A 144,179-nucleotide genomic window follows, 5' to 3' on the forward strand; every position below is an offset into this window, starting at 1 on the left:
CCATTTGTCCTAGGGTTCTGTCTGTCATTATTATTATTATTTTGCATAGTTTTTAGTACTTGTTATCATTGGTGGATTTGTTTTTTGGTTTGGTTGCTCTCTTCTTTCTTTTTTTATTTTAATAACTCTGTTTTATTTTATTCTTTCTTTCTTTCTTTTCTCCCTTTTCTTCTGAGCCCTGTGGCTGACAAGGTTTTGTGCTCCAGCTGGATGTCAGGCCTGAGCCTCTGAGGTGAGAGAGCCAAGTTCAGGACATTGGTCCACAGAGACCTCCCAGCTCCACGTAATATCAAACGGCAAAAGCTCTCCCAGAGATCTCCATCTTAGCACTAAGAGCCAGATCCACTCAACGACCAGCAAGCTACAGTGCTGGACACCCTATGACAAACCACTAGCAAGACAGGAACACAACCCCACCCATTAGCAGAGAGCCTGCCTAAAATCATAATAAGTCCAAAGACACCCCAAAACACAACACCAGACGTGGACCTGCCCACCAGAAAGACAAGATCCAGCCTCATCCACAAGAACACAGGCACTAGTCCCCTCCACCAGGAAGCCTACACAACCCACTGAAACAATTTTAGCCACTGGGGACAGACACCAAAAACAACAGGAACTATGAAAATGCAGGCTGCAAAAAGGAGACCCCAAATACAGTAACATAAGAAGAATGAGAAGACAGAAAAACACACAGCAGATGAAGGAGCAAGATAAAAACCCACCAGACCTAACAAATGAAGAGGAAATAGGCAGTCTACCTGAAAAAGAATTCAGAATAATGATAGTAAAGATGATCCAAAATCTTGGAAATAGAATAGAGAAAATGCAAGAAACATCTAACAAGGACCTAGAAGAACTAAAGATGAAACAAGCAACAATGAACAACACAACAAATGAAATTAAAAATACTCTAGATGGGATCAATAGCAGAATAACTGAGGCAGAAGAACGGATAAGTGACCTGGAAGATAAAATAGTGGAAATAACTACTGCAGAGCAGAATAAAGAAAAAAGAATGAAAAGAACTGAGGACAGTCTCAGAGACCTCTGGGACAACATTAAATGCACCAACATTCGAATTATAGGGGTTCCAGAAGAAGAAGAGAAAAAGAAAGGGACTGAGAAAATATTTGAAGAGATTATAGTTGAAAACTTCCCTAATATGGGAAAGAAATAGTTAATCAAGCCCACGAAGCACAGAGAGTCCCATACAGGATAAATCCAAGGAGAAACATGCCAAGACACATATTAATCAAACTGTCAAAAATTAAATACAAAGAAAACATATTAAAAGCAGCAAGGGAAAAACAACAAATAACAAAAAAGGGAAAACCCATAAGGTTAACAGCTGATCTTTCAGCAGAAACTCTGCAAGCCAGAAGGGACTGGCAGGACATATTTAAAGTGATGAAGGAGAAAAACCTACAACCAAGATTACTCTACCCAGCAAGGAACTCATTCAGATTTGATGGAGAAATTAAAACCTTTACAGACAAGCAAAAGCAGAGAGAGTTCAGCACCACCAAACCAGCTTTACAACAAATGCTAAAGGATCTTCTCTAGACAAGAAACACAAGAGAAGGAAAAGACCTACAATAACAAACCCAAAACAATTAAGAAAATGGGAATAGGAACATACATATCGATAATTACCTTAAATGTAAATGGATTAAATGCTCCCACCAAAAGACACAGACTGGGTGAATGGATACAAAAACAAGACCCATATATATGCTGTCTACAAGAGACCCACTTCAGACCTAGAGACACATAGAGACTGAAAGTAAGGGGATGAAAAAAGATATTCCATGCAAATGGAAACCAAAAGAAAGCTGGAGTAGCAATTCTCATATCAGACAAAATAGACTTTAAAATAAAGACTATTAGAAGAGACAAAGAAGGACACTACATAATGATCAAGGGATCGACCCAAGAAAAAGAGATAACAATTGTAAATATTTATGCACCCAACATAGGAGCACCTCAATACATAAGGCAAATACTAACAGCAATAAAAGGAGAAATCAACAGTAACACATTCATAGTAGGGGCCTTTAACACCCCACTATCACCAATGGACAGATCATCCAAAATGAAAATAAATAAGGAAACACAAGCTTTAAATGATACATTAAACAGATGGACTTAATTGATATTTATAGGACATTCCATCCAAAAACAACAGAATACACATTTTTCTCAAGTGCTCATGGAACATTCTCCAGGATAGATCATATCTTGGGTCACAAATCAAGCCTTGGTAAATTTAGGAAAATTGAAATTGTATCAAGTATCTTTTCTGACCACAACGCTATGAGACTAGATATCAATTACAGGAAAAGATCTGTAAAAAATACAAACACATAGAGGCTAAACAATACACTACTGAATAACGAAGTGATCACTGAAGAAATCAAAGAGGAAATCAAAAAATACCTAGAAACAAATGACAATGGAGACACGACGACCCAAAACCTATGGGATGCAGCAAAAGCAGTTCTAAGAGGGAAGTTTATAGCAATAAAATCCTACCTTAAGAAACAGGAAACATCTCAAATAAACAACTTAACCTTGCACCTAAAGCAATTAGAGAAAGAAGAACAAAAAAAACCCAAAGTTAGCAGAAGGAAAGAAATCATAAAAATCAGATCAGAAATAAATGAAAAAGAAATGAAGGAAACAATAGCAAAGATCAATAAAACTAAAAGCTGGTTCTTTGAGAAGATAAACAAAATTGATAAACCATTAGCCAGACTCATCAAGAAAAGAAGGGAGAAGACAAAAATCAATAGAATTAGAAATGAAAAAGGAGAAGTAACAACTGACACTGCAGAAATACAAAAGATCATGAGAGATTACTACAAGCAACTCTATGCCAATAAGATGGACACCCTGGAAGAAATGGACAAATTCTTAGAAATGCACAACCTGCCAAGACTGAATAAGGAAGAAATAGAAAATATGAACCAACCAATCACAAGCACTGAAATTGAAACTGTGATTAAAAATCTTCCAACAAACAAAAGCCTAGAACCAGATGGCTTCACAGGCGAATTCTATCAAACAATGGGAATAGGAACATACATATTGATAATTTCCTTAAATGTAAATGGACTAAATGCTCCCACCAAGACACAGACTGGCTTAATGGATACAAAAACAAGACCCATATATATGCTGTCTACAAGAGACCCACTTCAGACCTAGAGAGACATAGAGACTGAAAGTAAGGGGATGGAAAAAGATATTCCATGCAAATGGAAACCAAAAGAAAGCTGGAGTAGCAATTCTTATATCAGACAAAATAGACTTTAAAATAAAGAGTATTAGAAGAGACAAAGAAGGACACTACATAATGATCAAGGGATCAATCCAAGAAAAAGAGATCTCAAACTCTTCCAAAATATAGCAGAGGGAGGAATACTCCCAAACTCATTCTACGAGGTCACCATCACCCTGATACCAAAACCAGACAAGGATGTCACAAAGAAAGAAAACTACAGGCCAATATCACTGATGAACATAGATGCAAAAATCCTCAACAAAATAGTAGCAAACAGAATCCAACAGCACATTAAAAGGATCATACACCATGATCAAGTGGGGTTTATCCCAGGAATGCAAGGATTCTTCAGTATATGCAATACAATCAACGTGATACACCATATTAACAAATTGAAGGAGAAAAACCATATGATCATCTCAATAGATGCAGAGAAAGCTTTCGACAAAATTCAACACCCATTTATGATAAAAACTCTGCAGAAAGTAGGCATAGAGGGAACTTTCCTTAATATAATAAAGGCCATATATGACAAACCCACAGCCAACATCGTCCTCAATGGTGAAAAACTGAAACCATTTCCACTAAGATCAGGAACAATACAAGGTTGCCCACTCTCACCACTCTTATTCAACATAGTTTTGGAAGTTTTAGCCACAGCAATTAGAGAAGAAAAGGAAATAAAAGGAATCCAAATCAGAAAAGAAGTAAAGCTGTCATTGTTTGCAGATGACATGATACTATACATAGAGAATCCTAAAGATGCTACCAGAAAACTACTAGAGCTAATCAATGAATTTGGTAAAGTAGCAGGATACAAAATTAATGCACAGAAATCTCTTGCATTCCTATACACTAATGATGAAAAATCTGACAGTGAAATCAAGAAAACACTCCCATTTACCATTGCAACAAAAAGAATAAAATATCCAGGAATAAACCTACCTAAGGAGACAAAATGCCTGTATGCAGAAAATTATAAGACACTGATGAAAGAAATTAAAGATGATACAAATAGATGGAGAGATATACCATGTTCTTGGATTGGAAGAATCAACGTTGTGAAAACAACTCTACTACAGAAAGCAATCTACAGATTCAATGCTGTCCCTATCAAACTACCACTGGCATTTTTCACAGAACTAGAACAAAAATTTCACAATTTGTATGGAAACACAAAAGACCCCAAATAGCCAAAGCAACCTTGAGAAAGAAAAACGGAGCTGGAGGAAGCAGGCTCCCAGACTTCAGACTATACTACAAAGCTACAGTAATCAAGACAGTATGGTACTGGCACAAAAACAGAAATATAGATCAATGGAACAGGATAGAAAGCCCAGAGATAAACCCACGCACATATGGTCACCTCATCTTTGATAAAGGAGGCAGGAATGTACAGTGGAGAAAGGACAGCCTCTTCAATAAGTGGTGCTGGGAAAACTGGACAGCTACATGTAAAAGTATGAGATTAGATCACTCCCTAACACCATACACAAAAATAAGATCAAAATGGATTAAAGACCTAAATGTAAGGCCAGAAACTACCAAACTCTTAGAGGAAAACATAGGCAGAACACTCTATGACATAAGTCACAGCAAGATCCTTTTTGACCCACGTCCTAGAGAAATGGAAATAAAATCAAAAATAAACAAATGGGACCTAATGAAACTTCAAAGCTTTTGCACAGCAAAGGAAACCATAAACAAGACCAAAAGACAACCCTCAGAATGGGAGAAAATATTTGCAAATGAAGCAACTGACAAAGGATTAATCTCCAAAATTTACAAGCAGCTCATGCAGCTCAATAACAAAAAAACAAATAACCCAGTCCAGAAATGGGCAGAAGACCTAAATAGACACTTCTCCAAAGAAGATATACAGACTGCCAACAAACACATGAAAGAATGCTCAACATCATTAATCATTAGAGAAATGCAAATCAAAACTACAATGAGATATCATATCCCACCAGTCAGAATGGCCATCATCAAAAAATCTAGAAACAATAAATGCTGGAGAGGGTGCAGAGAAAAGGGAACACTCTTGCACTGCTGGTGGGAATGTGAATTGGTACAGCCACTATGGAGAACAGTATGTAGGTTCTTTAAAAAACTACAAATAGAACTACCGTATGACCCAGCAATCCCACTACTGGGCATATACCCTGAGAAAACCATAATTCAAAAAGAGTCATGTACCAAAATGTTTATTGCAGCTCTATTTACAATAGCCAGGAGATGGAAACAACCTAAGTGTCCATCATCGGATGAATGGATAGAGGATGTGGCACATATATACAATGGAATATTACTCACCCAGAAAAAGAAACAAAACTGAGCTATTTGTAATGAGGTGGATGGACCTAGAGTCTGTCATACAGAGTGAAGTAAGTCAGAAAGAGAAAAACAAATACTGTATGCTAACACATATATATGGAATTTAAGGGGAAAAAATGTCATGAAGAACCTAGGGGTAAGACAGGAATAAAGACAGAGACCTACTAGAGAATGGACTTGAGGATATGGGGAGGGGGAAGGGTAAGCTGTGACAAAGCGAGAGAGTGGCATGGACATATATACACTACCAAACATAAGGTAGATAGCTAGTGGGAAGCAGCCGCATAGCACAGGGAGATCAGCTTGGTGGTTTGTGACCACCTAGAGGGGTGGAATAGGGAGGGTGGAAGGGAGGGAGACGCAAGAGGGAGGAGATATGGGAACATAGGCATATGTATAACTGATTCACTTTGTTATAAAGCAGAAACTAACACACCGTTGTAAAGCAATTATACTCCAATAAAGATGTAAAAAGAAAAAAAAATTGGAATGCTCAGAAAATAGTCATGCTGAAACCCTAAACAAAGAATATATTAAATTTTGCCATGCTTTTTTAGAACAGTTTAAGAAAACAACCATAACTGAAAGGGAACAGGAGGGATCCCTCAAAAGTAATACTGTCCAAAGTTTAAAACTCCCCATTTTTAAATAACAGGTACTTTGGGGAATTGCACATTAAATTCCCTAAACTGCCTACTGTTTCCAAATTTAAATATTTATTCATAAACTAGTGAACACTCCAAGCTCTTTACTTGGTGGAGTTGCTCCCAATCAACATTTTAGTTCTGGTAGTGCTATAGAGCAGTGCTTGCAAGTGCAACTACTTGAAATTTTTATTTCAAAACAGAATGGAAAATTGAAATGTTAAAGTGCTACTAATAATGATATGATGTATGTATCTCTTAAAACTTAAACTACTGAAGCAAACATGAAAATCATTAGATGTCCTGAAAGGGGGGAATCATATGCTCATTTAATTTCAGTGGTAAACTGTTCAAATATGAAAGGAAAAAAATGAAAGAACAAATATACAACTGAGCAAACACATAATTAAAGGGTATACTTAAGGATTTCTGCGATGGGAACTCCACTGCGTGTTTAAATCTATTGTTTGACCTGTACATTATATTTTCATACATTTTCAGGAATTCATTTCCCACTAAAATTGCTGACCACTTTACTGGGAGCAAGAAACCCTAAAAATAATTGATCCAATTAGTTTCACTACTCTGTGATTAACATAGTTTCAAATACTGAAGGAAATGACGCCAGCCAAAACAAACAAACACCCCCCCCCCACAAAAAAAATGAACAACAGAAAACCATGGTAATGGAAGAAGAAAAAAATAAAAACAGTAAGCTAGGAGGGCCTTAGCTTGCCTACTGTGTGATTTTGTGTTTCACAGTATATTAAGGAAGTTAAATCAGACATTCCCTCGTATTTATTAGGTTTAAAACTCTAAGCCTTAAATAAATGCATTGTACTGCATTAAAATAACAGAAAAAGAAAAATAATCTCAGCTGAAACATGTGAATGTCCCACTAGCTGCCAAGACTTGAGCTACAAAGATAAATTGGATATGTTCCCCGTTACAGCTGAATATACAAGTTCTAAAATAAAAGCAACATACTACTTTATCAGATAATGCTACCAATGAAATCTTACTGGTTTTAGAAAGGGGATGGAATTTTAATGAATCAGGGCATCTATTTTTGCTTTATTAGGCATATACAATCATAAGTGAAAACAAATGAAACACTTATATAAATGCAATCGTAAAATAGTATTTTATTATTTTTAATATAGTGCTGTAACATTTCATAATATTGCATACTACTCAAATGTTGGTTTATTTAGTTTGGCAAGAATATCTTCCCCTCATCCCACTTCCCAATTAGAATTTAAAGATGCATTATCCTTTTAGAGATCCATCATATTGGCTCCTAATATGTTACATTTCATAAAACAGTAATGCTATGAACTAAAATGAGTAAAGGTTAACAACAATTACTTTGATTTCACAGTTTCACAAAGCAGCCAGTAGATTGCTGAATTTAGAACAGCAACAAAAATCCACGAAGACTTTGTATTATAATTACTTTATCCATAATGCTCCTTCTTGAGAGAAGAAAAAATATGAAGGCAAAGGTAATGCTTTGTCCAACAAAAGTCCTTTATCCAAAAAATCAACCTTTATCTGCAAATAGGTTTTACAGTTACCAAATGATATGCTGTTTCTGTGCCAACAGATTTTATCACTTTTTTTTGGTTTTTATTTTTTGCTTGCTTGTTCTAGTGCTACCAGGAAGTGAACAAAATAACACTAAAAATTAAGTTCTAGGAACAATTTTCAAAATAAAACTTAGAGTAAAAAAAACCCCAGGGCATTGAGTCAAGTACTTACAAATATAAAACAAGTAAGCATAATTGCATAGATTAGCTAGTAAAAATTCAAATTCAGACAAAAATAAAACACCGAATTTAATTCAATAAATGTAAAGGACTCTTTCAAGTATTCTCTTGATTTTTACATTAATGTTGCATGCATTGCCCTTTTACAACATGTTTTCATTGTTTTCTTTTTGGCACAGTTTCTCTCGGATTAAAATATAATAAATCTTAGGAAAGCAAGTTGAAAAAAGAAAATTTTTCCCACAAGGGTCAGTGAAGATTAATGAAAATACATTTTGGAGCATTTAAAATAGTACATTTGAAAAGAGTAGTCATATTAAAAAAATTTGTAGGAACAAAGTATTTGCTAGTATTGGTTCAATAAAGTCATCACCACACCAACTATTACATATTACCCCTTGCATTCACATCTAATCAAATTAATTACCCAAGTAACAGATCCAATGAATTAAATATAATTTTATATATAAATGCTTAAAATATGGTCAAATTCTATACTTAGAGATATAATGCTTATTTCACTGGCAAAAATTTAAAAATCCTCCCCTCAAAGGTCATTCTATTATTTCTATTATTTTTCCTTCTGTAAGAACTATTTTGTTTGAAAGACTTAGCTTAAAGATTTATTAATGTGACTACAGGGTCCTCAAAAAAAAAGCAGGCACAGCTGGTTAGTTTATGAATTATGCTGCATTAACAAGTTCAATTGATTAGAAAGAGTGGAACACCCTGTCACCTGATACTTATAAACTATCTGCATCACAAAAAAGTGTTTATCTGATAAATTCACCATCAATTTGGTGATCTTTAATATAACTACCCTGTTCTTTTGAATATACATATACTGAACTTCATAACTTCTACTACAATAAAAAGGGCACAGATACAATCTTCTACTTAACAATATAAAAGAGGTTTGGCAGATGCAGTCAGCATTGTGGACACCATTTAAACCTGTATTGTATAGCTTGTAGGTTTTTAAGTGTCTTGCCAAAAGCTTAGTTTCATGATATTTAATTTACAAAGTGTCATACTATTTAAAAGTACTCCTATATACATTTCCTTCTTGTAACATACCTCTGATTTCCAGCAGAAACATTATAAATGCTATCATAAATGAAACCTTCTTTACAGAATAGACTATGAATCATATCAAAAATGCTTTTAGTTCCCATCTTAAAACATCAGTAAACTAATTTTTAAACAAGTATTTTAGGTATACAATTGGAAATGTAAATAGCCTGCACATAACTATAATAATGAAAAGACTGATTCAACAGTACCATATCTGCTTAGAAAACTACCAAGTATAGTACTGTGAGAAAAACACACAGACACACACATATATATGTATCTGTAAATAAATATATATATATAATTTTCTATTGAAACTTTTTTTTAAAGTTTCACAGTATGAAGAGGTTTTTGCTGTTAATACATAAACACATACATTATATTGACAAATCTGATACAAATGTAATCTAATACGATGGTTCATTAACAAGCAGCAGTTTGACCCTTTGAGGATCACCAAAGGGGAAAAAAATCCTAATATAGGGTTCAACCAATTAAAGAATCCTTAGTAATTTTCATGAATAGCATCCTTTTGTGTCCAAACCATTAAGTCCATTTAATAAAATTTAACACATAACAAGGTGATTTCTTCAGGAGAATTTTGCCATTCAAGTACCTAAGTTCATTATTACATAGAAAGTGAAACTTTTCAATTACTGCTCTGAAAAATCAGAGAAAGGAATACAGTATTATTTTTGCTATGCAGCACTACTTTAGATTCATGATGGCATCTCATGATGCTCTTTAAAATGAGCAGTGAAAAAATAAAAAAACACTATTTCAAAAATGTTGGCATATTTGGTCAAAATACAAAATATACTAATATAATAGCATTTATATGTTAAAAACACAAACATTTAAATGTTGTGTAATCATTTTAATGTGTTCAACATGAAGAACAGCTTCTTTCTTCACAATTGCCACATTTTAATTGATTATCAGTACAATATTTCTTCTGTATTTTATAAGTAACTTTTACAGGTTTTCTGTAGTAATTTTTTTTTTGCAAAGTATAACTTATAGCACAGTGATTTATAATTTAAGGTAATAGCTATTTTCACATTCTAATTTAGCTTTTTCTCTGTTTCATGCTTCTGAAGCTCTTTTGTTTTGTTTTTGCTTTGAGAGGTAGATTTAGTAAAGAATGGGCATATCAAACTTACTGCCAAAATGCAATTATCGACAGCTGTACTGCTAATGTGCAGTTTCTAAGAATGCTAGAAAAATTCAGAACCATTATTGTAATACTTTACTAAAGTTTTCCTTTTCAGGCTTAAATTATTAAATAATCTCATAATGTATTTAACTGTTCACAAATAGATACAAAAAAAACAATGAAAGACATATATACAGGCACACCAAAATAACAACAAAACTATAATAAAAGGTTGCATATGGATGGAAACTTGTTTTGTTTTGCTTTTTAAAAGTGCATTAACGTCTCTTTTTTGTTCTACATAAAAACACATCAAATATTCCTAATGACATTACAAGAAAAGGGAGATATCTGAAGCTACCCTTTTTAGCCATTAATTTTTCCTCCTACCAAGTTAAAGTTGAAACCCTTCCATTGGTGCTTCCTGCTGCTGAAATACAAACTGTTGTTGGTTTTCATCCACGTGAGGTACAATACTGGAGTCGTCATCTTCTACACCAAAGTAATGTTCAATCAGATCAAAAGCCTTTTGGTAAATTTCCTGATTTTCATGACTTTGAAGAAATTCGATTTTATCCAGGCCTATTAACGCAAAGCATATGTCAAAAACAAAGTTGTTACTCGAATTTCAACATACATTTAAGTCAAAATAATGAATCAATAGCATCCATCAGTCCACTGGCAATTGGATTGTTATTTTTATCTAATTAAAAAGATGAAAATATAATTTTTAAAGGTTACTTTCCATTTACAGTTATTACAAAATATTGGCTATATTCCCTGTGCTGTATACTACATCCTTGAGCCTATCTTACACCCAATAGTTTGTACTTCCCACTCCCCCACCCCACAGGTAACCACTAGTTTACTCTATAAGAGTCTGCTTCTTTTTTGTTATATTCACTAGTTTGTAGTATTTTTTAGATTCTACATATAAGTGATATCATAACTTTAATCTAATTTTTGCACATACTGATAGCCAACACTTATGCCTTATACTTCAAGAATGAAAGAATGGGGCAATGTGGTATGAAGAATAAGCACAGGCTGGGGAGTAGGAAGATCATAGACTCCACCCTTTCAGTTGTGTGATTTTTCCCAAATAAGTTTGGTTCCTCTGTACTTTAGTTTCTGAATTTTAAAATGACAGTTTTACATTATGTAACTCCACAAGTTGTTTCCAGAGTAACTGTGCTAAATAAAAAGCACAAAAAGGGAAAGCAACAAAATAAAAAGAAAAAAACTAAAATACAAGCAAGCTACCACACAAGTTCTCTCACAGAATGAGCCAAAAGGTATCAATAAGGATAAATGAATACTATTTGCAAATCCAATACAGCCTATAAGTGAAACTGAAAAAGCTCATTTCAATAGTATAAGGAGAATCTACAGTGCTCTAGTTTATTGCTCACAAGAAAATAATCTACATACAAGTCTGGGTGATGCTAAAAATCTTTTTCACTTATTACAGATAAACCTCTTCAATTATATGATTGCAGGATATAAGGAATAAGCAAAGTAGTCATATCTATATACAATCATAGAATAGCCTAAACTCTAGTATAACTTGGGATCAAAATAATGATTGTAGTAGGGAAATATTCTTATATCAGTGATTGATAACTTTTATTTATATGATGTTTTAACCATTGACATTATATAATTTGAAATAAAGGCAAAGTGATCTCCCAGGCTTGGTTCAAGAATCACAAATAAAAGCTTGACTCAACCATATAATATAATAGGACTTAAGACAGAAAGTGAATATTTAATGGAAATATATTGAGAGGAAAAAATACTGACTTAGATTCATGTGTTATCCTAAAATAAATTCCATGTGAGTTAAGTTAAATATCTTAAGACTCCAATCAGAAAAATCTAGCCAATAAATAAAATAATTTTCATCAAATCTCTGTGAGGACAATGACTTTGTAAACTTTGAAGGAATAGAATATTAGGCTGAACCATTTATTAATTATAAAAGAACACAGTTTATCTCATTAAATTAAAAAGGTAAAAAGGATGGGAGAAAAGCTGTATTAAAATAAACTATAAAATTCAAATTTTTACAAAAAATGACAAGTTGGTAACTGGACAAAGTATAATAAAGATGTAATTGAGATAAGGAAATATACTAACACATGGAAAATACACACCACTTTCTACATGAAATAAAACAAGAAACACATAAAAACAACTTGGTGGTACCATTTTACATTGGCTAAATCAGCAAAATCAACAAAACAAGTAAGAGGCAGTGACACTGCCGAGTAACATGCCTTCAGAAAGCAAAATGAGAAAACATATCAAAAACTTAAAAAGAAGTTTGTGCCCAAGCTCAGCAATAATATCCTTGAAATTTTATCCCCAAGTATTAACTCAACAGAAGAAAAATATTAATAAATATTATATGTTTGTATATTTTGTATTATTTGTATATTATAAATATTAAAATATATTAATGATATATTTTTAATAAAAATATTAAAAAATAAGCATCAGAAAGATGTTTATTTTGGCATATGTAAAGTGCAAAACGAATTGGAAACAAACTAATGGTCAACTACAAGAGTGTGGCTAAAACCCCACTTAATATGGCTAAAACAGCAGGCAACATTCTCTTTTTATAACATTATGTGGCTATTGCAAATCACAGAAAATTATGCAAATCATAGAAATTATGTATTGTTTGGAGAAAATGTAAAATTTCTCCAAAATGTTGAAAGTAGAACACCAAACTATACATGGACTGCAATTATATCAATGTAAACTAATTCTGCATAAGGACAATGTAAAAAGGATGGTAAATAATAAAAAGAAATTGTTAGGATAATAGAATTAAGGGTAACTGTAAAAAAAAGATATCAAAAATATTATACTGCTTTTACACAAAATATTTTTATAGAATTAGAGGGGGAAAATGCCTATGGTAGATAATTAAGAATTGACTAACTCTCAACAAAGTGGGTATATAGTGAATGTACCTTAACATAATAAAGGCCATATATGACAAGCCCACAGGTAACATCATACTCAACAGTGGAAAGCTGAAAGCTTTTCCTCGAAGATCAGGAACAAGACAAGATTGTCCATTCTCATCACTTTTATTCAACATAGTAATGGAAGTCCTAGCCAGAGCAATTAGGCAATAAAAAGAAAAGTCATTCAATTCAGAAATGAAGAAGTAAAACTGTCACCATTTGCAGATGACATATTATATACAGAAAATTGTAGACCCCACCAAAAAACTGTTATAACTAATCAATGAATTCAGTAAAGCCACAGGATATAAAATCAATATACAAAAATCTGTTGCATTTCTATACCCTAGTAACAAACTATCAGAAAGAGAAATAAGGAAAACAATCCCATTTACAATTCCATCAAAAAGAATAAAATGCCTTGGAATAAACTTAACCAAGGAGGTTCATGAAAGACCTGTACCATGAAAACTATGATGAAAGAAACTAAAGAAGACACACATAAACAGAAAGACATTCTATGCTCATGGATTAGAAGAATTAATACTGTTAAAATGTTCATACTATCCAAAGCAATCTACAGATCCAATACAATCTCCATCAAAATTCCAACGGCATTTTTCACAGAAATATAACAATTAATCTGAAATTTGTATAGAACCACAAAAGAACCCAAATAGCCAAAGAAATCTTGAGAAAGAAGAACACAGCTGGAGGTATCATGTTCCCTGATTTACACACTATATTATAAAGCTATAATAACCAAAACAGTATAGTATTGGCATATAAGCAGATCAGTGGAACAGAGTAGAGAGCCCAGAAATAAACCCACATATATAGTCAATTAATTTATGACAAAGGAGCCAAGAATATGCAATGGGGGAAAAGGACAGTCTTTTCAATAAGTGATGCTGTGAAAATGATAGCTACATGCAAAAGAATGAAACTGGACCACCATCTTACACCATACTCAAAAGCTAACTCCAAATGGATTAAAGACTCAAATGTAACACATGAAACCATAAAACTCCTAGAAGAAAATATAGGTGGTAAGCTCCTCGACACTGGTCTTGGCGATGGTTTTTTGAATTTTGAAGTTGATGCCAGAAGAAAAGACCACAAAAGTAAAGATAAACAAGTGGGACCACATCACACTAAAAAACTTCTGCACAGCAAAGGAAAACAATAATATGAAAAGATAACCTATGAAATGAGAGAAAGTACTTGCAAATCATATACCTGGTAGGGGCTTAATATCCAAAATATATAAAGAATTCATACAACTCAATAGCATAAAACCAAACTATCCAATTAAAAAATGGGCAGAAGATCTGAATGGACATTTTTCCAAAGGAGATACACAGATGGCCAGCAGGTACATGAAAAGATGCTCAACATCATTAATCATCAGGGAAATGCAAATCAAAACCACAACAAGGTATCACTTTACACCTGTTAGAATAACTATTATGAAAAAGACAAGATAAGCGTTGGCAAGGATGTGGAGAAAGGGAACCCTTGTGCAGTGTTGGTGGGAATGTAAACTGATGCAACCACTATGGAAAACAGTACAGAGGCTCCTCAAAAAATTAAAAATATAAGTGTTGTATAATCCAGCAATTCTACTTCTGGGCATTTATCTGAAGAAAATGAAAACACTAACTCAAAAAATATATGAACCCTCATGTTCACTTCAGCATTATTTGCAATAGCCCAGACATGGAAGCAATCTAAGTATCCATCAAAGAATGAATGGATAAGAAAATGTATATGTATATGTGTGTGTATATATATGTGTGTGTATATATATATATATTCATTCCACACACAGTGGAATATTATTCAGCCATAAAAAAGAAGGAAATCTTGCCATTTGCAACAACCTGGATGGACCCTAAGGACATTACAGTCAGTGAAACAAGTCATAGTTAAAGACAAATACTGTATAATATCACTTATATGTAGAATCTAAAAAAACAAACAAACAAACAAACAAACAAAAAACGAGCTCATAGATACAGAGCACAGACAGATTGGCGGTTGCCAGAGGCAGCAGGTGGGGGGTGAATTATATGGGTGAAAGGGGCTGCCAAAAGGCACAAACTTCTAGTTTGTACAAGCTTTGGGGAAGTAATGTACAGCAATGGGGACTATAGTTAATAATACTGTATTGTATGTTTGAAAGCTTCTAAGACAGTAAATCTGAAGAGTTCTCATTACAAGAAAAAAATTTTTAACTATGTTTCATGACATGAACTAAAATTATTATGCTCATTTTGCAGTATATACAAATATTGAATCACTATGTTATATACATGAAACCAATATATCACTTGTATCTCAATTAAAAAAATTGATAGTAATTATAAATTTTTGACTGCTTACCATATGCTTCTTCAATGAGGGCACAGTATGGATTAATGCCTATTCCATTCTGCTTACATTCTTGTTCTCCAAGACGTAAAATATTTTCAAGTCCATTTAAAGCCACTTGGACTATTTTAGAGTCCATAACAGTCAATAGGTCACAAAGTGGTTTAATGCAGCCTAAGGCTACCAAATACCTTCAGAGTAATTAAAAAAAGAAAAGTGGGGAAAAAACATTTTAAAAGATTTAAATAAATATTATTTATAGCAATGACATGAAAATATTCTTCAGCGAAATGCTACATAAACAATTAAGTATTCCTATATAATCTAAAACATCAAAAAATTTAAATTTTCACTTACATAGGAACCTGAAAATTCTTACTCTCCTAGTTTCATAATTTAACATAATTAGCAATAAATGGTATTACAAATATTAGAAAAAAATACATGCAAGCAAATTGGTACTTACACCTGTTTTTGCATAGCATATGAGCACTAAGAATAATGGGCTCAAGGTTTATTTTTGGTTTTGATTTTTATGGTTAGTTAGCCCATGAAACACATGGAGTCATATGGGGATAGGTAGAAATGAAGATGGAGAAGACATCTAAATCAAACTTCAGGAAATTTCCCACAAAAACAATTGTAGTTAATGTTCTAAAACATCTGCTATGTTTCAGAAGCATAGACGGCTTCTAGGAGCAAAACAGGGCATGTTGTGAATAATTTTAATAAATAATGATCACAAAAACTATTCTACTCATTTCCTAATGCTTTTTTCCTTTTCTAGTTGTTATTAGCTCCTTAAAGTAACTGATTTGTTCACTTGGCAAAAAGTCCACATTAAGCATGTCCTGAAGTCCATATTAAATATGCTCTAAAGCCAGGCTGCATGGCTTCAAGTCCTAATTACACTCCTTATTAGTTGTGTGATTTTTGAGTAACTTCTCTGTGCCTCAGTTTCCACATCTTAAGTGGGAATAATAATAGTACCAAACACAGAAGGTTGCTGTAAGAATACTGCAGGTATTCAGTAACAGTTTCCATCCCCCCACCCCCTGGCTTTTTTAAATGTGCATACCTTCACTGGAGCACTCACTTGCCATATACTATTATTACTGTGACTGATCAAATATAATTGCTGAATGAATAACTATCTCACAGAGTTATAAAGTTAAAGAAAAGAAAATACTTGAAAGTATCTGATGCACTGCTGATGCTCAATAATTGAAACGACTTAGCACAACAACTGGCACTCAGTAAATATTAGTGATATGCATGCTGAACCTTATCTGAGATCAAGACTTCTTCCCATATATGTAGAGTTAATGAAATAGTGAAAACTGGCTAGAAAAATAATGATCTCAGTTTGGACACCTGATTCATACTAATACTTTTTTTTTTTTTTTTTGCGGCACGCGGACCTCTCACTGTTGTGGCCTCTCCCGTTGCAAAGCACAGGCTCCGGACGCGCAGGCTCAGCAGCCGTGGCTCACAGGCCCAGCCGCTCCGCAGCATGTGGGATCTTCCCGGACTGGGGCACGAACCCGTGTCCCCTGCATCAGCAGGCGGACCCTCAACCACTGCGCCACCAGGGAAGCCCCATACTAATACATTTTAAGGAATAATATATGGAACAGACACAAAGATGAAAATAAATTGAAAAAAATACAACTGTTTATAGGTGGACAAACTTTGGGCCCCTAAGCACATAAAAATAACACCAGCATTAAAAAAAATACAAGTTAGAACAAATGAAAGACCTTGTTTTATTACTGCTTGTATTCATGACACAAATGAAATGGAAATAATACTGATTAAATCAAAGAAGAGGAATGGAAAATAAAAAGCAGACAGATGTTATCAACATGTAGAGATATGAATCTGAGAAAAGAAGATAACAGTAGAAATGAAGGCAATAATAGACAATGATCTCCCAATAAGTAGATTTCAAAATCCTCTACATGATTTGTAAAATGGCATAGCAGACTAACTTCTTGTTTTATAAATTAAGAAATAAATCAAATATGCATTAGAAAATATTTCCTAAATAGTCACTTCAAGAAACCTAAAAAGTCCTGAGTTTCATGAAGGGATCCTCAGAACAAGAAGATTCTGTAGGAAGTCAGGCTTTTATAGAATTGCAAAGTAGAATTTTGCTATCAAGGAAAAAAGAGTAAAAGCAGGGAATTCCCTGGCAATCCAATGATTAGGATTCTGTGCTTCCACTGCAGAGGGCATGGGTTCTATCTCTGGTTAGGGAACTAAGATCCCGAAAGCTACAAGGTGCAGCCAAAAAAAAAAAAAAGAGTGAAAGCAGAAGATGAAAAGAGATTTAGGAATTGATAATAAAAATTATAATAAATTATAATAATGATAATAGCTAATCTTAGTACAGACCTTAACGTTTAGGCACCATGCTAAAGCACTTTAAATGTACAAATTACATTTAATTGTCAACATACTACCACAAGGTACTATCCATTATTGAATCCATTTAAAAAATGAAGAAAACTGTGGATTAGAGAGACTAAATGACTTTGTAAAGGTCACACATCTTTTATTAAAGGAACAGGATTTGAAAGCAGGCTGACTTCAAAGCCCATATACCTATTATTTATATTGTTAGTAAAAGAAACAAATAAACAATAAAAGGCTAGAATCAAAAATCTATCCTAAGAAAAAAAAAGAATAATTTATGGAAAAATAAAAGTGAGATACTATCCATAGGTAAAGCTAACAACCAATTAGGAATGTCTGTTTCAATTTTATTTTAAATAAGTGGATATTTAAATTTATTAGCCATTTTATAAAGTTATATGCATGTGATTTTAATGACCTAAAAAATACTTAATGCCCATGATAGTATATTTTTCAAATTAACACAGGCTTCTTCGATTTTTTAAACCTCTGATTTTTCATAAGTAGTCTGCCAAGGAGAATGATGTTAATTATACTTTAAATGAAAAAAATAAACCACTGTGAATGAATAACTGATATAACAAATGCTGTCATTTCATATTAGAAATGCTTAAGAAACTTAGAAATAATGTTTTAGTTTCATCAACAAATAAAAAATATGTATTATTTGAAATTTTGTCCTATTTACATTTATAAAACAGTTTAAAAAATCTGTTTCACACCTTATCTGTTCTGGAGTGCCTCCTGATGTCGCATTAGTTATCGCCCAAGCTGCTTCTTTCCTGGTGCGAAACTCTGCTTTCTGAAGAATCTCAATTAATACAGGAAAAATATTTGCATCTATAACACCCTGAGGAGAAAAAAATAATCATAATCAATGCAAATACTATTTTAAAAATATTAGGAAGTAGATGAATTTTGAAACTTGTTGGCTTTAAAATGACTTTTTGGAAACACCTTTGGAAATATTTTATTTCCAATCTTCCAACAAACTTTCACATACTTTCTTTTTAAGACTGGAGAATATATTAGCAGAATATAAATTTTAAAGATGATAAAGCACCAACATATGATTGATCAAAATGCATTAGTCATCACTGACTCAAGGAGCTTGATGGGACACTAATAAATCATTATTTAAAAGCTTTGAGAGGAAGATCATTGCCTAACTTATATTTAAGCCTAATAAAATTCAATCCCTTTTTAAAGACTAAATGTCAGGCACGGTACTAGAATGCCTACTACAAGTAAATGTTATTATTTTAAAGGAGGAAAGTCCAGTTTTTAAAACACTTTTCAAGAATCTTTTAAGAATCTTTTTTTAGTAACTCACTAAAAACAAATCACTGATAAAATGCTGACTTTTGCCCAAAATGACTCCTGAGATCTTCTTGTTTTTTCAGATCTGAAAGGTATTTACCTGAATCTGAGCTCTATTTCCAGCAGTGATGTTTGAAACAGTCCAGCAGGCTTCTTTTCTGATTGACTCCTTTGAGCTACTCAATAAGTGTAAGAGACAGGGTAATGCAGAGCAATTTAAAATTACCTAAAACAAACAACATCAACAAAAAATGGAAATAGAAAGTTTTATTGGAGAAAAACTACACAAAAATATACTAATTATTTGGTACAGATGAACCGGTTTGCAGGGCAGAAATAGAGACACAGATGTAGAGAACAAACGTATGGCCACCAAGGGGGGAAAGCAGGGGGTGGTAGTGGTTGGGAGATTGGGATTGACACAGCTACACTAATATGTATAAAATAGATAACTAATAAGAAACTGCTGTATAAAAAATAAATAAAATTCAAAACTTCAAAGAAAAATACTACTTAGAAACACAAAAATCATTCTGCATTAAAAATCATTAACTGCATTGAGAAAAAAGAAAAAAGCAATTCCTCTCAAAGTAAAACTTAAGCACTTGCTGTCTTCTACCCTCCCAATTTGCCAAAAGTTGTTCAATGTTGGTGTAGTGAGGTGCCCTGCTCTCAATCCACTCATCTGCAAATAAAAGCAGCATATTCAGAGGTGTGTCCTTCAAGTTTACAAATACATTCACAGTTTGACTGATACAACTACTTGAAGAGAGATTTAGTGATTGGTCAGCAACCATCCTCTAAGTTTTGCCAAATGAAAAAAATATACAGGGAAAAATATATCTGTCTATCAACATATCTCAAACAGTCTGAAAGTATCTAATTCCATAACTGTTACGAAACCTTAATGTGTATAAGTCTGTTTGTTTCATTAAAATTTTTACTGTTCCATTTTCCATTTTCCTTTTCTAAGTAAGTATAGTCTGCTTTGTCTCTTTACATTCTTTATTCCATGGCAAGATTAATTATGTTCCATTTTCACAGTACCCACAATGATTTACATTAAGTTTACTTGGTTAAAAACATATGAAGCAGTGCACCGAAATTCTGCTCAAAACAGTGTATGTTTAGAAGTGCATTTTATTTTAAAGAGCTATTTTAAATTAATAACTATCAATTTCTAAAGATCTGTTTGATAACTAAGGTAAGTATCTAAATATGACCTTAAAATATTAAAACTGAAAGAATGTAGATTAGAATAAAAAGTTTACTTTATGATGGCAAACAAAGGAGGATTTAATGTTTCAGAGTTTAAGCTTCTGTCTTCAAGAAAGACCACCCCACATCTGAAGTCAATCTGACAACACACCTTTTTTTCTTGACACCTCACCATCCTCCAAGATAGGCAGACAAAGACACACACACACACACACACACACACACACACACACACACAGAGTTAGTTACCAATCTGGAAATGTTTCCTTGCTATCATTCCTTCCATTCTCATAATCAGTCTTCAATTTACTATAAAAGGCCCTTCCATTTCCAACCCCACTTTTAACCTATTTATAACCAATCACCATCTCACTAGCAGTTTCTTTACCAGTCAAGTTTCACGCTTCTTAAACATAACTCACACGTCTGTCTCTGTACCTACAGTCACATGAATTTCTTCTAGTCTGCTGAAATTCTTCTCCACTTTTAAGATTTAGCTTTAGTTCCAACTCCTTTATGGAATCTACAGAGTTCTCAGCACACTGATCTCTTTTTTAAATTTTTATACTATTTACTGACAAATCAGTTCTCAGCAAACATACTACCTCAGGTAATTTGCTTTGTTTCAATATATATTTTCTCCTCAATTGAACTGTAAACCCCTCAAGAGCTGAACTCCTATCTTGTACTTCTTTACATCAATATAGGTCTAGGATAGTGCTTTCAGATAGAGGTATCTGAGATGGATTGCTTACTATCAAAAATATGCTTACTGTCACATTGTAGATGCCTGCATAATTATGGTAATGATAACATCTTGATTAATATGTAATCAAGTGGTATGAAACATGATAAACTTCTTAAAGTTCATTATGTCACCAGTTCATCACATTAAAGTCTGAACTCACCTGTGTTTGTATATCATCACCAGTCACAATATTACCAACTGCTCTTAATGCAGGTGATACAACTTTATAATCATTGTGCCTAAAAGTAATAAAAATATGAACTTACATACTATACTAAAATTTAAAGAAAATTTGCAAAAATTGTACAGAAAATTCTTGCATACTCTCTACCCAGAGATCCCATTCAAGTTTCACTAATTATCTCAGTAATATTCCTATAACAAAGAATCTAACCCAGAATCACGTGTTGCACCCATGTCTCTCTAGCCTCTTTCAACTCAAAACAGTTCCTTAGTTTTCCCTTTGACAATCACAAGCTAGTTATTTGGGGGTTTTTTTGTTCAGTGATTAAGACCAAGTTATATGCTTTTGGCTGAGGTCACAAAAGCTATACAGTCTTTTCATTACATAGTATTGGATGGCATATGGTATCTATTTTGTCCATTATAGTGGCACTGGCCTCTGGTCACTTAAGATGGTGTCTCCCAGATTTCTTCACTTTAACACTACTGTTTTTCCCTTTATAATTGTTTTGTGAAGAAATACTACTTTTAGACTATGTAAAATCCCATTCCTTAACCTACTTTCACCATAAGTTTTAGCATATCTTGATATTTATTGTCTGAATTATTAATAATTATTAGTATTGTTGCCCATGATGATTTTCTAATGCTATCACTTCAACTATGTGTCTTTTCTATCTATTGATCTATCTACTTATTTTAGTGTGGACTCATGGATTCCTATTTTATTCAATAAGTTATGTTACTACAATTTATTTCAATGCTCAAATCATCCCAGGTTTAAGCAGTAGGAGTCCCTTCAAGTGGACTTCTGTGGGCTTTTGACATTTCTCTATTCTTTGAGTACTCATTACTTTCTGGGTTCATCTTATTTTTTTCTCAGTCCCAGCCCTGGAGTTAGTCATTTCTTCAAGAACCTGTTAACTCTATGTGGTGGAGAATAGTGTTTAAAAACCAAGATTTATGCATTTGGTGTGCTCATCTTGTTAGTACAGATGTGTCACTGCTCTCAGGCCCCTAAGAGGACACATAACATATATACACATATATTTACATATACATTTTTTTCTATATCTATCTTTTTATGATGAAAGCCATGAGTTCACACTGATACCTCTATTTCAGATCTAATAACACAAGATTATTTTGGCTTTTCTCCTTTTCATATGTATATCTCCATTTTCTAAGAATAAGAAGCTGGCTTCCATGATCATAATCTCTCTATATATGACCAGTCTTCTGATCCAGCTAAGCTGCTATCCTATCCCATAGTGTGTTGGCTCCAACCCCTGTTCCAGCCTGCTTACCTGCTCTGCTCTAGTGGGTGCCATCCTTAACCTGGGTCCTGATCTGATCCCCCTGTTGGATCTGCCTTCCCATCCTCCTCAGATGCTGTCCTCAAGCTAGGGCTACAACCCCTTATCGAACCTCTCTTTTTCTACCATCTACCTTGTTTAGGCCTACCTAATGGTTTTCTGACAAAAGAAGAAAGGATGAAAGATTATACACTTTTTTAAAAGAAGAGGATGAGGAAACTACAATATCTTTCTAAAACAAGTTTTCTTACAACTTTTTAACTTCTTTGTAAAGCAAATCTGTTCTTTTTAAAGAAGGTAGCAATAACAGCCCAGCAAAAAGAAACATGATCTTTAATACAAGTGAAATACTAAATGTCTTTCACTGCACGGACTTATACACAAATTAATTACTGTAATGAACAATTAACTAGATTATTGGTTCTGTGAGAGCAGGAACTGTATTCCATATATCACTAATACATTGCACAAAACTAGCAGGTAATAGGCATTTCATAAATACTTGTTGAATTAAGTCCCGCCCATTCCTGAAGAGATTAAAACTAGTAAAATTCATTAACAAACTGATTAGTTCCAAATAGAGGATATAAGAACTAAGTTTAAGGGTCAAATTCTCAGTATTATAGCTATTCTGCAGAGTGGACTTGGTAGCTTTTCAATCCTTCCTGAAGATAGTGATTCTTGAGATGTTTAGAAGGCCATTACTCTAACTGCTAAACTTAAAACACAATCATACACTTATTAACCATAAATTATAGTTACATCAAAAGTTCCACCAATCTTCGACAGACTCCAGAATCAATGACAGCTTGAATTTTATCATTGGATCCATCGGAGAGATAAGAAAGGGCCCAACACACATCTGCTAATACATCTGGGTCACTGCTAAACAACAATCGTGACAGGACATTTAAGCAAGGTGAAACCTGGAAGGGAAGAAAGAGCCAGTATTTAAAATTTTTCTCTATCTAAAACAAAGTTTCTTTAGGAAAATTGTTTCTACTCTGTTTAAAATGAAAATTTAATGCTACAAAAATACCAGAGAAACTAAGACATCCTATTGTTTTAAAATTATGATCATGAAAACTATATATAAATATGAAACTGATTACGATTCCTATTTATCTTATATTGAATAAGATATGTGGTAATTTAAAGTTCTTAAAAATAATTAAATACGTATTTGGGATGCCCTGTCTATGTCCAAATCATACACACACACCCTCAATGATTTAAAAAACAAAGTCCTACAGAGTTCTAGTTTTAAGAAAGTAAAATAAAAGCATTTGTTTCTGGCTTCTCAGAAACAAGGAAAAGAAGAAATAGCAATACAAGTCTCATCTTTGAGGAGTCCAGTAGACATTTATACCTGACCACAACTGGTGAACTACAGAAACTGAATTTTGGGGTATCAAGCATAGAGGAGGTTGAAATTAAACACTGGATTGGAAACTATAGAGATTAAGTAAAAGTTACATACTGATTGAATTGAAAACTTCCAGCCCTCTTGCAATTCCCAGCTCCCAGATCTCCAGTGGTATTACCTAGTCAACCCAATCTACCCACCTTCCAATAGGAGAGTGGAAAATCTGTCTCTAGAGAAACAAAACGGTTTTAGAAAACATACTGAAATTTTGAGTTCCTCATAGAAAATATGGTTTTGCTGCCCAATTATCCTACAATGAAGCCCATAAGATAACAAGCCTGTACACCCATCTTCCAATCAGCTTTTTAGTGCCTGCCTCCTGAGTATTTCCAGCATGTCAAGGATCACCAGATATATGAGGAGAGCCTCCAGTAGGAAAGAGATCAAGACAAACAAACAATAAACAAAACAAAAATGTAGACAGACATCAGAAAAAAGAAAACTTCCAAAATTATAAATCCACAGATAAGAACATTTGCTGAAACCATAAAAGAACAAAATTCTACATGAAGATGAGCAATCAAAGAACAAACAAAATTATTGTTGAGAATATAAAATATGATTGTGGAAATAAAATTTCAAAAAAATCTGAATGATAAAGGAATCTGTCTCATAGAAAATCACAGAAAATTTACTTAACAAAAGTCTTAAGCCCTATTAATGTGATATTACACTGTAAGTTTGGAATATGTAAGTAAACAAAAAAGACCAAGATTCCTAACTCTAAAGAGTTTACATTTTAGAGGAAGATTTTTTTTTAAGTTAATATAAATAATAAACACATATTATGTTAAAAGGTGTTAAAAAATGAGAGTAAAATGTGGGGGTCTGTGGCTGGGGGATAGTGATAGATTACACTAAATACAGTAGTTAGGGTAGAGCTCATGGAACAGGTAACTTCTAAGCAAAGACTTAAAGAAGAGGGAATTAGGTAGATATTAAGCAGTGTTGTAGGGCAGTGGCTCTCAAAGTGTGGTCCATGGACCCCCTTGAAAACTTTAGGGGGTCTTTAATGCCAAAACTATTTTCATAATTATACTAACACATAATTGGCCTTTTTCATTTTGTTGACATTTGCATGAAAAATATAAAAGAAATGGTGGGTGTCATACAGAGTGAAGTAAGTCAGAAAGAGAAAAACAAATACCGTATGCTAACACATATATATGGAATCTAAAAAAAAAAAAAAAAAGGTTCTGATGAACCTAGGGGCAGGACAGGAATAAACATCCAGAGGTAGAGAGTGGACTTGAGGACACGGGGAGGGGGAAGGGTAAGCTGGGAAGAAGGGAAAAAGTAGCACTGACATATATACACTACCAAATGTAAAACAGATAGCTAGTGGGAAGCAGCTGCATAGCACAGGGAGATCAGCTAGGTGCTTTGTGACCACCTAGAGGGGTGGGATAGGGAAGGTGGGAGGGAGGCACAAGAAAGAGGGGATATATGTATACATATAACTGATTCACTTTGTTATACAGCAGAAACTAACGCACATTGTAAAGCAATTATACTCCAATTAAGACATTAAAAAAAAAAAGAAAGAAACGGTGGGTAAAACTATCAGCACATTTGCACAAATCAAAGCAGTGATACCAAAATGTACCACAGATCTTTGTATTCTTCATGTCCACACACTTGTAGTTAAAAGTGGGGAGGAAGAATAACCTTGAAGAAGCAGTAAAAATTACTAATTTTATTAAATCTCAACCCTTGAATATATGTCTTCTGAATATATTGTGAGATAAAATGGGGAATACACATAGAACACTTCTGCATATCAAAAAAGTAAGATGGTGATCCCCAGGAAAAACACTCATTTGAGTTACAAGCTGAATTAGCTATTTTTTCCCATGGGAATATCATTTTTACTTAAAAGACTGTTAATCGTTACTCAGTCTTAGATATTTGGCAGACATTTTTTTTTGGAAAATAAAGTGAGCCTTTCCATTGTATATCTTTTGATTTTATCTATGTGCAAATATTGTCTAGTCAATAAAAAAAGTAATTACTAAAAAAAGAGTAAAGTCCCTTTAATCTCTAAAACTCTATAATAAGGAGACTTAAAAGTTTATGTAGACAGATTCCTTAATTTTTGTATTTTACAAATACCTTACTAAAGTTTGGAGGAGGATTTTTGCCTCTACATAAATTTGAGAGGGCCCATACTGCATTTCTGGTTGTTGTAAGTCTGTTTGAATTTGTTAATAACCTGCCAAGAAAAAGAAAAAAGGAACTGTCACTTTACATTCATTTTTCCTCTTTAGCTGTTTTCTACTATCATAACATAAAAATTCTTAATATATTTTAGAAGGAATTCAAACCGACCTGGTAAAATAGGAAAAGGAATTTTTAAAAATTCATTATATTTCCAGAAACAAAAATAAACATATCACAGCTCTATTTTGAAAATTTTAAAAATATGACCTGAATGGATTCTTATAAGATATAAAACATGTTCAAAATAAAGAGTGCTATGGTAAACTGACTTATTAATTTCTCTATATTTTAAAAAGAGTATATTATTAGATTACTTTTTTTAACCGTGAAAATAATACACTATACAAATTCATGAAGTAAGAACTACAGAGTCAAAGTGAATGAAGATCAGCTGTTGAGAAGAGATAGTTTGTTTTCTTCTGTTTTGTTTTAAACAGATTGCCTATCTTAGTATTTTCATCTGCAACCTGCTATCAACCTGCTAGAAGTACAGAGAACCTAGCTTTAAAAAAAATTCTTGTTCTGGAGTGACTTCAGCAAAAATGGTAGAGAAGGGAACTCTGGGGGCCTATCCTTCCCCAAAACACCAAAAAAATTTTGCAAACTCTGTCAGAATCAACTTTATCAGAACTCTCCAAGAAAGTAAAAGTTCACAATAAGCAAGTAAACTTTTAATCAGGAAGGGGCTGAAATGTGGTAGGAGAGCTTTCTGGCAATATAACTTGCCTTTGCCCAATACCCTCCCCAGCCTGGAAGCAGCCTTGAAGACAAAAGCTGGAGTTCCCACTGTGAGTTCTGGTTCCAAAAGGGGCTATGGAGACTTGTTTCCAACGAATTGTGTTTCTCTGTTTTGACCTGTCTGGGTACTCCCTGAAGGACCAATGAAGGGCTTGCCTTTGTTTTGCCTAACCAGGAACTCTCTCATTAAGATGAATGTCTGATTTGTCATCAAAAACCATGGAGGACAGAAGGCAATAATATATTTGAAGGGCTGAAAGAAAACTGTCAAAGAAGAATTCTATATCCAGCAAAATTACACTTCAAAAATGAAGGAACAACAAAAGCTGAGGAAATTCCATCACTAGTAGATCTGCTTTATAAGAATAACTATAATAACTAAAATGTCCTGAAATAAAAGGACAATAAATAATGACTCAAGGCCATATGAAGAAATAACATAACTAAAAATAACTACACAGGTAAATGTAAAAGGCAGTATTATTTTATTTTTGGTTCATAATTTCTCTTTTTTTCTATGATTTAAAAGATACATACATAGAGCAATAATTACAAATCTATGCTAACAGGCACACAATGTTTAATAATGTAGCTTGTGACAACAGTAACTTATTGTACGACAGAGATGTAAAGGAACAGAGTTTTTGTATAATATTGAGACTAAATTGGTATAAATTCAAAGTTGTTGTTAGTTTAAGATGTTAGTTGTACTCCTTAGATTAACCATTAAGAATATAACTAAAAAATATACTAAGAAAGAAATGAGAAGTAAATCAATACAGTATATTACCAAAAAAAAGAAAAATCAATTAAACACAAAAGAAGGCAAGAAGGAAGGAACTGAGGAACAAAAAAAGATTTAAGCCATAAGACACATAGAAAACAACAAAATGGTAGAAGTACTTCCCCACCAGTATTTACACTGAATGTAAATGGACTAAACTCTTGACTTAGAATTAAAAGGCAATGACTGGCAGCATGCATTTAAAAAAAACAGAAATAAACAAAAACAATTCATGAACCATCTGTAATGCACTCACAAGACACTCCTTTTATTTATTTATTTATTTTAATTTTTGTGTGTGTGTGTGGTATGTGGGCCTCTCACTGTTGTGGCCTCTCCCGCTGCAGAGCACAGGCTCTGGACTCGCAGGCTCAGCGGCCATGGCTCACGGGTCCAGCCGCTCCGCGGCATGTGGGATCTTCCCGGACTGGGACACGAACGTGTGTCCCCCACATCAGCAGGCGGACTCTCAACCACTGCACCACCAGGGAAGCCCAAGACACTCATTTTAGATTCAAAGATACAAACAGGTTGAAAGTGAAAGGGTGGCAGAAACATTCCATGCAAGTAATAATCCAAAGAGAGCCAGGGGAGCTATACTAGCATGAGAAAAATGGATTTAAGTCAAAAATTGTTTAAGAGATAAAGAAGAACATTATATATTGATAAGAATGACAATCCATCATGAAGTTATAACACATAGCAACAGAGCAAGCATACAAAGCAAAAATTGACAGAATTGAAGGGAGAAATAGACAGCTATAGAATCATTGTTAAAAACCTCAATATAGGGCTTCCCCAGTGGTGCAGTGGTACACTCCATGTTAGATCACAAAGCAAATCTGATATATTTTCAAAGATTGAAATCATATAGAGCACAACGAAATGAAACAAAAAATCACTAAAAGAAGGAAAATTGGAAAATGCACAAATATGCGGAAATTAAGTAACATACTCTTACACAACCAATGGGTCAAAAAAACTTCCAAGGAAATTAGGAAATACTTCGAAATAAATGAAAATGAAAACCCAACATGCTAAAACCTACAGAATACAGTGAAAGCTCAGAGGAAAAATTATAGCTGAAAACACCTACATGAAAAAAGAAGATCTCAAAAAAATATAACATAAAACTTCATCTTAATTAAGAAACTAAAAAAATTAGAGCAAACAAAACCCCAAGCTAGCAGAAGGAAGGCAATAATAAAGAGCAGAAATAAATGAAATAGAGAAGAGAAAAACACTAGAGAAAATGAACTAAATCAAAAGTTGATTCTTTGAAAGAAAAATCAACAAAATAAACAAACTTTTACCTAGACTGACAAAGAAAAAAAGACTTAAATTAGGAATGAAAGTGGGGATATTACTACTTATCTTTCGGAAATACAAATAATTATAAGAGAATACTATGAACAATTGTAAGCCAACAAACTGGATAACCTAGAAGAAATGAACAATTTCTCAGAAACACATAAACTACCATGACTCAAGATGAAACAGAAAATCTAAATAGATACATAACAATAAAAGATACTGAACCAGTAATCAAAAACTTTCCAATAAAGAAAAGTCCAGCACAAGACAGCTTCACTGGTAAGTTCTACTAAACATTAAAGAAATCCTTCTCAAACTCCTCCAGGAAATAGAAGAGAACATTCCTACCATTTTCTTTTTTACATCTTTATTGGAGTATAACTGCTTTACAATGGTGTGTTAGTTCCTGCTTTATAACAAAGTGAATCAGTTATACATATATATATGTTCCCATATCTCTTCCCTCTTCCGTCTCCCTCCCTCCCACCCTCCCTATTCCACCCCTCTAGGTGGTCACAAACCACCAAGCTGATCTCCCTGTGCTATGCAGCTGCTTCCCACTAGCTTATCTTTTACATTTGGTAGTGTATATATGTCCATGCCACTCCCTTGCTTTGTCACAGCTTACCCTTCCCCCTCCCCATATCCTCAAGTTCATTCTCTAGTAGGTCTCTGTCTTTATTCCTGTCTTACCCCTAGGTTCTTCATGACATTTATTTCCTTAAATTCCATATATATGTGTTAGCATACGGTATTTGTCTTCCTCTTTCTGACTTACTTCACTCTGTATGACAGACTCTAGGTCCATCCACCTCATTACAAATAGCTCAGTTTCATTTCTTTTTATGGGTGAATAATATTCCATTGTATATATGTGCCACATCTTCTTTATCCATTCATCCGAAGATGTACACTTAGGTTGTTTTCATCTCCTGACTATTGTAAATAGAGACACAATAAACATTTTGGTACATGACTCTTTTTGAATTATGGTTTTCTCAGGGTATATGCCCAGTAGTGGGATTGCTGGGTCATATGGTAGTTCTATTTGTAGTTTTTTAAGGAACCTCCATACTGTTCTCCATAGTGGCTGTACCAATTCACATTCCCACCAGCAGTGCAAGAGTGTTCCCTTTTCTCCACACCCTCTCCAGCATTTATTGTTTCTAGATTTTTTGATGATGGCCATTCTGACTGGTGGGATATGATATCTCATTGTAGTTTCGATTGTGCATTTCTCTAATGATTAATGATGTTGAGCATTCTTTCATGTGTTTGTTGGCAGTCTGTATATCTTCTTTGGAGAAATGTCTATTTATGTCTTCTGCCCATTTCTGGATTGGGTTGTTCGTTTTTCTGTTATTGAGCTGCATGAGCTGCTTGTAAATTTTAGAGATTAATCCTTTGTCACTTGCTTCATTTGCAAATATTTTCTCCCATTCTGAGGGCTGTCTTCTGGTCTTGTTTATGATTTCCTTTGCTGTGCAAAGCTTTTAAGTTTCATTAGGTCCCATTTGTTTATTTTTGTTTTTATTTCCATTTCTCTAGGAGGTGTGTCAAAAAGGATCTTGCTGTGGTTTATGTCATAGAGTGTTCTGCCTATGTTTTCCTCTAAGAGTTTGAAAGTTTCTGGCCTTACATTTAGGTCTTTAATCCATTTTGATCTTATTTTTGTGTATGGTGTTAGGGAGTGATCTAATCTCATACTTTTATATGTAGCTGTCCAATTTTCCCAGCACCACTTATGAAGAGGCTGTCCTTTCTCCACTGTACATTCCTGCCTCCTTTATCAAAGATGAGGTGACCATATGTGCGTGGGTTTATCTCTGGGCTTTCTATCCTGTTCCATTAATCTATATTTCTGTTTTTGTGCCAGTACCATACTGTCTTGATTACTGTAGCTTTGTAGTATAGTCTGAAGTCTGGGAGCCTGATTCCTCCAGCTCCGTTTTTCTTTCTCAAAATTGCTTTGCCTATTCGGGGTCTTTTGTGTTTCCATACAAACTGTGAAATTGGAGGACGATGTTGGCTGTGGGTTTGTCATATATGGCCTTTATTATGTTGAGTAAAGTTCCCTCTATGTGTACTTTCTGCAGGGTTTTTATCATAAATGGGTGTTGAATTTTGTTGAATGCTTTCTCTGCATCTATTGAGATGACCATATGGTTTTTCTCCTTCAATTTCTTAATATGGTGTATCACATTGATTGATTTGTGTATATTGAAGAATCTTTGCATTCCTGGAATAAACCCCACTTGATCATGGTGTATGATCCTTTTAATGTGCTGTTGGATTCTGTTTCCTACTATTTTGTTGAAGATTTTTGCATCTATGTTCATCAGTGATATTGGCCTGTAGTTTCCTTTCTATGTGACATCCTTGTCTGGTTTTGGTATCAGGGTGATGGTGGCCTCGTAGAATGAGTTTGGGAGTGTTCCTCACTCTGCTATATTTTGGAAGAGTTTGAGAAGGATAAGTCTTAGCTCTTCTCTAAATGTTTGATAGAATTCGCCTGTGAAGCCATCTGGTTCTAGGCTTTTGTTTGTTGGAAGATTTTTAATCACAGTTTCAATTTCAGTGCTTGTGATTGGTTGGTTCATATTTTCTATTTCTTCCTTATTCAGTCTTGGCAGGTTGTGCATTTCTAAGAATTTGTCCATTTCTTCCAGGGTGTCCATCTTATTGGCATAGAGTTGCTTGTAGTAATCTCTCATGATCTTTTGTATTTCTGCAGTGTCAGTTGTTACTTCTCCTTTTTCATTTCTAATTCTATTGATTTTTGTCTTCTCCCTTCTTTTCTTGATGAGTCTGGCTAATGGTTTATCAATTTTGTTTATCTTCTCAAAGAACCAGCTTTTAGTTTTATTGATCTTTGCTATCGTTTCCTTCATTTCTTTTTCATTTATTTCTGATCTGATTTTTATGATTTCTTTCCTTCTGCTAACTTTGGGGGTTTTTTGTTCTTCTTTCTCTAATTGCTTTAGGTGCAAGGTTAGGTAGTTTATTCGAGATGTTTCCTGTTTCTTAAGGTAAGATTGTATTGCTATAAACTTCCCTCTTAGAACTGCTTTGGCTGCATCCAAAAGGTTTTGGGTCATTGTGTCTCCATTGTCATTTGTTTCTAGGTATTTTTTGATTTCCTCTTTGATTTCTTCAGTGATCACTTCGTTATTCAGTAGTGTATTGTTTAGCCTCCATGTGTTTGTATTTTTTACAGATCTTTTCCTATAATTTATATCTAGTCTCATAACATTGTGGTCAGAAAAGATACTTGATACAATTTCAATTTTCCTAAATTTACCAAGGTTTGCTTTGGGACCCAAGATATGATCTATCCTGGAGAATGTTCCATGAGCACTTGAGAAAAATGTGTATTCTGTTGTTTTTGGATGGAATGTCCTATAAATATCAATTAAGTCCATCTTGTTTAATGTATCATTTAAAGCTTGTGTTTCCTTATTTATTTTCATTTTGGATGATCTGTCCATTGGTGAAAGTGGGGCGTTAAAGTCCCCTACTGTGAATATGTTACTGTCGATTTCCCCTTTTATGGCTGTTAGTATTTGCCTTATGTATTGAGGTGCTCCTATGTTGGGTGCATAAATATTTACAATTGTTATCTCTTTTTCTTGGGTCAATCCCTTGATCATTATGTAGTGTCCTTCTTTGTCTCTTCTAATAGTCTTTATTTTAAAGTCTATTTTGTCTGATATGAGAATTGCTACTCCAGCTTTCTTTTGGTTTCCATTTGCATGGAATATCTTTTTCCATCCCCTAACTTTCAGTCTGTACATGTCTCTAGGTCTGAAGTGGGTCTCTTGTAGACAGCATATACATAGGTCTTGTTTTTGTATCCATTCAGCCAGTCTGTGTCTTTTGGTGGGAGCATTTAATCCATTTACATTTAAGGTAATTATCAATATGTATGTTCCTCTTCCCATTTTCTTAATTGTTTTGGGTTTGCTATTGTAGGTCTTCCCTTCTCTTGTGTTTCTTGCCTAGAGAAGATCCTTTAGCATTTGTTGTAAAGCTGGTTTGGTGGTGCTGAACGCTCTCAGCTTTTGCTTGTCTGTAAAGGTTTTAATTTCTCCATCAAATCTGAATGAGTTCCTTGCTGGGTAGAGTAATCTTGGTTGTAGGTTTTTCTCCTTCATCACTTTAAATATGTCCTGCCAGTCCCTTCTGGATTGCAGAGTTTCTGCTGAAAGATCAGCTGTTAACCTTATGGGGATTCAAGGGAATTATTTTTATTTGTTTTTCGCTTGCTGCTTTTAATATGTTTTCTTTGTATTTAATTTTTGACAGTTTGATTAATATGTGTCTTGGTGTGTTTCTCCTTGGATTTATCCTGTATGGGACTCTGTGCTTCCTGGACTTGATTAACTATTTCTTTTCCCATATTTGGGAAGTTTTCAACTATAATCTCTTCAAATATTTTCTCAGTCCCTTTCTTTTTCTCTTCTTCTTCTGGAACCCCTATAATTCGAATGTTGGTGCGTTTAATGTTGTCCCAGAGGTCTCTGAGACCGTCCTCAGTTCTTTTCATTCTTTCTTCTTTATTCTGCTCTGCAGTAGTTATTTCCACTATTTTACCTTCCAGGTCACTTATCCGTTCTTCTGCCTCAGTTATTCTGCTATTGATCCCATCTAGAGTATTTATAATTTCATTTATTGTGTTGTTCATTGTTGCCCGTTTCATCTTTAGTTCTTCCAGATTCTTGTTAAATGTTTCTTGCATTTTCTCTATTCTATTTCCAAGATTTTGGATCATCTTTACTATCATTATTCTGAATTCTTTTTCAGGTAGACTGCCTATTTCCTCTTCATTTGTTAGATTTGGTGGGTTTTTATCTTGCTCCTTCACCTGCTGTGTGTTTTCCTGTCTTCTCATTTTGCTTATCTTACTGTGTTTGGGGTCTCCTTTTTGCAGGCTGCAGGTTCATAGTTCCCGTTGTTTTTGGTGTCTGTCCCCAGTGGCTAAAGTTGGTTCAGTGGGTTGTGTAGGCTTCCTGGTGGAGGGGACTAGTGCCTGTGTTCTGGTGGATGAGGCTGGATCTTGTCTTTCTGGTGGGCAGGTCCACGTCTGGTGTTGTGTTTTGGGGTGTCTGTGGACTTATTATGATTTTAGGCAGCCTCTCTGCTCATGGGTGGGGTTGTGGTCCTGTCTTGCTAGTTGTTTGTCATAAAGTGTCCAGCACTGTAGCTTGCTGGTCGTTGAGTGAAGCTGGTTGTTGGTGTTGAGATGGTGATCTCTGGGAGATTTTCGCCGTTTGATATTATGTGCAGCTGGGAGGTCTCTTGTGGACTAGTGTCCGGAAGTTGGCTCCCCCACCTCAGAGGCACAGCTCTGACTCCTGGCTGCAGCACCAAGGGCCTTTCATCCACACGGCTCAGAATAAAAGGGAGAAAAAGAAGGAAGGAAGGAAGGAAGGAAGGAAGGAAGGAAGGAAGGAAGGAAGGAGATAAAAGAAAATAAAGTAAAATAAAGTTATTAAAATAAAAAAATATTAAGAAAAAAAATTTTTTTAAGTAAAAAAAACCAAAAACTGACGGATAGAACCCTAGGACAAATGGTGAAAGCAAAGCTATACAGACAAAATCTCACACAGAAGCATACACATACACACACTCACAAAAAGAGGAAAAGGGGAAAAAATAATAAATCTTGCTCTCAAAGTCCACCTCCTCAATTTGGGATGATTTGTTGTCTATTCATGTATTACACAGATGCAGGGTACATCAAGTTGATTGTGGGTATTTAATCCGCTGCTCCTGAGGCTGCTGGGAGAGATTTCCCTTTCTCTTCTTTGTTCGCACAGCTCCCGGGGTTCAGCTTTGGATTTAGCCCCACCTCTGCGTGTATGTCGCCAGAGGGCGTCTGTTCTTCGTTCATATAGGACGGGGTTAAAGGAGCCACTGATTCGGTGGCTCTGGCTCACTGAGGCAGGGGGAGGGAGGGGTACGGAGTGCGGGGCGAGCCTGTGTTGGCAGAGGCCAGCGTGACGTTGCACCAGCCTGAGGCGCGCCGTGTGTTCTCCTGGGGAAGTTGTCCCTGGATCCCAGGACCCTGGCAGTGGCGGGCTTCACAGGCTCCTCAGAAGGGGGTTGTGGAGAGTGACCTGTGCTGGCACACAGGCTTCTTGGTGGCGGCAGCAGCCCCCTTAGCATCTCATGCCCATCTCTGGGGGTCCGCGCTGTTAGCCGCGGCTCGCACCCGTCTCTGGAACTCCTTCAAGCAGCACTCTTAATCCCCTCTCCTCGCGCACCAGGAAACAAAGAGGGAAGAAAGTCTCTTGCTTCTTTGGCAGGTCCGGACTTTTTCCCGGACTCCCTCCCCGCTAGCCGTGGTGCACTAACCCCTTCCGGCTGTGTTCACACCACCAGTCCTCTTCCTGCGCTCCGACCGAAGCCCGAGCCTCAGCTCACAGCCCCGCCCGCCCCAGTGGGTGAGCAGACAAGCCTCTCGGGCTGGTGAGTGCTGGTCGGCACCAATCCTCTGTGCGGAAATCTCTCCACTTTGTCCTCTGCACCCCTGTGGCTGTGCTCTCCTCTGCAGCTCCGAAGCTTCCCCCCTCCTCCACCCACTGTCTCCGCCCGCAAAGGGACTTCTAGTGTGTGGAAACCTTTCCTCCTTCACGGCTCCCTCCCACTGGTGCAGGTCCTGTCCCTATTCTTTTGCCTCTGTTTATTCTTTTTTCTTTTGCCCTACTCAGGTACGTGGGGAGTTTCTTGCCTTTTGGGAGGTCTGAGGTCTTCTGCCAGCGTTCAGTAGGTGTTCTGTAGGAGTTGTTCCACGTGTAGATGTATTTCTGATGTATCTGTGGAGAGGAAGGTGATCTCCACGTGTTAGTCTTCCGCCATCTTTCCCCGGCCCGCCGTCTCCACAACTGTCGCAGCTTTGGCCGCTGGGGCCCCTCCAGATCCGGCAGCCTCAGTGAGGCCGCCCTCCCCTCAGGCTCCGGGGCAGTTCTGTGACAGTGGAGGAAAGAGACACCAAGCTGCGAGTTCCAGCTGTGCCCTACCTTGTTTTATGAGGCCAGCATTAACCTGATATCAAAGCCAAAGACACCACAAGTATGTATGTATATTCCTAGTAGATACGAAAGATCTTTAACACAATTCTAGGAAACTGAATCCAGCAACATATTAGAAGGATTATACACTATGAACTAATGGGATTTATCCCAGGAATGCAAAGATGATCCAATGAACAATAGCAAACAATATAATACACCACAGTAATAGCATGAAGGAAAAAAACATGTGATGGTGTCAATTGACACAGAAAAAGCATTTAACAGATCCCAACACCTTTTCATGATAAAAACATTCAACAACCTAGGAATATAAGGAAACCACCTCAATGATAAAGGTTATTTATGAAAAACCCACAGCTAACATCATTCTCAATGGTGAAAGAGTGATAAAAAACAAGACAAAGATACCTGCTTTTACCACTTTTATGCAACGCTGTACTGGAAGCTCTAGCCAGAGCAATCAGGCAATAAAAAGAAATAAAAGGCATCCAAATTGGAATGGAAGGACTATCACTATTCACAGGTGACATGACCTTATATATAGAAATCCAAAAAAATCCACAAAATAACTAATAGTGCTAATAAATGAATTCAACAATGGTGCAGGATACAAGATCAACACACAAAAATCAACTGTATTTCCATACATTGGGTACTGAACAAGTCAAAAAATCCAAGAAATAACTGCATCTAAAATTGCATCAAGGAGAATAAAATACTTAAAGATGAAATTTAACCAAGACCTGTACAATAAAAACTATGAAATATTGTTGAAGAAATTAATGAATACTTAATTATATTAAAAGATATCGCATGTTCACAGACGGAAGACTTGATTTTGTTACAACAGAAATACTCCACAAAGTGATGTGATATACAGCTTCAATGCAATCGCTATCAAAATGCCAATGGTATTTTTTAGAAATGGAAAAGTGAGGCATCAAATCTGCATGGAATTACAAGGAAACGTGAACAGCTAAAACAACATGGAAAAAAAATTTGAAGGTAAACTGAAGGACTCACACCTCCTGATTTCAAAACTTACCATAAAAGCTACAGTAATCAAAACAGTTACTGGCATAAGGACAGACGTACAGATCAATGGAACAGAATGTAAGAATCCAGAAATAAACTCACACATGGATGGTCAACTCATATCCACCAAGGGTGTCAAGACCATTCAATGAGGAAAGAACAGTCTCTTCAACCAATCATGCTGGAACAAGTGGATGTCCACATATACCTCATGTCATATTAAAAAAATAGCTCTAGATGGATCAAAAATGCAAATATAAGAGATAAAACTATAAAACTCTTATTAGAAGAAAACAAAAGGGTTTCATGACCCTAGATTTGTCAATGGTTTCTTACAAATGACACCACAAACATAAGCAACAAACGAAAAAAATAGATAAGTTGGACTTCATCAAAATTAAAAACTTTGTGAATCAAGGAAATTATCAAGAGTGAAAAGGCAACCCAGAGAATGCAAAAAATATTTAAAAATCATATACCTGACAAGAATCTATCCAGAATATATGAAGAATTCTTATAACTCAACAACAAAAAGACAAATAACTGAATTTAAAAATATGCAAAGGAGTTAGATATTTCTCCAAAGAAGATACACAAATAGCCAACAAATGTATGAAAAGATGTTCAGTGTCATTAGGAAATGCAAATCAAAGCAAAATGAGATACCACCTCACATCCACTAGGATGGCTTAAATCAGAATAACAGACAAATGTTGGTGACAAAGTGGAGAAACTGGAACCCTCACACACTGCTGGTGGAAATGTAGAATGGTGCAGCTACTGTGGAAAAAGTTTGGTGGTTCCTGAAAAGTTAAAGATAGCGTTACTACATTACCCAGCAATTCCACCGGTAGGTAATATGTAAAAAGAATTGAAAACTGGTGTTCAAACAAAAACTTGTACACGAACATTCATAGGAGTACTATTCACAGTAGTCAAAAGGTGGGAATAATCCAAATGACCATCAACTGACGAATGTACCACAAAATGTGGTACATCCATACAATGGAATATTATTTAGCTATAAGAAGAACAAAGTATTGATACATGCTACCATATGAATGAACCCTGAAAACCATATGGTAAGTGAAAGAAGCCAGACACAAAAGGTCACACACTATAATGATTTCATTTATATGAAATATCCAGAATAGGTAAATACATAAAGACAGAAAGAAGATTAGTGATTTCCAAGGACTGAGGCACTGGAAAAAGGGGATGTGACTGCTTAATGGGTATTGGGGTTTTGTCTGGGGTGATAAAAAGTTCTAGAACTAGATAGTGGTTATGATTGCAAAACACTATGAATGTACTTACTGGCAGTAAATTGTATACTTTAAAATGGCAAATTTTATACTGTGTATATTTTATCACACACACAAAAAATATGTTCTAAAGGTTTTCCTATAAACAGTCTTTGAAGCCTCCTAAAACCATAACTCATTTAGAAATAAATTAGTTACACTGATTTTCTATATCAGGGGTTGACAAACTTTTTCAGTAAATACTTTTGGCTTCACAGGCCTTTCTCTGTTGCAACTATGAACTCTGTTGATGTAGCATGAAAGCAACTATAGACATTAAGTAAGCAAACTGATGTGACTGTGTTCCAATAAAATTTAATTTTCAAAAACAGGGGACAGGCCAAATTTGGCCTGAACACTGTAGTTGGCCAAGCTGTGATGTATACTATTTTTCTTCACTTGTATTAATGGGATTATTATGAGAAATTGCAAATCTTTTCTTGTCCAGATTTGCTGTATTATAAATTAAAGTTGAATTAAATTAAAACAACAAAGCTATATCAGTATAGAAAGTCCATAGACGCAAAAGGCTTATATTTACTGAGAATAAAACAAATTGAAACTCCCCAAGGCAGAATTGATAAAACCATATTATATTAATAGAAATTTTATGTATACTTAAGCATTAGCTAAATGTGAATTTTAGTGTGAACTACAGATTATCCATCATCTTTTTTAAGTTAATACCATTTTTCCTTTTGCCCAACTACAGTGAGAACATCTGGCAGCTAACTTGACATTACTTCCTTTTTACGACCTTTCTCAATTTTTTAATGAACATTTGAAACTTTCTAAACCTACTCTTTTTCTGAAATTTATTATGTTTATAACCAGGACTACATAGCTGGGTACTATTTGTCATTAGTTTTTTTTTTTTAGTTTGGTTTCTTTATTCATAATTAAAAGCTCCTTAGAACATTTAAAGGGATTAGAACTAATAAATACTTACTGCTTAATAAACCATTACCAACTTGAGATATTAACAAATAATAAAATGACCTAGAGACAGAGAGCAAAAGTGAAAAGAGAAACAAAGTGCTCACAGTTAATCTACAAACCATATAATCAGGCCAAAAAAGTCTCAAATTGAAAATCTAAGAGATGTTTTTAATAGTATGAACTTCAAAATAACTCTGATATTGAACCCTGAATCAGTGTTTTCCTTCATGGCTCAACTAAATTCTCAAATACCATAAAGCTTAACTCTGGATAAGCCCAAAGTAAATGAAATCACAAGTGGTTCAGTGGCCTCCACATAGTAGGTACTCAATGTTAGTTGAGTGAAATGATGCTGAGAAATCCATTTTGTCCATGGAAAGTTATACTCCCTAAAATAATAAAATATCTTTTACAAAATCATATCTAAAAATTTATTCTTCCTATCCAATTTCTCAGTTTGGAAAGGATGGAGAATGGGCTAGAAATGATAAGAGTAAAATTTTCCCTTTCAATTAGTTTTTCCTTTTTCACTATTTACCACTGGCATTTAGCCTAAATAAAAATCCTCTTAGTAAATGATAACCAACATAGATAAAGAAACCTATCTTTCAAATAATTTTATGTCATTTCTGTAAAGAACCTTACATTACAGGGTAATGTCTTTTTTAAAAAAAGTATAAGGTATTTGAAAAAGAAACCACTAGCTAAGTCATTTTAAGTAAAATTCTAATTCTGAAAGAAAACTCTTTGTTCTCTGAACATTTCAAAATCAAATATGAAAACCTGACACCCTCAATACATCATCTGTTCATGTATTAAATACTCCCTGCTTTAGCAACTTTTATTGTATTAAAAACTACTACTTATCCTTGTTTTGTAGAATAATTATATTAGCAGAGTAAGCATCAAGTAAGCAAGGACCACTGTGAAGTGTGGCTTAAGAGAACATAAAAGACAGATATGATACAATTGGAAAATTTTTGTTGTTGTTAGTTTCACGTACTTTCAAGCTATTTCAGGCTTGGATAAACATAAGCGAAATTTAAAAGTATCATTGAAGAACTTAATTGTGTATGTAGTAATATAGTGTAGAAAACAGTCTGCTTTTCCCAAAGTAGTATTTAATCATGATAACTTAAAGTACTTACTCTAAAAGAGGTGGAAGTATTTCACAATTCAAAACAAAATCTCTGCATTCTGCATTGTCACCAGCAATATTACCAAGTGCCCAAACAGCCTTAGAAAAATAAGAAAAAAAGATTCTTTTATGACAATATCTTAAATAAGATGCTCTCTCTTAAGAATGAGATTTTAGTGTAGAAGGAAAAAAGTGATAGTTTTCAAGATGTTAAAACAAAACATGCTAGTAGGAAACAAGAAAGGAAAACTTTAAAAGTACCTTTAGTAATATTTTTAGTCAAATTGAAGCATAGGGCATTTAAAAACTTTTTCTTACATTCTAGTGAAATGTTTATTCTGTTCAACAAAGAGATAGTTTGTCTACTCTGAATCTACATGGAGAGACAAAATAGAGTTGACCCTTGAACAATGAGGGGGTGAGGGGCACCAAGCCCTGCACAGTCGAGAATCCATGTATAACTTTACAGTTGGCCCTCCTTATCCAAGGTTCTGCATTTGCAGATTCAACCAACCTCAGACTGCATAGTACTGTAGTACGTATTTATTACAAAAAATCCATGTGTAAGTGAACCGCACAGTTCAAACCTGTTGTTGTTCAAGGGTCAACTGTATATCTATATTTAGTGAATCTTCCAATTACCTATGCTAGAGGTTTGCTCCTATGCCAAGGAATCCACTCACTGGGAAGGGACTGACTTGTAAAAGAAAAAAGGACAGACAAAGCATAGGAAAGGAAGGTAAAGCTAATGTGAGAATTGGCTTGAATTGATGCTTGAAAATAAGTTTAGAGTTAGTCCAGCTTAAATAAATGGTAGTAAAAGATTATTCAAATATTAAATTTCAATTAGATGAGAAATTACACAGATGCAAATGATCATTATATTCTCATTTCAAGCTTTTCATATAAGTATAAAAGTAGACATTAAGTTACTTTTTCAATTGGGAAAATTTTATTTTAACATCTAAAATATGCATTAATATTTTTAACATCTACTCTAGACCTACGCTTATTGTCTATTTTTTTAAGAAAAATTTTTTAAAGTGATGACATTTTGCAACCTGTGAAGTATTTTGTTGGTGGGGATATAAATTTGTTAACATTTTTGGAAGTCTACTTTGAAATATGTAATAAGAAATTTTAAATTTTTTCTTTGACTGAGTAAAGTCATTTTTCCCTAATGAAATAATCGTGGTACATATATATGTCAAGTCATATTAATATCAAGACCAATATACAATGATGTTCATCACAATATTATTAACACTAATAAGCTAGAAATAACTCAAATGTACAACTATTGAGGAATAGATAAATTATGGTACCTACCTGAATGGATAATGAGTAATCAGTAAAATTTTCTTGGAAGAATAATTAATGCTGTATGCAAAGGCTCTCAATACTAGTGTTAAGTGGGAAAAAAATATACACATAAAAATATAAATATAAACAAACAGATGGAATGGTAGAGAGATCTACAGATCAATTTGCATGAAAATGATCCAAAACGAAAATATAAAAACATTCGACTTTCTCTGGATGGAACAAATTATATGTGATTAAATTTTCCCTGTTACAACAACTATGAGAAAGTTTAATCTAAAATGGTTCATTCAAAATAATGTGATATATTAAAAAGAAACAATGAAATAATCTACATACATGCAAAGAACAAGGAATCAGACTGGCCCAGGTTTAAAACCTGGTTCAGCCATTCACTGTGACTTTGGGTAGATTACTAACTTTTCTGGGTCTCACTCAGTATGCTCTTTTATAAATGGGAATAGTAATTCCCAATAGCTGAGATCCCATGTTTACAAAACCCAGGATTATGCCTAAGACAGTTCATTCTTCCTTCCTTCTAATTTGACAGTAAATAGAAATTATTGTATTCTAATAAATGTAAAACACAGGCAACTTGGTAAAACTGAATTTCAAACCATAATCGCAAATGGTACTTTCAAGAGAAAGTTAAAATCTAGTAGATATAATAGGTCAAATTAGAAACTTTACCTGTTCTTGAACATCTTCATGCTCTGAATTAAGAAGTTTGATAAAAACTGGAACAGCCCCAGTTTCAATCACTACTTTGGTATGTAGAAAAGTTCCAGATGCTATATTAGTTAATGCCCATGCAGCTTCAAACTAAGGAAAAATAAAAGTAGAATAAATGAAAGCACCCAAAAAATGTCAGAAAGGGGAAGAAAGGAAGAAGAGAGGGAGTAAAGACTTAGCTGAACAAATCGGAGAGAAAGACTGACTTATGATTAATAAGATTTAATGTGAAATCAGATTTGATAGGTAAAAATGCTTTATTTTAAAAAAAGGACTCTTCAATCTGGAAAAATAAGAACTGAGAAGAATATAATAAAATTTACAAATCATGAGCAATAAATGAACACATTTGAATTTATAATTCATAAAACTCCTAATGTTTACAATTAGGGAGCCAGGTATTCTAAAGCAAGCAGTGCAAAAATAAATGAGACACTACTTAATAGAGTAATAGTATACCTATGGAACTTAGAATCATAAAAGGTATTTTTGTTTCCCTAGGCATCATCTAGTCCTAACCTCCTCACTTAAGAAATAAGAAAATTATAAGTCCAGACATTTAGGTGATTTGTTCAAGGTCAAAGAGTTCATTATTAGCAGATATCTTTTAAAACATGTGCAGGCCAAAGAAAATTTGTTTGTGGGCCAATCTGGCATGTAGCCCCCAGTTTGAGGCCTCTCTATTAGATCAATGTTTCGAACTAGCATATTTCATATGAACTTGGATAATATGGCACAGCATATAGCTGCCCCAAGAGCATACTGCTGAATTTCATTAGGTTTCAAGTGTAATGATTAATAAACACTCAAATCACCAATATTCTTCTTGAATACTGCATGCTCTCTGCACATGTTATTCTCACAACCTGAAATTAATTTTCCGTTTTTCAGCCTATTAAACTCTCATTCACCCTCAAGACTAGCCATGCGACACTACTAAACCAAAAAAACCCCAGATAAGTTGCCATGTTCTCTGTGCTCCCAAAGCACTCTGTATATTGTTTTGCTAGCATTAACTGTACTATGGTATCACAGATCTGTTTGTGTGTTTGTCTCCCCCAACAGAGTGAAGAATTTCTGCAGAGAGGGACAATATCTTACTCAATTTTTTAACTACAATGCCTTATACAATGTATCGCTTAAACTAACACTCAATTTTATTCATTCATATTCACTCATTTCTTCTTTCAATCACTTAGAATTAAAGAGCCAAATAAAAAACTAGTTATCAGGAGGTTTAGGTTTTAGTCTGGACTCAGAGCTTATGAATAAGGCAAATGGACTAGATCATGATCTCCCGTCCTTTCAGCACTATCACCTAAAGACTCTGAATGCTAATTGACAATAAGACTATACTATGGATAAAAGGGTCTTTTCCTCAGACACCCTTGTTGTAAACATTCTCAACAATTTTTCAGCATAAAGCTCATGATGGTTAATAGTCACAGGTTCAACACATTCCTTTGCTTACAACTAGATGTGAGGACCTTTCCCAAATTACTCAGATAAGTGGAACACAATTCTAAGTTGTAATTTCAACAACTATTACTCAAATATTAGTAAAAGTCCTCCATGACCAACAAGAGCATTGAGAAATTAGGTGTAGGTCTTGTGCAATTCCTGATAGATATAATTCCACCCTGTACACTTACTTAAGAATATTTATAGCAATGAAAGTCAGGAAGAACAATCTTAAACAGTAAAATACCTGCAAACTTCAGTAATTTACTATTAGTAGCCAATTATTTGGAAGACATCTTACAATTTTCACTATAGTATAACTGAGAAGCAATGCTCTTTAGGACAAACTTAACGTTGGTCACATTTTAAGTAGATTATACTGATTCGTTCTTTTTTCAAAAAAAGAACTAATCAATCAGATTAAAATGTTTTAAGAGGTACAAGAGTTTATACTAAAAAGTTACAACTTTAGTTAGCTAAGAGCCAAAAAAATTTAACCATTAAATTAACATTTTGATTTATGGTTTTCTAAAACAAAAGTTATTAAAGGTTGACAACTACAAAATTTTTCTTAACATTAGGAATGATTTTATATATTTTCCCCAAAATTGTTTAATAACAGTTCCTAGAAAAAATTAGCATTGCAACCTTGACCAAGGCAAGACAGGTAGCACCACCTTTAATTGCCAAGTATTTACTGAATGCTTACAATATACTCAGTACTGTAGAAGCTGCTTTCACTAGACACATTAATCCTATGTCATTTCTGGAAAAAGATTAAGAAAGTAAACTACAGAACTCACTTGTAATGTACAATTTTCATTTCTTTCAAGAAATTTTACAAATCTCTGCACAACTCCTGGTTTCTGTATAACTTGATCAATTGGTGGATTAGGTTCTGAAAATTAAAAAATAATTAAGTTATTACATAGACACAAAAACACAATGATCTGGACCCTATGCCAATTAACAGGGCACATAAAATAACTCTTTCCTAGGTTTCACTGATCCAGTTTAAAACCCTTAGCTGGATGTAGCTGAAGAAAATAAACGTTCTCATAATTGCAATGTTTAGTGCAAAAAAAAAAAAAAAAGCAAATTGTTTTTCATTACCATAATGATAAGAAAATTTTAAAATATTTCCTATACAAATATTTATAATTCATAAATTGAATGCTATTTAGGAGGTCACCTTCACAATATGGGAATATTTCAGTCCAATACTCAAAATACCAATCGAAGGATAAAGTGTCTTCTAATTCTTCATAACTATACTCCAATTTCCAGGGATGTCTCTTTCACTATCAACCACGAATTGCCTAATGTCTTTCAGCTAGATAGGTTCTATTTTGTCAGGGTATTATTTATTATTTACAAAAATGCTATTGAAGTACCTAGAATTCTTGATAAATTCTCATGAAATGCTGAGGACTTTTGAGAATCATAAAATCTCTAAGAAATTTTAAAACAAAGATATGTAAATTGAAAACAAAGATATTTCTGGGACTTCCCTGGCGGTCCAGAGGTTAAGACTCTGCGCTTCCAATGCAGCGGGCACGGGTTCAATCCCTGGTTGGGGAACTAAGATCCCACATGCTGCGGGGCACAGCCAAAACAAAACAAAGATATTTCAGCTCCCAATAATATAAGTACCAAGAATTCTTTCTCCTCCCTTGGCTTCAGCAACAAATACACTCTTGTGGTTCTCCAGGAACTTCTTCACTGTTGTTCCTTCGGGTTAGTTTTCTCCGTTATTTATTCTCCTCCTAGAAAATGTATTTCTAGGAAATCCCCTCCTAGAAAATCTGTTTCTATTTTATTTCTATTTTGCTAATTCAGTTATCACTTATCATTCACAAATCTAACCCCCGTAAATTCTTTTTTCCTAGATTCTGTCCCACATTTTTAAGTGCTTATGGTTACATTTTTCCCCCACAGCTTCTTTAAAATGTAGCATAAACAAAACTAAACTCATAATATCACTATGCTTATTCCTTCCCCTTGCCCTGTGCCCACCACACAAATTTGTCTGAGCTATCTGTCCACCTGGTTACACGAGAGAAATCTCATTTCCACTTTTGACTCTTCCTTTTCTTAATTCCTGTTTGAGTATGTTACTGATCATAAATAATGTTTAATAAGTAGAATTAATAAATGAATGATAACCATAAAAGGTCTACAAATCCTGCTTGTTTGATACAGAAAAACCTTATTATTAAGTTTTAAGTCAGTTTAAATCTTAGAAATTGTGTTCTCAACTGTTAAGAAAGATTTATTTAGGAATGGACTTCTTGGTAATTCCCTGGCGGTCCAGTGGTTAGGACTCCACGCTTCCGCTGCAGTCCGCACAGGTTCCATTCCTGGTCGGGGAACTAAGATCCCACAAGCTGCATGGTGTGGCAAAAAAAAAAAAGGAATAGACTTTTTTCTTCCTTTTCTTCTTTTTTCTACAAATCTGCTATCTTTCTAACTTGCTCAAAAATTGGGAGATTTCTGCAAAATTAGTAAAGTTCAAACTATAAAATTTTGTTTGGGTGTTCTAAATGAAAAGTCTGGATTCTTCAAAATGTAAATTCCAGACCATAGCTTAAACTGTTCTTATAGTTATAAAACATCAACAAGATAAAATAATATATATTATTAATGCCTTTATTCCCATCTTAAAAAAAATCAAAACAAAGTAATTAGGTTGTGGTTACCATCTTTACCTTCCAGTTCTTTCTCTTTTCCCAAAAGAAAATTCTAAATCTACTTTCCCCTTATTTTTGTAAAGGACAAAATTTTGTCTTGCTCTTTTTGAGCAGAGAAGAAAGGGGAGGTTGAGAAAAGGAAGTAAACATAGAAAATTGGTTTTCTAGTTAGAGGGTGGGGAGAAGTGGGTATTGAGACTACCTGAATATGTAGATAAAGAAATATAGACAAAGATATATATATAGATTTAAGAACCCAAATATGATCTCTTCCTGGGGAATTACTTTACAGTTACTTTCATCTAAAAGAAAGCAATTAAAGTGTGCTTGGATCATCAAGTAATCTAACAAGTATCATGAACTTTTAACTTTTACATTGATATTATACTGACAGAATAATAGCCTACCTTATCTTATAAAGGTGATGAACTATTACAGGGAAGACAATATGGCAATGTAAACATAAGTAACATAGAGGAATATCTGCTTCAGCACTGAAGACTAATCAAGAGTCATCCACAACAAAAAAGCCTTGGAGAAACAAAACTGGGATTGAAGAAAAGAATAATTTGTGATTTACATCTATAAGAGTGGCCATAATAGGGAAGTAAATAACAGATTCTAGCAAAAGGTCACTATCATGACTTAAATCAGAGGAGTTCTATTTCTATTTCTAGCTCCAGTTCTAGTTCTAGCTCCTTCCCCATATTTCCTACAGTGATGGATCAAGGAAAATTATAGTAAATCTAATATTCTTCTAGACCTAAAATATTTGGCAGGAACTCACACCAATCAGCAAAAGAAAGTATCTATAATTCCTGACATATGCCCAACCTGGGCAAGCATAATCCCACTACAAGAAACAGAAAAATCATTGAATCTATGAAAAAGATACTATATTTTAAAAGACACAGAACACCCTGAGGAATTAAGAATGAAGATAAATTCAATAATGGGGAAGTTGTGGTGTAAAAACTGGTGGCAAACTCTAACATTCTTAAATACAATTAAATCTAAATTAATTCTGTTAATTGGTTATAACATAATACATATGCCAAAAAGAAATCTTAAAAGAGAATATGGTAATATAAAAATTATTGATGTGTTACTATTAATACATTTAACCTATTTTTTAAATTAATGTTTTAATTTATAAATATTAATCTGACTAAAAAAAAATCCAAATTAAAAAACAAAAACTGTGGAATATGGTGAGGAAGAGGAAGCTACTCTTGATTTTATAGGGTCTCCTAACATTGCTAAGCTACTTTTGCTTGGAAGATAAGGGATGGAAAAGGAAAATTAAAGGTACTTATGAAAAAGAACTACAATAAGAAAGCAAAGGTAATAGCCTGTAATCTGTGCTGAACTGAACACAAGATTTCTTTTATTCCTCGTACGTTACTAAATTTTGTCTTTCAGGAAGATACGGCAGCTAGCCAAGGGCAATTTCAAAATCTTATCAGTTCATGTATACAGCTCAATAAAATTAGAATTACTAATCCTATAAATTCCATGTATGAAAGATGAGATAGACTAAGGGTTAAATTTTTATTTAATAAGGAATTTTTATAAACTCAATATAATATTGGATAAATAACATAAATAGGCAAATTATAAATTATAATGGTCAATAATAAAAAATATTCAACTTAGGTACTCAAAAACTGCCACACTATAAGCACTATTATATAACCATCTTTTTCTTTTTTAAAGATAGCTGTGTTGGTAAGAATATAGTGAAATGAATATCTGCACAAACTAAAGATGGGAATGTAAATTAATACACTGTTTATTCCCTTTGACCCACGATTTCACTTTTATAAATTCATACTAAGGAAGCTTTAGGTTATACAAGGATTTATGTAGCTTTGCTTATGATAATCAAAATTTGGTGAATCACTTTGCTGTATACCTGAAATTAACACAACGTCGTAAATCAACTATACCCCAATATAAAATACAAATTAAATTTTTAAAAGTTTAGAAAAAAATATCTGATTGATTGATTATTCATTTTACAGTCATGCTCTGATGTTAAAAAAATGTCTGAGGGCTTCCCTGATGGCACAGTGGTTAAGAATCCACCTGCCGATGCAGGGGACATGGGTTCAAACCCTGGTCCGGGAAAATTCCACATACCACAGAGTAACTAAGCCCGTGCGCCACAACTACTGAAGCCCACTGACCGAGAGCCTGTGCTCCACAACAAGAGAAGCCACCGCAGTGAGAAGCCCACACACCACGACGAAGAGTAGCCCCCTGCTCCCTGCAACCCAACACAGCCGAAAATAAATTAATTAATTAAAAAAAAAAATCAACTGATTTTGACCACAGATGTATGGGTTTATTTCTAGACTTTCAATTTAAAAAAATAAATAAAATAAAAAATTTTTAAAGTCTGAAAAATATTTCTACAAGAATTTAAAAATATGTATTTCTAACTTTCTTTCTTGGCAATGGGACTAATTTGGGACTATATTTGCTTCTTTAAATCCTTTTATATTTGCAGATATTCTACAATCAACATGCGTTATTTTGATAATATAATGTTTAAAAAAGAGATGTTATTTTAAAATATATTTTAGAGAAAAATTAAGACCTACTGGCAAAGAAAGTGCCTTGAAATAAAAAAATATAATAAATAAAACTGTACTACAAATTCTTGTAAGATCAAATAAGCATACTGAAAATAATTCTTGCCTTTAGAAAGCAGCTTTCTAAATTTCTGTGTTGCTGTTAGTTGTTGATCAGCATTATTAGAAAAAATCATCTGAACCATATCTGTGGTAATAACTTCTTCCTAAAACACAGAAAATACAATTGTTATTTAAATATTTTGCATTAGTAATTTTGCTGTATCATCTCTGTAATACTGTTGAAATATAATTTGAAATACGTTTTTGTAATATCTACCTCTGGAATGGGTACAGTGGAACTGATATCCGGATCCTGGATAGGATTTTCTAACATAGATTCATCATTTCTGGGCAAAGAGACATTTCGGCGTTTGAATAACTATAATAAAGAGAAATAACAATATATTGAGCTTTCCATAAAACAAATTCCCATAGAATTATATTTTTCCTTTACTGAACAAAACAATAATTTTATCATTCAAAATTCTGAATATTTTAGTATTTCTTAATCATCACACCATAACAAATTTATGAGTAGTTTTGGGGCTAAATTAGCTCTTGTCCTGTAGACTGCTTCTTAATCTCAGGTCTTTTACCAAAGTCTAGTAGCATAAGCAGAGTACACATTTATATTTTACAGCACTTGGAAAACCACATATGCTTATACTAAATTATGAGATGTCTAAGAAGAAAATCTTAGTTAAAAAGCATATGTGTTATATGAGTGAGATAATGTGGTATATTAACAGAGTTAGTATATTAGATTAACAAGGAATAGAGAGCAGCTCTCAGGAAAGAGGACCCTATGCTTATTAACTCAGGAGTGAATATAAAGAAAAAAAACAGAGGAGGAAAGAGACATGGTCAGGTCACTGAGAAAGATTTATAGGTACATCTCATAAATCAAAATTGACAAAAAAAATCTGGTATCACATACTTTTTGATAGCTAAATAAATTCTGCTGTTCCTCAGTCTGTACACAGTTCTCTTTCTATTCATTTATTCAAGAGATTTTTTTTTTTTGAGTACCTACTGTAATATAGTAGAGACTATGTTAGCTACTACAAATAGGGGAACGACAAATAGTCATATTTCCAAAACAGGCCTTTTTCTACTTTCTTCATTGCTAGTCCTTTTTACACATTAGTTTTAATTCATGTATGTGAGGACCATACCCTCCTAATTATTTATGAATACTCCTAAATTTAGGTATATCCTGGAATGAAAAATGTTGAGATGCATTCTTTTAATTTTTCTATTCCTTATGTCACATATATAAAGTTCAAACAGAGAAGGCTAAGAGGTCTGCCTGATAACTATAGGAGGAACAGTATGAATAGCATAGGAAAACGATTATAATTAATTTAGGGGCAAGAGCTATGAAAATCATAAAGCAAAAAATGAATACAATTAACATTTTTTTAAGAGGCAAATTTTACAATGACAAGTGGAAGTGATCTAAATAGGCTCAAGAGTAAAAATTACTTAGCACTGGAGCAGAAATATTAATGTAAAAGGTTTATCAATGGAAAGGAGAAGCCATTCTTGTTGGTGATTAAAAATAGCACAGGATTCTGATTCGTGAATTTGCTAATATTATTACTGGAGCCTAATAAACTAAAATATATATTTACCCATATTCAATTTCCTAAAACACTTTTTTCATTTAAAATTATCTAAAAATTAGCAGCAATAATAATACTACTTCTAAACTCTTTATATAATGTTTTTACGTTAACAGAATTAAATATTTTAAAACACCTACCTGTTCTTCCCTTTTTTGTTTTCGAAGTTGTATTCCTTCTTCTTCTCTTCGTCTACGCATCTCTTGGGGATTTAGGGCTTTATTCTTATAACTTTTCATTCTATAGTTATCTTTCCCTGGACAAGCCATGGCATCTTAAGATTAGGAGAGAAGAAAACAGATACTGATAACTCTCAAAACAACACAAGATGTTTACTCTAGGGCAATTAAATTCAGGCTCATGGATTAAATAGACCAACAAAACCCATTCTGAAAATTATGTACAAAGAATACATTTCTTCACCGCCATATCAAAATTGGAGCAAAATGACCAAATATTTTAGAACTTAACTATCAAATAATAGATTTTGGTCTAAACACAAAGTCATTACCCTAATTCCACTGATTCTGAGATGCACTCCCCCATCCCTGGTATTTTAAACTTTCTGTAAGTGAGATGCATCTTAAAATTACTGTCAGCCAGGAACTAATCATGAAATAGTTGGGTAAAAAACTTCTAAATTACAGCTTATGGAAAGATCAAGAAATAACCAGCAATGAATTATCTTATTTTCAATAAAATATGGTATCAGGCTTCAGTAAGCACACCTCACATATTTATTGGGGTCTGTCTTCTTTCATTTACTTAAGGCACTGCCTAAAGAACTAAAGCCACACAGATCATGACCTGAGTTATGGCTGCCTTACCAGTTTTCAGTACTAGAGTATAATTAGTTCTTTTAAAATACTGAAATACTTCTACTTTATTTTTAAGTAGTTTTATTATAAATGTTTTTTTAAAATTAACATTTATATAAACATTTTAATAAGTATATTTAAAATATATATTTTATATAAATATAAAATTGTATATTTGAACATATATAATAGTTTTAGAATAAGAATTATAAACACTTCTTAGTATTATATTAATATTTTGGTATTATTGGAAACAAATACAAAATTACTAATACTATAACCTATCCTGCATTTACACATTAAAAAAAATCAGTCTAAAGCAGGGTTTCAATTTGAATTTAATATGAGAGATAATTAATACCTATCTAGAATGTTATTCTGATAAATTCTGATGACATACCCATGTATAGCCAGAGAGAATGCTGTAATCAATTAGCACTTATGAAGTAAACAGGAGAGAAGGAGAGATGGGCATTTATATGCTGTCCCTGATATAGAAGAGCTAGATTAATGAACTGGCAAATTATATTTTAAGTAGTAAAGTACACTAAAACATAAGCATTAAATCCTGCAGGAGCACAGAAGACACAGAAACTAACTGTGCCTTAGGGAGTTCTGAAAGTTTTCCTAGTTATCCTGTCTTAAAGAATGAGCAAGAATTTGCCAGGGAAGAGGATGAAAGGGGAAAAGGAAGGGAACAAGTATGTCAGACAGAGGGAATATATGTAAACACAGAATTCATGAAGAAGCCTGGCATAAACATGGAACAGTAAGAAATCAAGTGTACCTGAACAAGAGGATGCATGGGAGAAGGGGCAGGAGATAAAGCTGGAAAGGTAGGTAAGAAAACATATGCTTCCTGCAATCTGGTTGAGAAATCTGGACTTGATCCTAAGGAATAGAATTAAAGAAATTAAAGTGAAGGTTGTTTCAAGCTTTGATGATAAAGACCTAAACTATATTAGTAGCTGCGTTGAAAAATATAGAAGACAGATTGATTCCAGAAACATTTCAGAAATTGATTCAATAAGAATTAGAGGCCAAATGAATGTAAGGAATATGCAGTAAGGAAGAAAAAGGAGTTGAGTATGACTCCATGGTTTTTAGTGTGAGCCATTTCAGTATAAGGACAAAATAACCCAAAATAAGGAATACCGATAAAGGAACAGAGTGGTGGTTTTGTTTTCTTGCCTCCATGTTTTTGAGATGAAAATAATGCATTCAATTATACAGCAAAAATCACTCTTTCAGTACTATGAATTTGACAAAATGCACAGGCATATAACCAACACAGTAAGATACAGAACAGCTTCATAACTCCCCCCAAAACTTCCTCACGCTGCTCCTATTAGTCCTTCTCCCACTCTTAAAACCTGACAACCACTGATTTGTTTTCTACTTCCATAGATCTGCCTTTTCCTGAATTCCACATACATGAAATAATAACAGTATGTAGTCTTAATTGGCTTCTTTCATTTAGCATAGTGCATCTATAAGTCATCCATATTGTTGGCATGTAACAATAGATTATTCCTCCTTATCGCTGAGTAATATTCTATTGTACAGATATACCACAGTTTATCCATTCATTTACTGAAGGACATTTAGGTTGTTTCTAGTTTAGGGCAGTTACGAATAAATCTGTTATAAACATTCATGTACAGGTTTTTGTGTAAAAGTAAGTTTTCATTTCTCTCGGGTAAATACCTAGGAGTAGGATTGATGAATAATACGACAAGCGTATGCTTCGCATTTTATAAGAAACGGCCAAACTACAAAGTAACTATAACATTTTGCATTCTCATTAGCAACATATAAGAGTTCCTGTTACTCTGTATCCTGGCTATACACTTGGTATTGTTAGAATTTTGTTATTGTTAATTGTAGCCATTCTAATGGTATACAGTGACTTTTAATTTTAAATGTATTAAATTTACAGTACATAGGGCACAAACAGAAAGTTTTTATTTATGGATGGTTAAAAATAAGTCAAAGCTCAGGAAAAGAGTGCTGAATGATAATCCAAGAGCATCAGAGATATAAAAGAAAGATGCCCAAAGGAGAAATCTTAAGGATATTCACATTTCAGTGGAAAATGGAAAGAACAAAGGAAACCAAAAATAAACAGGAGGATCAGAAGAAAATAAGAGTCATGAAAAAGAAGGGAATTCAAAAGATAAAGGAGTATTTCAGTTGTAGTAGCACTAAAAACAGGTCACCCAATTTGTTCATTCATTGATTTATCCAGCAAGTTTAAGTGCCTACAATAAGCCAAGTACCATAGAAAGGAAGCAATAGATTTGATAATTAGGTCACTGGTAAAGACATTGAGAGAAATTTCATTAGTGGTGGAGCTAAAGGGCAAATGGAATGGGCTGAGGACTTCACAAGGATTTAAAACTTTGTGCTTCTGAACTTCTATTATTAACTTTCTTAATAATAACAATGTTTAGCATTATTCTCTACTTCATATACAAAAATTCTGTCACATTAATAAAAGCTTAGGCTCTTGGAAGGGAAAAACAGAGATCAGAGTTCATGACAGAGCAAACTGGGCTTCAACATTAGCTGCTCAATTATGTTCAACAGTATAAAATATCTTAGCAAAATGAAATGTTTGCAGCAATAAACCTCTTTAATATACTTACCACCTATACATTAGGCATCTTCTAGGCCACTGGCCTCTAAACTTTTTGATCACATATCCTATGTACACAAAATACATTTGGGAATTCCATGTACACAAAATACATTTGGGAATTCATCCTCAACATGTTTATTTATATACATGTATTACTAGCTTAATAAACTATCCCATTATAAATTCACAGATAGAAAAGTTTTTTAAAAAACAGAGTAGTTTTAAAAGGTAAACAAACAGAAGTTCTAATATTTTCTCCCCACATCTGATTGAATCACCTTGTGCCTCCCAACACACACAGCAGACACTACTCCTTAATACCATCAGTCTAGGCAAAGCTTTCAATATAAATGTTAACCAAATAAAATCTAGCCCCAACAACTCATACATCATCTGTTCCTTTTTCTTCTGTAGTACGAACTTCCTGTCTCTTATTTAACATCTGCATCCTCACTGCAGTTGCTTCAAAGGGGATGTAAAGTTCAAGGTAAATGATCTTTAAAGGGGCCTCACCCAAGGGGATTGTTTCTTTCTCTGGATTATAGCTTTAAAAACTACCGTACTTCAAAGGCTGCTGTCTCATACAAGTTATTTTAAATATAAGAAATGCTATTCAAACACTGTAAAGTTGCCAGAGGAATTTTTTTTCAGTCATAAGCTTATTTTTTCACTCTCCTCTTTGAAAAACTGCTGACGTTGGACAAACAACTGGAATCCGAACTTTTTCTAATATATATTAACGGAATTTCTTGTCTCCATAAAGCCTCCATTTCCAGGGGCTAGGGTGGCTGTTAGTAAAATTACAAGATCAGTACAAAGGGGAAAGTGCACCAACCAGAAGATCTAAAGGACAGAGCCGTTTGTTTACCAAGAGGGAAAGTCATTTTCTTACAAAATATAAATCACTGAATGTTGTAATTAAGAGACCTCAAATCAGAAAGCTTTTTTTTTTAAAAGGTGTTCAAAAGCCGAAGAGTTAATGCCCATGTCATATTCTTTTGAAGTATCACTATCCCGTTTAACAGCTTTCAACTCCTTTCATCTCTTATGTATTATCGAGGAGACACGATTAAATTTTCATCTTGGAAGTGAGGTGGCCGACTATTAGAGAGAAGCATCTAAGCCACGCTCGCCCGCGTCCAGGACTGAGCCCTTCCCGGCACCTGCATCCAGGTGGAGGGCAGCTCGTGGAGGTAGAGGGTGCGACCTAACATGTGTAGGCCCCTGGGACCGAACCTACCTTATTCTGGACACGGTGAAACTTCTAATAAACTGAGCCGCGGGACAGATTGCTGAGCCCCAGAAGTGACAGGCAACGTTTGACAAGACCATGTACCAAAAAATGGAACTACCGAGAAACAGTGGAGCAGAGCGGCGATAGGATGAGATCCTCTGCCTGAAGCTCCTTCAGAGGACCAGCCCGGCTCTCGGAGAGGCTCAGTGCTCCCCGCGACTTCGCCTCCTCAAGAGAAAGGTCCGGCTGCCACGCCCCCGCCACCGCTCTCTCCTTCTGGGGAAGCTGAGAAAATCAGGGCTTGGCCTGGTTCTGAACCCTTTGTAGGGGAAGGGGTAGATCAAAACAGTGGCCTCAGGAACTAGTAGCTCCCAAAGGGACCAAACCCGAGGCTCACCCAACCTGTCCAGTGTCACTCCTACTTACCTATTAATGTGGCACTATCCGGCGCTCTGACTTTCCAGTCCCCAGCTGCGGCGTCTGCTGCGGTAACAGCGGGGTCACCACTCCGCCCCTAGCGATGAGTCTGAAGACCAGGCTCGCAACTCAAGATGGCGCCCTCCTGCGCCCCTCACCCGAGACCCCAAGGCTCGCCTCCCAGAAGCCCTTGCACGCGGCGGCGGCGGCGGCGGAGGCTGCGGCACTGACCAGCAGAGGGGGCGGAGAGAAGCGGAAGCCCCAGCGACACCCACCCATTGGGGAGCCGGCTCCTGCCCGGACTCCGGGATTTTAACCCGGAGCTGTTGCCGTTGCAGGAGTGTGTCCTACTGCCCTAGTCCTCCGTGCCAGCTCTCAGCCTTTCATTCACTCATTCGTTGGTTTGCTCACCCATCCATCCATCCACCCATTCATTTGTTCATTTTACAACGTGGTATATTGATGGAGGGCATAATCTGTGCCAGGCATTGTTTGATATTGGAGGTACAACAGTGTACACAACGGATAAAAATCTTAACCTCGGGCTTCCCTGGTGGTGCAGTGGTTGAGAGTCTGCCTACCGATGCAGGGGACACGGGTTCGTGCCTTAGCCCGGGAGAATCCCACATGCCGCGGAGCGGCTGGGCTCGTGAGCCATAGCCACTGAGCCTGCGCGTCCGGAGGCTGTGCTCCGCAAAAAAAAAAAATCTTAACCTCATAGAGCTTCATTTGTTTCAAGCGTTTCAGTTATCTATTTATTAAAATTTTTGTATTCTGTAACATCTGTGGATTTTTGACAAAAAAGTAGTCACTGATATATGAAATAAATAACTCCAGATAAAGTACTCTAAATTATTATAACACATATATAGACTTGTAATCCACCCTGGGGTTGAACAAGCAGTATTGAAAACAGACTGTTTTCTACATGTAGTGTTAGGCACAGAATATGCAAGATAAATAACACGATTCCTTCCCTGAAGAAACTCCTGTTTTCCATCTCTTGTTCTTTTTGTTCTCTTTTCTGAGAAATTTTTTGGGCTATACTACAGCTCTCCATTGATGTCTTTTTTAAAATTCTGCTATTGTATTTTTTAATTCCCAAGAGCTGTTTCATATTTTTAATTCAGGGATCAAGATAGCGTTATCTTGTAACCTTGAGGCAAGAACGTGTCTTTGTCATCCTCCATAGCTCTGAGTTTGGCACGCTGTAGCATTATAAGCCCTTTATTGATAACGTAATAGAGTGCTACTCAGTCAGGCCCTGGATAGTGGGTATTGTGGATTCGTGTAATGCCCTGGGACTTGCCCTCTCCTCGTAAATTAGGCGTTGGAACCTTGTCGGGAAGATGCAAAAAGACTACGACTCCCAGAATGCACTACAACCCAGATTGGCGTGAAGCGGTGCATGCTGGGAGTCCTTCCCTTCCGGGGAATAGAAAAAGAGCTTTTTTGAATTCGTTCCTGGAGGCTGAAGCTTTTCGGAGTCCCTGGTTCTCTTCTCGGTTCACCGTGAGTCTCTGGGTAGAAAGAGGGCCTGCCTCAGTCTTTTAGGCCGGGAAAGGTAATCGACGCCGCGCACGAACTCCTCTGCCCGCAAGCCAGACGGCGTCAGCCGCGGGATCCGAAGAGGAAGCCAAGCACAGGGCAGTGTGGCCGGCCTGTGGCCGGCTGTCCAGGCCAGTAGGAAGTGACCGTCCAGCCCAGGTTCCCTGGGCCCAACGCTTTGACCCAGTTAGTATCGGGGCTGGTTTCCTGTCCTGGCCCGGGCTGCTGGCATGGACCCTTGGGTAGGCTCCGGCACCTCTCGCCGGCCTCCGTACTTCTCTCATCCCCTTGTTGTGATCTAAGTGTTAGGGAGTTGAAGCGCATCATTGTGCGTCCAGTTGTGTCCCAGCCCGGGGAACGTAGAAACTTCTCTGCGTGTGACGTTCTTCCCACTGGGGGTTTGGGAGAATTTTCATCTAAAATCAGAGACTATTTTCACTTACCTGAAGGGAAATGGAAAAAAGGACAAAGTTGGGAGTTCTTAGAAAGCTACATTTATTTAAATGATGGGAATAATTTTCTTATTTTTCATTTCCTGTTTGTTTTCTGAATAGTTTTTAGCTGAACGGTAGTCTATAGTAGAAAGGTTGTGATGGTGATTGCTTTTTGAAAATTACTTTTAGCAAAATCACCTTTGTGTCAGTAGCCAGTACATTATTTGTCCGTAAAACCCAGAAATGACTGCTGATTTAGTACAACTCGTTTTGTAGACCGAACCTCAAAGAGGTGAGATGTCTCACCTAAAATTATGAAACCTGAGATGATAATCCAGTTCTCTTTGACTCTGGAATCAGTGCTGTTTTCTATGATGCTCACTCTGCTTTTATTTCTTTGGGTGGAGAGTACAGCCTCTGGAGAGTGACTGGGTTAGCATTTTGGCTAACCATTTTCTGGCGCTGGTGACATATCTGAGCCAGGGTTTCCTCCATATAGAATGATAATAATGATGCTTGAATTGGTTTGATACATGTAAAGCTCTTTAACTGTTAACTGCTATTATAAAGATTTATTTACCCAATTCATTGTTAATAACTTTAAAGTTTTTTATTTAGATATATCAGTTGGTAAGTTTTCTTCTCTTTGTTTTCTCTTACTTGACTTATTTTACCTGGGCAAGTTTATAAACGTTATTTTTTCTCTACCTCAGTCCAGATACACACTTTTTGGAATTTTTGAAAAATTATTTATTTTAATTTGCATTATTATTGCCTTTGTTTTATCGAAACCATAAACTTGAAATACAGTAGTGAAATTTTGGTTGTGATTTATAAATAAATTTGTGTATTTGAGGAACAGTAAGTACATTGAAAATTTCTTTATCTAAATAATCCAGTTATAAATAACAAATATAATTGCTTGAAATCATTTTATAAAATGTATTTTCTTCAACTTCTACTTTCTAACTTAAAATAATATTGTATTCTTTTCTAGTTACCTGCTGTACCATGCTATCTTGCAATATATGTGGTGAAACAGTAACCTCAGAACCAGACATGAAGACTCACCTCCTAATTGTTCACATGGAAAATGAAGTTACATGTCCATTTTGCAAGTTGTCAGGTGTGAATTATGATGAAATGTGTTTTCATATTGAAACTGCTCATTTTGAGCAAAATGAACTAGAAAAAAACTTTGAGAGGATTAATACAGTACAGTGTGGAACTTCCAATAGCAGGAACGACAGCACCCTACAGTGTAGAATGGAAGTTAATTCAGGTATTCATTCAGCTTGTGCATCTAATCATCCGAAAATTTCAGCTCAAGGCCCGCCTAACAATGGTATTTTAAAACATAAAGGCTTTCATTCAGAGAACTTAACTGAATCTAGAAAATTCCTGAAAAGTAAGGAAAAACAGTCTGACCGAACCAAAATTAAAGGATCAATTTATGAAGCAATGTATAGTCCTCCTGAATGTCCATTCTGTGGAAAAATAGAAGGTTGTAGTCAAGATATGGAAACTCATGTGAAAACAGAGCATGCCGATCTTTTAGACACTCCATTAGAAGGTAAAGTATTCGTTTTATATAATAAGTAAGTAGCAGTAGTCTCAGTTTAATATGTGGTGTCCCAAAAGTTGATTTGTAAATGAGATCACTACAAATGTGTTTTCAATTTGTTTATAACATTGTTCATTTGCCATTATTGCAATATGAAAATACAATAATGGAAAAGAGTTTTGATGCAAATAGTAAATGTTTCAGCTACATTGAAAATAGTTTTAGAAACTTTCTGAGGAGAAATACACTCAGAGTCCAGTTTGCAGAGGCCATTTTTTTTTTTTTTTTTTGTGGTACGCGGGCCCCTCACTGCTGTGGCCGCTCCCGTTGCATAGCACAGGCTCCGGACACGCAGGCTCAGCGGCCGTGGCTCACGGGCCTAGCCACTCCGCGGCATGTGGGATCTTCCCGGACCGGGGCACGAACCTGGGTCCCCTGCATCGGCAGGCAGACTCTCAACCACTGCGCCGCCAGGGAAGCCCTGCAGAGGCCATTCTTTTATTTACCACCAGCCCAGTGGCATCTGAACTGTCTGGAACTCAGATTTTGTTACCAAGTTCTAGTTTGATTCTGTTATGATCAGAGAACAAACTTTATGGTTTAAGTTCTTTTGAATTTCTTGAAACTTGTTTTATGGCCTAAGGTATGGTATATGGTCTATCTCAGCACATGTTCCATAGACACTTGGGGAAAAAATGTGTGTTCTGTGGTTGTTGGGTCGAGTGTTCTATATTTGTCAATTAGGGTATGTTGTTTGATTGTGTTCAGATCTTCCATGTCCTTGCTGATTTCCTGTCTAGCAGTTCTACCGGTTTTTGGAAGGGAGTTGAAGTCCCTAATTATAATTGTGTATTTGTCTGTTTTTCCTTTCAGCTCTATTAGGATTTGTTTCATGTATTTTGAGGCTCTTTTATTGGTGCATACACATTTAGAATCATGTATTTCTTTGATACCATTGAGTTTTTAAGAGTAATTTATATATTTTGGATGCAAGTCCTTTATCAGATAATGTTTTATGCAAATATTTTTTCCTGGTCTGAGGCTTGTCTTTTCATTCTCTGTGTCTTTCACAGCACAGAAGTTTTTACTTTTAATGAAGTTCAACTTACTTGATTTCTTCTTTCATGGGTTGTGCTTTTGGTGTTGTATCAAAACTCCTTGCCAGACCCAAGGTCACCTTTCCCACGTTATCTTCTAGAAGTTTTAGAGTTTTGAATTTTACATTTAAGTCTGATTCATTTGAGTTAATTTCTATAAAAGGTTAAGGAGAGTGCATAAATTCATTTTTTGAAATCTAATAAATGCTATTTTTTAGGGAAGTTTCAGGTTCACAGCAAAATTGAGTAGAAAGTACAGAGATTACCCGTATACCCCCTGTCCCCTTATCCTCACAACCTTCTCCATTATTCAACAACCCATACCAAGTGATAGTTTGTTAAAATCAGTGAATCTACATTGACACATCAATATCACTCAAAGTCCATAGTTTACATTAGGGTTCACTCTTGGTGTTATATATTCTACAGGGTTTTTTTTTGGTTTTTTTTGTTTGTTTGTTTTGCGGTATGCTGGCCTCCCACCGCTGCGTCCCCTCCTGTCACGGAGCACAGGCTCCGGACACGCAGGCCCAGCGGCCATGGCTCACGGGCCCAGCCGCTCCGCGGCATGCGGGATCCTCCCAGACTGGGGTCAAACCCGCATCCCCCGCATTGGCAGGCAGACTCCCAACCACTGCGCCACCAGGGAAGCCCTATTCTACAGGTTTTGACGAATGTATAATTACAAGAACCCACCATTTAGTATTTAGTATCATACAGAATAGTCACACTGCCCTAAAATTCCTCTGTGCGCCACCTATTCATCCTTCCCTCCCCCTGGCAACCACTGATCTTTTTACTATCCATATTTTTGCCTTTTCCAGAATGTCATATAATTGGAATCATACAGTATGTCGCTTTTTCAGATTGGTTTATTTCACTAAGTAATGTACATTTAAGATTCCTCCATGTCTTTTTATGGCTTGATAGCCCATTCTTTTTTTTTTTAAGCGTTGAATAATATTCCTTTGGATGTGCCACAGTTTATTTATCTGTTCACCTACTGAAGGACATCTTGGTTGCTTCCAGGTTTTGGCAGTTATGAATAAAGCTGCTATAAATGTCCATGTACCGGTTTTTGTGTGGACAGAAATTTTCAGTTCATTTGGGTAAATACAAGGGAATTCATGATTCTGGATCATATGGTGACAATGTGTTTAGTTTTATAAGAAACTGCGAAACCCTTCCAAAGTGGTTGTACCATTTTGCATTCCCACCAGCAGTGAATGAGAGGTCCTCTTGCTCACATCCTTGCCAGCATTTTGTGTTGTCAGTGGTCCAGATTTTGGTCATTCTAATATATGTGTAGTGTTATCTTGTTTTAATTTGCAGTTCCCTAATAACATAATAACATTTTCGGTACCCAGTATCAGCCAGGTCTTGGTCTTGTAGAGGTACCATTTCTTCTGTCTTGGGCATGCTCCCAACTAGGGCATTTGATCCCAGTGTCCTGCTTTTTTGCTGAATGCTTGAATCTGCATGTCACCACGCAGTTTGGAGGGTACTGAGAATCCAGCCCCCAAAGTCCATATCTGAACTGGTCTCTACTTACCATTTGATTTTCCTTTTTCCTTTTCTTTTCTTGTTTTGACTACGGAGCTAAATGTTTATTATTAATATTTTCCTTTATTGTAAGAGGTTTGTGCTTATGCTCAGGCTTTCATCTTGACCCTAGAAGTAGAAAAATTGCTTTAAATCCAACTACAAAGAGCTTTTACTTATTTAATAAAGTTAGTGGGTAGTAGAGTCTTTGACTTGGGGTGAAAAATTTTAAGGTTTTAAAAATCAAACCAACTAAATTATATCTCTAATACAGATTGTAATCAACCACTCTATGACTGCCCTATGTGTGGGCTCATCTGTACAAATTACCATATTCTCCAAGAACATGTTGACTTGCATTTGGAAGAAAGCAACTTTGGACAAGGTATGCCTATATGTTTAAAGATAAGAATGTCATGATTTAATTTCTACTTCCTAGGATACTATCTAATTTTTGGATTAGTGTTATAGAGGGAAAAAAAAACCCACACTGGTTAAAAATAAATCTGTCCCTTAAAAAATTCTAATACCGCTTCAACTTTTTAAAGAAGTTCTTTCACAGAAAAGTTATAAAGGATGAACTATTGTGACTAACAACTGAACTAGGGGTGTGAATCCAGGGTTTTGACCTAGAACATCAGTATTTAGAAGACAGTGAAATATTGTACAATTTAAAAAATCTTTTTGATTTATAAGTTGAGACCATTCTTTCAGCAGCTGGAAGTAGTTGAATTTAGCATCTTGTCAGTAAAAATTGTTTATGAACTAGGAAGCTGCCATATGGCACATATAATTTTAAAAAGAATATGAACTATGAGACTTAAAAGTTTTTCAAGTGCATTTTCAGATACTCTTCTAGTTTCTTTATTACCACCTACTAGTTTTATAAGAGATTCTAAAGTTTTCCTCTGTCCCCTATTTTTTTAATAGTGGTATTGATTAAGTAATCATGAGGGTGCCTTAGAAGTGGAAAGATCCTATATGATTTTCACAATTCCATTGAAACAAAATGTAATGTAGACCTAAAGAGAAACCAATTGTGTTCTACTGGATTTCAGTTTCTTAGGGTACATAGATATCTCCTGTTAATGCAGGGGTTTTTAGTGTTCATTATCAATGATCCTAGCACCACTTAGTGATGTCCAGGGACAGCATTACCTGCTCACTCAGCCTAATACGAAGATGAGAATTACTGGAGTAAAGATGGAACAGTTCTCTACTGTGGTGGTTCTTTACTAATTACTATGGAAGAATAAATCTCTGAAGTTGAGAGTCTAATAGTTCTTACTTTGTTTATGATAAGCTTTGTATGGGTACATAAATTATTCTGTAAGCCTGTAGTGGGTAATGAGAGAAAAATATGGTCTGAGTGAATCACTGTTGATAGCTTCAGAAGTATGCTAAGAATCAGTTTTGAATTGCATATTTCTACCAGTGGAAGTAGGGACAAATTAGGAAGATGTAGCAGAGGCTGAGAGATTTGAAAGGAAAGAAAGAATATTCAAATACATAATTAAACCATCAAATTGGGAGGTCAAGGAGATGCTGGCCAGAAGACACTCACTAATGGATCTGTGGGACACTGGGTAGAGAGGAAAAAGGGCAAGATGTTCCATAGTTGTACTATTTGCTTAGGGGTCAGACTGTAATTAAGTTACAATCTAATATCTGTACTTTGCAAACTTATATTTTTACCTTCTTTATTATTTCCTTCCTCCCCCTAGTATTTCTTTTAAAAACCAATATGCCTTATTTTTGTTAATGAGGGGCACTGCTCAAGGGTGCTACTTAATTTCTCTAAGTTCTGGTTTCCTTAGTAGATAATAATACCTAACTTCCTAAGGTTGTTATGAGGATCCAAATGAGATAATTAATAAGAAGTGCCTGTCACAGCCTAAACACTCAGCGAGTATTAGCGATTTAAGTGGAGGTTATACCCTTACAGAAGCAGTCCAAGTTCTGCTAGATTTGTTCTCAGTGTTTCTGTGACATCGTAGTCATGAATAAATGGCAAAATAATAGCATTTACTCCTTTTAAAAAATATGTATTAACATATAAGTGAGCCTTTATTTCAGTAGTTATTTTATTCTAAACATTAAAAATGTATAATAGGTATGGATAGAGTCCAGTGTTCTAGAGATCTGGAATTGGCTCAACAGCTTCAACAAGAAGAAGACAGAAAGAGGAGATCTGAAGAATCAAGACAAGAAATGGAAGAATTTCAGAACCTGCAGGTACAAAGATTAATAGCAATTATATTATTTTGGTTTGGTTAGAGTTCTTATTTTTCAAACATGCTATCAAGCCTTCAGCCTATTATTTTTGTCTTTATTATACAAAATATTTTTTTACATATATTTTTTATAGTTCATAACAGCCACCATTTATAAGTACTCATTCTGGTCATGTACTAGGGTGAACACTTCGTATAAAGTATCTTAAAATCTTCACTGCTCCATGAAGTTATTTTAGACTTTTTTTTTAACAGAAGATGAAGAAATGGAGACATAAAGTACTTAAGTAGCTTAACTTGCTCAGGGTTTGGCAGTATTAAATGGTAAAGCCTGGATATAAACCTATGTCAATGGGAAAAATTAGGAAATTGAGACTCGGAATTTTAAGTGTTTGTATAGGTACTTAAAACAGAAACTTAGAATTAATGTCTCCTGAGTCTTAAATTCTTTTAGTGATTGCAATTCAGGCATTTAGAAAGAACCATTTTTAATGGAAAATGCTTTTTGATGATGTTTGAGACTTCATTTTTTTTAGGTGAGTGGTGGTATCTGTTGAACTAAACTGGTAGCATCTATTATATTTTTAATGCATTAAAAATTTTAACATCTTTTTCTACTTTTTTCAGACCTAATTTGCTGTAGACTATGATGTCATCTGTGTTAATAATGCTCACATAGTTTTTGAGTGTTCTTTTTCTATGTGCTAATAGGGTAATGTATGAGTAAAAAGGGTTTATGATTGAATAGGTTTGAAAGTGTCCACTTAAACAGGTTTGTGTACTTGGGGTCTTCTCAAAGCCTTTAAAATACTAATATGCATTGTACATATCATAATCTTCCTGATCTTATTTGACCTCTTACTTTTTTTTCTCCAGTATCTTAGACATGGCTATTCTTCCTTTGGAATATCTAATTTAGGCTATTTTTCTCATTCATGATTCATTTATTTGCAAAATTATTTTCCCACCAGGATTCAGAGGAGAAAAGAAAGTTGGCTTTTCCTAAGTCGTCTTTGCCTTATATAATTTTGAAACATTTATCAATACAAAAACTTTTCGGTGTTTAAGGGAGTTTATTATGTAAGTTTGCAGGTTACTTGTTCAGATCTCAGAAATGTTTTCCATAGGGGCTGTTTTAACATATTATTGTCAGTGTGCAAAAACATAGTTCATTCACTACATAGAATGAATACCTGAATGAATTATGGATTAAGTAGGCCTTTGTAGGCTAGCCTAGGAACCAAATAGCAAGTACTGACAGGTTGTCTTGAAAAAATCAGCAGTATGGTCAGAACTCATCTGCCTTTCACAGTACCATTAGTAGGAAGACAGGATTCTCTACTTTCCCTACTACAAGGAAAACAAGTCTCTTACCATGATGGTTGTTTGTAGAGAAAGGCTATTATTAACTTAGGGATTTTTTTGTGTGTGATTTATTTTTCATAAAAATCTTTAAGTTGACTTGTATAAATGTCTATAAACCAGAATGTTTCAAAATATATTTCCAGATATAAAAAATAGTAGGAAGTTTCCATCCTCATTAATGTAAAGGGACATAAAAATTAAGTCATTTGTTTTTATGTTCAATAGAGACAATATGGTTTAAATAATTCTGGAGGGTACAAGCAACAGCAGCTACGAAATATGGAGATAGAAGTAAATAGGGGAAGAATGCATCCATCTGAATTTCATAGAAGAAAAGCTGATATGATGGAATCACTAGCTATTGGTATTGATGATGGAAAAACAAAAACTTCTGGTGAGTATTTAAACATCCAAATCATGGTTTTAATATTCCATACACACTGAAGTAATAATCAGAATTATTTGAATTTTGTGTAATTTTCATAACCCATAGTTTATATAGTTTTAGGTGAGACTGTGTGTTCAAGTAATTTTTTGTTTGTTGTTTTAAAACTCCTGAACTTTTATTTTTATAGTAAATAATTCACTTAAAAATAATTCACTTTTATATTGTGTCAATTTATTTGACATTTGGAAACAAACCTTTTAGAAAAGTTTTTAAGTGCTTACTATGTTCTAGACAATTGCTGTCTAGTAGAATGTGAGCCACATAAATAATTTTAAATTTCCAGTAGTCACATTAGAAAAAGTAAAAAGGACTAGGTGAAATTAATTTTAATATTTTTCCAGCGTGTCCATAATATGTCAACATGTAATAGGTATTAAAAACTGTTAATGGGATGTTTTACAATTCTTCAAAATCCAATGTGTATTTTAGTTTGCAGGGCATCTCAGTTTGGACAAGCCACACTTCAGGTGTTCAAATAGCCACCTGTAAATAGTTTCTACCGTATTGTTCAGTACAGTTTTAGATACTAAGACCTTTATATATATTGTATCATGTAACTCTCAAAAGAAAAATCTTGTGTACTGTTCGATTTTTCTGGATGAGGTCATTGTGACTTAGGTTAAATTACTTTCCCAAGGTAAGGTTACATAGCTAGTTATTGGCCCAGCTGGTATTCACAATCAGATCTGTCTTGTTCCAAAGAATGCTATTTTTCCTGATGTTTTTAACATTTTTTTTTAACATGTCTGTTAGTATAGTTTAAAAAAAAACCAAATTATATGGAAACAGCTTTGTTCCCACCACCCAGTTTTTATGAAATTTAATGTTTTAAAGCTGTAAACCCTTTCATATGTATTTTAAACCCCTTGCGTACCCCTCATTCATTCTGATTTCTGTCCTCCACAAAGGGAATCATTATCCTGAATTTGGTATTTATCAGTCTCATATATGTTTTAATAATTTTATCTTATATGTGGGTTTCCATAATAATACATAATCTTTTATATTTTAAACTATGTGTAAATTGGTATACAATATGTATGCTTTAATTGGATTTGCTTAAATATATTGATTCTTATAACTGTACTTCATTCATTTTGATTGCTGTATAGAATTTCCTTGTATTACTTAGGTTGTTTCCAGTGTTTTATTCTTACAAATTGTGAACAGGTTTCCCCCTCAAGAGTTTCTCTAACATCCAGACTGGAAATACTAGATTAAAGGGTATTTGCATAATTAACTTTGTTAAGGGTATTATGGAGTTGTTTTCTAAAATGGTTGTAATCTACATTAGCATCAGTGTGTTCTGACTTATACTTTGTATCGTGACACTTTTTAATTTTTGCCATTTAATAGGGCATGAGAGGAGGATACATCTCTTAATTGTATTTCTCGGATTACTCCTGAGTTAGTTTCTTCTGTAAATAACCTAGTCCCTTCCTTTTCCCCTTCTCTGTTGGGTTGTTTGTCCTTTTCTTATTGATTTTTGGAAGTCCATTAAGTATTCAGGATACTAATTCTTCATTGATTATATGAGGAGCAAATATCTTCTTCAAATCTATAATTTGCCTTTAAATTTTGTACATGGTGTCTTCAATTAGACAGAATTTTAAATTTGAATATAATTGAATTTCTTAATCTTTCCCTTTATTTGTTTTCTAAGTGTCTTGTTTAAGAAACCCCCCCATCTTTGAGATCATAAACATATCCCTTTATATTGTCTTTAAATATTTATACCCTTAAAATGGATAACCAACAAGGACCTACTGTATAGCACAAGGAACTCTGCTCAATATTATGTAACAACCTAAATGGGAAAAGAATTTGAAAAAGAATAGATACATGTATATGTATAACTGAATCACTTTGCTGTACACCTGAAACTATCACAAAATTGTTAATCAGCTATACTCCAATATAAAATTAAAAGTTTTTAAAAAAGTATATATTTTTTTAAAAAGATAGCTCCTTCACATAGATCATGGTATTTTTTTATGCCAACTGGAAGTGATTTTAGCACATAAAAATCAACTCACTGTGATAAACCATAATATGGAAAAGAATATTATATGTATAACTGAGTCACTTTGCTGTACAGTAGAAATTAACACATTGTAAATCAACTGTACTTCAATCAAATAAACTAAAATTAAAAAAAATAGAACAAAACAAAAGAAAAATTTATGCCTGCTTTTCATATTCAGGAATTCCCTGGTGGTCTGGTGGTTAGGACTCCGCACTTCCACTGCAGGGGGCACAAGTTTGATCCCTGGTTGGGGAACTAAGGTCCCGCAAGCGGCACTGCCAAAAATATAAAATAAAATAAAGTAGCCGTTACTAAAAAAAAAAATTATACCTTGCTTTTCATATTTTGACTTTTAATCAACTTGGAATTTATTTGTGCATATGTCTGTGTGAGAGAGAGGGAAGGAGGGAAAAAGTTGAGTGAGCGAAAGAGAAGGTATGGATCTAATTTTTCCCCTTATTTGTAGTGATACTTATAATACTAAGTTGTTATTGCTTGTTTATCTCAGTACCACTTAGCAAATCTGTACTGTCTCCATGTATTTGTAACACATATGTCATATTTTCATATATCCATACGTCTGTGTCTGAAGGCTGTCTTTATACTTCAAGGGTCTCCCTGCAGAAAGTTTCCATACAGGATAGGACTTCCCAGCAGATGTGTAATATGATGCATTAGGGTATATAGGAAGAAAATATTAGAACTTCTACTTGTCTTTAATTTATGGTATCCTTTAATTTCTGTTTATACATATGTTTTAGAGTTACTGGAGAATATAGTAGTGTATGTATAATTTAAAATAAATATATCTGTAAAAGATTGAAGAACACTGACCTGTAATGTACTGTGTCCTTTTTATTTAGAAGTAATCGATTTAGTGCTAAAGATTTTTTTTTACTCCCTTCACTCATTTCTCCCATCCCCCCACATCCTGCCTCTGGCAAAGACCAGTCTGTTCCCTGTATCCATGAGCTTGTTTTTATTGTGGTGGTGGTTGTTGTTTTGTTGTTGTGTTTTTAGATTCCACATGTAAGAGAGATAATGCAGTATCTGTCTTTCCCTGTCTGACTTACTTCACTTAGCATAATGCCCTTAAGGTCCCTCCACTGTTACAAATGGCAAGATTTCATTCTGTTCTGTGGCTAAATAATATTCCATTGTATGTATGTATGTGTGTGTTATCTCTTCTCATTTTGTTTTTTGTTGTTGTTGTTACATTAATTTTTTTTTTATTGGGGTATAGTTGATTTACAATATTATATTAGTTTCAGGTATACAACATAGTGATTCAGTACTTTTTAGATTAAAGTTATTATAAAATATTGGCTATATTCCTTGTGCTGTATAATATATCCTTGTAGCTTATTTATTTTATACATAGTAGTTTGTACTTCTTAACCCCCTACCCCTATTTTGCCCCTTTTTCCTTCTCTCTCCACACTGGTTAACCACTGATTTGTTCTCTATATATGTGAGTCTGTTTCTGTTTTGTTACATTCCTTTGTTTTATTTTTTAGATCCCTCATATAAGTGATAATATACAGTATTTGTCTTTCTCTGACTTATTTTACTAAGCGTTATTACCCTTCAGGTCCATCCATGTTGTTGCAGATGGTGAAATTTCATTCTCTTTTCTGGCTGAGTAGCATTCCTTTGCGTGTATGTATGTGTACCACAATTTCTTTATCCATTCATCCTTCAGTGGACACCTAGGGTCTATATCTTGTTTATTATAAACCGTTACGCAGTGAACATAGGGGTGCATATATCTTTTCAAGTTAGTATTTTTGTTTTCTTCTGAAACAGATTGGCTTGCTGTGTCATATGGTAGTGAAATTTCTGGATCATATGGTAGTTCTAGTTTTATTTATTTGAGGAACCTCCATACTGTTTTCAATAGTGGCTGCAACAGCTTTCAAAAGTATGCAAATATATACAGTCCTGTTGGACTGCTAGTATAAGGCCTGCTGACCAGGTGATATGGCAGTGTCCCCTGGGTGACAATCGCAAAAATCAGGGTTGCACACAAGTGTATGGGCTCTTTTCTGGAAGTTACTGGTAAGCTGGAGTAAGAGGGAGAATGCCAAGGTGGCATCCACAGCCTTCGTTCCTTGAGAGCAGCTCCCTAGTCCACTAGATATGTGCCAATCCTGAAGCTTGCCCCCCAGGCTGAATCTCTAAGACAAAGAAAGAGGCTGCCTTCAGAGAAAGACTTGGGGATATGCCTCAGTTTTTTGTCTGTGCAGTGCCCTGGAGATGGCGGCCTTCTAAGAATTGTCTTCCCGATTGCCATAGTCCTGTGAGACCCAGGAATGCAAGCCCTCCTGGCCACCAGAATCAGGCTGTCAGGGTGGCAGCTGTGAAAGCTGGGGTACCAGGCGTAAAAACCAGGACACCAGCCGTGTGTAAGGCTCCCCTCCAGGAGACACTGGCTCTCTGAAAACTTCCCTAACCTTGGGAAGGAAAAAGAAATCCAGATCCAGGAAATCCAGACTTCCAAATAAAATTTGTATTTTTTGTTAGTTATGCAGATGTTAACTGAAGCTGCTCTCATTTGAAGAGTCTCATTATTTTAACATTCTATATTCTATATAGAATAGAATAGAATTTAACAGAAGGTACATTCATCTTGGAAAATATCTAAAGACATTTAGGTGCTAAGAAATAAAGAACTTTAATTATGAGGAAATTTTCCTTTAAAAGCAAGTGCTATGATGTGGTTACTAGGACAGTATTACATACACAATGAGGCATCATTGAGTTAGTAATAACTATGCCAAAGTATATTAGAATGTACATTACTTTTTTTCCCTATTTTTCTATTATTCCACCTCACTCTTAAATGTCTCTCAAATCTTGATCTCTTTATCAAAGTCTGTGATACTGAATCTCACATTAATTTCTCTGAATTCCTAGAGTACCCATTCCATGCTACAACATTTAGTACTCAGTTATATAGCATTTTAATTGTTCTTTTTCTTGACGGTGAGTCTAATCTTTTTAAGTTCCCTGGAAATGGTTATAATAGTCTATATTTCTGTCCTTCATAGTGTAGGCACAGCTACAACTCTTGGTTCCTTTAATTGTTTTGATTTATTGACTCTGCCTTCTTAAAGACAAAAACCCATTTTCCTATAGGATAATCTTCATTCAAGTAAAGTATTTAGTGATTGCCTTTTTGGTGCCATGTTCTATGTGAGAAAGTATGGGCTATCCAAATAAGATTTTCCTGCCAATAAGCTTCCCAGAGTCTGTAAAGTATGCACAAAGAACTGTAGAATTCTGCCATGAAATATGACCAGTACCTAGGAGGCACAAGTAAAATGTAGTGATTGTTCAGAAAAAGAGGACCTTTTTGTTTGGGGTTATGGAATCAGGAAAAGTGTTTACAAAGACTGTAGCATTTGCTTCTGAAGGTATCAGTAGGATTTTGAAATATAGGGAGAGTTACTAGAAGGAGGAAAGGGATAGAATCAGATGTACCCTGTCCTAACACCTTGTTATTCATGCTATAGCACTTATTATAATCTGGGTCCAGGAGGTTTTAAGGAATATTGTCATAATACTTTGTATCCTCAATGCTTAGCATAGTGCTAAGTATTTTAAAAGTGCTTAGTAAATATTGTAATTGAATGAAAACTCCATGGTCAAAATCATGTTCAGTTAGGCCACAGCCAAAATTGTGGCAAGAAGAGTGGTTTGAAATAAAGATAAGTTAGAGGATAGCCTGCTGTGGGCTTCATATACCATGGATTAAAACTATTCCATGGGTAATAGGAAGCTATTGAAGTTTTTAAATTGAGAGCAAATTGACTAGGACTGAGCTTCAGAAAGAATGATGTCCAGCAGAATGTATAATAAAATGGGGGGTCAAGAACATTCATTCAGCAGTGTACTTTTATGTGCTGGCCCTGCAGATGCAGAAGTGAAGGAAGCAAACAGTTTCAATTCAGCATAATAAGTAATATGCTAGTATTAGGAAACTCTCATAGTAGTAAATAAGCAGGACAATAACCAAGATTATATCAGTAAAAAGATAAAGAAGATGGAATCGACAGGATTTAGATGTGGCCCTTGAGAAAGACGCTGATATTAGAAATATATGAGACAGCCATAGAAAGATGATATTCCTCTAAACTTTCTAAATCTCTTTTTCACTTTAGGAATTATGGAAGCACTTTATAGGTATTATCAGAATGCTGCCACAGATGTGAGGCGTGTGTGGCTTTCTACAGTAGTGGATCACTTTCAGTCATCTTTTGGTGACAAAGGTTGGGGTTGTGGTTACAGAAATTTCCAAATGCTGCTTTCATCATTATTACAAAATGATGCTTATGATGATTGCTTGAAAGGTATGTGAAATACGATACCCTGAACTTATCATCTGATAAAGTACATTTGATGTGGAATGAATTAATATATAGTAGGCACAATTAATAGCTTTAATAAAGATGTATTTTAGTGGATATTTACATTAAAAACCTGAATTCTGGTTGAAGGAAGAGAAAATGGTATGGTAGAAGATGTCAGAAATAATGGCATAAAAACTGTAGGTTCCTGTAGAATGTATGGTGTACTGCTAAATGATATTATTCAGTACTTTACTGTCATATTACATATTTGCTTTGTATAATTTTAGGTATGTCAGTTCCTTGCATTCCAAAAATTCAGTCTATGATTGAAGATGCATGGAAGGAAGGTTTTGATCCCCAGGGTGCCTCTCAACTTAATAACAGGTTACAGGGAACAAAGGCCTGGATTGGAGCATGTGAAGTATATACACTCCTGACCTCCCTAAGGATAAAGTATGTACCTAAAAAACCAAGTTAATGTTATTGTCATATCTGGGAAATTTTTGTTATTGTGGTTTTTTTTAATCAAAGGGATAGTTAAAAAATAAAATTTTAAGTAGCATTAAAATGAAAGACTTACAATGAAAACCAGCAACTCATTCCCCATTTCATGCTCTTATCTATTCTCAAGTCCTGTCTCTCAGAGGCAGCTGTCACTTCCATTGTTTTTTTTGTTTTTTTTGTTTTTTTTTTTTTGCGGTACGGGCCTCTCACTGTTGTGGCCTCTCCCGTTGCGGAGCACAGGCTCCGGACGAGCAGGCTCAGCGGCCATGGCTCACGGGCCCAGCCGCTCCGCAGCATGTGGGATCTTCCCAGACCGGGGCGCGAACCCGTGTCCTCTGCACCAGCAGGTGGACTCTCAACCACTGCGCCACCAGGGAAGCCCACTTATATTGTTTTTAAATAATATGCTTTCATGGCCTTTTCTTGGTTTGTCACTTTTAGACATTGTCTATTGCATTCTCCTTATATCTCCCATCTGTTTCCCCTCAATTTTTGTAATATGGTTAAATCTCAGTTTTTATTAAGTTAAAGTCAGGGTTTACATCATGACTGTGTAAATATTATTCATTGCTGATTTTATATCTTTCCTGAAAAGCTTTTTAAAATTTTCTTTGAGTTAAGAATTGCCTTTCCTTTTCCGTTTTACAGTTTGGCTGCATCATGGTCAAATTTTTCCAAAAACTCCATTTATCATGAAATCTGAGGTGCTCCTTATTCCTGGACACCTTTTTCTTGAAGCTGTCTTTCCTCTGCTCTAGTCTGCATTATTTGCCTTCTAGATCCCTTCCACAGCTCTAATCATGTTGCATTTCTTCACTGTTTTCTTGAATTGGGTCCTGGATTTTTCCTGGATTCCATGTCTCTCTCTTTTTTGGATTACTCTCTTTTGCTTGAACACTTCCTTTATTAGCCTTCTAAGAAATGGTACCTAGTCTTATTACGTAAGTGATAGTTTGTGTGGCTGTATTATTCTTAACCCAAAATCATTTTCAAATCAGATCAAGTTGTTACTCTGTTGACTTCTAGCAATCAGTATTACTAAAGAGAAGGTAAGCTGCCATCTGATTTTTGTTCCTTTGTGTATAACCTATTTATTTTCTCTGGAAGTTTTTTTGCATCTTTTCTTAGCCCTGATACTATGAAAATTCACCATTGGATGTGGGGCTTTGATTCATTGTGTTGGGCATTTGTTTTTCCTTTTGAATCTGGAATTGTAGGCTATAAGATCTCAGTATAGTGGTTAAGGGCTTAGACTTTTTGAAGTAAGATTGCCTACAATTGATTCTAGCTTTCTGCCTGCTAGCTCTACGACTTAACTTGTCCTAGTCCCACCATTGATAAAAGAACATGTAAATAGTTACTGCTTCATAGAGTTGTAGTGATAATTAAATGAGATAATAATGTCCTTAGGACTATGACTGGCATGTAGTAAGAGCTTAGAGGTTAAATGTTGTTTGATAATTATGATCCCTCCATTTTCTTTATTTTTCTTTCTGGAACTCCTGTTAGTTGGCCACTGAACTTCTTTGACTTTCTTTGATTTTGTTTTACTATCTAAATTTACTCAACGTTATCTCCCAGCTACTCTATTGAAATTTTTATTTTAACAATCATGTTTTTAATTTTAAGGGGTAATTTCATACCATCTTATTCTTTTATGGTTGTAAAATTTTTTTCCAACATTTTCTTTTTTTCTATTCCTTGCATTTTTCTGTATCCTCCATGTTAAATTGCTTTCATGTCTATTTATTTTAGTCTTTTCCATTTGGAAGGCTTTCTTGTAACTTTTAAAAATCCTTAGCTGTCTGTTCCTAAAGTGAAGAATGAGGCACTAAAAAGCTGATTGGCGGACCTCGGCTTTCAAGAGACATCGGAGATAGATGCTTATGATCATCTTTAATGGAAAGTTTGCCTTAAGCTTCATGACTCTATATTAATTGCTTTTACTTATATTTGACCTTTTTTAAAATAGTTGTTGAGAAGTGTAAATAGTGCTCCTGTTTAAAATAGTTTGGTTTATTCATGGTTGACTTCCTCTTGAGGAAACAATACCACCATGGTCTGTTGCCAAATAGGAGATAGATAGATGTATAGATGGGGGTACATACAGGTTTTTTATGATCTTTACAGGTATTCTTTTCTTGTCTATTATTGAAATTTGAGAGAACTGACAGGAAAAATATTTAGGATATTTTTGATAGCTTCAAATGGCTGTTGAGGAATTATAATTAGAGGTCGGCTTCTAATTGATCATCGGGTTTAGAGACTTTGGAGTAAAAGTCCCTATGTCTCAGGTTATAGGTAGACTTTTAAAAATCAAGTATGACCCTCATTTACTACTAATGGAAGTTTTATATGTCAGAAAATTTTTGTAACTTTTATATCTGTCATCAACCTTAAAAGTTATTTAAATAATTTCCTCATAAAATAAGTTTTCAGATAAATAATAAAATTTTTATTTCTTCTTAAGAAAATGATGATGAAATAAAATTAATTCTAAATTAAGAATTTTTTTGTATTTTATAACTCCATTGATGAAAAAATTTTTTTTAATATTTTTCTAAATAATCCATTTTGTCAATTTTTTTTATAGGTGTCGTATTATTGACTTTCACAAGTCAACTGGCCCTTTGGGTACACACCCTCGCTTATTCGAATGGATATTGAGCTACTATTCTTCAGAGAGAGAAGGGAGTCCGAAAGTACTGTTTACATCTAAACCTCCTATCTATCTTCAACATCAAGGTTAGTATAACTTACAGATACTAAGTATAACTTATAAGACAATTTATTTTTATGAGACAGGCAATTGGCTTTTGCTTTAGGATATGTTAAGATTCTGATAATTAATGGGAGGAGAGGAGTATTGTGACATTACTCTTATTTTTAGAGCTGTATTGTCATCATGACACATTCCAGTAATGGATGATGTCCTTGGTATCTTCAGGGCCACCTGGTTCACTCTCCCTTTATTGTTCATCCTTTACATTTTCCAAGGCTTTACCTCACTTCAGTGAGGCCTTCCCTGACCATCTTTTTGAAAAATTCATCTTGTTATTCTACCCCCCTCCAACAATGGCATTTCCTATCCCTCTTCCCTGCTTTATTTTTCTTTATCTAACATGATATATATAAACTTTACCTATTTACCTTGTTTGTGGAGAATTCCTTCCTATTAGAATATAAGCTCCATGAAGGCAGAAGTATTTGTTTTGTTTGCTTTTGTATCACTAACTGCATGGAATAGTGCCTGGCATATGGATTCATAAAATTTGTCGAATGGATGATTTGGATTGACAGGAGGAAAGAGAAGTAAATATTAGGAATTTCATTGTTCAGGATACAAGCTAGAAAGTTTAAGCCCTTCCCATTGAAGTTCTGGTATGTATAAATTGACTCTTGTTTACCTTTTGGAACCATGAGACTTTTTGTTCTTCAGTAGGTAAATTTCAAATCCATTCTTCTGAGATAATTTGAATAAGAAGGACTATGGGATTAGGAAAGAAAAACTAAAATATACGGCATAGTGAAAGTAGAATTTTTTGCCATGAAGCCTTTAGAAAACTAAAATTGAACAAAGAAAACTGAAAGTGTCTTAGAACTGAAAGAACTCAGATAACCTATATGTCAGAGGGACTGACTGTATTTATATTCTAAATACACATGTGCACACACACTATATATAGAAAGTGTATATAGTGTGTCTATATATGTGCGTGTTTATATATAGTAACATATCTGTATATAGCTGTACATATAAGTAGATATCACACACACACACACATACACACACACACACACACACACATATATATATATAGCTCTTACTTGATTTTTTGATAGGTCATAGTCAAACAGTTGTTGGAATTGAAGAGAGAAAAAACCGAACATTATGTTTACTAGTATTTGATCCTGGATGTCCTTCTCGAGAAATGCAGAAACTCTTAAAACAAGACATGGAAGCTAGCAGTGTCAAGCAACTTCGGAAATTTGTGGGGAATTTAAAACATAAGCAGTACCAGATAGTGGCAGTAGAGGGTGTTCTTTCTTCAGAGGAGAAAATTGTAAGTATCTAAATATTTATTATGTGAAGCTTGGACAGGTTGGACTTCAGAGTATAAAATTTTTAGCTAACTCCTAACACCTCATTCTGTAACATTAGGTTGGCAAAGATATTTTGTATGTCATTTAATTTCTGGAATGAACATCTTTAAATTTCAAATGGTACCTAATTTTGTCAAATATTTTACTTGGAGCTTCACAAAAATATTTAATTTTATAATACATAATTTAATTTTTAATGTCAGGGGAGTAATGAAAAATGGCAACATATATGGTAAGAAAAAGCTAACTTAATCCAAGGAGTTCTAACTCATATTGGTCTCATAATTACTGTTTATTATATGTGATTCTAGTGATTCCTGAGGCTCTGTGTTAGGCACTTGGATATGTTGGATGAACTATTGGAGATATATATATCACACTATTGAGAGAGTGAAGTACTCTAATAGGACACATACACTTACTTATTGGATATATACAATTCCAGAAATTAACTTCAGTACAGTTACCTCTTTACCCCTTGCATTTAAGTGATGAGTAGTACATTATAGAAGAATTCCTAGGAATTGGAAACCCTCCATTTGTATAAACTGAAGCTATGTGGTAGCATATCAAGTCTAGAAAATACACAGTTCTCAAATCTTAAAGAAAAAAAAAATGTCCCTATTAGAGTACTTCACATTTGTTTCCCTCTAAAGAGAGAAGAGATAGAGCAGTAGAAAAGAGCATTTATGAAGAATAATAGGATCATGAGGGAAAGGACTAAAATTGTTTGAAATGAGAGATAGAGCTAGAGTAATCTTTTCAGCATCACAACTTGGGATATACAGGCAAGGACTGTTTAAGAGGTTCTTCAGTTTAATTACGATACGTTAGAGGTTTCTTTGCAATGACTTAAATACCAAAATTGCATTCATTTTTTTCACCCTATCGTTAATTTGGCTGAATAAAGTTAGAGGTTCATTTTAACTGTTACAAAATACCAAGATGCTTGTTCACCAATATACCGATAACTTTTGACATCATAGGTGGGGTTAAGATGTTATGGAAAAGCCTGAGTGAACTTTTTGGCCTACCCAATATCATGGAGGCTAGCTGCACATTTTATTTAGCTGTTAGCTTTCTGGTCTTGGAAAGTGAGACCTTGGTGGTGTTTCTCTGCTTGTAGCCCCATCTCTATCTCTCCTTCTCTCTGTTTTTACCTCTCTCTGACTTTGAGCCAGGATTTTTAATTTTGATTCATTATTCCATAAAAAGGTGTTATTTTCTTTTTAATCCTTTGTGTTTTGTCTTTATCTGGAATTTTCTTTAATTTTTTAATGGCTTGGTTTTAAAAATGTTTTTCCTAATTTCCTAAATTTGAAGTTGTAATATTCCTTAAGGAATTTTCATTATCTTGGAAAAAATTCCAGATTTTTTGTATTATAAAATTAATACATACTTTAATTAATTGACTTCTCCCTTACTATTAATATTTTTTTAAATTTCTTTTCAAGGCCAGGAGACAAGCTTCTCAAGTCTTTACAGCCGAGAAGATCCCTTGAAGAAATAAGCATTTCAGTGATTGTGGAATTTTACTTTATTTTTCAAATTCAGATATTAAACTTTTAATACAACATATGAATTCTCTAAATACTCCGTTTAATTTCTAAAATTCTAAATTATACCTTTAGTACTCCATTGTTTAGTAGTTATTCCAATAAAATATCTTGTTTGCATTGTGGGTTTTATATTTCTTATCCATGTTTCAGAAACTGGTTTTGTATTATATGACTATTTATTGGGTTCTTACTTGTGTTAGGTATTCGCAGTATTTTGTGTGTATTAATTAATCTCCAAAATAGTTCTGTGAGACAGGTACTGTTATTAGCTTGTGAGGAAGCTGAAACTCTGAGAGATTAGTAATTTGCACAAGAAAGTGGTCATCATCCAGAGTGTGAACCCAGACTGCTCACCTCCAGGCTCTTACCATTATAGCATTCTGCTTTCTTCTGTATTATATATGTAATGAAATTCCCTCCTCACTACTTAGAAATAACCTTAATATTTAATAGGCATAGCTCTAAAAAGAGGGATTTACTTTTGTTAAGTATTTACACTCATACTTATACAACGGTGATGTAGAGTGTTGTGTTTAATGTGTCCTGTAGGAAAGAAACTTTCAGATTCTGTTGGATTTGCCATGAAAGGTTGCAAGCTAGAATCCTACTCTGGCCAATTTAAGCAGAAGAGAATTCATTCAAATTATCAGAAGCTCACAGAATCCATAGGTAACTAGGGAACTCTGCTAGAACAAAGGCAACAGTAGGGGCTAGAATATGGCATAATTTACAGCAGGGTCAATCAGGTTAGGAGCAGAGGTAGAATGTCTGCTCAAATTTCAGATTCCAGAGAGGGCAGATCTGATTAGCATGTGACTGTATGCCATGGGACAGAGGCAATTTCTCAAAAGGAAATCCGGGTAGATGAAGAAATGGATATTAAATAACAAAAAAGAAAAGCAATAAGTGTCTACTGCCCCATGAAAAAATGAACAAGAACTTATTTGAATGAAGTTCTATAAATACTATTTATGGCATCAAATACAGAAAGTTGCACTCCAAGAATGAATAATATGTATAGCTGATTCACTTTGTTATACAGCAGAAACTAACACACCATTGTAAAGCAATTATACTCCAATAAAGATGTTTAAAAAAAAATAGTGTGTATTAACAGCAAGAACTGACAAAACCATAACCTTCATAGTCTTAAAAAATAATATTGCCAGCTGGAAAATTCTGGAAGCTATCATTTCTAATATTCTGTCATCCAGACTGGTAACAGGTTTCTACTCTATATCCCCGTGCAGTTACGCTCCTTCATGCCATCATTATCTCTTACCTAGACAATGTAATAACCTCCTAAATGGGCTCCCTGTCTTGATCCTCTGTCAGTCCATCTTCCACACGGAATGCAAACCGTTCTAAAATACAAATGCGATTTTGTGACTTCCAGTTGAGTCCTCTTCATTGCTCATTGTTAAAATCCAAACATCCCACACAATCTGGGCCCTGCATACCTCTCCAGTTTCATCTCTCCCCACTCTCAAAGTTTCACTCCTTTCAGCCTAAAGACCTTTGCCAAAATACAGCTGGTGCTGCCTAGGGCCTTTACCCCCTTAGTTCTCCTCTTAGAAGGGCTTCCGCTTAGAAATGCTTCCTGAACTGCTCAAGTTTGGATTAAATGCACCTTCTAAGTGCATTTAATAAGCAACACGTTTCTCAAAGTATAGATTGCTGAGCTGCAAACCGCCAGTCTGTGACAAGATAATTATAGAAGTTACAATTGCTGACATACTTTTATTCTATTTTACACAGATAATAGCCATGGATTAGCAGTTGTTTTTTATTTAATTGGTTCTTCACCACAGAGTTTGACAGACACTGTCCTATGGTGTAATATTTGTATCACAATACCTGCTATTCTAATTATCTACCTTTATATGTTTCCCTCCTTGAATGTAAGCGTGAAGATTTCAGGAGCAATGTCTAGTTTTTAACAGTAGCCCCACAGTGCCTGGCACATCACATATAGAACTTAAAAATACTATTTTGGTTAATGGAAATAACTAATTTTAGAAAAGCAGTGGTAGAAGATATCAGTTTGAAGTCTTTGGATGTCCCAGCTAGCCGTCTCTGTGCAAATTGTTTTCCCTGAAATCAGATAAAACCAGTTTCTATAGGATGAAAGAAGAGTTACATTGAGACATTTCTTTAAGAAGCAACAAGCAAAAGAGTTAAAAAATTTGAATGTTCCCACAGTCTTTGAGCAGGTGGTGGAGTTACATACCCTCTCCCCACAGGGGGGGAATATATATATATAGATGTATATACATACACACAGTATTTGCATACAATATCACAGATTGCTTAAGAACACACGCTCTAATTTAGTTATTTTCAATATTTTTGGTCTCAGTATTCCTTGATGCTCAAAAGATATTTACGTTCCCAAGGAGCTTTTGTGGGTTATGTATTTCCATGTTTGCCATATTAGAAATTCAACCTGAGACTTAAAAAAAAAAGAGAAAAAAATATAGAGGCACATACTCCATTAGCTGCAGCCATCAAAACAGTAATGTAAGAAAATGTCATTTAGCCTCTGAAAAATCCATTGAGTATCTTTCTAAAAGTACATATTAATAGTTCTACATACAAAATTCCAAATTTTATATTTTCAAGGAATGGTATTTTGCACATCAATAGTTGCCTATATATATATATATATATATATAGGCAACTATATGTATATGTGTGTGTGTGTGTGTGTGTATATATATATATATATATATATATATATATCAGTCCCAAATAAGGAGTTTGTGTGTATCAGTCTCATAAAACTGGGCTAATTTTATTTTTATTAGTCATAGTCATCTTCCTCATCTTCATCTTCCTCAGTTTCTTCATTTTCCTCTGTTGAATTTACAGCTGCTTCTTGTGCAGCCCTGAAAGCCTGCTCCTCTTCCACACTAGGGTCATCCATTTCTGTAATTTCTGGTCCACTGGGGTACTCTTGATAAACTGGTGGTGGAACTGGAGGTGTATAGCTGTCTGGACTGTATTTATGACCCCAGCCTATGTAGAAATTTTCAAACTTTCTGTAAGTTAAAAAAAAATGTAGATCATTGTATAATTTTTCAGTAAGAAAAACTGAACCTTCTTTTCTGTAAGGATAAGGTACTTAGAGTATCATAGTCCCATAATGTTAAAACAGTACAGTATATTTTAAATGCATTAGAGATGAAATATCCCTAAATGATTCTTTTACCACAGGGAATTACTATGATCCAAACTGCTTAAGCTGGTTAAGAAAACATAGGGCCAGACCCTGTCAAAATGTACCCTACACCTGGACCACAGCCTTTCATCTTTTAATTATTTTCAGAAAAACAAAACAAAGCAATGAAGTTAAAAATTACATACCTTCCTTAGAGTTAGAAAGCATCAAGAAGTTGCCAACCTTGAAAACTCTTGGCTGGGTGAGAAGTCGGACTTGTGGTTAACAACCTATGTGTGTTTTCAGGTCTATCCTTGAGCAATTACAAAAGCTTTACATAGTTAGGCCTCACAGGGGGGAACTGCCCTCTCCACCCCAGACTTGGTGCATAGCCAGTGCACTGCAATCTCTAAGAGAGCGTTGTGGTCAAGGATTCTGGCCCCTCTGGCCTGTCATGCTCTTAACACAATTGTGTTCCTGGCCCAGGTGCCTTCATTCCCAGGCCTCTTCATCTGAGGCCTTCAGCAGAGGTCTTCTTCAGGCCCCTTTGCCAAGGCTTCCTAATGAGGGTTGGGTGAGAGAAGGGGAGACCTTATAGACACTTCCCCTACTCTTGACTCAGTACCCAGTACTTTTCCCTAGTCCTCCCCACCTTTCTCTGGTCACAGGTCCTTAAAACTGCAGGAGCCTTATGTGGGGACTTGCTTGTCATTGAGATGACCCCACAACTCTGCTGACCCATCTGACCTTCCACCAGTGTGCCATTCCATGGGGGCAAATGGAACGGGGTTGGGGTGGGGGGAATCAGTCCTTCAACTTGGTTATACCATCACAGTAAGTGATTAAAGGCTTAACATTTTCATTTCTGGCTTGTTGCTTTAATGGCTACTCTGACATTTGACCACTCAGCTCTCCAGCTCAGCCGAGCTTCTGACACTAGGTTATTAAGTAAGAAATGGAAGCATAAGACAAATGAAAGTGTAAGCTCTGGGTGAGGAATTAAAGGACGTTTACTGTCCTCTTATCCTAACTCTTTTGAAAGTGATAGCCTAAATCATACATATTTTAAATTATTTTTTATCAAGATATCCAACAAAAATGATGAGATTTAAACTAAATACTGCTTAGAATTACCTCCATGAAATGAATATCAATTACTCAAATAATCATAGAAGAAAAACCATATTTTAGCTTTAATTGGATTAAAACATATTTTATAAATATGTTTTATGGATATTGGATAAAAACATTTATGGATATGGATAAAAACATATTTTAGCATTAATTGGATAATTCAGATGAAAAGGCAGAAGTCTGAATTACTCTAATGTTCTAAATTTGATGCTTTGTTGTATAAGATGGATGTTGTTTGAATTAATCTTATGCCATACACACGACATTCCAGTGATAACTTATAATTTCCAGAAGTTAAATAATCAAAATAATAGCCTTGTAAGTTGTCACATACTTACTTGCCATTGGAAAAGGCATATGCTCCAGTCCAAAGGTTGGATCTAAGGACTGCAATAGCATATTGAGTAATGAAATTTGAGGATAACCGTGTTGTCCAAGGCGGTATATTCTGGATCTCTGTAAACCAAAGAGAAATTCAAAATAGACTTAACTGCTAAATAGACAAGGATATACTGTGTAACAGAAAAGCTGTATTTATACATCTTAAAATACACACTTGACATGAAGTTAAAACATTAGCAGCTTAACATAAGAGCAGGAGGGTATTATATGAACGTTGTGTAAAAATGAAATTTGAAAAAAAATGTGTATACATTTATATAGATATATATATACACACACATATGTGTATATATATATATATTTGTGTTTATATGTGTGTGTACATTTGTAAAGCAGAGAAAATAAGTTTTACAAGAGGAGGCCTATGTGGCGGAGGGAAAAATACGTGATGACCAAATCATTATTATGAAAGAGAGCTAGGGTTATAAGCATGAATGCTCCAAAACTGAATAGGAAGAAAAAAAGAATATGAAAGCAATAGTAGATTAGAAAAAAACCAAAAACAGTACCTCATATTTTAGCTATGCCATGTGTTTATGATCTGTAGAATGCAAAACAAGAATGATAAAAAAGATAGCTATCAGCATTTCCACTAAGAGGTAGAGCCACCTTATACTTCCTCTGCAGTCCACTCCTGCAACCGCTGTCCTAGGCAGTTCTCGGTGGGGCCAGCTACATTACATTCTTTATTCCTACCATGTACTGTAGTGTAGTGTGTGTGTGTGTGTGTGTGTGTGTGTGTGTGTGTGTGTACACAGGTTTCTCCCGCTATCCAAAAGTAGAGCATTCCTATGAAACCTTTTTTAAGCTGAAATGACATAGAGCGAAGAAGCAATTACCTTAGGACACATCTTGCTAATGTATTGACGAGATTAACTGAGATAAAGCATAGAAGCTCACAAGCACAGTTCAAAGCTATGGCAACTTGATGCTGAGATGCTGAGTGTAGTTCCTGGAGAAGGAGCTTGGAGGTGCCCCTCTGACAGATTGAAGTGTGTGCTGCTTCTATAACTGCTCACTGCAAAACAAGTGCTGAACGCTATTTTTGCCTTTTTTTTTTTTCTTCGTAAAAGAGAAAATCCTCTGGATTTCTATCAGTGAAAATAGGTACTAATGTAGTTCTCTCATAAAAGCAAAGTGGTGTAAGTCTATCTTTTGAAAAGCAGGAAATACCTGTGTATATATACATATATAGTATCAATATAGAGAGAGTATTTGGTATATATATAAAAATATATATTACATTGTATACATACATAGTACGGCATACCTTGTTTTATTGTGCTTAACAGGTATGGAGTTTTTTACAAATTGAAATTTTGTGGCAACCCTGCATCAAGCAAGTCTGTTGACACCATTTTTTCCAACAGCATTTGCTCACCTCGTGTCTCTGTAACATTTTGGTAATTCTCTCAGTATTTCAGACTTTTTCATTATTATTGTATTTGTTATGGTGATCTGTGATCTTTAATGTTACTATTGTAATTGTTTTGGGGTACCACAAACCATGCCCATGTAAAACAGAGAACTTAATTCTATAAATATTGTGTGTGTTCTGACTGCTCCAACAATGGTGAATTATGTTGTGCCCCAGGAACTAATATTGTGCTGTAGGTCAATTATACTTCAAAAACAAACAAAAAAGCTCATAAAAAAAGAGATCAGGTTTGTGATTACCAGAGATGGTGGGTTGTCGGAGGGGGAATTGAAATTGAAGGAAGGTGGTCAAAAGGTACAAACATCCTAATAAGTAGGTACTAGGGATGTCATGTACAACATGATTAATATAATTAACACTGATGTGTGTTATATATGAAAGGTGTGAATAGAGTAAATCCTGAGAGTTCTCGTCACATCACAAGGAAAATTCTTTTTCATTTTTCTTTTTTAACTATATGAGATAATGGGTGGTGACTAAACTTATTGTGGTTATCATTTTGTGATGTATTTTAGTCAAATCATTATGTCTTACACCTTAAACTTATACAGTGCTGTATGTCAATTATATCAATACAACTGGAAGGAAAAAATAAATAAATGGGAGAATTTAACAAATAAAATTTAAAAAGGAAAACCTGGAAAGGATTCACCTTTCTAGATGCCATTAAGAACATATATGATTCATGGGAAGTGGTCAAAATGTCAACATTAACAGGAATTTGGAAGACATTGATTCCAACCCTCGTGGATGACTTTGAGGGGATCAAGACTTCAGTTGGAAGAAGTAATTGCAGATGTGGTGGAAATAGCAAGAGAACTGTAATTAGAAGTGGTGCCAGGGCTTCCCTGGTGGCGCAGTGGTTGAGAGTCCGCCTGCCGATGCAGGGGACACGGGCTCGTGCCCCGGTCCGGGAGGATCCCACATGCCGCGGAGCGGCTGGGCCCGTGAGCCATGGCCGCTGAGCCTGCGCGTCCGGAGCCTGTGCTCCACAACGGGAGAGGCCGCAACAGTGAGAGGCCCGCGTAACACACACACACACACACAAAAGAAGTGACTGAATTGCTGCAATCTCATGATAAAACTTGAATGGTAAGGAGTTGCTTCTTATGGATGAACAAAGACAGTGGTTTCTTGACATGGACATGGAATCTACTCCTGGTGAAAATGCTGTGAAGATTGTTGAAACGAATACAAAGGATTTACATATGACATAAACTTAGTTAATAAGCAGTGGCAGAGTTTGAGAAGATTGACTTCAGTTTTCTACTGTGAGTAAAATGCTATCAAACAGCTTTGCATGCTACTGAGAAATCGTTTGTGAAAGGAAGAGTCAATGTGGTAAACTTCCTTGTCGTCTTATTTTAAGACCCCAACCTTCACCAACCACCACCCTGATTAGTCAACAGCCATCAACATCAAGGAAAGACTCTCCAGCAGTAAAAAGATTATGAGTCGCTGAAGGCTCAGATGATGGTTAGCATTTTTTAGCAATACAATATTTTTTCTTCCAGTTTGATCTGTTTTTCTTTGTGTTTGCATGTATATTTGTTTTTTTGTATAATTGACCTACAACACTATGTTAGTTCCTGTTACACAACATAGTGATTTTTTTCTATACATTTCAAAATGATCACCACGACAAGTTTAGCCACTTTGTATGTCACCATACAAAGGACTTTTTATTTGGACTATATTCCCCACACTACATTTCATACCCTTGACTCATTTATTTTGTAACTGGAAGTTTGTACCTCTTAATTTCCCTCACCTAATTCTCTCATCCTCCCACAATACAGTATTTTTTAATTAAGGTATGTACATATTTTGGGAAATAATGTTATTGCACACTTAATAGACTACAGTAGAGTGTAAACAAAACTTTTATATGCACTGGGAAACCAAAAAATTATTGACTCACTTTATTGCAGTGGTCTGGAATTTATCCTGCAATACCTCCAAAGTTTGCTTGTATGTACATATGTACATACTTATGTATGCCTATACACACACACACACACACACACACACATATAGTGTGTAAAATTACCTAAATCTTCAGAGATTGGTGTCAAGAGAGGAGGCCCTACTTCCTGTTCTATGTAGTCAGGCTCTTCTTCTTCTTCTTCTTCTGCTTCTGCTTCTGCTTCTTCCTCCTCACTTTTTTGTATGGGGTTGAACCAATTACAGCGACCCTGGATATAAATATTGGAAGATTTAGTAGTCTAACAAGGACCTTAAAATATCAAAATATTCTTTTGGATTGAAGTAATTGTCTGCATGACATCCCATTATGTGGCATATTGATCATTCATTCAACATATATTTACCAAAAGCTGTTTTGATCAATGTTATTTTAAGCAAAGACTGTACTATTTATTTCAAGAATCTGCCCACTTCTTGAACTTACAGAACATTTATATATTAAAATCATTAGAACCTTTGTGAAGAAGGTAATCATTTTACTGATCTATGTGAAGGTAAGGTACTATTATTATTATTAATAACAAAAATGTGATAATAAGATTAGGTATGGAGTTTGGGGCTTATAATTTCTCATTTAATTAACTCATCTAGAGGTATTTAAGAATATCTCTTATGTACATCAAAGTATAATGAAGATTTTCTACCTGCAGATGAGACAGTTTAACAGATTGATTAAGAGTATGGACTCTGGATCCATTCTGCCCATTCACATCTGACCCTGTTGTTTATTAGCTATGTTCCCCTTGTGACATTTCCTAAACCCTCTGCCTTAATTTCGTCATCTGTAAAATAAGGATATTAGTCTTTCATACAGTTGTGAGTTTTAAATGAGATAATACATATAAAGTGCTATTAAGAACAACTGGCAGAATAGGTTCTATATAACTGTTACAGAACACTGTTTACTTGTTTTTGTTAGAATCTTTTATCATTCTTGGCAAAAAAAGTTCCTTGTATTATAAAAATAGAATAAAATAACTCCTACCAAAATTAATGTACCATCTATATTTAACATATAAAAATAATTTCACAACACACCTAAATCTAAATCCTTATGTAACTTGTCAAATACTCCATAGAAATATTTATTTTATTTACATCTGGATCACAGGTTTATACGACTTGGCAATTATACAGTACTCTGTTTTCACTAGGTTTTTTAATTGTCTCTGGAGTCTGAAGGCCTTTGTCCTGTATATATTGTATGCATTGTAGACAGAATTTAATAAATATTTGCTGACTAGATGATAGATTGAGAATTGCAAAGCCCCTACCTGAGGGAGTATATGTTGTACATGATGAACCCAATTGGATAGGGAGTCCACTAGATCAATCACTTGGATTCCTTCAAAATCAGGGTTTTCTTCAAAGCTGTCTCGCCTGCCTTCTGTTTCTTCCTCCTCTTCTCCTTCTTCTTCACCAAAATGATAGAATCCTAGAGGGCTGACCTGAGTCCCTGCTGAAATTCTGGCAATTTGTGCTCGTAAGTAATTACTCTCATTTCCTGGGAAGGCTGGGTAGCTTACAATGGGAGTATCCAATCGCCCAGTGAAAAATTTCTTGATTTTTCTTGCAATAACAATTTGTGCAGGTGTAACTGCTGGTAACTTCACCCATGGTCTTCCTGGTTCATTGCAAACAAAATAGACATATTTGTTGGCACCTGTTCTGCTTTCTTCCTTTGGAATAGACTGTGGGGCCTTGTAAAAGGACCTTGGTAATTCATCTTCATCAGCTTCATTGTCTCCATTGTCCCACTCTTCAGGTACATCTTCCTCTTCCACCTCCTCTTCATCTTCTCCCTCACGGAATTCCACTTCAGCTACAATATAATTCATTTCCAGACCTAAGATCTTACCCCAGAAACGACATTTTTGGATTGGGTGGGTGTCAGTAAGCTGCTTGAGGGCAAGAAATATGCGATAAGTCTCATCAGTGCCCAAACCGACTCCAGCTTGTTCAAAATAAAAAGCTGACTCCATTACATTTGGAAGAGAGTGTTCTGCCTGGGAATACAATTGCTGTGATTAATATTTTATCCATAAGAGAACTGCTTGCAGTCTACCTTAATGTGATCCCTATTTTTAAAAACCATGACATTTTTCACAGAACTAGAACAATTCTAAAATTTATATGGAACTACAGAAGACCCAGAATTGCCAAAGCAATCTGAGGGGGAAAAAAGCTGGAGGTATAACCCTCCCAGACTTCAGACAATACTACAATGCTATAGTAATCAAATCAGCATGGTTTTGGCACAAAAGCAGACATATAGATCAATGGAACAGAATAGAGAGCCCAGAAATAAACCCACACACCCATGGCCAATTAATCCATGACAAAGGAGATAAGAATATACAATGGAGAAAAGACAGTCTCTTCAGCAAGTGGTATTGGGAAAGCTGGACAGCTACATATAAATCAATGAAATTAGTACAGTCCCTCACACCATATACAAAAATAAACTGAAAATGGCTTAAAGAGCTGAATATAAGTCACAACACCATAAAACTCCTAGAAGAGAACATAGGCAAAACATTCTTGGACATAAATCATAGCAATAATTTCTTAGATCAGTCTCCCAAGGCAAAAGAAATAAAAGCAAAAATAAATGAGACCTAATCAAACTTACAAGCTTTTGCATAGCAAAAGAAAATATTAACAAAACATAAAGACAACCTAGGGAATGGGAGAAAATATTTGCAAATGATGCTGCTGACAAGGGGTCAATATCCAAAACATACAAACAGTTTATACAACTCAATATCAAAAAACAAACAACCCAATCAGAAAATGGGCAGAAAACCTAAATAGACATTTCTCCAAAGAAGATATACAGATGGGCAACAGGCACATGAAAAGATGCTCAAAATCACTAATTATTAGAGACTACAAATCAGAACCACAATAGGTATCACCTCACGCTGGTCGGAATAGCTATCATCAAAAAATCTACAAGGAGAAAAGGAACTCTCCTACGCTGTTGGTGGGAATGTAAATTGGTGTAGACACTATGGAAAACAGTATGGAGGTTCCTTAAAAAATTTTAAATAGAACCATCATATGATCCAGCAGTTCCATGCCTGGGTATGTATCTGAAGAAAACAAAGACACAACTGCAAAAGATACGTGCACCCTGATGTTTATAGCAGCACTATTTACAATAGCCAAGACATGGAAACAACCCAAGTTCCCATCAACAGATGACTGGTTTAAGAAGATGTGTATGGAATACTACTCAGCCATAAGAATGGACTATTGCCATTTGCAGCAACATGGATGGACCTAGAGAATATCATACTAAGTGAAGTAAGACGGGAAGACAAATATTATATATCACTTACATGTAGAATCTAAAAACTAATGTAAATGAATCTATATACAAAACAGAAACAGACTCACAGACACAGAAAACAAATTTATGGTTACCAAAGGGGAAAGGGAGTGGAGGGATAAATTAAGAGTATGGGATTAACAGATACAAACTATTATACATAAAATAGATAAGCAACAAGGATTTACTGTATAACACAGGGAACTATATTCAATATCTTGTAATAACCTACCATGGAAAAAAATAGTCCAACATCCTCTCCTTATAAGAAATATTTAAGTGGCCCCTTTACTATCTTGAAATAATAAAATGTAGCATACAGTAATATGTATAAAATAGATAACCAATAAGAACCTGCTGTAGTAAAAAATAAAATTCAAAAAACATTAAAAAATTTTAAAATGCCATATTTGCCAAATAAATAAATAAATATAGCAAAACCTACCTACAGATATTTAGAAAATAATTTTTATAAATATATGTTTATATATGTTTTTAATATATTATCATACATTTACTAAATAAATATTTATGATATGGGTATGGTAAGATATAGAGTAAATAAAAATCAATATGGGTGTAATATACAGGATAAATAAAAGGAACGTATAATAAGGTAAACGCTCAGGCATGACTACATTCGAAGACATAATTTAGTTAGATGCTTGCTTCTACTTATGATAAATAATTTTGGGTTTAAAATGAGAAAAGCAGAAATAATTCTGAAAAAGAAATACAGGAAAATAAAAAGAGTCTCAAGTGAACTCTAGAAAAACATTTTTGAGAAAGTAGAAAATAACCTTAACTGAGCTAGGGATAACTTGGCAAGACAACCTTTAGACCCTGAGAAATTAAGAGCGCTTTGCTATTCTCACAAATGATCTGCTCTTATTTGTATTATAACTTGAGTTGAAAAATAGAGTGTCAAAATAAGCATAATGACTTTTTTCAATCCTAATCTCATCTGATTGTAAGACTGTTTCTTTGGGATCTATTGCACCACGCGCTCTGATCCTACTCTGTCTTCTATAACTATTTCTTCTTAGTCTTTTTAATTAATTGAGGCCTAAATATCGGTGTCCTCAAAATTTCAGTCATCTCATCACTCAGCACTTTATGCCTAGAAGATTTCTCCCACACCAACCCAAGTGATATGTGGTTTTTAAAATCTACTTCTCTCACTCTGACTTTCCTCCTACATTTCACACCCTTATTCCTAGCCAGCCACGAGAACTTTCAATCTGAATATTTTCCAAAGATATCACCATCACTCAGTTTCCCGAACTAGAAAGTTCAGTCATCCTTGCTCCCTCTGACTCCCTTGACTCTCATATTTAGTTAAGGTCCTATTGATTCCACCACCTAAAGAGCTGTTGGCATTATCCCCTCCTCTTTAACATGCTAGTATCCACCTGGACTACTTGTCCTGTCACAGAAGTCTTCTAATACTGTCTTCCTTGTCCCCATTCAAACCCTTCTTCTTTCATTCTGCTCCACATTACTACCAAAGTTATGTTCCTAAACCATAATTCAGACCATGCTTTCTCTACTAAAAGCCTCTATTAATTGCCCACTGTACGCAAGAGATCAATTTCTTATCAATACACGGTGAGCAGTCTAGCTTTAAAGCACCTTGCTTGCTTCATTTCCTTCACTCAAAATCCCTCAAATCTGAAGTCAGTTTCCCAAATGCTAAATAATCTCTCTTGACATTTTATTGTGCTTTTGGCCCAGAATTTTATGCCTTATAGTCTTCACCTGGTGAACTTCTACTTATCCTTCATGATCCAAGTGAAATATCACTGCCATTACAAAGCATTGCCCAGACCCTAATAGCAGTTAGTTGCTCATAGCTTGTCGAAACAACGCAGTAGTAACTGCTACTATTCATTAAGTTTCTAGGATGTGCCAGATCCTTTATATATAGGACCTCTACCCCTCAAGTTGTTGCCATGTGATTATCCCTGAGGCTTGGAAAGGTTTAGTCATTTAGAGTCACACAGGGAATAAGTGATTGAACTAGGATTCAAATTCAGATCTAATTCAAAAGCCCCTGTTTTTTCCACCATATCTCTATTACTGCAGTAGTCAAATAACTTTAATCTTTTTTTACCTCTTTCACTAGACTGTGACCAACGTAAAGTTAGAAAAGTCTTTTTTATGTGTATGTGTCAGTACCTAGCATGCAGTAGGTATGTTTGCAAATCAATGGGTGAAGGAATAAATGAATGCTGAAGACTAAGAACAGGAATTCTGGTGTGGTCAAAGACATGAATAGAAATATTAATACTCTAAACATACCAGTCTGGGACAGAGTTCCAAGAGCTACCTATCTTCCTCTTCCTGAATCTTTCTACTCTCTGAGGTAGAACTTTTTATCTTCATCTGATGACTTGGTTCATCCTTTCTCTAAAACCAATCCTACTCTTTATTAGGAGGAATTGATGGAATCTGGTTAAGAGGCTCAGATGCCAGCATCAAAACAGCTTATCTGTATTCTCATCCCAAAACTTAGTTCAGAACGTAGATCCCTGCCTTGTAATACTGTGCCTATAGATAGTGCAGTGCCCTATTCTCATACTGGAGTCGAACCTTCTTTGATAAACTGCATGAGAGTGCCTGCCTTCTGTTTGATCCCCACATGCTGTTTGCCGCCAGACTTGTCAATACTATATGTGGCTACATAATCAAGTGTTTGGAGTAAGGTATTTTTAGAAAAGGTCAGCCAATATCAAATCCTTGACACCTATCACTTGTTCCTTCTGAGTATTCTATATCTCACTGTGTCAATTTGTGTCTCCCTATAACAGCTAAGGAGCTCTAGAGGGTAAACCTACTGTGCATATCCCTACTCCTCCTCTTTCTTTGACTGAACTCTATGTCCTTTTCTGAACATATGTTACTCCAAACATCAAATTTGCAAGTATGAGGACAGTTTTAAATAGTCTAATAGTAACAGAACATAGAAGCTCAGTAGATGTACAGTATAAATTACTCAGTAGAATAAATTGCAAATATGCAGGCATTTAGGAAACAGTAGCGTATACTGATTTGAAATATTTGGAGGTAAAATTTCAGTAATACAGCTGATTTTATTCTCGAATGATACCTTTTTATCTCTGTCACCAACTTTGTAAATATTTTCAGCAATTTATCTATGAGGATTAAAAGAAATATTTTATTTCTCTCCTCTCTCATTGACATAATATATATACTGTCAAGACACAATATGAAGATGTAGCCTTGGAAGAGAATGCAAATGACATTAGAAGTTCTTTTAATTTTTCCAGTAAATTAAAGGGGAAAATATGCAACTTGATTTAAAGCCTAATTTTAAATTATGTGACATTTATTCATTCATTCAGCAAATATTTAATAAGAAACAGCTGCACACTCAGATCTGTACCAGGTACTTTGGAGATATAAAAGATGAAGAAAACATTTTTTCTGATATCAAGCAGTTTAACCCTACAAACATATAAAACAGCTAAGCCTCTGAAATACTAAAACACTGTGTGAAAACATAAGAAACTCTAACCAAGGAAATGAGTGGTATGAAATGAGTCTGCAATACTATTTAGTACGCTATAAAAGGCAGTGGATATGAATTTAAAGCCACACCCCACTAACCTCAAAACCCTAAGGTTGACCTATTCAGATTTACAGGAGTGACTTACTATTTCATCTTCCATTTCTTGGTCAGCTCCTTCTAAATTTCCCTGGAGAAAAAGAGCTTTTTGCTTCTCTGCTATTTCATAGGCTGGAAGCATCTCATTCTCATTTTGGAGTGTATCCAGTTTTATACTAAAATGTTCCATCTTCACATCTTGGCTAACATTTTCAATGATGTCCACAGCATTTTCAGGACGCTCATCTAAGACCTTGGTCAGCATTTCAGAAAGATGATCATATCTATCCAAAAAGAGAAAATTCCAGATAATAACCCTGTCAAAAGCATTTGAAAAACATTTCATGCATTCTCAGTGGGTTTTTAGGAAACTTCAAGAACTCGAAGACTTTAGAGATTTTTAGTGGAAAAACACAGTAATTTCTACCACTGCCAAGAAAAACTTTGAGCATAAAATAAATCAAAGCAAGTTCTCTCTTTTTTTTTTTTTTTGGCAGTGCTGCGTGGCTTATGGGATCTTAGCTTCCTGACCAGGGATTGAACCCGCACACCCTGCACTGGGAGGTGAAGTCTTAACCACTGGACTGCCAGGTTAGTTATTTTATTTTTTCTTTAATATCTGTATCTATCTCACGGATCTTAAGAATGTCAAAGAAAAATATGTAGATTATATGGGCAACCAATGTGAAGGCCAGTTTACAAATACCATACATGAAGAATATCATATTCTTTCTCAAAATATTGCTATTTTTATAAATGAACAGAAATATTATGACTGGCAAAAAAGAAGCAAGCAATTATTTTCTGTAGGCTTTTTATTCAACAATGTGAAATTTTGTATTTTAGGCAAATATTGTTTTAATTGCAACAACAACAAAAAACAGCTTTCATGGCTGTCAAATAAGGTCAGCATATAGGAGATGGAGTTAAAGTTGTCCTTTACTAAAAGCCATTTTTAACTACAGGCTCTAAAGCACTTAGAAAATAATAGTGAATATTATGGAAGGTATTCATTTGTTACCTCAGAGACTTAATATTTGGAAATTAAATTAAATTAAGCTATTTAAGTAATGTCAGTTACAAAATCATTCAGTAAACGAAATTTTCCCGTTTTTTGTTTTGTATTCAGTTTTAAATTGTGAACTTTCAAGTGTTTATAATAAGCTCTTTTGGCATTTTATCAAAGTTTGTAAATTCATGCTTGTTATTTAACCCAGGGAATTGTGACAAGAAGTTTATATCAGTAATTCAAATAGAATCCACTGCTAAGCAGCAAATCACATCCCTGAAACGTAAGTAAATTGTAGTTAAAAACAGTAATTTATAAATAATATTTTAATTTGGGTTTTGTGAAGATTTCTCACATCGAATATTCATTGGTTTCTTATTCTTCAGACTTTAAAATTATACCTCATATTTTTAAAAGCCAAGTAATGGCTACAAACATTTGCCACATACTGTATATTGAATGGGCATTCATTTAATGTTTGCTGATTAATCAGGAGGCATCTCAGCAAATTACGTGGTGGATTAACTAGATTCAAAAGGTCCGGGCTGTATTTCCTGTACTTCCATTCATTAATTCATTCTTTATTCAGTAAATACCTGATAGCACTGTGCTAGGCATTAAGTATATAGTGGTGTACAAAACTCACATGGTCCCTCACTCTGAAGGCCTGCACTTAAGTGGGAGAGTCAGACATTAAATATAAGTCTATAAGTCTATGTACAATTATAAATGGCCTTACGTGCTATGAAGGAAAGAACAGGCAGTTATAATAGAGTTCTGTGGAAGTTGACTTCTAAAAGATGAGAAGCCAGCCAGGCAAAGACTTAGAAAGACTTAGGGCAGAAGCCTTTCAGGCAGAGGGAGCAGCATGGGAACTGAAGAGGACACGTGGCTAAAGCATAGGGAGGGAAAGGTAAGAGTCAGTGAGTGCTGTAAGCCAGAGAAATCTTGAGCAAATTAATTTTTCCATGACTCAGTCCCCTCACTTAGAAAACAAGTGGATTGTATTAGATGTTTTCTCAAGTCCCTTCTAGCCCTAAAATTCTGTTGATTCTATTGTTATGTAACCCCGGCAGCAAGAATCTCTAGAAAATTATACTCAACGATAAGATCTGAATTTTAGCTATAATGGGATGGTCAGAACATTCCTGGGCCATTGATCACCACATTTTAAGAGATCTGGATAAAATGGCATGTATTTTTGGGTGGCCTGTATGGCGACCAATTCTCCTGGTTTGCCTAGGACTGAGAGGTTTCTCAGGATGCAGAACTTTCAGTGCTCAATCAGGACAGTTCCAGGTTAACACAGGTAATCTATCACCCTAGCACTGGCCTGGGTGGGGACTCAAAACCAAGCCATATAAGCACTTAGAATGCTTAGATTTTGGTAGACAGTCCTTTTTTACAAGCATCTTGGAGAGATGCTTGGACTTCACTGTCTTCATGGTTTCTTTCAAACCCCAGACTCCACAATTCCTAGATTTTATTTCTGTGCACCTAGGGTCTTTATAGAAGCTAGAAGAATCTCCACCAGTGACCTATTTTGAGTCCTATGATACAAAGAGTTATTAAGTCACTCTCTCACTCATACAGACGTTTCAGATATATTTCCATTCACCCACAGAAACACATCCCCACACAGAGATACTTTCCTTTGCCAAATTTCTCCCCCAACCCCCTTCCTCCAAGACTTACAGATTTAAGCCCGACTTGCTACTGGACTTTAGTAGGTAAGCCTTAGCATTCTGAATGGCAATCTCAAGCATGCTGGGGGCCACTTCAGAAGCCCCAGACTCAGGCTGATCCAGATCATAGTTACTGTTTGAGTCTTCTTCTTGAAAGATGTCAAATCTCAGCTCTTTCCGTTTAGAGTTGTTGTAGCTCACATCCCTCGGTCCATACAGGTGACATTTAGTTTGCTGAGATTGATGAAAAGTGTTTCCCTCTGATTGGCATGTTTGATGAGGAGTTGATTCTCCTTTATCAGATGATTGTTCCAAATGGTCAAAGTGAGGTGTCCCAGCTTCAGAAATCACACTAGTGGTCTTGTCTGACTGCCATGGTGCCATAAGGTCCTGCACGGCCAGAGCCAGGGGAGAAGGAGTGGAAGAGGGCTCCTGAGATGGGGAAGGTGGAGATGACACACCTGGTCCTACGAGGTCATCCACAGGCGTGCTGGCTCCAGATTGGGGGATCCCAGGAGGGCTGCTCCTGGGCTGGGGTCCAGTTTCCGGCCCCTGCTCCGACTCTGAGGCCTCGGATAACCCAGGTTCAGGATCTTGGGAGGCTGTTACCATTTCTTCCCACGGCCGCCCTGTTTCCCCAAGTTCTTGGTGTTGTATTTTTTGTTTCAGGGGGGTCGAGTCTTCCATGGAAGGAGTCAAGAGAAAAAAAGTTCTGGATGAAGGGGGCGTGCAGATATGGAAGGAGGCAACGCAAGGCAGTGGCTTTGCTTAGGTCTGCTTGGCGATTTCTGGGTCCTAGTTGCTCTGCAAGTCGCAGCGTCCTATCTCCATAGCAACCCCAGGCAGGGTTCCCCTAAGAGAAATAACACACATCTGTTGCCAGGATTCTAGGGAGGAGACCAAGAAAGATGAAAATCCTAGATCTGTGATTTGGTGGAGCCTCTGCTCCTCTACCTAGCTCAGCCAATCCAATCTGCAGTCCATCAGTCGCGGTTGGAAACCTGAGAACTGGTCCGACGCAAAGAGGAGGAGCCGCGACCCGGCGGGATGATTTTCAGGGTCTGATAGTTTGATTCAAGTTGCACGTTGAGGAGTGAGTCCTGCATTAGTGGAGGGACGATACATTTACAGAGCTTGTGTGTGTGTGTGTGTGTGTGTGTGTGTGTGAGAGAGAGAGACAGAGAGACAGAGAGACAGAGAGAGAACGAGAGAGGGAGGGAGGGAGAGAGAGAGAAAGGAGGGATGGAGGGACGGAGCGAGGGGGAGACCTTGGTAATGTTGAGGTGCAGGTGACAATGAGACTCTCGTTTGCAGAACATCAGAGTCCAAGACTCAGAGGGCAAAGGTTTCTCATCTGTGCCAACCAAACTTGGGCAACTTTTGAACAATAAACAAGGAAGTCCTGATTTTTGCTCTTCTCCCTCATGTGGAATCTGCCAGATGAGTAGGCAGAAAATTACCTTCAAGGAGAAGGCAGTGCAGAAGCTTACCCTATATAAATAGACAATTCATGGGTTACCTGTTTCCTAATAATTGAAATTCAAATTAACTCTAAAGCTATATTAGTATAATGTAACCTTTATTTGATAATATGAATGTGAATTCATAATTTTGCAATATTTAAGATCATGACTATTAATTCATATTATTCCATCTCCAACATAAAGAAGGTATAGAGGATGGAACCATATCTGGCCTTGACTAAAAACTGTAAATTAAAGTCTTTTTTTTAAGATTATAATTAAAAAAAATTTTTTTGGCCACGTGGCTTGTGGGATTTTTAGTTCCCTGACCATGGGCAGGGAAGAGCAGTGAGAGCAGAAGAGTCCTAACCACTGGACCACCAGGGAATTCCCTAATTAAAGTCTTTAATGTTAATTTGTTCTGTATCTCTCTCTCTTTTAAAATAAACCAATTAATACTTGATATAACTTCCAATTAGCGACATGTTGGTCATAAATTCTAATTTCATGAAAGAGCATCATACTTACCTCCCACCCCCAGTTTGGTGGGAGAAGCACAGAACTCTTCAATCATTTGTTCAAAGCTGTGGATATTTACCCTTCCCAAAATACACATGGGTGTGCACACACCAAATGTTGCATGTAATTTCTTCTGGTTCAGGGACTCCTTGAAGTCAGAGTCCCAGATTAGAACTCTTGGAATAAGACTCGGAAAAACAGAATGAAAGGTAAACTGGAATTATAAATTGGAGATTTTTTGTAATTGATACAAAGGTTGAAGGGGAGATAGCATTTTTTCCCCATCATAGTTCTATTTTCTCCACCCTTGAAGCTGACAAGATATGATGGAGGATTTTTTCTTGGACTGACAAGCCAGAGCAGGGTGGTAGGACCAGAAAAAAGGCATGATAAGGAACAGTTTTTTGCATCTATATTCATGAGAGATCTTAGTCCATAGTTTTCTTTTCTGCAATGTCTTTGTCTGGTTTTGTTATTAGAGTAATTCTGGCTTCAAAGAATGAATTAGGAAGTATTTCCCCTGCTTCTGTTTTCTGGAAGAGATTGTAGAGAATTGATCAAATTCACCTGTGAACCCATCTGGGCCTGTTTTCAAAGATTATTAATTATTGATTCAATTTCCTCATATATATGCCTATATATGTGTGTGTGTGTTTTGGCAGACTGTATTTTTCAAGGAATTGCTCCATTTTATCTAGGTTATCAAATTTACGAGCATAGACTTGTTCATAGTATCTTCTATTATCCTTTTAATGTCCATGGGATTTCTAGTGATGTTACATCTTTTTTTTTTTTTTTTTTTTTGCGGTATGCGGGCCTCTCACTGTTGTGGCCTGTCCTGTTGCGGAGCACAGGCTTCGGACATGGCTCACGGGCCCAGCCGCTCCGCGGCATGTGGGATCTTCCCGGACCAGGGCACGAACCCGTGTCCCCTGCATCGCAGATGGACTCTCAACCACTGCACCACCAGGGAAGCCCCCCTTGGAACTTTTCAATGATCAGTGAAGTTTTAGTTTTCTAAGCTGTTGGAGGGGATGCCCTATTCCAATAATGATCTGCCCAAAATTTTAACTAAAGGTGAAATGGAGAAACATTTTAGAAAGACCTGTATAATTGTGATGTCGTAATTTGTTCCTCTTCTTCACTCAAAGTAATCAATTCATTTTTTTCATTTTGTCATTTGGATCTCAAAGAATTGAAGTAATTGGGAGCACATCATATCATCACATGAAATTGTACCATGTTATATTACCTAGGTCTGTCTGCTGAGGGACCTGGAAGCAATGAGAAGTCAGAGCAATGAGCATACCTAAAGCATACCTAAATCAGTCACAATCAATGACTGATTGCAGTGGAGCGGCAAGGAAAGTACAAATGAGCCTAGAACATCTTCCTATATCAGAAAGAACTGAAAGAATACTGGAAGCATGTCAAAAGCACACCAGAGCCAACTTGGACTTATTGCAACTGACAAATTCTGGTACATTTTAAATATTAAAATAAATAAAGGTAGTACAGATTGTACTGTTTAAATAAAAAAGAAGACATGAGCCTAATACGAGGCATAGGCAAACTTTTCGGTAATGGGCCAGTAATTGTTTTAGTTTTGCGGCCCAAATATTATGTGTTTATATAACAAGAAAGAAAAAACTTTCCACAGCTTTTCTATTATATTTTATTCAAACTAGATTATAATTTAAAATAATTCTTTGTAATATATGTCTACTAAAGACAAGGGTAGACTCACAGATGTTGGGAGACAGTTTACAGTCTTAGGTATGTTTATTTTCTATAGACATGTTTCTTTAGATGCTTTACTCAAACTCTAATCAACCCAACATCAATAAATAACTTATTTTGCTTGGCTAAAAAATGAATCGCTGCATATCTATTTTGATTGCAGCCTCATCTTTTACTTTTGTGAAGCGACTTTGTTGAGATGAAATATTCTGTTTAAAATTTTATGTTTTTTCTGTCCATTTCTTTCCTCTGAGTTGCGAGTATTGCGATTACTGCTTAGTGTGGTTATATTCATGCATATCGTATTCTTTTAGGTTAGCTGTAGTGTCATTGTGTAATAAACACGATGTTTTACCTGTTCTTCAATAAAAGTAATCCATTCTCCACTGTGCCTTAAAAGCATGACATTCAAATCTACTTTTCTTGTTTCTTCATAATGAGCATGTACTGGTAATAAAAAGTAAAATATTGAAGTATGGCCATACATACTCTGAAAGGCTGTTTCTTTATAATGACATCATTGTAATTATGCTTATTATTTATGTTTATGAATTATTTCATCAGTTTTATTAATATATGACAAAATACATTGAAAATCATTAATCACCTGCACACAGCCTGATAAATATTCACAAAGTGACCACACCTATGGAACCAGCACTAAGATGAAGAAACAGAGTATTACCAAGACCACAGGAATGCTGTCATTTGCCTTACCAGTTACTATACCACTCCTATAGGTAACTTCTCTTTTTCTAAACCCATAGATTATTTTAACCTATTTTTTTTATCTTACGTAATGTTTCATGCAGTAAGTGTCTAGCCTTTTTTCCACTCAATAGTACGTTTCTGAGATTCGTGTATGTTTTCAGTGTGGTTGTAATTCATGCATCCTTAGTAATGTACACTGTACATAAACATTGAGTCCTTTCCTTTGTTGATTGCTGTGGATAGTGGTGCCTTGAAATGTTGATGATTGTAAGTTTACTAATTTTTTCCTTTAAGTTTCTTCCATTGATTTATGCTTCACAAGTTTTTTCCCATTTGGGAATTATGATCAGATTCACTTATATTTTTCTAGTTATTCAAAATGATTTTATCTTAAATTATTTAACCAGTAAATACATATGGAATTAGCTTAGTGACTTAGATGTTATGGATAAAAGTATTTTTTCAACCAATAGTTAAATGATAGAACCATTAGATGATTATTTCACCTTTGAACCTCTGCTCTTTCATGTAAACTTTGTGATCTGGTAAATTATTAAATAGATGCATGTGTTTCATGTGAGTTCTCTATTTTGACATTCACGTTTGGTTAAAACCAAAGAATAAAGTTAACTAAGAAGGATAAAGGATTTTTACTTTTTAATCCCACATTTATTTGTAGATAAAGGAAAAGTACACACTACAGAAAACTCTCTCAAGGGATTTACAATTCATGCTGCATGCTTTCTGTTTTTCCCTTTATCTTACAGGCTACTAAGGCAGAGAATCTCCCAAATCATTTTGATGTTTGAAATTTCAAAGTGTTTACAAAACTCACGGCAACAAATGTAAGCACTGTTCACTAATTTTGTTTCATAATAAAGTTTTATAATCAACATTAGCATGAGAAGTATGTATTAAAATATATATTTAAATATGCCCACAAATTTAGTAGATTTTTTATGATTCTTTTGCATTGATTCTACTCCTCATTTATGTCCCAGATAAAATTCAAGGGAAAATATTTCATTTTCCTTTGGAATACTCTGTCAAATGTTTCATTTTGCTCCACGGTCAAGTGATGTTTCCAGTCTCCAATGGTACCTAGTGGGACAAGCACATCAACAACAACTGGGTAAGAAATAGCACTATGAGGTCAAAAAGTTCCTCCAACCCACTTTAATCTCTTCTCCAACTTACTTCAGGTTGTTCTCAAGCCAGCTAAATATCTGTTAGTTCTCCATAGGCTTTGATACTTCACTTTCCTTTTACAGTTATCAGCTAAGAAACAAATTTAGGACGTAGTAAGGCTGAAAATAGGATTATAGTCCACTTCATTATCAGTTAGACTTCCAACAGCCACTACCATTAAATTATAACATTGCTTTAGGGAAAAAAAACCTTAAAATATATGAAGAGATTTGAAAACTTAAATATGTTTTACTAAATGCCAGGTACCATACTTGGCAAACTACATCTATCATGTAATATTAATTCTGAATACAACCCTTAAAACAAACCAGCAACATATTAAAAGGATTATGCACCATGATCAAGTAGAATTTACTTCTGGGATACAAAGATGGATCAACATATATCAATTAATTAATGTCATACCACATTTACAGAACAAAGGGAAGAAAACCTCATGATCATCTCAATAGAGAAAAATCATTTTATAATATCCAACACCTTTTCATGATTAAAAAAACTCAAAAAGTAAAGAATAGGGAGAAACTAAACATAAAAAGTCATATATGAAATAGCTACTGCTAACATCATAATCAATGTTTGAAGACTGAAAGATTTTCCACTAAGATCATGAACAAATTAAAGATGCCTATTCATGCCATTTCTATCTAACATAGTACTGGAAGTCCTAGCCAGAAAAATTAAGCTAGAAAAAGAAATAAAAGGCCTCAGTTGGAAAGGAATAAGTAAAATTGTCTCTGGTCACAGACAACATGACTTTATACATAGTAAAACCTAAAGATTCCACACAAATATTATTAGAAGCAGTAAACAAAGTCACAAAGTGTCATGATGCAAAACCAGCAGACAAAAATCAGTTGCATTTCTATACACGAGCAAGGAACAATCCAAAGAAAAAAATTCACAAAACAGTTCGATTTAACATTGCATTAAAAAGAATAAAATATTTAGGAATAAACTTAGTCAAGGAGGTTAAAACCTTGTATACTGAAAACTACAAAATAATGCTAAACAAAACTAAAGAACACAAATAACTAGACAATATCCCTTGTACATAAATTGGAAGATATAATAATGTCAAGATGTGAATACTACCCAAAGTGATCCACAGATTGAATGCAATCTTATGCAGTAGTCCACTAATATTTTTTGCACATAGAATAATTTACTATAAAATTCACATAAAAATCTCAACAGACTCTGAATCGCCAAAACATTCTTGAAAAAGAACAAAGTTGGAGGCATTAGATCTCTTGATTTCAAAACTTACCACAAAATCAGTTATCAAAATATTGTGGTACTGACATTAAGTCAGACAAATAGATCAATGGAACAGAATACAGAGTCCAGAAAGAAACTTTCACAATATCAAGCAAAATGAATTTTGACAAAGGAATCAAGACCATATGATGGGGAAAAGACAGCCTTTTCAATAAATGCTGTTGAGTAAACTGGATATCTACATGGAAAAGTGTATAAAGTTGGGCTCCTAATTATACCATATCAAAAAAATTAACTCAAAAAAGGAATATATTTAAACATAGATATTTTACCAAAGAAAATATGCAGTAAATCAAAAAGCACATGAAAAGATACTCAACATCACTAATCATTAGGTAAATACATGTCAAAAACCACAATGAGCTACCACTTCACACCCATTAGGATGGCTAGTTACAAAAAAATTAAAATTAAAAAAATAACAAGTGTTCGTGAGAATGTAGAGAAATTGGAACCATCGTGCACTGTTTAGTGGGAATACAAAATGATGCAGTCTCTATGGAGAGTAGTTTGAATAGTGTGGTGGTTCCTCAAAACATTAAAAATACAGTTACCGTGTAATACAATAATTCTGTGTGAGGGTAGGTACTCAAAAGAACAGAAAACAGGGACTCAAACAGATAGTTGCACTCTTATGTTCATAACAGCATTATTCACAATTGTCAAAAAGTGGAAGCAATCCATGTATCCATCCATGGACAAACAGATAAATAAAATGTGGTATATAAATACAATGGAATATTTTTCACCATGCAAAATGTAGGCAATTTCACAACATGGATGAATCGGGATGGTGTTATGCTAACTGAATTAAGCCAGTCAAAAACGTTTAAATACTCACATGAGACCTTAGTATAGTAAAATTTATAGTGACATAAAATAAAATGGTGGTTGCCAGGGGATAGGAGGATGGGAGAATGGGGAGTTACTGATTTGGAGTACGAGTTTCAGTTTTGCAAAATGAAAAAAAAAAAAACCTGGAGATGGGTGGTGGTAATGGTTGCACAACAATGTGTAGTTAATGGCGTGGAACTGTATGCTAAAAATGATTAAAACAGTAAATTTTATGTTGTATTCTGATACAAGTTTTAATAAAACTATTGAGGGGGGAAACTGGAAAGAGAAACACCATGAACAATGGAAGTTCATAGGAAAGAGAGATTTAAGTTATCTTGGAAAAGAGAGCAATTTTCAAGGAAAAAAGAACATTTCTTCCAATTCAAGTGGAAAGATAAGAAATGTCCCTGAAAAAGCTGGAAAATTCCTTTGAAAATGTGAAAGTAAGTCCCAAAGTACAGAAACTTGAAATATTTTCCATATTCAGCAAAAATTAAACTTCACTGTCCTTGGTACTTGATAGACTCACAAGAAATTTACCTGGAGATGCAGGTTGGAGACAAGATGAATCGTCTTCTACACCTGATGAGTACCTTAGTATTTATATTTTAAGTAAATTGTATTTCCCTTGTAGTCAGTGGAAAAGGTTGAGTGTGATGGGCTGAGTAAAATAACAGGACTCTCGTTATCAAATTATTTCTTCAAATAATGTTTGTATACAGTAACTAACATACAATCAAGAACTGCAAGTATTTGAAGATATAAGAAAATGTAGCCAAAAACAGCAAAAATTAAGACAATAGAAATGAATGAAGATATTACATATACTGCAATTATCTGAAATAATTCAATTACTATGCTATGATATTCAAGGTATCAAAGACAAAAATTAAAATTTGACAGAACTGGAAACTATAAAAAATAATATAGCAGATTTACAAGAGATCCCAATGCATGAATAGAAATGAAGAACTTGGTGAGATTTACATTCTAGCCAAAAATATTGGGTTGAATATTACTATATAAAGTAAATCTTATTATCTGAACAGTAAAAATGTATACAGTTTTAAAACATAAAAATCGAAGTGACTGCCTAGATGAACTAAATCAAAATTGCATACCCTGAATGCTATTTTTTTTTCACTTGAACGATGGTTGCATTGGTGTTCACTTTGTAGATTCATTATTATGTACACATATGGTCATGAACTTGGATAATTTATTTTACTTGATAATTTAAGCCAAGTTTTTTTTTTTTTTAAAAAAAGAGAGAGCTAGCATAGGAGACAACAGAAAGACTGGCTTATTCACAAATATGAGTTTCAGCAGTAAAATCCTGAAGATTCCTGCTAAATATTGCCAGAGATCTCTGACATGTGCCTGCCAGGCTTTCTGCCTGCATTTTAGGAAAAGTAGAAACTCCATGACCCACTGTAAGGAGTTCCTCAAGCATTGCTTGTGTTCTGGAGAGAATCTGATGGGAAATTATGTTGTTTTAAATAAGGATCCAGATAATTTAACGGCGACCAGAATAATGCTTATAAATTATCAATAATAAACAAAAGATTCACTTATCTGCTTATTCAAAAGCAGATCATCTGAGGATATGGTGGTAACTGGCCAATTAGCCATGACTGCCACATGATTTTTCCTCGACTTTTACCAAGAGTTAATAAATAATACTCTCCTTTGTTATTTTTTTACAGTACTATATCCTCTCTCTCAACAACTTTCTCTTCATATCATTAAAAAATTAAAGTGATACTAGTTTATGTTAATATTTACTTCTTTAAGTAAATTAATCATTTGAGAGTGCTTTACAGCTACATAGTCAGTATTTGTTGGCCCAAGCAATACATCTTCCCATTGTGGTCTGTCTTATTTGTATTTAAATCCATGACTGTTTTGTTATATGGTCAGTGGCAATTAAGCTTTCTGATGAATTTTTGAAATTAAGCTTTCTGATGAATTTTAAAGGCCAAAATTCTTGTAATGATCTTTTCAGTAATTTAGCATCCATGTAATCCTTAGATTGCAAAAATAAAAACAGGTTTATTCATGGGGATTATCCCAATAAAATTTAAAATCTTGATATCAGTTTAGTAAATAAGGCAGCTCCAATTATACTTTGTGCTTTAAAAGGAAAGTTTCTCAGACTCACAGGCATAGACAGACTTGTAGCTGCCAAGGGGGAGGGGGCTGAGGGAGGGATGGAGTGGGAGGTTGAGGTGAGCAGATGTAGGCTATTATATATAGGATGGATAAACAACAAGGTCCTACTGTATAGCACAAAGACCTATACTCAATATCCTATGATAAACAATAATGGAAAAGAATATTTTTAAAATGTCTATATACATGTATAACCAAATCACTTGTTTTACAGAAGAAATTAACACAACATTGTAAATCAACTCTACTTCAATACAAAATTATAAATAAGGCTGTGATAAACATGAAAAAATAAAGTTTCTGATCTTTCTATTACTATTTTGTGACTAGTTCAAGATGAAATGGCTATTATACTTGAGAATATAGCTAATTAAAACATGCTTTTTGGTGAGACTGTTATTTATTTGCCATCATTGTATCCAAGTCTTGTTTTTTCCCTCCATTTGAGGCCTAGGAGTGGAAGAAATAATAAAAGGAGAATTTATTAATGAGACAAACAATATGTGATTGAACTGAGAGCTATCATGTTAAAATTTTAGAGTAAGTGACAACCTTAGGCTAAATTACAGAAAGCTCTTACTTCCTTATACTACACTTACTTTGGTGTGGAAGGCAAGGGGGAAAGTAATTTACCTCTAAATTTAGAATTTATATAGGGACCACATTAGTGTAAAATGGTTGTTGTATTCTGAATTGTATATCACATGAACTTTCTCTGGGATCTTTTAACAGCTTTATTGGGAGAATATTTATTTAATTTTAAAAATTTTTCTTAATTGAAGTATAGTTAATTTACAATGTTGTGTTAGTTTCTGGTGTACAGCAAAGTGATATATATATTCTTTTTCATATTATTATCAATTATAGGTGATTATAAAATATTGAATATTGTTCCCTGTGTTATACAGTAAGACCCTGTTGTTTATCTCTTTTATATATAGTAGTTTGTATCTCTTTTACATATAGTAGTTTGTATCTAACCCCAAACCCCTAATTTATTCCTCCCCTATCCTCTTTCCCCTTTGGTAACCATAAATATGTTTTCTAAGTCTGTGAGTCTGTTTCTGTTTTGTAAATAAGTTTATTTGTATCATATTTTAGATACCATATATAAGTGATATCATATGATAGTTGTTTTTCTCTTTCTGGCTTACTTCAGTTAGTATGATAATCTTTACTGTAAATGGCATTATTTCATTCTTTTTTATGGCTGAGCAGTATTCTGTTTCTGTATAAATGCCACATCTTCTTTATGCATTCATCTGTTGATAGACACTTAGGTTGCTTCCATGTCTTGGCTATTGTAAGTGCTGCTATGAATGTTGAGGTACATGTATCTTTTCAAATTAGAGTGTTCTCTGGATATATGCCCAGGAGTGGATTGCTGGATCATACGGTAATTCTATTTTTAGTTTTTTAAGGAACCTCCATACTGTTTTCCATAGTGGCTGCACCAATTTACATTCCTTTCAACAGTGAAGGAAGCTTCCTGTTTCTTGGGGGAATATTAATATACCATAAAATTCATCCCTTTTGTGTGTATGATTCAATGATACTTAGTCATTTACAGAGTTGTGCAACCATCACCACAATTCAATTTTAGTACAATTCCATCAACTTCCCAAAGTCCACATGTCCTGTGATAGTTAATCCCCCTTCTCATGCCCCAGACCAGGCACATACTCAACTACTTCTGCACCTATTGATTTGTCTTTTTCTGGACATTGAAGTTCATTCATGCTGTAGCATGTATCAATATTTTGTTCATTTTTATTCCTGAAGCGTATACCAAGGTATGGATACACCACATTTTGTCTATCCACTAGATGATAGACATTTGAATTGTTTCCACTTTTCACTACAGTGAATAACGTTACTATGAACATTCATGGGCAAGTCTTTGAGAGGACATATATTTTCACTCCTTTTGGGTAGACATCTAGAAGTAGAAATGCCAAACTGTTTTCTAAAGAGACTGTCCATTTACATCCCCACCATATGTGCAGATTCCCATTTCCTTATATCTTTGCTGATGCTTGTTATTATCGGTCTTTTTTGTTGTAGACATTATGGGCGTATGAAATGGAATGTCTTTGTGCTGCAGAAGATTCAAGAATATTGTAAAGGATTATCAAGTCAAAATATTAAGTAATAGTGCTGTGCAGAACCACACTGAGGCAAGAAAGAACGTCAGTACTTATTTAAAATTTGGATATTTGTTTACCATCAATTTTACATTAATTTTTATATTTTTAAGTATTGCATTAAAATAGTATTTATCTGGATTGCTGAGTTTTTGGTGCCTCTTTCAATCTTCACCTAAGGTAAGTGCCTCAGTCACCTCCCTGTACTCCATGGTAGTTCAAAAAGGCTCTCAGGGTTACCTGACATCCATCACCAAGATCATTAGGTAGAAAGGCCTGGAGGTGGCATCACATGGAGCTTTCAGGTAAGGAAACGTTTTTGCATAAATGAAGGTGCTCAATGGACAAGTAAAATGAAGCCACATTATTGACAGCCTCAACCAGATACTTAATATAAATAATAAGAAACCTGAAAAATTATTGGAATGTGAGCTGCTACCACATGCCCAAGATGTTAAAAAATAGGTAATTGGCTTTGACCATAGCAGTGTAAACATATTTAATGGGATATAATCATTAAATGAATATGAAGTATACTCCAAATTTGGTGGTATCTTTTTTCATTTTAAGCATTTTATTTGGTTGTATCTTTAATATATCAATTCTTGTGGAACTCCATTTTGAAAATATGGATCCAGAACATTTACTTTTTACTATACTATACTTTTTACATTTACATTTTACTATAACTTTTGAATATATATTTTTTAAACTTCTTAATATTAATTTGGATGTGTCTTCTAACATTAAAATTTCGTCCTTATAGCATGGGATGAATTCATGCCTATTTATCTAAAGGCCCTTAAGAAGTTAAGACCTGTTACCAAATGTGTTTGCTTTAAAAGGTAAAGATTAATGCTAAGGTCTTTAAAACTGTCACAAAAGGAAAGGGTTAGGCACATTCTCAAAGGTATGTATTTAATGTCTTGTCTTTTTTTTTTTTTTTTTTTTGCTATTATCAACTAGTTTTGTGGGATTCTACTTGAGATAGGAAGTGTCTCTGTGTACACGTAATTTTTTACATTGGGAGGTTGGGATTTCTCTCTTTCTGACATTGGTGCTCAATTCATAATGAATCAACACACTTTGAGGCTGCCCGAGGGAGCTTGAGCAGAAGGGGGGACATTTGAAGATTTAATATTTAATCCTGAATATTTTAGTCCACCACAAAATTTAACACATTTCTCAGTATGAAAATGTATGAGGTGGTTCTGATGAAACAGAGGTGAAAATTAGAATAATAGATTCTTCTACTAACGGTGGGAGCTTGAAAAAAATTCACATAACCTCTGATCCTCAGTTTTCTCACCCAGAAGATGATAGTCCTGTATATGAAAAATATATTTAAAAAGGAAACTTAATAAACAAATTCAAAACTGGTCAGTTAACAGTTTCCCTTATTGTATAGCATAGGTCTTCCTATAGAATGTTGAGTAAAAGTAGTGGTAGCTGGCATCCTTGTCCTGTTCCTCACTATAAATGTCTATTGCATTTGATATTTGTGGTAGTTTTGGTAGGCTCTGTTATCAGGTTAAAGTAGTTCCCTCATCTCCCTAGTTTATTAGTAGTTTCTATTATGAATTGCTGCTGAATTTTATTGGATGCTTGTTCTGCAGTAATGAGATGATAATTCAAGCTTTCTCTTATATTCTAGTAATAAGAGTGAACCACACTAATAAATGTTTAAAACAGTCTTTATGCTTGAAATAAACCCACCTTGGTCATGGTGTATTTTTTAACATTGCTGTATTTGTTTTGCTTATAATCGGTTTATGATTTTTTCATTAATATGCCATCAACGTTCTGAAAGAGGTGTGATGTCAACAATCTTACAAATGTCACTACTCAACTGATTTACATCCATGATAGATTTGATACAGTTTATAGTGAATCCAGGGGAGACTCACTAATCTCCCCTCCAAGATGAGTAAGAACTCAGCAGGCCGGACTGAGAACTGGTATGCGATGTCTCAAACACCTGGGCAGTTTTAAGGGTAAAGAAAAGATTTAAGATTTTATGGTTGCAATGCTTGACCTAAAACTAAGCAAACTGAGATGTCACCAACTTCTAGGCAGAAAAGAAACAATATTAGATGTGCTAAGAATTTTACAGAGTAAAAGACTCCAGGGATAAAGCAATGTATTACTACTTTGGGGAAAGTAAACAAGGTCATAATTTTCAAACTAGGTGGCAAAAATAGGGACTGCAGCATATTCATGAAAATCAGGAATAATCTTTTTTTTTTTTTATATTGACTTAAACTCCAGTGTACCTTTGAGCAACATTAACCACTCAGTACAAATTACTTCAACGGCACTAATCAACCCATGTTCTAAAAAGCACAATTTAAAAATAAGGGTGTTTTTTTTTTTGCAATGTAAGATTTGAGGATAATTAATTTTAATTTAAAATTATTGCATTATTATAGATAAATATAAAGCAATTAGAGTAATTGAAAGACATATTAGGAATTAGTTCCGACTGAGATAATCTGATGATAAAAATCTTGCTGGGTTTTCAAACATATTTTGTTCCATCTCCTACTAAACATTTATGAAATATCAGCTGTTGGCTCAGTATTTGGCTTCTTCATATGTGCCAGCAGAAATGACAGCATATGCATTTCAAATGGCCTTATATCATAGAAATTCAAGATATATTTAACTCTTTTCTGATCCTCAAAAGTTCTATAAATGTGGGTAGGCTACTGTCAATGTCTAGAACAGGCACGTCTGTTCATGTGTATTACCAAACCAGAGTGAAGACTGAAACAGGTGTCCCACTCTTCAAACTTACCAGATTTTAGACATGTTATAGTAAAGACATTATCATCTCTAATTTCAAAGTCATCTAGATTTGTTAATCCCTTTGAATTTTCTACACAGACTATCACGTCATTTGAAAATGACATGATTTTCCCATCTATATACCTTTCTTTGCCTTTTCTTGTTTTATTGTCCTAGCTAGGCTTTTCCAGTACTATGCTGAATAGGAGTGTTGAGAATGGACTTAAATACCCAATTACTATTACAGTTTTGCTGACATATGTTTGGATATTTATCTCATGCATCAAAGCTACTGAGCAGTATGCTACCTTACTGACCCCTTTGGTTTTGCTCCAGAACCTGCCCTGATGGCTGTGGTTTAGACTAGCAATTATTTAATTGAGTTGAGGTATTGTATTAGTTTCCCAGGGCTGCTGTAACAAAATACTGACGTACAGATGGCTTAAAGCAAGAGGAATTTATTGCCTCACAATCTGGATCTAGAAGTCCAAAATCAAAATGTCAGTAGGGACATACTCTCTTTAAAAACTGTAGGAGAGAATCCTTCCTTGCCTCTTCTAGGTTCTGGTGTTTGCCGGCCATTTTTTGGTATCCTTTGGCTTATAGAAGCATCATGCCAAACTTAGCCTCTGTCATCACATGACTGTCTTTAACCTAGTGTCTTTCCTCTTCTCATGAGCACATCAGTATTATTGGATTAGATGCCCTTCCTACTCCAGTATTTGAAAAAAAAAAAAAACCTAATTACATCTACAATGACCTTATTTCAAATAATGTCACATTTGAGGTAAGGGAGTTTAGGACTTACACATACCCTTTGAGGATAATTCAGCCATAATAAGTATAATAGATTTTTTTCCCTGTCCATCTCATCCTCTCTAGGACGTCACAGCTTTCTATATGCTGTGTTTGTACTCCATGGCTATTTTGCTTGGACCACAGGTTGACTGCTCAGGGAAGCCTAGTGACCTAACCTACGCCATTCAGTTTCTCTTCCTGAATTTGAATTCAACAACTGCTATCTTTTTTTGTTGTTTGAACTGAGAAAATTTGTGTTGCAGAGTCCAAGCTCATACCACTCAACGTAACAAGCCAATAAATGGAAAGGAGGTGTTGGGACAAGGAATAGCAACTTTATTCAGAAAGCCAGCAGACTGAGAAGTTGGCATACTAGTTAGTGTCCCAAAGAACCATCTTACCCAAGTTAGAATTCAGGCTTCTTTTATACTAAAAGGGGAAGGGCAGCTGGTTATTGCAGACTTCTTGGTGCTCACCCGACACCAGAGAGGATGTGATAATCCTTTGATCTTGCAGCTGTCCTTATATGTCTGGTCACATGTTCCTATAAACCTTCAACAAGACAAATGTTATTTTCTGTTCTGCATCTTTTTATCTCTATATGAATGAAAAGTGTTTTGTGTTTAAATGTCACATCCTGGGATGCAGAGCCTTGAGAAAGGGCTATTATGTATACTCAGGCTATAGGCAACATTCTTTTAGACAAAGGTGCAGAGCCAGCATGACTAAGCACGGGCAACAGAGCACAAAGTTTAGAGGTAAAAGAATACTTCCAATGTGGAGTCAAGTTTGTTCTTCTCTGCTACTTTTGGACATAGTATATGACTGCCACCATGCTGAAGCAAAGCCAGTCTTCAGAAACAGAGGGAGAGAAGAATGTGTCCTTCACATGCAGAACAGAGATGAGAGACCATGAAGTTCTAAGACTAGAGAGAGAGAGGAAAAATGTCAGAAAGATATGAATCCCTGAGAGCTTCATACTTCTTGGTCCTAGATCTTCAAGAAGTTCAAGAAAATTCTTATTCTGTTGTTCTGTGAATCATTTTAACGAACTACCCTATTTTGAATAAGCTGCTTAGAAGTAGCTTGACCGAGATGCAAGGAGAAAGAGTTTCAAAAATGAGAGAAAATCTCAGATTTAATGTTCTTCACAAAGATGTAAATAGATGTTTTACCTGTGCAATAAAAATAAGCTAATTGCATGCACATGGAAAAGTACTTAGTTGAAAAAAAGAAATGTAGGGGCTTCCCTGGTGGCGCAGTGGTTGGGAGTCCGCCTGCCGATGCGGGGGACACGGGTTCGTGCCCCGGTCCGGGAGGATCCCACATGCCACGGAGCGGCTGGGCTCGCGAGCCACGGCTGCTGGGCCTGTGCGTCCGGAGCCTGTGCTCCGCGGCTGGAGAGGCCACAGCGGTGAGAGGCCTGCGTGCCACAAAGAAAAAAAAAAAAAAAAAAAAAGAAATGTAGTGAAAGTAAAATTTAAACTGCAGAAAATTGACTTAATTGACTTAGGAGTTTGGAAGTTTCCCAGAAAAGAAATTACAGGATTATAGAATGTGACCATTCTTAAGACTTTTGATCCTGTTTCAAAATTGCTATAAAGAACACTTGAACTAGTTTTGTCACAATTTATATGAGACAACATTCATTTTGCCTTAGTCTAACATTGAGCATTCCTAGGGTTTTAAACTTTTGCCAGTTATGAATCCCAATGTTTTATCTTTTCTTCAAACTGCAAGGGTTTTGTTCATCTAGTAGTCCAGAAAATTTTCATGCCTGTGAATTATTTCACAAATTTTATTAATATATGAAAAAATACAGAAAACTTCACAAATTATACATGCACAGTGCGATGTATAGTCACAGTGTCTACACCTATGCAGCCAGCACTAAGATCAAGAAGCAGAATATTACCAACACCCTAGGAACGCTCTCATTTGCCTGGCCAGTTATACCATCTCCCAAAGAAAACCAACTCTCCTTCTAAACCCATAAATTAATTTTACTTATTTTTTAATCTTATATAATGAAGCATGAAATCAGTGTCTGGTTTTTTCCACTGAGTAGTATGTTTCTGAGATTCATGAATGTTTTCAAGTACTGTAATTCACGCATTCTTACTGTTTCTCCTTTTATGAAATGTCACAATTTACTTATTCATTTTACTGTCACGAACATTGGATTCTTTCCATTTGTTGGCTATTATGGACGATGGTGCCTTCAAGTATCAATGATTGTGAATTTACTAAATTTTTTCTTTTCAGTCTCTTCCAATTTTTTTAAAAGGTTTAAAGTTTCATTAGAAAAATCATATGCAAAATAAAAAATATATTTATCAAGAACAATAATGGCATTATTTCATTCAGCAAATTCATTTAAAACATGGGTTACAGTGTAGAAAGAGAAATGACAACATAAAGTCTCACACAACTAACTGATCTGGAAAACCAGTCCCTTAAAAGGCAACTGTAGTTCCATTTTCCAAGCTCACTTCTTAAGTTGAGGGTCTTCTGTAATTGGTTTTACATTATTTTCTCCATAACAAGTTTAAAGATGCATGTCATTTCCTCATCACCAAGTACTTTATTCCCCAAAATGTTTAAACCAAGTACCTGATAACCAGATGTCTCTGATGCCTCCAATTCTTTTATTTTGTTAAGGAATATGAAACTGTTTTGAAAGTCAATCCAAGATCAAGTCCATACCAAAGTTCTAGCACTTGGATATTTGTCCTTGTTCACTTTTTAGGAAGTATGATTAACAGTCACCAGTAGCTGCGCAACTGAGATTATAATGAGTATTTTTTTTTTCTCTTTGTAAAGTCTGCCTGGTAGGTTCTACCTCTTCCCTGCCCAACCCTGGGAGCTCCACCCCCCCAATCAGATTTAGATTTGGGAGGAGGTGATTTTGTTCCAAGTGTCTCAATTTCTTCTGTGGTCAAATTATATGAGTTATTAAAGATTTTTCAAAAAGGAAGAAAAAAGAAGTCTCTTTTTATTGTTTCAACAAGAAAATATTAAAAGCCTAAGAGAGGGCTTCCCTGGTGGTGCAGTGGTTGAGAGTCTGCGGGTTCGTGCCCCGGTCCAGGAAGATCCCACATACCGCGGAGCGGCTGGGCCCGTGAGCCATGGCCCCTGAGCATGCGCGTCCGGAGCCTGTGCTCTGCAACGGGAGAGGCCGCAACAGTGAGAGGCCCGCGTACCAAAAAAAAAAAAAAGCCTAAGAGAAGTTTACCAGCTGTCCCAACTCCATTCCATCAAGGCTGTCAAACAGCTTCCCACTTGCTGTGACAGCAGTGGCAGGATGTCCATTATCAACTACTGTCAGCACTAGTATGATAATCCAGATTGGGTCTTTTTCACTGCTCACTTTATTTCTAAAAAGCAAAAGCCTTTGTAATTAGTTGAAATCTATAAATTCAGTCTCTGAAAGTGAGGGTATTTGTGTTGTTCCATTCTGTTCGGTTACATGCACATGACAAAAGACAGGATGACTCATTTATTCTGGACAAAACCAGACAGTGACAGCTGCAACAGAGGTTGGCTAAAATACTCCTGCAGCTTGGAGAAACTAAAGCAAAGTGCTTTAGTTCCACCTCTTCCTCCTCCTCTGGGAGCTCCACCTCCCCGATCAGATTTAGATTTGGGAGGAGGTTATTTTGGTCTAAGTCTCTCAATTTCTTCTGTACATCCAGTCAAGTAAGAATTTGGGGCACTGAAGTAGGATGCCTATGTTTCTGCATACGTAGTTGCTATTTGTAAGAGTTGGTCCAGCTGCAAGCCAGCCTGGTGGAATTGTACTATCTCTTCCAAATAAATGAAGGCGTCTTCTACCAAGACAAAAAAGTTCAATTATATGAAAAATTTCTACGGGCTTTTCTATATTGCCAATTTCAGGTTCTTCTGTGATAATCAAGTCAATGTCAACAATAGCATGAATGAAGTCCCATCTGTGCTACGCTCAACAGTTCCTTTGATCCCCATAAGGCAGTGTTCCTTTGTTCTCTGGAAGACGGCCTTTGGATCTAAAGTCTTGGTCTTCCCAGGATTGTTTTTATTGGTTTTAATCCAACAAATATCTTCACATCTGTATGTTTACTTGCATAAACACACTCTTCCAAGGTCCAATCCTTCCCCAGAACCACACCAGAGAAAAATAAATGATCGAGGTGCTGCAATCTCATCAATTTCTAACTTCATAATGTCACCCCAAGTCCAGCATTTTTCATTAGCAGTGATGCCAGTCTCTCTGTAATATTCTTCTAAAGGGGGTTCAAGAAGAATCACATCGAATTTGGGTGTTAGTTCTCTGATGTCAAAGGCTTCTATATCTGCTTGTAAGTACATAGGAGGAGTGTTAGATTTATCTGTTAACATCCTTCAGCCTGATGAGCTCCCTCAGTTTAGGGTATTCTTCAAATCTGTCAGCCAAACCTACATCTCTGATGAAATTTTGAGCTCTATGTCCAGTGTCTATAAAATGTTGGCAATAATCATTATGGGGATTTAAACTCTGTGTTCCCTTAAGAAAAGTACTAGAATCTTTGTAAATCTCTTCTTCATATGGCAAAATCTCTTCCTCCTGTTGCATTTCTTCTTTTTTTTTTTTTTTTTTTTGCGGTACGCGGGCCTCTCGCTGTTGTGGCCTCTCCTGTTGCGGGGCACAGGCTCCGGACGCGCAGGCTCAGCGGCCATGGCTCGCAGGCCTAGCCGCTCCGCAGTATGTGGGATCTTCCAGGACCGGGGTACGAACCTGTGTCCCCTGCATCGGCAGGGGAACTCTCAACCACTGCACCACCTGGGAAGCCCCTCCTGTTGCATTTCTAATTCATCCTTATATTCTTCCATTTTGTCTTCATCTGTCTCTCCTTCATCCTGATACTTAACGTTTTGCACTTGGAGCAGAAGTATCATAGGAAGCCCTGCAAGTTTCTCTTGTTTCAGCAATTTCTCTCTGCTCGTCTTTGCTATTTAACACAACATCAATACTGGCAGCACTTTCAGCTCCCAACTGCTGCGCGAGAAGCTGTCGCGGTAACTTCTGCCGCTCCCGGATCTCCTGCAAGTGGCTCTCCATGTCCCAACCCTTGTTTTCCACTACCTCGAAAACTTGGCAATTAGCAGATGAATACCTGCCCAGTTTTTCTTCGGAGACCGTGGAACACAAAATTCTCCAGGAGCTTCAGGCGACGGGTACCCAGTATTTTTTCAATAGGTGTTTCCTCTTCCAATGTATTTATGCTTCACAAGTTTTTCTCCATTTGGGAATTAAAAACTCATTCAGCTATATTTTTCTAGCTCTTCAAAATGATTTTGTCTTAAATATTTAACTATTAAATACACTTTGAATTAGTTTATTGAGTGATATGTTATGAATACATCTATTTTTAATCCAAATAGTTAAATAATTGCACCATTACATGAAGTAATCCACCTTTGAAACTTCGATCTTTAGTGCAGATTTTCTTTTTTTTAATGTATTTATTTATTTATTTATGGCTGTGTTGGATCTTCGTTTCTGTGCGTGGGCTTTCTCTAGTTGTGGCAAGCGGGGGCCACTCTTCATCACGGTGCGCAGGCCTCTCACTATCGCGGCCTCTGTTGTTGCGGAGCACAGGCTCCAGACGTGCAGGCTCAGCAATTGTGTCTCATGGGCCCAGTTGCTCCGCGGCATGTGGGATCTTCCCAGACCAGGGCTCGAACCCGCGTCCCCTGCATTGGCAGGCAGATTCTCAACCACTGCGCCACCAGGGAAGCCCTTTAGTGCAGATTTTGTGATCTCATAAATTATTCACAGATGCATGTGTTTACATGTGTTTTCTTTATTTCAACACTCATACTGATTTTAAACCAAAGAATTAATGTTTAATTAGAAGAAATAAAGGACTTTTAATGTTGATTAATTCTAAATGTAATTATAGATAACGAAAAAAATACACTCAACAGAAATCTCAATCATTTGAGAAATCTCAATCTCAAATCAAAAGACATGCAGAATTCATTGTGCATGCTATTTTTCCTTTTGTCATATTGGCTACCAATGCCGAATATTACTCAAATCATTTTAATTTAAAATGTTCAAAATGTCCATCAAACTCATGGCAACTAATGTAAGTACAGCTTACTCATTTTGCTTATTAATAAAGTCATATAATTAACGTTTATGTGAGCAGCACAAATTAGTATGTATATTTAAAATATGCTTTCTGGCTAGTAGATGTTTTATGTGATTGTTTTACACTGATTCTACTCCTCATTTATATCCCAGATGAACTTCAAGGGAAAATCTTTCATCTTCATTTGGAATATTCTGTCAAATCTTTCATTTTGCTCCACAGTCAAGTGATGTTTCCAGTCTCCGATGGTACCTAGTGGGATAAGCACATGGACAGCACTTGGTGAGGAGATAGCACTATCAGGATAAAAGTTTCCTGCAACCCACTCTAATCTGTTCTCCAAGGCGAGCTAAATGTCTATCTGTTAGTTCCCCATGGGGCTTGATACCGTACTTTTTTCTTATACAGGGATGAGCTAAGAAAAAATCTTAGGATGCAGTAACACAGAAAATAGAGTTATCGTCCACTACCTTATGTATTAGACTTCCACCAGCCACTGCATTAAATTATAGCCTTTCCTTAGAAGGAAAAATAAAGCCAAAATACATGAAGAGATTAAAATATTTAAAAATATTTCAGTAAGTGCCAGGCACCACACTTGTCAAACTACATCTATCATGAGTATAATTCTTAACCAACACTTCAAGATAAGTACTACTTCATTAAAAAAATTGGACCCAAATGTTTTCGAGTAATGAAATCAAAGTCACAGAGGTTGGCCAGAGCTGCCATTGCTGCAGTTTTATATGACACAAGTTTGAAACCATCATTATTCAGACAATTTTACAATGAAGATTAATAATTTGGCATTTTTAAGGTATCAGATTTTCTTATGTAAAGGTTATTGTTGGAATGTGGAATAGTAAGCAAGCTTTTATGGGCTTGAAAAATGCTTTATATGTAATCTGATTGAGCAATGAGAAGTGAAAGCTGATAATACATGGGACAAAAGAAGAAACAATAACTTTTTAAAATATCAATATCAATTTCAATAAGATCTTTAGATAATTAAGATCAATCAATGCCCATCACATAATGCTAACTTATGAAAATTTTAGGGAATAAAATATGAATAAATTAGAGAAGTACCCATTATGTTTTAGAATGGTGTACCTTAAAAGATTAAATTAAAAAATTTTTGAGCTTAAGGAGTATCAGAAGGAAAATATTTTCTTTCTTAACAACTCCTGGCATGTTATAGGAGCACAATAAAAATGTATCACACATTGTTGAATAATTGAATAGCAGATTAGGTTAATGAGGTATCAGTCTACTTTTGACAATGAAGGAAATCTAACACATGAGGAAATTACAATAGTTCAAACCCCGTCTCTCAAAACAAAATACATGTTAACTTTACTTCTAGGATGTTCTAGGAAAAATAAAACAAAGACTTGCAGCTATTCTGGTCACATATATCCTTTGCCTCCAGATAAGACTTGTTAACCAATTTTCAAGAGTAGGGTCACTTGTACTAGAAGGAAAGAATCTAATATTTATAAGTCAGAATGGTTCTGTTTCCAGGGATACTTTTAGAGGCTATTTCAGTTAGAATCTTTGGTCCTCTCTAGGGCCCAGATGGCAGTGCTCGGAAAGAAATGTTGGAAGCACTCCTTAATTAATCTAGGGGCCAAGGAGTCAAGAAAACGTTCAACATTTTGCTCCTCTTAACCACTGAGCATCACCTTTGCGCAGGAAATCTCCTTCTTTTGTTCTTGTCCAGTTTTCAGCTTCTAGAATATAATCGTAATTCGCTTGTGGATCAAGTTTCATGTTCTGAAATGTAGCCTGGTTCACAACAACATCCAAATCCTCTTCACTCAGTTCTTTTTCAAGAAAACTGCTGATTTTAAGCACAGAACTTCTGAGATCCTGAAAAAATTGTGTGTATAAGAGTCTATTAAGCCTATAAGGAATACATGAGTTACAGACCAACATCTTTATCACATATTGGAAAACTGAAAGTGCTTGGGGTTATTCTAAGTCTAAAGTTTGACAAGAATATATTCCTACCTTATTTGTTCTTTGAAAATGAGTGCTCTGGTTGTCAGCTCTGTTAGAGCATCCTACTGTTTGATTTTATAAGGAGAACTCACCTCAATTCATTCAAATAACCAACACTATTAGGATACCTAATAAGTTTTAAAAACTGTGCAAGATGCTGGAGAAGGTTAAGAGAATAATAACATGCTATCTGGGTTCATTAAGAATCCACAGTATCATGAGGAGTAGAGTCAAGCAAGTAATTAAATACCATGGGCACAAGAAAGAAAAGCCCAGGTTTGGATGGCTTCTTTGGTGACTGCTACAAAGCATTTAAAGAATTAACACCAATACTCATCAAACTCTTCCAAAAAATTGAAAAGAAGGGAATACTTTCAAACTCATTCAATAAGGAGCATTATCCTGATACCAAAGCCAGAAAAACACTATGGGAAAAGAAAATTAAAGACCAATATCATGAAAGATAAAAATGCAAAAATCCTCAACAAATTACTAGCAAAATAAACCAACAACACATTAAGAGAATTATATACCATGATCAAGTGGGATTTACTCCTGTCATGCAAGCAAGTTTAAACATATGATAATAACGTAATGCCACATTTACAGAAAAAAGATAAAGAAACGGCATGATTATCTCAACTGATGAAGAAAAAGCATTTGACAATATCCTTCACCTTTTTGTGACAAAACACTGAATGAAGGAAGAATAGAAGGAAACTACCTCCACCTAAAAGGTCATATATGAATTACCTACTACTAAAATTGTACTCAGTGGTGACAGACTGGAAGATACTTTGCAAAGATCAAGAACAAGACACTTTTTTTCAACATAGTACTGGAAGTCCAAGCCAGAGAAATTAGGTAAGAAAAAGAAATAAACAGCATCCAAACTAAAAAAGAAGTAAAATTATTTCTCTTCACAGACAATATGATTTTATACACAGAAGACCCTAAGATTCTGCAAAACAAACTGTTAGGACTAATATACAAATTTTAAAATGTTGCACAGTACAAAACCAACAGGCAAAAGTCAGTCACTTTTCTATATAATAACAAAGAAAAATCCAAATGGAAATTTTTTTTAAATTCCATTTACAAGTTCAGCAAAAAGAAAAAAATACTTAGGAATAAACTTAACCAAGAGTGAAAGATTTGTGTAGTCAGAACTGCAAGCCACTGCAAAAGAAATTAAAGAAGACACAAATAACTGGACCAACATCCAATGCTGATGAATTGGAAGACTTAATAATGTCAAGATATCAATACTACCCAAAGTGATCCACAGATTCAATGCAGTCTTTATCAATATCCCAGTGACATTTTCTTCTACAATTTATGTGGAATCTCAAGGGACCCTGAAAGTCTAAAGCAATCATGAAAACAGAGAGGAAAGTTGGAGGCATCAGACTCTTGAGTTCAAAACTTACCAGAAAACCACATTTATCAAAACAGTGTGGTGCTGACATAAAGTCAGACAGATAGGTCAATGGAACAGAATGTACAGCCCAGAAAGAAACCCCTACATATAAGATCAAATGAATTTTGAGAAGGGTACCAAGATCATTCAATGGAGAAAGGACAGCTTTTTCAATAAATAGTTTTGAGAAAACTGAATGTTTACACGCAAAAGAATAACTATGGTATGCTATTTATACCATTGACAAAAATTAACTCAAAATGAATTAGGCTTAAATATATTTCTCCAAGGATAATATATAAAAAATGTATAAGCACATGAAAAGATACTCAACATTATTAATCACTAAGGAAAAATAAAACAAAAACCACAATGAGATACCTCACAAGGACTAGAATGGCTATTATTTAAATAAATAAAATAAGTGTTGATGAAGATGTGGAGTAATTAGAAATACCTCGTGTACTACTAGTAGGAATAAAATGGTGCAGTCAGTATGGAAAATAGTATGAATAGTATGGTGGTTCCTCAAAAAAATAAGTATATAATTACAATATCATCCAACAATTCTACTTGGGGGTATAAACCCACAAGAATTCAAAGGGGTACAACAAAGGGGTACTTCCCTTGCTACGTTTCTGATAGTATCTTTTGTTACCTGGGTAGGCTTTCTCTCCGTACCCAAACTATTTGTCTTAATGTCTCTCAATTACAGATTCTAGTTCTTTTTTTTCTCTCTCCTCTTTCCCCCTTTCTTTCTTCCTCCTCTTTTTCTACCTTTCTCCCTTCCCACTCTCAATTTTATGCATAATCATAGTTTCAGTTATAGTGTATACAGTGATACAAAGATAACTAGGAGAATGCAGTTCATTAACCAAGATAAGAAAAGGTCTCAAAGGAATAATTTTAAAAACAAAACACTCTTCCTACCTTCTTCATCTCCTCATACATCATGAACAAAATATTGAAGTCATGTCTGTGTTCATACCAGCCTCTGATGTGATCAAACCAAAGGCTTCCCATCACTGTGGAAAATTAATACATAAGAAGGTAAAAATGTTGCACTTATTGAACAGCAAACTACAGTTTTTCTTTTCTGTTCTGGATCATCAAGACAAATCAAGCACCAACCACTGGACTAGATCTATGCTACCTTTTTAAAATGGTGTTTGAGCAAACAAGTAAATGGTTTTCACAGAAACCTGCCTTTGCAAGGTACTCTGTGTGTGTAAGGAATAGGGAATTCAGAAAAAACAATCTCAAAGAATTCATTTTGAAGATTTCTTTAAGGTAAGCCCCTTCCTTTTCCTACTTCATCCACCTGAAAACATAAGTCTTTATTTCCCCTCTTGTTGCCTGTTTTAAGATCTGTTCAGAGCAAGTTTAGCTATCTATTTATATTGGGCTGGCCAAAAAGTTCCTTCGGGTTTCGCCATGTTACAGAAAAACCCGAAGGAACTTTTTGGCCAACCCAATATTTAGCTAACCTGAATATAATTTTTGAAATGAGTGAGAGCCCTGATTGCACATTCCACAAGCCTCTTGCATCAATTAATCCTCCTCAGTGCTGGAATGAACATTTCACAGCTGCCATATAAAGCCTACCCAAGGGCCATGACAGAGCACAAAAACTTCACCCAACCTAAACATTAGCTATATTGAAACACCTGGATCTAACTTTGGATCTAGCCAGTTTGAATTGCTAGGCCATTTGTAGATCTCTTTTCATTTGGTCAAAATATATCTTTGCAACCTTGACAATCCCCAGAGTGGTCCTGCTGAGGATAGAAAAACCTTTGGGTGACAGATTAAGTTGACAGACAATAGTGACCGCTTATGTGCAATTCCTCCTTCTATGATTACCCTTCTCCATCTCCCCAAACTTTTTTCCATGGGTTTGAGAATTGTTGACTAAACAGCAACATTGCCTCATAAAATGTTGCCTGAGAAATGAATTAATAGTTACCTTTTCCATCTAGAAACCTTTTCATGAAATGTTCTATGTTATCGGAAGGTTCAAATGTAACTAACCAATTTGAAAAATGAAAATATGAAGTCAAAACATCCTTGGGGTTTCTATAGATGTAAACAATCTGCAGGGGGAAGAGTGAAACAATTTTAACAATTCTTGGTCATCTTAACAGATATTTTAATATCTACATAGTATTACATCATATGAATGCATAATAATTTATTTTATCTAGGAAAATCATAATACTGCTTTAGGGAAAGACAACTAATTTCGAAAAAAGCATAAGAAAAAGGAAAAATGTTGTGGAATTATGAAGGTAACAGGGTCAGATATACTTATAATGGGCTTTAATTAAAACTTCAAAAAATTCTGTTGATTTACATTTATAACTACTTGATAACTTAGCAAAAATACCAAAAGCTTCTAAACTTATTTACAAGACTAGAATAAAAGCAATACTAAAATAAAGATAGAGCAATCGCAAAAAATTAAAGTATATATATATATATATATATATATTTTTTTTTTTTTTTGCGGTATGCGGGCCTCTCACTGTTGTGGCCTCTCCTTTTGCAGAGCACAGGCAGGCTCAGTGGCCATGGCTCACGGGCCCAGCCGCTCCGCGGCATGTGGGATCTTCCCGGACCGGGGCACGAACCCGTGTCCCCTGCATCGGCAGGCGGACTCTCAACCACTGCGCCACCAGGGAAGCCCTAAAGTATATTTTTAAATAATTACAGATAAAAATTTCTGAGTAAAAGAAAACAAAACTCTTCTTGCAGTATGTTAAAACAAGTACTAAACTATAAACAAGTAGGATTTATTCCAGAAATAGAGTATTAGTAAATTATTAATGAATTTCATTTCACTATAAATTGAAGGGAGGTTTGGGGAGGAGGGGAGACGTGGTACTGTCAGATTTGTCAAAAAAGGCATTTTATGTAAGTAGACCTTTTCTGAACAGCAAAAAGAAAATAAAAAGTAAAATTCCAATTAAACTAAGAACAGGAAAAAATTATTTCTCAGCATCATGTGCCTCAAAAATCAATTGCAAAACAAAACAAAACAAAACCAAGAAAAGATATTAAAAATGCTACAAAGACAAGAGAACAACATTCATCATCACCTCCATTATTCTGTTTTTTTCTGCAGATTTTAACTAAGGAAATAGAAGTGCAAATATTTGAAGGTAAAGGAATACAAAATGTATTATTATTTTAAGAAGAAATATATTCCAGAGAATATAGGGAAAATTAATAAAACTAATAAGAGAAATTAAGGAAGCCAAATATAATAGTGTACCAAAATCAGTGCCATTTACTTTATAATTAAACAGAAAAAATAATTGTGAAAAAATTACCTGTTCATAATATCCATAAAATAGGAATAAAAAACTGCAACTTCAGAAAAAAAAATGTGTAAAAAGCATGCAGAGAAAAACATAGCACATGAGGTGGGTTTGAAAGTAGACCTGATAAATAGAGCATCAGAATAATGCAGGATGAAATGTTGGAGTACTGCAATGCTAATGATTGTCCTAGAATTAATCTATATAATTGATCAATTCTAATCAATACCTAAATATTATTGAGGGAATAAACATATTAAAAATAAAGTTGATGGCAATTTGCCTTCTCAGTTATAATATGAAGAACTATCACATATTAAACAGATCGTACCAATTTTGGTATGAAGAATGCAGGGTCAGAGGGAGGAACTATGGAAATGTAGTATATCAAAGTGCAGACTTCAAATTAGTTGGAAAGACTAAATACTTAACAGCTCATAGATGGCCAACTGGCCAACCCCCTAGCAAATATCATGCAATAGTCGTATTTCAGATCACATGTATTGCCAGATATAATTTACAGTGAAATGTAAAAAAATAAATACATAAAGTTAATTAGAAAAAAATCTGAAGTGTATTTGCATATATTTTCTTTTTTTGGTGAGGAAATGTTTTCTTGGCAAGACACAAGATCCAGAAACTATGAAAGAAAGATTGATAGTTGATTCTATAATATTAGAATCATTCAACAATTTGTAAAGGTAAATTGTTAATTGGGAAAATATTTCCCCCATATAAAGACTTCTGCAAAACAGTAAATAAAAGATAAGCTAGAGAAAAATGGGCAAAGAATATAACAGATATTTCAAGATCTCAAAATATATAAAAAGATGCTCAAAATTATTAAAAACAAAAAGGTTGCAGTTACTTAAGAATGAGATTGTTTTACCTAACACACAATCTCTGGTGAGTGTGTGAGGAAAAAATCATTCTTGCTGTTTGAGAAGTGTGAATTGATACATTATAGAAGGCAAACAGATAATAAGTACCAACACAAAACTTTTGGACACTTTAACCTGAAAATTCTACTTTTAGGAAATCATTTCATCAGAACAAAAAAGTGCAAAGATCTATGAGAATGTTTATTGCTATATGATATGTTCATTGGCTGCCACCTACCTGTCCATCAATACACATTCAATATTGTGTAGTCATACAGCAAAATCCTACTAAACCATTAAAAAATAGAACTATATATGCTGATATAAAATTATTTTTACTATATGTTACATAATTATACTGCAAACAATGATGTATGGTGACCCAATTTATATATATACCTATAATTTTATATATATTTTTATTATGTAAAACAAGATTATAAAGACTATAGTAATCACATTTGAAAAGATGTGGATGAATGGGGCTGGAAAACAATATCTGAATAAAGTAATTTTGTCTGTGAAAAATGTCTATAAGCTATTTCTGTGACTTACTTTAGCTTTTCGGTTCTTGAGACCTTTCGGTGCTAAATAATATGGGAGGTGGGAAGTGAAGAGACGAGGGGATGGTCTGTTGACATGGTCCACTTTTTGTGCACTGTATTCCAGGAAGGGGACTCTATCACATGTGTTCACCAGTTCACTTCTGTTACGATGTCCTTCAAAATAAATCAAGCTTAATATCTGCTGAGTCCAGATTGTACCTGTGAAAACAAATAATCTTGTTTTCAACTCTGAGTTAATTTTTAATTATAAATGTCAACAGTAAGGCTGTCCTTCTTAAAATGATTTGGAACTTTTATTTCTTTTAATCACTCTAAGGATGTCAATAATTTGCCCAATTTTTTGTTTGTCTGCATTTACATTAAAATTAATGAAGATAAAATCAAGGACTCAGTTTCTTTTTCACTCTGAAGAGCTGTGATGGTTCTGACTCCATGATAGCAGTGATTCAGATTAATCTTTCAGCTCCTCTCTTTCCTGTACTTCAAGTAAAGTCTGTTTCCATAATTTTCTCTGGCTACCTTTGTTTCTCTTTCCTTAGTCTCCTTTCTTAGAGTGTTATCTTTTAGAAGACAAGTTAAGGGCTTCCCTGGTGGTGCAGTGGTTGAGAGTCTGCCTGCCGATGCAGGGGACACAGGTTCGTGCCCCTGTCCGGGAGGATCCCACGTGCTGCGGAGCGGCTGGGTCTGTGAGCCATGGCCGCTGAGCCTGCGCGTCCGGAGCCTGTGCTCCGCAACGGGAGAGGCCACAACAGTGAGAGGCCTGCGTACCGCAAAAAAAAAAAAAAAAAGTTAAGAACTCAAGTCCTCTTTTACTTTTTTTGTTTACTTATTGTGTAGCATAAGTCTTCCCACACAATATTGAATAACAGTAGTGACAGCAGGCATTCTTTTCTTGTTCCTGATTTTAAATGTAATATTTATTTCTATCACTGTTGCACACGATATTGTGGAAATTTTGGTAAACTCTATCAAGTTGAAGAAGTTTCCTTTTCTCCTTAGTTTGCTAATGGTTTTCATTATGAATGACTGCTGAATTTTTTGAATGCTTTATTGAGATGATAATTCAGGCTTTCTCTTATACTTCAGTAATGTGGGTGAACTACATTAATAATTTTTTAAACCAATCTTGATTCTTGAAAGAAACCCACTTTTGTCATAGTGTATTTATGATTTAACATTGCTAAATGTGTTTTGCTTATATTGGGTTTAGGATTTTTGCATTTTTGTCCATGAATATATCATCAATGTTCTAAAAGGATGTGAGATGCCAAAAGTCTCACAATGTCACTATGCAACTGATGTACCTACGTGATAGATTTGATGCAATTTATAGTGAATCCTGGGGAGACTCACTAATCTCCCCTCCAAGATGAGCAAGAATCCAGCAAGCTGCACTGGGGACTGGTGTGTTGTGTCCCAAACACTAGACTAGGATTAATGGGAAAGAAAAGACTCTTTTATGGACAGCTGTGCTTGACCTAAAACTAAGCAAACTGAGATACCACTAACATCTAACGCAGGAAAAAAAAAGCTCAATCAGATGTGCTCATAAGTTCTGAGAGTGGAAGAATTCAGGGGTAAAGCAATGTGTTACTAATTTGGGGAAAGTAAACAAGGTCATGATTTTCAAAGTAGATTAAAAGGGAGGGACTGGAGCATTTTCATGAAAATCAGGAACACTTTTTTTTATTGCCTTAGACTCCAGTATATCTTTGAACCACATTAAATACTCTGTACAACATTGCTTCAGTGGCGCCAGTCATCCTATCATCCTATGTTCTGAAAAGTGCAATATAAAAAATAAGGTTGGGTTTTTGTCGGTTTTTTTTGGAATTTAAGATTAAGAGCAATTAATTTTAGTTTAAAATTATTGTATTATTCTAAGGAAATAAAAAACAATTAGAGTAATTGAAAAGAATATTAGGAATTAGTTCTGACTGAGATATGATGGTAACAAAAATCTTCCTAGGTTTTTAAATATATTTTCTTCAAGTCTCAGACCAAGCCAACAGGTCAGTATTTACCAAGTACCTCCTCTTGGTTCAATATTTGGTTTCTTCATATATTCCATCAGAAATGACAATATATGCATTACAAATGCATAGAGATTTGAGATTTATTTAACTTTTTGTGATCCTAAACAGTTCTGTAAATGTAGATGGGTTACCGTCAGTGTCTGGAAAAGGGCACATTTGTCCACATGAATTACCAAACCATGGTGAAGACTAAAACAGGTGGCCACTCCTCAAACTTACCAGATTTTGGATATGTAATTATAAACACATCATCATCTCTAATTTCAAAATCATCTAAATGTTCTACAAGGTCAACATCAACTAAAGAACGTTGAAAATAACAGCCTTTAAAGTTCAATAAATATGTGTCTGTGTTGTCCATAATTATTCACCTACAAGTAAAAACAGATACAATTATTTCAAAGTTCTGAGTATTTCATAATAACGACTAACACTTCCTGAGTGTTCAGTATGTGCAAAATGTCCCATGTGTATCAACTCATTTAGCATACAAACCACCTTCTCTATATTAAATCATTTACTCTTCACAGCAACCCAAAGTTGCTAAAGGTATTGTTATTACAACTACTTCAAGGATTAAGAAACTAAGACACTAAGAGGTTAAACATCTTTTCCTAAAACCCCATGAATGAGTTATAATCATGATTCCAAACATACAGATGAGAAAATTAAGGCACAAGAGGTTCGGCAAACTATTCAAGGTGGCCCAGCTGCAAGAGTGATGCCAATTTAGCCAGAGTCCATGCTTTTAATCACTTTATCATATTTTCTTAATACTTTATATTTTTATTCTTTTTTATTGTTGTTGCTTTTTGTGGTACACAGGCCTCTCACTGTTGTGGCCTCTCCCGTTGCGGAGCACAGGCTCCGGACGCGCAGGCTCAGCGGCCATGGCTCACAGGCCCAGCCGCTCCGCAGCATGTGGGATCTTCCCAGACCGGGGCACGAACCCGCGTCCCCTGCATCGGCAGGCGGACTCTCAACCACTGCGCCACCAGGGAAGACCTATATTTTTATTCTTACATTTTTTTTCATTGTTCCAGAAATAGAAAATTCTTTAATTAATACAATTTTTATTTCTTTTTTTTTTCTGGAACATAAATAATCTGCTATCTGTGAAAGAAGCTTCTGAGGCTTTGAGATCTGATACACTGTTTGAAATGAATTGTGGGAAATGTTTTGCATGAGAAATACTTATTGCATTTCCTTTGGAAATGTTCCCTCATATAGTTGCAAGATGTTTTATGGTAATCGTCATATTTTCCAAAAGGAGTTTTTTATCAGAATTCTGAAATAAATCTAAAAATGAAAGCCAAAAATCAGAAGCAAACTGTCTAAAGATACACCTGTTCAAAAATTGGACCAGGGACTTCTCTGGTGGCTCAGTGGTTAAGAATCCGCCTGCCAATGCTGGGGACACGGGTTCAATCCCTGGTTGGGGAAGATCCTACATGTTGCAGAGTAGCTAAGCCTGTGCGCCACAACTACTGAAGCCCACGCACCTAGAGCCCATGCTCCACAATAAGAGAAGCCACCGTAATGAGAAGCCCGCGCACCACAACGAAGAGTAGCCCCCACTCACCACAACTAGAGAAAGCCTCCACACAATAATGAAGACCCAACACAGCCTAAATAAATAAGTAAATAAATAAATAATTTTTTAAAAGTTTACAATTGGACCAGGCAAGCATTTCTTTATTAGCCATGCCTGAGAAATGTTGAATGTGAAATAGGTGAGGGATCCCAGAAGTTCTAATAACGTTAGATTTAGAATAAGCATATATTTTCATTATGCACTTTTAAAAATTTCTGTGAACACCAAGAAAATGAATTTGTTAAAAAGCTGCACATATGGTTTTGTCTAAATTGCATGTCAAGAAACAATTAATCCCTTTACAAACAATCAAACTTGAAGTGAAAGCCAAGGATGACAGTGTGAGTCACTGTCACATACCTCCTGATGCCCCACAAAGCCACCCCAAACATGCCCTAAAAAACACCAATTTCAGAAACTCAGAATGCTGAGAAGAGAGGAAAGAGCGCCAGGCATTCCACAGAAAACTTCTGAGCATCACTCTTTTTTGCTATTTGTAAGCTTAGTCTCTCTTGCACTGTCTCAGAAGAGAGAAAATTAGAGAGCTTTTTGTTACAGAAACAAGAGAAAAAGAGTGTAGATTCATATAGGATCTCAGTATTGGCAAATCATATATTGTTTGTATCTCCTTGATGAATATAGAAGAAAGTGCTTGGATAAAGAGATAGGACATCTAATGTCTCCCTCTTATTCATTCACTGAAGTCTGAAAGAAGAGAAGGAAAAACAGAAAATTGAGGAGAAAAAAATAAATACATTTGTATGCTGAAGAGACTTGAAAAGGCTCTAAATCTACCCTTTTTCTACTCACTGTTACAGATAAACTGAGGAAGCAAAATCCACTCCTGATATCACTTTAAGGATGATAGCGATCCACTTGTGGTTGAGAAAGAAATATTCCCTGCAGAGTTTGTCTTGGCCAATGAGTAGTGTTCCAGGGTGTAAACAGCTAGCTCAATCTGGAAAAATAAATTGGGTAAGATTTAGTTGGCATTAACATTATCTGTTTACTCCAGAAAAAGCAAAGGAGTCAAATACTAGAGAACTTCAGGTACACAGTAGTCCTGCTTACTTAATTTTGGCATCCGTACAAAACACAAATCAATCTGTATGATACACCACATCAACAGATTGAAGGATAAAAACCATATGATCGTCTCAATAGATGCAGAAAAAGTTTCTGACAAAATTCAAAAACACTCATTTATGATAAAAAAAAAAAAAACTCTCCAGAAACTAGTTTACCTAGTTCTCCACATTGGGGGGGAATCAGATATCATGAACTGGCTCAGAGGTATGCTAATGGGGAAATGCTGTGTGGGCTATACATTTTATCACTTGTACTTAATTGCCACACAAGCAGTGTACATGTGCTTTTAGCAATACACTTAAAACAAGCAGTAATACATGTCATGGATAGTTATACTCTGTGACAACTTCACTAGAGGATTTTCTTTTCATCCTGAACATTGGGGTCAAAAGTATGGTTAGAAGTAAAACAATAAATTTCCATTTTGATAGGAAGACAAACACTTGGTAACAGTGCAATTGAATTAGTTGGATGGTTCTTACAGGTCTGGTCCAGATTTTTATGTCAGCTGTCTTCCACTGCTATTGTCTCCTTCTCATCCTGCTGTGAGTGTCATTTGGGGTCAGCAGTCTTTTCTATAGACAGTCCAATGCAGAGGCCCTTCTTAAATGGAAATACGAATTCAGGAGTCAATTCCCTTCACTTCTGTTGTACATGTGCTAGTTAAGAGTACCTGATAAGAGTCCTTTTATTTAGTTTGGAGACAGTCCTTTAAATGATGTCTTTTCCAGTATGCATAGCCTCTTAGATAGATGTAGGTCACAGGGCATCTGATCTTCAACCAAAGATAGATTACTGTGATCTGCTTTAGAAACAAGCTTAGAATATTCTTTTACTAATTCAATTAAACTTTATAATAATGTAACATAGCAACAAGGAGACATCTTGGACTTAGATAATAAATGCAAAGCCTCAGTAAATACAAAACTTCAATATCCACAAACGTATATTATTGAAACATAATTTTTCTCTCTGGATTATCCTCATTTTTACTAAATCCAGCTAAATTAAGGCTGATTTGTTCAAAATAAGTCTGGTTTCAATAAACATGGCCTGATTATTCATATAAATGTAATTGCTCATATAGGCTCTTTTAAATTGGCTGCACTGGAACTTTTCATTAGGAATCTCAGATTGAACTTTTAAAAGGCCTTTCAAGGCCAGGAAAGCCATGCCAATGGCTTGCCTTCAGATTCTGCCTGTGATATACATATATTGGTCAAATTTGTTTCTTTTCCAGGTCACCGGAATATCTAGATTTCTGCACATGCCAAGAGACAGTTTTTTCCATTCACCTGATAAGGTTGCTCTGAACCCAAGAGTCTCCAATTTCTGGAGGAACCAGGCAGCAAGAAAAGAAAAATATGTTAATTTTAACCACAGTGTAAATTACCAAATTGTTGTAAATCATGAGTAGCTTGAGGAAAAGTGCTTTTTTATATCTGAAAAACAAAGATTAGAAGCCAGTAGTGTGTCAGACAAGTCATAAAAATAGTCATATTTAGTAGTTCATTTAATCCCATATAATTAATCTTTGTTCTGTTTGAGCCCAGTTTTTCCATTAGTTTCATTGACCTTGGCTGATGATTGAGGATGATAGTGACAGTGATAATTTCAAGAAGTTCATGAAGTTTTTGTTAAGGCTTGTATGATTTGTCCAGTGAAGTGGATGTCTTGATCACTGGAGATTGTAGAAAGTACACTCCAAGTGGGAAACACATTTTCTAACCTTTTCCTTTTCATTGTGAGGATATCAGCCCTGCAGCCAGGGAAAACTTTAATCCACCGAATAGAAAATGAGGTTTGTCAGGAGCCAGGAAAAGTCAAGTGGCCATCTTGGACTTCCCATAGCCCTGATTTTAAAAAATATACAGTTATTATTTATTCATTTTAAATTTCCTGATTTAGGAGTAGATCGTTTCCATGCTATAAGGTCACCAGAATGGCAGAAGTCTGACAATGAGGAGCTCAGTCTTAATGATGTACAAAATTCTTTTCTCAAAGTGCCTTTTTCACAACCCTTTTATCACTTTCTGGATTCATATTAATTTGTCCCTTATTTTTTCCATCCAGAAAGAGCCAACTGTAGGACAAAATTATTGGCATCATTATTTTCCTCAACAAAAATATTTCCAGTCTTTATATCTTCTCTCGCTGGCAATGTATCTCCTACTTGCATTACACATTGAAATGTTTCCTATATCATTTTAGTAGTTTTAATTACATATTATAATGTTTAACCTTTAAAAAAAAAACACCTTGTTCTCTAGTGAGAACTAAGAAGAAAGCAATTGTGAATTGTTTGTCATATTGGCATTCTCTGATTTGCAAATTTAAGAACATATTCTATAACCTCTAAAAACATGCATTTTCCCAAAGCACAATTTCTTTTCTCAAAGTGGCACAAGACATGTGTCTAATAAACACAAACATCTTTAGTTTCCCTCTTGCAAGAAGATAAAAGTAGGTAAATTTAGATTTGTTTCATTTGTAAGCACTTACCTTTCTTTAAGCCAATTAAATAAAGCTCATTTTAAAATTAACCTCAGCAATATTATCCAAAGACAAAGACACATACTGAGACATACATACATCCAAACAAACAGAGATCTCTTTGTTTCATCTTTTTATAGTTCATGAATCAGCCATTGCAATTAAACATACCAGTTTACAAATAACAGAATAGTCAAATTTACACATTTGATTTTAAAAGGCTTCTTTTTCTTACCTTTTTTCCTCCCTTGGCTTGAAGTTCTAATTAACCCAAGGCTGAAGTCCCAGGCAAAGTGGGCTGTGTTTTTACTTCAAGGACATGATAAGAGTTAACTTCAAGTTTTCTCCGAAGAATATTTTTGTTCTCTCAGGGTTAGTGTTCTGAAAAAAGTATTTTATCAAGCCAACTTTCTATAACTGCACATGGGAAAAGGGCCAGTTTTGGAATTTCCAAAGAGTTTCATCTCAACAAATTTTCTCCAGAGTCTAAAGTATATCGTGACCACAGTGTTAAATTATTTTTTCCTTATTTATAGGTTTATAATTATAGGTTGACCAGTCTGCCAAAATATTCCCTAGAGGGTTGTCAGTTGGAAATGAAGAAGCACTTCCCATGTTGAGTCAAATTAAACACTGCCATACTCCCTCTGGAGACTGTAGGTGAGAATCCTTCCTTGTAGCTTCTAGATTATGGTGTTTGCTGAAAATCTTTGCCATTCCTTGGCTTACTTCACTCCAAACTCAGCCTCTGTCATCACATGGCCATTTCACTCCGTATCTTTCTTCTTCTTATAAGGACACCAGTTTTATTAGATTAAGGACACACACCACTCCAGTGTCTGAATATAATTAATTATATGTACAATGACCCTATTTCCAAAAAAATGTTACATTTTGAAGTAATGGGGGTTAAGACATTAACATGCCCTTTAGGGATAATTCAAGCTATAGCAAGTTTAATAGATTTTTTTTTCATGTCTATCTCCTCCTTTCAAGGATGCTACAAGGTTCTATGTGCTGTGCTTATACTCCATGACCATTTTCCCTTGACTGTAAGTTGACTGCTCACAGAAGCTAGATGACCTAACCTATACCCTTCAGTTTCTCTCCCTGGAGTTTTCATGTGAATTCAACAACACCAGCCTATCTCTGTTTGTTATTTGAACTAATTTCATTTGGATTTAGTGTCTGACTACAATCATGCTGAAGCACAGCTAGTCTTCAGAGACACAAAAAAGAATGTCTTCTTCACATAAAGAACACAGAAATGAGAGACCACGAAAATCCAAGACAAGAGAGAGAGAGAAAAAAATTGAAAAAATATGTGAATCCCTAATGGCTTCATACCCTTTGGTTCTAGTTCTTCAGGAAGGTATGACAATTTCTTCTGATTTCTTGAATCGTATCAATCATAATCATATTATGCATAAACTGGTCAGAAGTAGATTATTCTTATTTGCAACAACGTGCTTGACCAAATGCCAGGGAAATCATTTTTAAAATGAGAGAAAATCTCAGATTCATATTCCCACAGATATGTAAATAGATGTTTTAACTGTAAAAAAATAATCCAATTGTATGGACGTGGAAAAAAAATGTTAGTTTAAAAAAACTGGAGTGAATGTAAAATTTAAATTACAGAAGACTGAGTTAATTGAAAGGAGTTGAGAAGCTTCCTAGAAATGAAATTACAGGATAATAGGACGTAACGATTTTTAAGACTATTGATCCTGTATCAATATTGCTATAAAGAAGATTGGAAATGATTTCCATTTCCACAAAAATATATGAGAATGTTTTTTTCATCCTACTCTTTCTAACATTGAGCATTCTGCATTTTTAAACTTTTGCTAATTATGACTAAATGTTTTGCATTTTCTATAAATGGCAAGATTTTGGTTGTCTGGTCTCACAAAATGTTTGCATGTTCAGGAATTATTTCACAATTTTTATTAATTATGACATAAATACAGAAAAATTCACAAATTCTACATGCACGTCCCAATGAAAATTTTCAGTAACAACACCTAGGGAACCAGCACTAAGACTCAAGAAAAGAATATTACCAACACCCCAGGAATTCCTTCATTTACCTGTCCAGAGGTAACAACTCTGCTTCTAACCCACAGAGCAACTTTGCTGTTTTTTAAATCTTACATAGCAAATCATTCAACAAGTGCCCGGTTTTTCTCACTGAATATTACGTTTCTGAGGTTCATGTATATTTTCCATGTAGTCGTAATGCATGCATCCTAATTGTGTTTCCTTATTTGAAATGCCATAATTGTTTTTTTAACTGTACGTGCATTGAGCTGTTTCCATTTGTTGACTATTAAGGACAGTGGCGCTTGAACTGTTTATGATTGTAAATTTCCTAAATTTTTTCTTTTAAGTTTCTTCCACTGCTTTTATGCTTCACGAGTTTTTCTCTATTTGGGAATTATAAACAGATTCACCTATATTTTTCTAGTTACCAAAATAACTTATCTTAAATATTCAAATATGAAATGTGAAAATTAAATTCCACGTGGTGGAATTAGTTTAGTGAGTAATATGCTTTGGGCACAGTTACAGGTACAGCTGAAACGGAGCAGTACCCTAAGGTCCTTGCTCGCGTCCTCCATCTGCCTTTTGTCTGTGGAAAAACTTTAAGTTTCTTATTTCTCTGATAAGTTTAATCGGAGAAGTGAGAAAATGCAGAAACAAAGGAAAACAGTCAAATGAGACCACATAATAATGTAGTCATTAAGCAAAGTCAAGGCCCCTTAGTTCTCCCTCAAGGGCTGTAGATAATATTCTGAGCCACGTCCTCTGAGCTGTCTTATAGAGACTGAAACCCCTACCAGGTGGAAGAAGTTAACTACATGATGACCAGGCTGTAGCCATGACACAGGCTGCCACAGTTCCGAGAATTGGCCTCAAAGAAATGGAAACAAACTGACCTTGGAACTGAAGATTAACTGTACTTAAAACAATCAAGATGACACTGGTCAGACCACCGATGACCGATTTCAAGATGACGTCAGAGCTGACTGTGCTGTTTCTGCATGTAGCCACCTCGCGCCGTCTATAAAAGAAAGGTCTTGCCCCCGATTGTCAGTGGGGGGCAGTTGGCCTGGCACAGACATTCCCCCCACCCCGGTTGCAGGCCTCGGAAATTTCCTTTCCACCAACCTTGCCTCTTTATTGGCTTTTGAGCAGCGAGCAGCCAGACCCCACTTTCGGTTACACAACCGAAACTATTTTCAAACAAATAGTTAAATAATTGAACCATTAAATAATTACTCCATTTTTGAACCTTTGATTGCCCTTCAGACTTTGTGATCTGGTAAATTATTAATAGATGCATTGTGTTTACACGAGATTTCTCTATTTTGACATTCACAATGATTTTAAACCAAAGACTTAAGGTTTAAATAAAAGAATAAAAGGATTTTTAATGTTTGATTGATCCTAAATTTAATTGCATATAAAGAAAGTATACACACTACAGAAAACTCTCTCCATACATTTACAATTCATGTTGCATGCTTTTTGTCTATCCCTTTATCATATAGGTTACAAATGCAAACTATCTCTCAAATCATTTTAATTTTCAAAATTTCAATGTGTTCATCAAACTCATGACAACTAATCTAAGCACAGTTTAGTCACTTTGTTTTGTAATAAAATTGTATAATTAACATTTGTATGAACAGCACAAATTAATATGTGTATTAAAATATGCTCCCTGGTTAGCAGATTTTTTTATATGATTCTTTCACATTGATTCTACTCCTTGTTTATATCCTAGATGAACTTCAAGGGAAAATCTTTCATCTTCCTTTGGAAAATTCTGTCAAATCTTTCATTTTGCTCCATGGTCAAGTGATGTTTCCAGTGTCCAATGATACCTCGTGGGACAAGCACATGGACAGCACCTGGGTGAGGAGGTAGCACTAACAGGACAAAACTTCCTACAACCCACTTTAATCTCTTCTCCAACCCAAGCCAAATATTCATTAGTTCTCTGTGGGGTTTGGTACCTCACTTTTTCTTACAGGGTGATGAGCTAAGAAACAAATATAGGATGCAGTAACATAGACAATAGGGTTATAGACCAGTTTCTTATCTGTTAGACTCCACCAACCACTACACACTATCTGGTTTGGAACATAACTCAAGCTCTTCCTAACACACTTCCCCTCACTCCTGTCCCGTAGCCACTGCACCAGGCAAGGCCACATTGTATTTCTCACTTAGAACAACTCTTAGTAGCTTTGGAGTTCATAGTTTCATCTTTCCTATTGTCACCTTTCATTAAATAAAAACTTAATCCAAGGAAGGCTTCAATCCCTTTTTACCGAAGAAATCATTACTGCTAAGAAAATAAGAGTTTAATGTGACAGACACTTGACCTTATAATTATTCAGACTGCCTTTTTCCACGATTTCTAAATGTTAAAAAATAAGCCATTTCTAGAAGACAAAGTATGTTAATAGAAGAGAAAAATTATGAGATTCCAACTAAAGTGAATAAATTAAGGCAAGTAAACTGAATCTTATGGTTGGTGAACTTTCTAATTCATTTCCAGTCTTATAAGGGTGAAAAGGTGGAAAACTTACTAGCTTAAATTATTTAAGCACAGACTCTGACCTATTATTGACTGACCACTAAGCTATGCTGCTATGCAGGCCCATATGTAAATATAAAACTGCAACTTTTAATTTCTTTTAATGAGTGGAGACATCAAAGTTTGCATCCTGCTGGGGAAACAGCTTCCATAGAGTTAATTTTATTCTTAAGTTCATTAAATTGCCTTTCTGAGTTATCTTGTACCTCGCTGAATTTCTTCAAAACAGCCATCTGAATTCTTTATCAGTTAGATTGCAGCATTCTGTGTCTTTCGATTGCTTTGCTGAAGAATTGTTTTCTTCTTGTGATGCCGTATTACTGGGCAATTTCCTAGTGTGTGATAATGTTAAAATGCACCTTTACCATCTCATTTGAAATGGCAAACACCTTTCTTATTTAGGGAAGGCTTTGTTTACCTTGATTCAACAGTTCAACAGATCGACAATTAGAAATCTTTCTTTTGTTTTCCAGAAGCTGGCTCTTAGCACAAATTTTTGGTTTCTTTTAGTGGAGCTGACTTGCAACTAAAGTTGGGAGTGACCCTAAAAAATATGGCATGAAAAGAAGGTGGTGGCAGCGTGGGAGAGATATATGCATAGCACTGGGGCTTTGGCTGTGTCTAGAGCCCGTAGGGAGTCCCAGGGGACTGTGGGTTGTCCTCTTGCTGAAATCATGGGGTGGACAGCAGGAAATGTGATCCGTTATTCTCTTTGTCTGCCTTCTTCCCTTTCCTTTCCCTCCTCCCGGTCACTGAGGTCTCTTCACAGATACAGGTGCTGCTGGAGAGCAACAGGTCTCTCCAGCTGCACCCGGGGGAGCCAGACAGATTTTCACTAAACACCTTTCCACCTCCTTGGCTAGAGAGGCCACCACTGCCACATTTGCCTCGATAGCAGCCGTGACACCCTCGGCTCCACAGTCTCCTTCGAGGTCCAACCCACCCACTTTCAGATGCACAAAATGGATGTTTCTCAGGTGTCCTGGTGTGCTGTGCAGAGTCACTTTTGTTTGGTTATGGATGTCCAATTAGTTATAAATCAAAGGAGAAGAGTAAAGGAATATCTTACGCCACCAAGGTGCTGATGTCATTCTCTATTTCTTTTATGTCAATGGGTGTGATTGAGACTTGGAAAAAAGAAATCTCTTCTCTCTGAATTTTTTCTAAATGCAGTTCAATTGTTTCCTGGGAAAAACAGGGATGCAGGAAATTTTAGGCAGGGAACCTAAGACGGGCCACATTCCAAGGAACAACTACAGGTGCCTATTTTTCTGTATAAAAATCTTACTCATACTAGAAGAGAGAGAATCTTATCTGGGAGTCAGAATTTTCTCTGAGAGCAATCCAATCTAGAGGATAAAGCCCAACATGGTCATCCAAAGCTCCATAAGATTCTAGAATCAAAACCCTATCACTCGGGGCTTCCCTGGTGGCGCAGTGGTTGAGAGTCCGCCTGCCGATGCAGGGGACACGGGTTCGTGTCCCGGTCCGGGAAGATCCCACATGCTGCGGAGCGGCTGGGCCCGTGAGCCATGGCCACTGAGCCTGCGCATCCGGAGCCTGTGCTCCGCAACGGGAGAGGCCACAACAGAGAGAGGCCCGCGTACCGCAAAACAAAACAAAAAACCCTATCACTCAAGTTCTTGTTCCGGGATGGTGGCATAACTCCTTTCAGCCTATCTTTCAAATATCTATAAACTCTCTGGACAAGTGACTTAAAAACCCACGACTAGTTGAAGATACCGAAGAGTAAACGAAGGCAGACATTGCGTGGAGGGGACGCAAAACTTGAATAATTGGTCATGACGGGGATGGTCTCCTATTTTTTGTTTGATAAGTTTTGGGTTTTGCCCTCTTTGTCCCTGGAGCCAGCCACTGTTGTCCAAAAATACTGGTGGTTAAAAACGCAATAGATTCCTTAACCACTAGATGACACTTGCAAACCCAGCATTTTCAAGATAATTTACTCATTTTGGTTGATAGATGGTGATACAGTCCTCTTCAAGATCAAAAGAGGTATTTAACATCATTTACAGAGTGAACAGGCAGTCTCAGGAATACACTCTGTGCTTAACAAAAAGGACTCTATTATGAACAAAGAGTTTTTTCTGAAATGGTAATAATGTATTGTATCAGGTGGTAATACAGAATAAAACTGACTTCCCCATTCACAACCATGCTTGGGCATGTGCTTATCTTTGCTTATTTTTTCATCATAAAAATTATGAATAATTAAAGAAACTCATCTCACTTGCTACAATACAAGCAGTACCGTCTTTCTGATATAGCTAGAACCTAACATTCTTGAAGCATAACTGCAGGACCTGCATGATTTTCATACCCACAGGGATTTTCAATAGATTATACTCTGTGCTTATTTATTAACTAAGCTATTTGCTACCTTGAAGCTGCCTCCTGGCACTGAGTCAAATTCAAGACAAGGCTCTAATTATATGATCTCAATTTAATTCTCCTATAACAAAATTAATGATTTATACTCCATGACTAAGCCCTGTGTGAAAAAGTATACATTTTCTGTTTTCTATACCAATTCATCTTATTCACAAATCCTCCTTCCCACTAACAAAATAAATAAATAATAAAACGATAGATTAAGATTATATGTCTCCTCCAGTGTTGAACATGGACTTGAGGTAAATTTAATTAAGACACTTTAAACTCCCTGTCAAGCTGTTTCACTCCTCCTAACTTATCTTTCCTCCTACTTCTCCTTCTCAAAAGGGTCTGCATACTGGTGGGGGGAGTCTCGTCTAGACTGGCCTATGCTCTGTCTTCTCAAGCTTTGCAGACCTCCAGGGAAACGTCTCTCCTTCCACCGCGACCTCTGGCACAGGTGTGTGTTGCATGAAACTGGCAGCTACTGCTGGTGACCGTGGACCTGATTTGCCTGAGGTCTCAAGTTCCTCCTACTCAGGAGCCTCTTATCCCCCCTCCCAGGTTTCTTCTTGTCCGATTCTATTATTCCTTCTTCATCCTTTATAGAGCTTGGTGGAACTTAACGTCCTAGAAAAATAGTTCTCAGCCCTATCACATCTTTGGGGGTTTTCCCTCTTTTTTTCATAACACTTTTTGTTTAAATTGAGGTGTGATTTACATCCTATAAAATTCATGAATGTTAAGTGCGTAGTTGATGAATTTTGTAAAATATATACATTTCCCTCAACCCAGGAAGTTCTCATGTGATCTTTTCCAGTTAATCTCCCATAACTCAGAGGAAACCATTGTTTTGATTTTCTTAATCAACATTGATTAGATTTCCCTGTCCTAAAACTTTACCTAAAGCGCATCAGTTATCTTTTGCTAAACAGAAAATTGTTGATAGTCATCCATGTTTGAATGTGTACCAGTAGTTTGTTCCTTTTTATTGCTGAGTAGAATTATATTGCATAAATATAACACAATTTGTTCATTTACCTATCAAGAGATATTTTAGGACAATTATGAATTACACTGCTATGTATATTCTTGTACAACGCTTTTTGGACATACATTTTACATCTCTTGTACAAATACCTAACGATAAAATTACTGGGTTGTAGAATAGATGTACTGTTTACTTTGTAAGAAACATCCAGTTTTCTAAAGCGCTCGTGCCATTTTTCACCCCAGCATCAGTGTGAACAAATTGCAGCTGCTGCACACCTGCACCAACATTCAGATTGTTCGGGGGTTTTTTTGTTGTTGTTGTTTTTTGCGGTATGCGGGCCTCTCACTGTTGTGGCCTCTCCCGTTGCGGAGCACAGGCTCCTGACGCGCAGGCTCAGCGGCCATGGCTCACGGGCCCAGCCGCTCCGCGGCATGTGGGATCTTCCCGGACCGGGGCACGAACCCGTGTCCCCTGCATTGGCAGGCGGACTCTCAACCACTGTGCCACCAGGGAAGCCCCAGATTGTTCGTTTTTTAAAAAATTTTAGACATTCTAGTGAGTGTAAAGTATATTATTGTGATTTTTTCATTGTAATTCCTTTACTTTCCTAACATAAAATCCATAAACAACATGACCTAACTACATATGAAATTTGAAAAATAAATCAATATAATACCGATTATAAAGAAATACAAAGAAAGTTACAAATAAAAAATAACGTGTATTTACATATGAAATAAAGTATTCCTGCAGTATAAGATGTCATAGAGTAGGCCAATCATTTCACCTACAAGCAGAATCACCATAGAGGCAACAACTCTAATGAATGCAATATATACATCGCCTTGGTAATTCATGTTGAATATGAGGAGTTGTTACCTGCAATGTTTTTTTTTTTTTTTTTTGGCTGCGTTGGGTCTTCACTGCTGTGCGTGGGCTTCTCATTGCAATGGCTTCTCTTGTTGTGGAGTACGGGCTGTAGGCGCTGGGCTTCAGTAGTTGTGGCTCACGAGCTCTGGAGCGCAAGCTCAGTAGTTGTGGCGCAGGGGCCCAGCTGCTCCACGGCATGTGGGATCCTCCCGGGCCAGGGCTCGAACCCGTGCCCCTGCATTGGCAGGCGGATTCTCAACCACTGCGCCACGAGGGAAGCCCCCTGCAGTGTTATTTTTTTGATGTTGAAATTTTTTTTTATAAATTTCTGGAAACAAAATACAATCTTTTCTTAATTTGCATGGTAACAATATTCTGAAGTTCTTAAAATTATGCAAAATAAACTTTGAGTTCACACACAACTGGAATTAGTTCAACTCTAAGGTAGTTAGACAGGTTTTTCACAGCCATGAATGTCCAGAGGAAGGTGAGAAATTTGTACAAGATTCAGAATAGTTTTTCTTGTTGTGAGAACGTCCTCCCACCAGAAAATGTCTAGTATCTCTGGCTTCTAGCCACCCTGATATATTGTGACAGCCAAAAACGCTCCCACACTTTAACCCTGACCCAGAATCACTCCCGAGCACCACTTAGGGTCTATGGGCAGCCAAGGGCACTGACTCAAGGTCCATCCCACCAAACTCTGCCCTCATATGTTCTGATCTATCATTGTTCTGCCATTGGGTCACCGTACTGCTTTAATTTAAATTATTACTGTAAGACATTTTAGGTTGGGTTCCCCCAGGAAACAGAGACATGCCTGCAGACTGGGAAGAGCTCTCAGCAACACCACCTGTGAGGGAGTGAAGGAAGCAAGACTAGGCACAGGGAGAAGTTGAACTGCAATGCGGTTTAACAGTATCCACAGCGGGTCACAAACACGGGGCTAAGGAGCTGGGACACCCGTCAGAGCTGTTCTCACTTGAGGCACTTTTGCTGCTACAGATGAAAATGCAGGGCAACAAGTGGAGCTAAAGGAGGTGCTATCTCCGCTGCAAATGTATCTTTTGTTCTTTTCCAGAATTCGATTTTTTGATGAAATACTGGCAGAAGGAAGATGGAGGAGTATTTGTCTGAGTCTACTCAGACTGCTCTAACAAAATACCGTAGACTGGGTGGCTTATAAACAATAGAAATTTATTTCTCACAGTTCTGGAGGCTGGGAAGTCCAAGGTTAT

The 144,179-nt window shown here is 35.4% G+C and overlaps 4 protein-coding genes, 1 long non-coding RNA gene and 1 pseudogene across 15 annotated transcripts; 2 read left to right on the forward strand and 4 right to left on the reverse strand.

Moving 5' to 3' along the window:
* Positions 1-7,392: 7,392 nt before the first annotated feature.
* KPNA5 (karyopherin subunit alpha 5) lies at positions 7,393-56,877 on the reverse strand. The gene is made up of 14 exons (XM_004264687.3): positions 56,348-56,877; positions 51,369-51,502; positions 49,881-49,982; positions 49,668-49,767; positions 45,078-45,172; positions 42,772-42,903; positions 40,769-40,857; positions 26,362-26,461; positions 23,586-23,749; positions 21,485-21,563; positions 19,459-19,584; positions 18,761-18,888; positions 15,633-15,811; positions 7,393-10,848 (listed from the first exon to the last, which is right to left on the reverse strand). The coding sequence occupies exons 2-14, from the start codon at positions 51,495-51,497 to the stop codon at positions 10,661-10,663; spliced, it is 1,611 nt and encodes a 536-aa protein (XP_004264735.1). The 5' UTR covers positions 51,498-51,502; positions 56,348-56,877; the 3' UTR covers positions 7,393-10,660.
* A 761-nt stretch (positions 56,878-57,638) lies between these two features.
* ZUP1 (zinc finger containing ubiquitin peptidase 1) lies at positions 57,639-79,232 on the forward strand. 5 transcript variants are annotated; one of them, XM_033418602.2, is made up of 10 exons: positions 57,639-58,128; positions 59,318-59,893; positions 62,798-62,908; positions 64,637-64,758; positions 66,348-66,516; positions 72,760-72,948; positions 73,236-73,401; positions 76,046-76,197; positions 77,296-77,516; positions 79,011-79,232. In XM_033418602.2, exons 2-10 carry the CDS (start codon positions 59,332-59,334, stop codon positions 79,056-79,058), a joined length of 1,740 nt encoding a protein of 579 aa, XP_033274493.1. In that variant the 5' UTR covers positions 57,639-58,128; positions 59,318-59,331; the 3' UTR covers positions 79,059-79,232. The 5 variants fall into 5 exon arrangements, with proteins under 5 accessions (XP_033274493.1, XP_033274494.1, XP_004264738.1 ...); XM_033418603.2 differs by having other exon boundaries at positions 57,639-57,902; XM_004264690.3 differs by having other exon boundaries at positions 57,640-58,072.
* Positions 79,233-81,766: 2,534 nt separating this feature from the next.
* RSPH4A (radial spoke head component 4A) lies at positions 81,767-97,722 on the reverse strand. Of its 2 annotated transcripts, XM_004264691.3 has the most exons (6): positions 96,902-97,722; positions 94,247-94,481; positions 88,510-89,241; positions 87,300-87,444; positions 83,748-83,865; positions 81,767-82,156 (listed from the first exon to the last, which is right to left on the reverse strand). In XM_004264691.3, the coding sequence occupies exons 1-6, from the start codon at positions 97,576-97,578 to the stop codon at positions 81,919-81,921; spliced, it is 2,145 nt and encodes a 714-aa protein (XP_004264739.1). In that variant the 5' UTR covers positions 97,579-97,722; the 3' UTR covers positions 81,767-81,918. The 2 variants fall into 2 exon arrangements, with proteins under 2 accessions (XP_004264739.1, XP_004264740.1); XM_004264692.3 differs by lacking the exon at positions 87,300-87,444 and having other exon boundaries at positions 82,134-82,156; positions 96,902-97,612.
* On the forward strand, positions 94,491-101,018 carry LOC117199362 (uncharacterized). The gene is made up of 3 exons (XR_004480577.2): positions 94,491-94,788; positions 95,415-95,489; positions 97,561-101,018. It is a non-coding gene; the product is annotated as an uncharacterized LOC117199362 (long non-coding RNA).
* A 13,316-nt stretch (positions 101,019-114,334) lies between these two features.
* Positions 114,335-117,143, reverse strand: LOC101272651 (N6-adenosine-methyltransferase non-catalytic subunit-like; annotated as a pseudogene).
* On the reverse strand, positions 117,127-139,837 carry LOC101274645 (amine sulfotransferase-like). 6 transcript variants are annotated; one of them, XM_033418607.2, is made up of 10 exons: positions 137,014-139,837; positions 134,307-134,452; positions 132,061-132,181; positions 131,300-131,447; positions 129,115-129,266; positions 126,849-127,057; positions 124,059-124,185; positions 123,023-123,117; positions 120,354-120,540; positions 117,127-118,920 (listed from the first exon to the last, which is right to left on the reverse strand). In XM_033418607.2, the coding sequence occupies exons 5-10, from the start codon at positions 129,254-129,256 to the stop codon at positions 118,799-118,801; spliced, it is 882 nt and encodes a 293-aa protein (XP_033274498.1). In that variant the 5' UTR covers positions 129,257-129,266; positions 131,300-131,447; positions 132,061-132,181; positions 134,307-134,452; positions 137,014-139,837; the 3' UTR covers positions 117,127-118,798. The 6 variants fall into 6 exon arrangements, with proteins under 6 accessions (XP_033274498.1, XP_049551498.1, XP_049551500.1 ...); XM_049695541.1 differs by having other exon boundaries at positions 132,061-132,353; XM_049695543.1 differs by having other exon boundaries at positions 132,061-132,153; positions 132,252-134,452.
* Positions 139,838-144,179: the final 4,342 nt, after the last annotated feature.

This window comes from Orcinus orca, chromosome 12 (genome assembly GCF_937001465.1).
Source record: "Orcinus orca chromosome 12, mOrcOrc1.1, whole genome shotgun sequence".
NCBI lineage: Eukaryota > Metazoa > Chordata > Mammalia > Artiodactyla > Delphinidae > Orcinus > Orcinus orca.

Coding starts and splice junctions, on each gene's coding strand:
- KPNA5 (XM_004264687.3), bottom strand. CDS start 51,497: ATGGCTTGTCCAGGGAAAGATAACTATAGAATGAAAAGTTATAAGAAT. Junction 49,983..51,368: donor AACAAAAAAGGGAAGAACAG/GTAGGTGTTTTA, acceptor TCTTTATTATAG/TTATTCAAACGCCGAAATGT. Junction 23,750..26,361: donor CTCCTCCAAACTTTAGTAAG/GTATTTGTAAAA, acceptor CTTCCCTTCCAG/GTTTCACCTTGCTTAAATGT.
- ZUP1 (XM_033418602.2), top strand. CDS start 59,332: ATGCTATCTTGCAATATATGTGGTGAAACAGTAACCTCAGAACCAGAC. Junction 72,949..73,235: donor TTATGATGATTGCTTGAAAG/GTATGTGAAATA, acceptor GTATAATTTTAG/GTATGTCAGTTCCTTGCATT. Junction 76,198..77,295: donor TATCTATCTTCAACATCAAG/GTTAGTATAACT, acceptor ATTTTTTGATAG/GTCATAGTCAAACAGTTGTT.
- RSPH4A (XM_004264691.3), bottom strand. CDS start 97,578: ATGGAAGACTCGACCCCCCTGAAACAAAAAATACAACACCAAGAACTT. Junction 89,242..94,246: donor AAGAAATGGAAGATGAAATA/GTAAGTCACTCC, acceptor TTGTATTCCCAG/GCAGAACACTCTCTTCCAAA. Junction 82,157..83,747: donor TATGCCTTTTCCAATGGCAA/GTAAGTATGTGA, acceptor TTTAACTTACAG/AAAGTTTGAAAATTTCTACA.
- LOC101274645 (XM_049695544.1), bottom strand. CDS start 129,256: ATGGACAACACAGACACATATTTATTGAACTTTAAAGGCTGTTATTTT. Junction 124,186..126,848: donor TCAAGAACCGAAAAGCTAAA/GTAAGTCACAGA, acceptor TTCCCCCTGCAG/ATTGTTTACATCTATAGAAA. Junction 123,118..124,058: donor AAGGTTTCTAGATGGAAAAG/GTAACTATTAAT, acceptor AATTTTCCACAG/TGATGGGAAGCCTTTGGTTT.